General features: G+C 46.0%; 3 protein-coding genes across 6 annotated transcripts; 1 reads left to right on the top strand and 2 right to left on the bottom strand.

The window, feature by feature from the left end:
- Positions 1 to 16,874: 16,874 nt before the first annotated feature.
- Positions 16,875 to 74,387, bottom strand: LOC126530873 (uncharacterized). The gene is made up of 7 exons (XM_050178178.3): positions 74,296 to 74,387; positions 60,998 to 61,231; positions 55,235 to 55,274; positions 54,457 to 54,501; positions 47,191 to 47,238; positions 39,822 to 40,114; positions 16,875 to 17,123 (listed from the first exon to the last, which is right to left on the bottom strand). Exons 2-7 carry the CDS (start codon positions 61,197 to 61,199, stop codon positions 17,059 to 17,061), a joined length of 693 nt encoding a protein of 230 aa, XP_050034135.3. The 5' UTR covers positions 61,200 to 61,231; positions 74,296 to 74,387; the 3' UTR covers positions 16,875 to 17,058.
- A 265-nt stretch (positions 74,388 to 74,652) lies between these two features.
- LOC126532014 (uncharacterized) lies at positions 74,653 to 122,343 on the top strand. The gene is made up of 5 exons (XM_050179715.3): positions 74,653 to 74,795; positions 86,456 to 86,692; positions 89,723 to 89,762; positions 111,544 to 111,615; positions 121,889 to 122,343. Exons 1-5 carry the CDS (start codon positions 74,792 to 74,794, stop codon positions 122,304 to 122,306), a joined length of 771 nt encoding a protein of 256 aa, XP_050035672.2. The 5' UTR covers positions 74,653 to 74,791; the 3' UTR covers positions 122,307 to 122,343.
- On the bottom strand, positions 100,359 to 109,552 carry LOC140218491 (uncharacterized). 4 transcript variants are annotated; one of them, XM_072288227.1, is made up of 6 exons: positions 109,402 to 109,550; positions 106,997 to 107,139; positions 105,966 to 106,034; positions 105,354 to 105,411; positions 104,832 to 104,912; positions 100,359 to 102,504 (listed from the first exon to the last, which is right to left on the bottom strand). In XM_072288227.1, exons 2-6 carry the CDS (start codon positions 107,047 to 107,049, stop codon positions 102,427 to 102,429), a joined length of 339 nt encoding a protein of 112 aa, XP_072144328.1. In that variant the 5' UTR covers positions 107,050 to 107,139; positions 109,402 to 109,550; the 3' UTR covers positions 100,359 to 102,426. The 4 variants fall into 4 exon arrangements, 2 of the variants coding, with proteins under 2 accessions (XP_072144328.1, XP_072144327.1); XR_011894767.1 differs by lacking the exon at positions 106,997 to 107,139 and having other exon boundaries at positions 109,402 to 109,552; XR_011894766.1 differs by lacking the exon at positions 109,402 to 109,550 and having other exon boundaries at positions 107,001 to 107,486.
- Positions 122,344 to 124,447: the final 2,104 nt, after the last annotated feature.

Below are 124,447 nucleotides of genomic sequence, written 5' to 3'. Positions count from 1 at the left end.
ATATAACGGAACTAACACACCGGGCTACCAAGAAGCATATCTCGACAGACCTACCGCAAACCTGTCTCCAATTTCTTCCTATTCTCTCAGCAACGTCCCTTTTATTGTCACATCCCTCTCCTCTTCTACCGTGTGTCCCAGCTAACGTTAGCAAAACTGGTCAAACAAAAAAAGAAAGACCTTAGGAGACCGAGGCGCAAGATAAGATTATAAAACCTACCGTGTTCGGTCGTCAGAGGTCTGGAAACCGAAGACCGTAGGTCTTAAAATTGTGCCTTGCGCCGTACTTTTTGAAGTTTTTTTTTTGCTTTGAACAACTTGGTTAACATTTCTATATATTACTCTGCCCTGTGCCACCTTTTCTCTACGGCCGCGAGGCAGTTCAAGTGTCCACTGGAAACTGAGACAGTTACGAGTCCCTTTCCGTGCTTTCCCTATCCTTACTCTTTTTTGTCCCAAATATAATTGACTATTACTAATACTACAACTGCAACCATCCTATATGGTGTCTGCCCAATTTTCGTACTTAGCGGTCAGTGTCTGTGACAATCGGGTGATAAGTGAAAGTGCCGCAGCGACCTCTGGCCGGTCCTAAGGACATGGTTGTGATGGCGAACGCCAGAAAAAGACAAATACCGCTTCAGCCGGGAGCCCAGTAGGGTTGCCAACCATTCCGAATTTCGCGTGACAGTCCCGACTTCTGAGCTAATGTCCCGAGTCCCGACTTGACCCAGTCGTGACGGCCACTGGTGCCGACTTATTTTTTAATGCTGAATAACAGTCAACTAGAATTTATTTTATAATACCTGACCGCTCGGTTGTAAATCCTTCTCTTTTGTCTGGCCTTGCATTGTCGTAAACATAAAGGCGGTTTTGTTTTTGACAAAGTTTTAGTTATGTTGTAAGCCCCTGACCCCGCAAATTACGTTTGGTTGTATTGGTATTGGTAGCAGGCAACTACTTTTTTTTGAAGTCGCGACAACAAGGGTAGGCCGTAACATAGCGGGGTAGGCCGTAACATTGCGAAACTTTGTTCCAAGTATAGTCTGACGGCGTCCGGCAATTAAAGGGGTGCTCGTTGCCATCCGCCTGAACGACGATAAAGTTACTGAAGAAAAAAATAAGCTGAGCTGTCATGGTAAATCGCGCTTGCACAATACATAAAAGTCACTCTTAATCCTCAGAGAAGGCTTGAAAAGACAAAAACAAAGGAGGTTGCTTTACAGTTCCGGTACCTGTGACGTAAGTGTGACGTGTGTTGACTACCTACACTTGACAACATCACGCGCAAGGACGTACACCCACTGCCCCGAATCGATGAGGCCTTGCTGCCTCCACGGAGCCACGTACTTTTCCTCCATGAACCTGTGCTCCGAATACTGGCAGATTACCGTTGATGCCATGGACCGCGAGAAGACACTTCCTTGGGGAACTCCGGATCTTACGCTAGATTTAATGGAATATTGCTGGTTAACTACCACAAACTGAGTGCGGTTGGTAAGGTAGTCTTTGATTCAGTTCAGAATATGGCCTTTTCCCAAGGTAAATTCGAGTTTATAAATTAATTTCTTATGTGTTGCCCCATCGAAAGCTTTTGAAAAATCTACAAAGATTAGATCGATTTGTTTATGTAGGTCAATACTTAACGATACATCGTGGACGAGCTCAATTAGTTGTCTGATCGTGGAAACTCCTTTGCGAAAACCATGCTGACAATCTCTTAGTATTTCTTCCTGTTCAAGGTGTTTGGTTATGTGCCTTAAAATAATGTGTTCTAGTAGTTTACACAGAGTGCATGTTAGTGAGATTGGCCTGTAGTTAGCGGGTTCTGTTTTACTTCCCGATTTATGAATTGCTTTTACTTTAGCTGTTTTCCAATCCTAAGGGAGGGTGCCTGAGGAGAGTGATTTGTTAAAAATTATTAATAGGTACTTGGCCATCCACTCAGCTTATCTGCGAAGGAATGCATTTGGTACACTATCAGTTCCTGGAAATTTCTTTGGGTCTAAGTTAAGTAGTAGGTTAAGTATGCCTGTTTCGGTTAGTGTGAGTGACTCTAGAGGCTTATTTCTAGAGAAGCCTGCTTGTGGTAGTGTGCCGTTGTCCTCAGTGAAAATGGAGCAGAAGTAGTCGTTAAGCAAGTTAGCGGAGTTTCTATTATCTTCATTTGAGGCTCCGTTGTCGTTACGATTCTTTTGGTTAATGTAGCTCCAGAACTTCGTGGGAGCAGTTTTCAAATAGTTTGCCAGTGCATTAGTAAAGTGGAACTGTTTAGCTGTCCTAAATTTTGATTTCATAATTTGGATAGCTGCGCTGAGATTGTCATGCGTAAATTTGAATGGGTTAGTTTTCAGCAATGTTCCCTTCGGTTAATTTACGTTTCGCACGTATAACGTCACGCGTTATGCATGGATTGCGCCTAGTAAGTTTCTTTTTTCTAGTTTGCATGTAATTGGTTATACAATGAGATATAATGACATTAAACGCGAGCCACAATGTATCTATGTCCGTATTGCTGTCAGGTGAAATTTGCAAAAACGAATCTATTCATTAATCAGGTAATCAAGTATACTAGTGTCGCTAGCTTTACTATAGTCGGGGTAAACGATGATTTGCTGAGGAGTAACGATGTCATGAAGGGGTATAGTGCAATAGGTGATTTTGTGATCAGAAATACCATATAGTCATATAGTAAGCTTAATCTAGTTTAGTCATTTATGAAGTGACTGCTGAGGAATATTAGGTCTAGTAGGGAACAGCTGGCTCCCTGTACACGTGTAGGTTCAGTTACAACTTGAGTAAGGTTGAACGATAACATACAGTCAACTAACACATCCGCCAAGGGTGAATGATGCTGCATTGTTTGCGAGTTCACTTCAGGTACGTTAAAATCCCCTGAGATTATTAATCTGGACCCCGATGCGTATTGCTCAGTGTATTCATGCAATCGGCGCATATTGTCGAGGCCGGAAGAAGGACTGCGATAGACGCAGCCTACGACAATATGCGAAGCGCAGTTTACAAAAGATAGCCTCAACGCCCGCAACATCCGGTAACATTAACAATGGGATTTCTTTCTTTACTAGAATGGCCACGCACTGCCTCATGTTGTCCGGTCTTTCCGGATGATAACGTAGTTGGCAAGGGCTGTCTCAACAACTTTAATATCAGCTGTTAGCCAAGTTTCTGTTAGAAAGTCAGGTTCATATGCAAGAATCAAGGCTTCAAGGGAATCAGTTTTTTTAATATGCTACGGGCATTTATATTAAATTTTGGTGTTTTACGTGCCAAAACCACTTTCTGATTATGAGGCACACTGTAGTGGGGGACTCCGGAAACTTCGACCACCTGGGGTTCTTCAACGTGCACCTAAATCTAAGTGCACGGGTGTTTTCGCATTTCGCCCCCATCTAAATGCGGCCGCCGTGGCCGGGATTCGATCTCGCGACCTCGTGCTCAGCAGCCTAACACCATAGCCACTGAGCGACCACGGCGGGTGGCATTTATTTTCAGAGAGCATATGTCGGATATCAAGTTCGGCGGGAACGCAAGCTTCCAGGGTCGTGTTGCTGGTTTTTTGGATCAGGGTTGACGGAGCCTGGTTTCAAAGGAGCTATATTATTATTTTCTTCGTCCCAGTAGGACATATAGCCATTTATTCGTAGTTTATCATGAATTCGATGAAGTTTGTCACCGGATTCTTTCCTCGGTTTGGCAGAATTCCACAACGTCTTTCTCAAGTGTCGTCCGCAAGGCAAAAAATCTTCGAAAATCGAAAACCCTGACCCCTCTAGCTTGAAGCAATTTCTCAAGATTTTAGTTTTGCCTCTAAAGTCGAGAAGATTAAAAATTATTGGCCTAGTTTTAGCGGTATCCGGTCTGCCTTATCTATGAATGCGTTCGATACTTACAGCTTCGAGTTTCAGGACATTTTTGACATTTTTTTCATTTACTGTTCGTTGTAGTGCGTCTTCATTTCCCTTGTCTTCTTCTGGCACACCATACACAATTAGATTTGATCGCCTGGAGCGATTTTCAAGGCCGTCTAGTCTTAGTTCTAGCGTTGAAACGACTTTCTCTAGTTTAGTGGCCTTTTCCGCGCAAGACGAAATCTTTTTGTCTAGGGTTACAAGTTGCTCGAGTTTCTTGTCTATTGCGGTTAAACGCTGTTTTTTATTTCTTTTAAATCCTTCAGGATTTGTTGTAGTGGCCGTGAAATTTCGGGTGTATCAGGACTCGGGCTTGTTTCTATATCTCAAGCTTGCAGTAATAATTTGACGAGATCCACTATGTCAAAGATTAGTCACACTTGCTAGGCAACGCTAGGTGGCACACAGCCGGGCTGAGTTTTCTGGTAATGTTCCACGGCGTAACTAAAGCTTAAACAGCTGCGCTGTTAAAAGTTTTCTAGGACCCAGTCGGTTTAGTGCGGTCTGTAAACAGATGCTTTGGTCTTGAGGACTCATCGAGAAGGCTGATGAGCCTACATGGCCTTCGGTAGAGGGGAATGATCATTCCATCGAGAGGCGGGCCACTTGCGTATGCTGCATCCGTTCGAGATAGAAGAAGAAGCGGCGCGATGAACGTTGCCCGCATCGCGTCTACAACTAGCGCAAGATCCGGTCGAGGATTCACTGGCGGACTCGGCCTTTCGGGTGCAGTACACTGATGGCATATATACAACTATATGATGCATATATATGATGGCATATATGCAAACGTAACGCCGCATTACGTACAGACGAAGTCGCGGGATTCGAGTCGCGGCGCTCAGATATGAGTGCCTCGAGATTCCGCCTCCCTCGGTGGTTACAGCGCTGTCTTTCTCGACTAGAGGATGCTTCCCATGTGTCCTTCTACACATTTTTCTTCGTAGGGAAGATTTCTTTCCACAATACAGATCTCCTCTGACTACTTGGCCCAAAGAAACCTATTCCTTCACGGCATCAAGATGCTCTCAGATACTAGGCACCGTTATTAAAACGCGTGATAAAAAATTAAACGTTTACATTAATTAAAGTTCGTATTGGCGCAGGATTCATGAGCAGCGTGCAAGACACCACCATCGGAGACTCGGTTACGAAGCCGGTAGCCTGCGTTGGCTTTGCCCTGCTGCTCCTCGTGGAAATTGTCGCCTAGGCGCTGTTTATGAGAGGAGATTCTTTGGTGAAGCAACGTCACTGCAAGGATTTGATGTGTAACGACCCGTACAAAACCCTGGAAGGCATTCTGAATCACACCATAAAACCTTGCGACGAGGTGCACGCCCACGTCTGCAGCCGATGGAAAGGGTACAGAGAGCACTAGGGCTTCCTCCAGGAGTCTCTGGACAACTACCTGACCAAAATACATGATATCTTCAGAACCTCGGATGTCAACGCCATGGGGGAAGGGCTCAGTGATGGCTTGCGCGCGAGCGCGAATCTGTTTTCGCAGTGTCTGGCCGCCATGAAAACCAAAGAGTTCAGCCTGAATGAGGACGTCCCGTACCTCATAAAAAACTCCTCATCGCCAGAGTAATGGAGAGCGAAACTTCCCGAGAGCCACTGCGGGAAGGCATGGAGATGTCGTTCACGTTCGACCTCAACGGTTTGCTGACCCTGCGTCCTCAGCGGATGGACGCGGTTGCACTAATGTACGCGTTCCAAGGCAACGGTATCCAGACATCGTTGCCGGCCACCGCCCACTTGAAGATGTGCGTCGAGGCCCTCGTACAGGCCACTAACATCTTGGAAGACTCCCTGAGTCGGACCTCTGCCATACTTTCTATCGACGCCAGCGTGGTGGCGCGCAAGCGTCACGCGAAGTCCGCGTCCAAGAAAATACTCGTAAAGGAAGTCCACGACGAGTCACCCATTCTGGACGCGCTTGTCGCAAGGCCCATAAATCGGTTGGCTCGAATGTCAAGCTTGAGGAAAGGACATTTGGTCGTCCTTGACTACGATAACACCTTGGCCTTGATACGTATCGTTGAAAAAGCCCCACGCCAGGACGTCTCGTTGTACCTCGCGGTTCAGATGCTCGTAGACCTGCTCACTTTTGACCACGTGGCGCAATCCGAGGCAAACCACAAGTGGCAGGTGCCACAAGTGGCAGGTGCCACAAGTGGCAAGTGGCGACGTCCCACGTGTGGTCGACCCTGAGCAGGCAGCTCATGTTCAACAAGACGAGCGTCGACCCCGTCTTCGAGCTGTTCGACGACGTTAAGGCAATGGTCACGTCCGATGAGAGCTTGCTGAGAAATGTGTTGGAGGATTCTACACACCAGCACTTGAAGAAGACGCTCGGAAATGTTTCGTTGGTGTCCAATCGAGAGTTCTTGGAGAAGCAATGTAATCTTGTCCTGACGAGTGGTGCAGGGCTGACAACAGACAAGAACTTCGTGCGCAACTGCTTTGCAGTTCGCCACCAAAGCCGCTCCTTGGCGCTCATGTGGCCGCCGAGTGCCCTGTGGGACATAGCCTCGATTTCGGAGATGGAGTTGAGACCCACCTATAATTATGAAACTAATTCCCTGTTCCTCTCCACGGTCCTCGAAATTCCCCACATCTTCTACTCGGATGACTCGGTGCGCCTCCTCAGCTACGGCACACTCAGAGCAGCGTTAGCGCGTGAGCTGATCAGATCCTTCGTCCGTCTCCACGAGACCGAATCCCACCGCCCGGCGGAAGCCACCGAAGCGTTGCTGGAGCGCCTGACATGCTACGCGGAATATGGCACGGACCGTTCCGTGGGGAACGTAACCGACTTCAAGACAGAGATGTTTCCCTGGCTCGCCAGTGCCAAGGTGGCATACGACGCCATGGAGAAAGCCTTTCACCGCGGCGGAGTCCGCGACAACTCGACATGGAAGAAGATGCAGAAACAGTTCTTTCTGCGCTTCTGCCTCGCGGCGTGCGAGTCTTCGGACGACACGGTAGTGGTCGATGGGCGCCACAAGTGCGTTTGGGCGCTGGCTGACAACCGTGCGTTCTCCGAAGCCTTCGACTGCCCGGTCAACTCGTACATGTCGTTCCGGCAGTGTCATTTGTAGGTTGATCACGTTTTGTCGACCACGGAAGTAAGACTTTCCACTCTGACTTTTGCTGATTGGTTATAGTCGGTACTTACGCATCACGTGCATATGACCAAATAAGAATCTTTTTGTTTTGAGCTATGCTCTTCCGCAATAATTGAGGGCGCACAGAAATATCCGACCACATAATTTCACATGGAGTGATATGAAACTCTTCTGTCAGATATTTATGTGCGCCCAAGTCTCTCAGAATGATTACATAGTTTTCAACTGCGCCTTTTGTCATCCTACGTCTAATTAGAGCTCCGTCGTCGTCCCCTATAAATTTTTGTAGTGCCCTAAAGGTAAGGGTGTTACCAGTGCGACAAGAAAACACTCTTAAGGTGTGTAAATATTTTTGCAGTGTATACAGGACGATGCTTGAAGATCGCACGCACATCACTTTCGTTCTTAATTAAAGTCACTATTTTTGTAACTATAAGCACTTCTTTCTACATTAAATGTGCGATAGGTTTCACATTGCAATGGAGTATGCGTCGCGCCTTTGCACCGCACTCTAAAGGTGGCATTGCATGTAGCGAAAGCATACAGATAAGCACACACATCTCATTCGCGTAACATGTACACAAAAAGGCAAGCATGCACACACGCACACGTATATATATATATATTCGGCTGACGATATCGCGACATCTTGGCAACAAATGTGCAGGGCGCCGTAAAAGCAGCAGTTTTTTAAAGTCTCGCACGTATCTCTGCTCTTGTCACACCCGCCGGCGTGCAGACTGGGATGTCGTTGGCGTACATGTACAACTTGACTGTAGCTGGCAGGTGTTCAACGACCCACCTGAGAGCGAGGCAGAGAACAGTATAGGGCTCAGCACACCGCTTTGAGGGACTTGGAGAAGGTGAAAAGTCGTGTGGTTGGGCCGTCTTCGGCACACATGAAGTAACCCGTCACAAACATTTACGCATATATCCATCGAAAGGCTCCACGCCCGTGGTCAACCATCCCGAGAGCATCGATAACGGCTTCGTGAAACACATTGTCGTACGCCTACTTGACATCGACGAATATGGCCGCAGATAGATGATGTAGTAATTTTTATTCTGTATGCACGTAATCATATAGGTAACATTGCCAGTCGATGAATGATGTGGTATAACACCGTCCGGGAAGTTTAGGTAAACATTGCGACTTTAAGAAGGCGAGAATCATCCTTTAGAATAATTTTCGGACATAATGAGGCGGATTGCAGTGAAGTCCTATAGTGCTTCAAGTTGTGGAACTATAGGCGGCTCGTCTTACATCCTAGAGAAAGAATGTCGTCTTTCGAATGTACGTTGTACTGATCTGATTGACAAAACTGAGCCAGCATATGGCCTCAGTGCTTAAGCGGTTGATTGCCCACCAACTGCGGCATAACAGGTAAAGTTGAAGCCAACCGGGCTGCTCATGTTGATTTGTATAGTGTTCGTGGCATTCTCTGAAACGGAATAGTAAGCCTTCGTTAGTGTACGTGCTTGGCCTATGAACGTGCTCTATCGCGTCATGCACCGCAGCAATGCGGACCCATTCGAATTACTGAACCGAAATGCGATTCTCCCAGGCCGAGTTAAGTTTCAACGCGTGACAGTACATGTCTACACCTTGTTCGTTTAAAGCGTCTTTTAGACAAAATAACAATAAAAAAAAATCGGTTGGATGCGATCGCCACTGAGTAGCACTTGCAATGTTCGCGATGACTTACACCGTGTTTTACGGGCCCATGCATGGGCTTTAATTGCGTCCACAAAATCAGACCCAAAATTTATGCGGCAGCTCATCCGGGCAGCACCATATATTCTTCGACCTCGGAGCTACAACTAGGGCGATATGTTTCTTCATCCGGAACACTGCTCCTCATGTTCGGGTGGTCGTTGGAGAGCGCTCTGGCCGTGCTACGATGGTGGTGAAACACAGATTTGAAGACGCAAAACGAGAATAACCGGGTATGCATTAAGTTATGATCCTGCTTTTTATGAACAGTGGATCACTTTTACACGCTAGCAGCAGCGCTTAGTTAACTGTTCTTTCATATGAACTTTGCAGCACTGCCATAACCCTCTGAAACGACTACCCGATAATGTCATTAGGACGATTCCTCTTATACACCTCTTGCCGCCCAAGTTTTACTTATCCCCTTTAGCGGGTACATGCCAGATCATGCGAACCACCACCACCACCACCACCACCACCGCCACCACCACCACCACCATCATCATTATCATCATCAGCATCATTAGCATCATCATGAGCTTGTACCAGATCCACTGTTCGAGAGAGAGAGAGAGAGAAACATTTATTTGGACCATCGAGGTCGTTGCTCTTGAGGTCGACTGGGTGGTGTCCTCATTCCAGGACTCCACTGGTCATGGCTGCTCGACGTACTGGCTGGACGAGAGCTGCTTGTCCCGCCAGGGTATCGCCTGTCAGCTGTACTACCCACCGCTCAAATGACGTGCTAGGCGTCTTTAAGTGTTGAGGTTTGCCCCCGCACCCCCACGATATGTGAAAGAGTGTAGAGCGTGTGTCGTCGCACCAGGGGCAGATGTCGCGATGTATGTGGGTACCTTTTGCTGCATCTGTGTAGGTTTGGGAATGTGTTAGTCTGAATAAGTCTGAGAGCTACTGCCTCTTCAGTGCTGATCTTTCTGTGAAGGGGAGGATAAATCCTGCGGTTGGGTCGCTGGATCTCGAGTCGGTCGCAGTAATTGGATGGCTCGAGTATACTGTGGGCCATCATGGGCCAGAGCACCGGCTGCTCTTTTTCACATAGGGATTAAAAGAAAACCAATAAATCGTAACAAAAATAGTGAAATCATAACGCGAATTCCGGTAACATAAGTACACTAATGTCACACTATAACTGAAAGACAACTCGAAATTATAAAAAGAAACACGAAGTCGAGTCACATGAGTAGATTAATGCCGCACTAAAGCAAAAGTCAACTCAGCAACACAGAGTCCAGTCACATATGTGCATTAAAGTAAACTCAAAGCCCGGTCACATAGCTAGACTAAAATAAGGGCACATAAGAAATCACGAATTAAAGAATGTGCTATCACATTTAAACACTCGATTCAATACTTTCCAAGAATATCGCTCGTTTCTAGAAATCTTTGAAGGGCCAGTACCGCTCGTCCTTGCAATGAGTATGTTGGCCACTGACTAGATCTTCCTAAGGTTGAAGGGCCTGCGATCTAAGGCCACTAAATCAAGTGCTAAACGTTGCCTGTGTGTGTCGTGCCGCGGACATTCTAGCAGAAGATGCTGTACATCTTCATCAGCGTGGCCACAAGTGCATTCCGCACTGTCAACTCTTGAAATTTTATGAAGAAAATGTTTTGTGTACGCGGTACCGAGACGCAGACGGTGAATCAGCGGTTCAAAAGCTCTGGTTGCATTTAATGTAGACGAGATTTTAAATTGAAGCGATGGGTCAACGTGAAATAAATTGGAAGATTTCGTGTTCTGTTCAAACCATGTCACTTTGCAACCACGGGCTGATATCTGTCTTAGTATGCGGCGCAATTAGCCTTGTGTTAGAGGGAGAATATGTGTGGCGTTATGAACATGTGCTTATCCAGCTGCTTTGCCTGCTGCAACATTCCCAGGGATAATAGCCAGGTATCCATTGGAGCGTTTCTGTGCGATTTTCTTCACTTGCTTTTGTGAGTTCCATGAGTATCCCGCTAACTAACGTCATGTTTTGTGAATTGCTGATGTCACTATGAAGTGAAGACAAAGCTGCCTGCGAGTCGTAAAGTATGGGCCACTGTTCTCCTCTTGCATTAAATTTTTGTAGCCTAGTAAAGGCAATATTGCAAAAAGTTCTGCTGTTGTTGGTGACGTAGTGTGAGATAGTTTAGATGTTTGTATTTGTTTCCATTCTGGAATGACAAAGGCAGCTGTATAAGAATTTGTTTGGCTAGAACCATCTGTATACGGTTGAATATAGCCAGGGTATCGAACGTATATTTGGTGTAATGCCAGTTGTTGTGCTGCTAGCGTAAACATATCTCGTTTACGAATAATTCCCTCTACCGAAAGTTCAATTTTTGGAGCTACGAGTCGCCATGGAGGGTAAGAGATATCTGATAACCAAAATTCATGATATGGTAGTAGATGTTTGTGCACCTAAATCGCCGAATTGATGTTCGCCCTGTCTGTCTCAATAAGTGCACATGCTAGTGGGTGCCTTTTGTGCTGCACTGGAACGCGAAAGTATTTTCTACAGGTTTCAACCATCCTCATAAGAGGAAATGGAGGATGACGTGCCTCTGCAATTACTAAGGAACTTGAGGTTGCTCGAGGAACGCCCAAGCAAACTCTAAGGCTCCTAGCTATTAATCGTTGGAGTCTCTCTTCACATGAGCGGGTGCATTATGTACTTTTAGTAAGGGTGAAACCGACCCTCCCCATGTCGTGCCTGCTACGCGGCGAAGAGCATGTATTAATGAGTTTATATTTTCTTCGAGGGTTTGAATGTTAGAATTTCAAGAAAGTTGCGTGTCTAGTATAACCCCAGAAATTTGTGTTGTTTCACTATGTCTAAAGATTGCCCCTTAAGGCACTGCTGCGAATCCTTTAGATGTCCTCTGGTGAAAGGCAACACATCCGTCTTACTGTAAGACAGTTCCATTCGCATTTCCTTTAAGAATTTGTCCGCAATGTTTAGACCGTCCTGCAAAGTTGATTGAACAAGGCTGGTACTTGACCCAGAGGCCCAAATGCAAACATCATCCGCATATATAGAGTAGTATAGTGCAGGTGGAAATCTCAGCGGTAAATACTCCATCACACAATTAAAGAGAAACGGACTTAAGACACTGCCTTGGTGGGACTCCTTGAATAATATTATGAGAGGAACATTTTCCTTCACTTGTAAGATTAATTATTGACCTGGCGTTCAAGCAGTTAGATATCCACCGTAGCACCCTTCCTGAAGCTCCCAGTTCTGGCAGGCCACATAGTATATAAGCATGGCTGACTGTTTCGAAGGCTCTTTTACTGTCTAAAAAAACCGCTATTGTGATACTTCCCCTAGCTCGTTCGTGTTCAACATACGTGACGATATCCAACATTGCATCCATGGTGCATCGCCGCCTTCAATATCATGGCATGCGATTGGGAAGTGCTTCTGTTTGCTCACACCACGATTGCAGCCTAGTGTCAATCATTTTCGTCATGACCTTGCATAAACAGCTCGTCAGACTCACAGGACGAAAAGATTCAAGAGAAAGGGGTGTTTTACCAGGCTTCAATATAGGTATCACACGTGCCGTTTTCCAAGAGTGAGGGACACGCTCCTTTTTGCACAAGACATTGAGCTAGTCCAAAAGTGCCAATCGAGCATTAGGTCCCATGTTTTGCAACATACGGCATGTAATGAAATCTGGATCTGCAGCAGCCTTTGTCTTACAAGACACAAGCGCACATCTTAGCTCCATCATAGACAATTCGTAGTCTAATTGTACATGCTGCGACTGAAAACAGGCAAGAATTTTTTGTTTTGCCATTTCAGCCGAACATTGAAACTCCGCACTAGTAATAGATATGTTTGTTCTAGTTATAAATTTGCAGAATTCCTCAGCAATCACTAATTTTGAAGTATCCTTGGATATATTTCGAGAGCACGAAATGGTTGTGTTGAACAACAGCGCCGCTTAATGCACGAATAGTCCTCCATACTCGTGGAACTGGTGTCAGCGGAGACAACGTATTGCAATATTCACGCCAACTTTTCCCCCCTAATTCTTGCAGTCGTCTCCGCATGACTGAGTGGATTTGCTAAGAAAAAAACACGACGACAGGAGAAGGAAAGGAAGATGTGTATATATGTGGTAACCATGTGCAATCAAAATTCAGTTGTTAGTAGCGCTGTCTTCGCTTTCTTCTCTTGTCCTCGTCTTTTTTTTGCGCTTTGCCTCAAGCTGACTTTCATTTCGCATACTTTTTTTTATTATGCGCAGCAATGAGCGGTGATAGCATTAACAGCTTCCGAGCTACTAACAATTGAAATTTTATTGCACATGTTTACCACATATATACGTAGTATATGTGTGGTAACCATGTGCAACAAAAATTCAGTTGTTAGTAGAGATGTGTCTTCGTTTCCATCTCTTGTCCTCGTGTTCTTTTTTTTTTTGCGCTTTGCCTCAAGTTATGCAGTACCAACTAGCCCACCAGTCTGTCGTCTTGAGAGTCAGCGTAGCAAATGCGCAGCAGCTGTTTATGGCTTCAAGACCGCCGTCACTCGTTAATGCGGCTAATAGTTACATAACGAAATACGAAGAGCATAAATCTTTAACAACGTGGAAAAGAACTTCCTGTGGCCTTACCATGAAACGGCGAGGAAGCAGTAATGCCAGATGCTGTAAAAAGAACCCAAGAACGATCCTTCGGGAGCATTTTACAGAGAGAGCCCGGCGGCGGGGCCTTACTAGGCTTCGCACGCGTTAGGTCGTGCCGCCTGTCCAGCTGATAGCCGGAGCCGCAGCCACATTTTTATTGATGTGCTCTGCCACCTAACGGAATCGGCGAAGCTCCTTAGCTCGGCCGCGAAACGGCTCGAGTGTCAACTCTTGTCGTTTACTATGTTACTCTAAGCCACTGAAACGGCGACGACAGCCGAAATCACGCCATCCGGCCCCTTAATGGGCTTCTTCGATTTCCCACTTCTGGCTACCCGCGGGCTGCCATAGCCAGCCAGAGCGTCTTCGTTTTTCTCGGGTTGCTCCGCCCACCGCGCGACGCACTTCCGCCGGGCGTTCGTTTTGCTCGGGCTGGACGGATCTGGCTACCCGCCGGCTGCCAGAAACTGCCAAGACGATTTTTGTCTGGCTGCTCTCTGGAAGTTCTCTGGCTAGCAGACTACTAAAAGAGGCAATAGGCGCTCGCCGCCATATTTGCGGGGACTTCACGGATTGCACCGCGGGCGCTTGAGGACTTAAAATTTACCTCGCTCAGTCAACTGTCTACGGTCCATCTTCGGATTTCCTTACTTCTAGCGTTATCTTTTTAGGTGCTAACGCTCCGTTCCGCATTGCGAAGCGGCGTGATACGAGCCGTGGTGAACCGTTTGAAGCTTTTGTGTGTGTGTGTATGTGTGTGTGTCCCCTGATGGTTTCTTCGCGGCGGTGATCAGCGCGCCACGCTCTCGTGCGTGCATGTTATCTGCATCGTGTTCCACGCAAGTTGTACACGCTCATTCACACATTGCGGTACATTTTGGGTTCGTCTTCCTCTGGTGGCGTCCCTTTTCACATATCTCGGGTATGTATTTCTCTAGCTCCATTTTCTACAGTTAGCGAAGGCTTTGCAGTAAGCCCGTGTTCGCTCCGTCTCTCCGTCGTATGCTTAGGTGGCAGCTCGAAACCGATATGTGTTCCAACTGCAGGCCGTTGATCTAAGGATACACTGATTGCACTGTGTACATTAGACACACATACATTGGCTTATTGCTCTCATGATCGTGACCAATGTTGTTTTTCGTGTGAAACGTTTCTCTGGTCACAGGCGGCGTGCATTCTCATGCGCCAGCCGCGTCCCCAGCTCCTTAGGGTCACAATGAGAAGCACTATCAGCTACAACAAACATTCTGAAATCGAAGCCCAAGCAGGTCGGCACGAAATTTTATGCGTATGAGACGTACCCGATAACCTGCTTTTTTATGTCCTGTGATGACACAACGCCAACTCATCAATGTCGCCGGTGGGTGACGTGATCCCTGCGAGCAGGGATCCTCGAGCTATCGCTTTCGAGTATACAATCACGCGCGATTTCGCGTCTTGTCATCCGCTGTGTCGGAGGCCATCTGTTGCGTTGCGCAAGGTGAGGTTGGCACATTGCGCGTCCTGTGCCGAGACGCGCGAAGTCGCGCCAAAGTGATCGTATCCCTGAATGCAACTATACATTTTCAAGCTGGCAACGCATAAACGGGCCGACTACGTCGAGCGCGCCCCGGCCTTGCCGGGCGCTGCCATGCTCGTAGCTTGTTTACATTTGGCCAGCTGTACCAGCGTTCGATTTTGCAAACTTCGGGCAGGTTCAGGGTTTCTTGGGATCCCGGCCCACGTGACTTACTATCAGAACCGGAACTAGCTGGCTGCCATCTGGCTGCCAGCGGGCTGCCAGAACTACGAAAATCGAAGAGGCCCAATATCTTGATAGCCGAAGGAGGCCCTGGAAGCGTTGTCTCTCGACCGCCGCGCGGCGCGAATATTTGGCGCACAGAACTAGGGAAGGAACAAAGGGAGGAGAGTACCTTGGAAACCGACGAAGAAATGAGCTGAGCGGAGGCAGAGAGCGCGGCGCCATACTGGGCTGGGTGCCCCTTATCGCTGCAACATTAGTTGGCCGCACCAAATGCATTGCAAGATAGGCGAGTCGGCGCTCATGTATGCACAGGCTGTTTCACACTTAGGGGAAAACTCGGAGCGAATCGCGTCGCCATGCGGCGAGCACTCGAGTCCGGCGGCGGCAGCAGCTCGCGCAGGCTCAGACGCTCGAGGGCCGGGGTCTTGAACCGCATCGTCTGCTAGGGCGGCGCGCGCTGGCCGCATTGGCAGGAAGCGTGCTAAGTCCCCCGATTTCATCGTTACTGCGGGAATTGGGCCGATGTTCTTGACTAAGCGTTGTGCAACGCCCACCGATACGCTTTGAAGGCAAGTGTATCCCTGAAAAGTGCGGGGCAATCATAGACGATGTACTGATTCCGTTCCCGTTCTTGACGGCCCGTTACCGCGGAAAGCGACCATATATTCCAACACGATAAGTCGCCGATCCACACTGTTCGTGCTGTGCAAGAAGTGCTCGAAGAGGGCGGCGTCGCTGTCCTGGAGTGGCCGCACCAGTCCCCGGACCTCAAAATCGTTGAAGATGTCTGGGGCTCAGTGCAAGTATCGCGCTGGCGCAGCATCCTCTCCGTGGGTTGTCCGAGGATAGGCTTTGGTCCACCATCGTCAGCAAGTGGGACGTGCTGCGAATGAACACATCGCTGTCAAAGTCACTCTACACCCCACTGCACTCCAGAGTGGGCGCTGTCATCGCTAGCTGCTGCTGGGGACGTAACGAGATACTAGTGAAGTTCGGAGCGTGACACGTGCATTTCCGTGCCGGCGGGCAGGGTCTGTCTAGTGTAATGAAATATTGTCGAGAAGAATCACTTCCAGCTCGCTGTCTTAACCTAAATCATTGCTTTATTAGTATCCGTATGCTTCATAGCGTTTCACGCCCATAGTTATTATTGTTGAGTGATCTGTTTTCCTATAGTGTCAAATAAAGACTGAGCACGTTGCGCTAAATTTATGGTGTCGCTTTCTTGTCGCTGCGTATTACGGTAGCACACACAGTGAAGAAATATACGTGCACGCACGCAGTACCCCGAACTTTTGAAAAAGAGACAAAGCATATACTGCCAAAAGAAGTTTGTAGAACTCCATTATCGCCAATGAAGGCTCAGAGGTTGGCGTCGCACAACGCTTAGTAAAGAGTATTGGCTCAGTTCGAACAGTAATGATGAAATCGCTGCACCGTCCCTGACAGAAGCACGCTTCCCGACAATGGATCCAGCGCGCGCCGCCGTAGCAGACAATGCGGATCAAGACTCCGCTTCTCGAGCGTATGCGCCTGCGCGAGCTGCTGCCGCCGCCCGACCCCAGCTGTGGTGACCTTGTTCAGTTATTCTCGTCAATTATCTGCGTTCATTGAGTCTAGAAATATTTTTTGTCATATCGCGTACTGCAGCAGTCGCTTAGCGTCTTTTAGCAGCCGTATTAGAAGCCTTAGCAGTCGTTAGGTGTCTTTTCAGCCTCTTGATTATGGGATCTTCATTTATTCCATGATTCGCAACCCACGTAGAAACAATGTGCTGAAACTAAGCAGAACTTCACACGAATAATAATTGGAGAAGCGCAGAAGAGGACGTCACTGTTGAGCCACTGTGCAGCCCATCTAGTTTGCTGAGCGAGGAGCGTCGTTGAAGTCCTGTGATAAATTCTACGGACTGCTTGAACCTCCAGTCGGGCTTCCAGTAACCTTGTTCCACACGAAATTCGCAGCTCCTGCGTCGAAAAAATATAAAGGAAGACAGCAAATTTTCATGAATAAATGAGGAAAGGCGGCAAGGTCTCACTGCACAAACTACTGTCAAGAAACAACCAGATAAAATTTTTTCTAATGGTGCTCGCGTATATACGTTGTCGCCCAGCTTCATTTTGACGCAATTCCGCTGTTTTACTCAAGCTTCTGAATTTTCACGTTCACGGGAGAATCGACGCAGTGTGCTTTGGAGTTTGTCTTACTATATTTGTCCCTGTAAGACAGGAATAAGCAGTGAAATGTAGATTATAGGGCGCCACATTAAGTGACAAGAAGAAAGAACCACACCTTGAGAATTAGCGAAACTCCTTTCACGAGTTCATCATCATCATCATCATCATCATCATCATCATCATCATCATCATCATCAGCCTAGTTACGCTCACTGCAGGGCAAAGGCATCTCCCATACTTCTCCAACTACCCCGGTCATGTACTAATTGTGGCCATGTTGTCCCTGCAAACGTCTTAATGTCATCCGCCCACCTAACTTTCTGCCGCCCCCTACTACGCTTTCCTTCCCTTGGAATCCAGTCCGTAACCCTTAATGACCATCGGTTATCTTCCCTCCTCATTACATGTCCGGCCCATGCCCATTTCTTTTTCTTGATTTCAACTAAGATGTCATTTACCCGCGTTTGTTCCCTCACCCAATCTGCTCTTTTCTTATCCCTTAACGTTACACCTATCATTCTTCTTTCCATGGCTCGTTGCGTCGTCCTCAATTTCAGCAGAACCCTTTTCGTAAGCCTCCAGGTTTCTGCCCCGTAGGTGAGTACTGGTAAGACACAGCTGTTATACACTTTCCTCTTGAGGGATAGTGGCAACCTGCTGTTCATGATTTGAGAATGCCTGCCAAACGCACCCCAGACCATTCTTATTCTTCTGGTTATTTCAGTCTCATGATCCGGATCCGTGGTCACTACCTGCCCTAAGTAGATGTATTCCCTTACCACTTCCAGTGCCTCGCTACCTATCGTAAACTGCTGTTCTCTTCCGAGACTGTTAAACATTACTTTAGTTTTCTGTAGATTAATTTTCAGGCCCACCCTTCTGCTTTGCCTCTCCAGGTCAGTGAGCATGCATTGCAATTGGTCTCCTGAGTTACTAAGCAAGGCAATATCATCAGCGAATCGCAAGTTGCTAAGGTATTCTCCATCAACTTTTATCCCCAATTCTTCCCACTCCAGGTCTCTGAATACCTCCTGTAAACACGCTGTGAATAGCATTGGAGATATCGTATCTCCCTGTCTGACGCCTTTCTTTATTGGGATTTTGTTGCTTTCTTTGTGGAGGATTACGGTGGCTGTGGAACCGCTATAGATAGCTTCCAGTATCTTTACATATGGCTCATCTACACCTTGATTCCGTAGTGCCTCCATGACTGCTGAGGTTTCGACTGAAGCAAATGCTTTTTCGTAATCAATGAAGGCTATATATAAGGGTCGGTTATATTCCGCACATTTCTCTATCACCTGATTGATAGTGTGAATATGGTCTATTGTTGAGTAGCCTTTACGGAATCCTGCCTGGTCCTTTGGTTGACAGAAGTCTAAGGTATTCCTGATTCTATTTGCGATTACCTTAGTAAATACTTTGTAGGCAACGGACAGTAAGCTGATCGGTCTATAATTTTTCAAGTCTTTGGCGTCCCCTTTCTTATGTATTAGGATTATGTTAGCGTTCTTCCAAGATTCCGGTACCTTCTAGGTCATGAGGCATTGTGTATATAGGGCGGCCAACCTTTCTAGGACAGTGTACCCACCATCCTTCAACAAATCTGCTGTTACCTGATCCTCCCCAGCTGCCTTCCCCCTTTGCATAGCTCCCAAGGCGTTCTTTACCTCTTCCGGTGTTACTTGTGGGATTTCAAGTTCCTCTAGACTATTCTCTCTCACCTTATCGTCGTGGGTGTTACTGGTACTGTATAAATCTCTATAAAACTCTTCAGCCACTTGAACTATCTCATCCATATTAGTAACGATATTGCCGGCTTTGTCTCTTAAAGCACACATCTGATTCTTGCCTATTCCTTGTTTCTTCTTTACTGCTTTTAGGCTTCCTCCGTTCCTGAGAGCCTGTTCAATTCTATCCATCTTATAGTTCCTTATGTCCGCTGTCTTACGCTTGTTGATTAACTTAGAAAGTTCTGCCAGTTCTATTCTAGCTGTAGGGTTAGAGGCTTTCATACATTGGCGTTTCTTGATCAGATCTTTCGTCTCCTGCGATAGCTTACTGGTTTCCTGTTTAACGGCGTTACCACCGACTTTTATTGCGCACTCCTTAATGATGCCCATAAGATTGTCGTTCATTGCTTCAACACTATGGTCCTCTTCCTGGGTTAAAGCCGAATACCTGTTCTGTAGCTTGATCCGGAATTCCTCTAGTTTCCCTCTTACCGCTAACTCATTGATTGGTTTCTTATGTACCAGTTTCTTCCGTTCCCTCCTCAAGTCAAGGCTAATTCGAGTTCTTACCATCCTGTGGTCACTGCAGCGCACTTTACCGAGCACGTCCACATCTTGTATGATGCCAGGGTTAGCGCAGAGTATGAAATCTATTTCATTTCTAGTCTCGCCGTTCGGGCTCCTCCATGTCCACTTTCGGTTATTCCGCTTGCGGAAGAAGGTATTCATTATCCTCATATTATTCTGTTCTGCAAACTCCACTAATAACTCGCCCCTGCTATTCCTAGTGCCTATGCCATATTCCCCCACTGCCTTGTCTCCAGCATGCTTCTTGCCTACCTTGGCATTGAAATCGCCCATCAGTATAGTGTATTTTGTTTTCACTCTACCCATCGCCGATTCCACGTCTTCATAGAAGCTTTCGACTTCCTGGTCATCATGACTAGATGTAGGGGCGTGGACCTGTACAACCTTCATTTTGTACCTCTTATTAAGTTTCACAATAAGACATGCCACCCTCTCGTTAATGCTATAGAATTCCTGTATGTTACCAGCTATGTTCTTATTAATCAGGAATCCGACTCCTAGTTCTCGTCTTTCTGCTAAGCCCCGGTAGCACAAGACGTGCCCGCTTTTTAGCACTGTATATGCTTCTTTTGGCCTCCTAACTTCACTGAGCCCTATTATATCCCATTTACTGCCCTCTAATTCCTCCAATAGCACTGCTAGACTCGCCTCACTAGATAACGTTCTAGCGTTAAACGTTGCCAGGTTCATATTCCAATGGCGGCCTGTCCGGATCCAGGCATTCTTAGCACCCTCTGCAGCGTCGCAGGTCTGACCGCCGCCGTGGTCAGTTGCTTCGCAGCTGCTGGGGACTGAGGGCCGGGGTATGATTGTTGTGTTCATATAGGAGGTTGTGGCCAAGTACTGCACCAGGGTGGCCAATCCTGCTCTGGTGAGAGAGTGCGTTACCGGTTCTGGTCACCGGGATCAGGCCGCACTCCAGGCCTGCTTGTGCAATTTTCTCAACACACGGTTGTTGTTTTTTTTTTCTCGTATTTTCCGGTGGAGAATTGTGCGGCCCGGGATTTGAATCACGGTCCTCTTGCACGGGAGGCGGATACTGTACCGTCCCCGCAGGAGTTAAATTTAAAAATAAATTGTGGGATTTTACGTGACAAAACCACTTTCTGATTATGAGGCACGCCGTAGTGGAGGACTCCGGAAATTTCGACCACCTGGGGTTCTTTGACATGCACCTAAATCTAAGTACACGGGTGTTTTCGCATTTCGCCCCCATCGAAATGCGGCCGCCGTGGCCGGGATCCGATCCCGCGACCTCATGCTCAGCAGTCTAACACCATAGCCACTGAGTAACCACGGCTGGTCCCGCAGGAGTTGTACGCCTCATTTAATATACAGTGGTGCCCTATTTGATCAGTCAAGGTGGACCAATCTGAGCTCGGTTATACCGCACGGATGGCACTCGGCTAGAGAACCTGGTATTTATGACCTGCACATGTGAGGCCATACATATTTGAAGATATATATCTTTCTCTTTTTTTTTAGGAGGTGTTCCTGTACAGTGATAAAATAAAGGAAAAGACATTAAAAGAAAGAAAAAAAAAAGAAAGAAAAAGGGGCGAAAAAAAAAGGAACATAACAGGTGATTTGAACTCGTGACCCTTCGATGTTGCCCGGAAAGATAGCTCAGTCGGTTGGTTCGTCAGACCCCAGGCTACTTTCAAGCGCCACAGCTCCTGCTCCGAGCCTTACACTTACGTGAAAAGGGACTCAGAAGGCATACTTTCTTGGAAAAATGGCTGCCCGAGGAGAAGAGCGAACTCGAGCGGCTTTAGAGACAAGGAAAACTGCCTTAAAATATTTAGACTTGAGGGAAAGCTTCGTTAACAAACTATAACACGGCAATCAGAACTCGAATACGACGAGAGAAATTATTGAGACGTGGAAAATTTCCTTGAAATAAATATGGTTTGCGAGACAAATGCTTGTAAGTATTGAACCTCTTAAAAGATGAGGGGAAATTTGCGCTCACCGAGAGGGCATCGTCCGTACGAGACCACCACCAGGCACCTTACTGAGACGTGGAGAGCTTCGCGGCCGGAACAAAGCTTCCCGTCCCCGCCGGCCAAGAGGGGGAAACGCGCTTTCCAATCGCTCAAGGTTGCGCGGACATTGTATAACTCTAGCGTCTAGGAGAAGCTTAACCAGGTGCGATGGCGGCACGCATAGCGTGGGAAGCTAGCCGCCAGAATAACAATCTCAAGGACTGCTGCTGACGAGGGCGAAATACCTTCGTGTAATTATAATAACCCTAATAGGACTACTTTCGAAAGAAAAAAAAAAGGAAACGGCCCAGAGGGCTATACTACGAGAGCTGTGACTGATAGTTTTCTATATATATAATTTCTCTCGTCGTATTCGAGTTCTGATTGCCGTGTTATAGTTTGTCGTTTCTCTCGTCGTATTCGAGTTCTGATTGCCGTGTTATAGTTTGTTCACGAGTTACCCTTCTTTAAATGTTTTTTTGGGTTATACAATTCAAAATTAAATCTCTTTTGCACAAGTTGTCTGCTTATAATCAAATCAAGTATTTTTTAACGTTGTATATGGCTAAATTATGATCCCCTCCGCTGTAATGTTTTTTTAAAGGCCATGCAGGTATCAGACGGACAAACATCTCTGGATTCTTACTGGCTTGACCGGTTTCCCACGCATTTCATCAGCCTTAGAAAGACCGCTCAGCTATAGACAGCTTTATCGAGTGCGCCGCCAACGATTTCTTGCTTTCCATTCTTGTCAATCTCTATGGTACTTTTTGTTTCCGCCTTTGCATCTCACTGTCTCTATTTCTCGCTCATTCTTTGTGGTGGCTCCTTGTTGTCTATTAACACTTTCAAGTACGTGGTTTCCAACTTTCTTGACGTTTTTCTCCGTCTGTGTCCACGCTTTTCAGGTAGAGATAGTTGTGCACTTTAGCCATCTATTTATTTTGATTCATATTCCTGAGCCTTTCTTCAAAACTGATTTTGGTTTGCTCTGCTCTGACTTCGAAAGAGGCCAAGCCCATGTCACCCTGCACTACCTCATTTGTGGTTTTACTAAGGGCACCCAAAGCCAACCGGCCAACCGATCTTTGGCTAAGTTCCAGCCCCGACAAGGTATCCGATTTTAAGCACAGGATGGCATTTACGAAAGTTAGTGCTGGTACCATTACTCCTTTGCAGATTCCACGCACAACGTCATATGTATTCTGGCCTCAAGGCGCCCTGTGTTTCATTATTGCTGCATTCAGCAGCTATATAAGTCGTTATCTGGTGTTCTCTCGTAGTGGTAATTCTTGCTACGGTTGAACTACATCCAGGTAGCCCGAGACATGTTCTAAGAGCTTGTTCTGAAATGCTCTATAGGACAGAGATGTTATTTTTGTTAGCATTGGGCAGCACTGGTGTGCTATATCGCAAGTATCCTAGGAAGAGCGTCCTGTATAGTTGAAGCATAGATGTCATAGATGTACCCCACGTTTTACAGGCAAGAATCTTTAGCATATGGGCGATAGGGATAAGCCTCTTCTTCACGTATGAGGTGTGGGGGCTCCCTGAAAGGTCTCTGTCGATAATAACGCCTAGGAATCGGTGAGATTTTGCGCATGAAATTGTTTGGTGTTCAATAGAAATGGGGTGCCAAGTCATGTGCTTCTGAGTAAAAGCGACTAAGGCGCGCACTTCTCGCTCTAAATGCTAAGAACTTGAGCACGCAGGTACGACGATGTCAGGGTCACTGCTTTTTCGAGCCGTGCACGAACCTGGGGACGTGTAACTGCCAAAGCCCATATGCATATGTCGTCATCATATATGGAAAGGTTGACTGTACGTGGTACAACCTGGGTAAGTTCAATGATTGCAAGGTTAAACAAAGTGGGGCTAAGAACCCCGCCCTGCGGCACGCCACGGCAAGTGCAATGGTCAGCGGTTCGGCCATCTATACGTTGCACAAAGAAGGATCTTTTGAATGGATAACTCTGAATCCACCGAGACATTCATCCACCAATTCCATTATTTTCAAGGGCACGTGTTGCTCATATATCCAGAGTTCGTGATCACCACATCGCTCGTTTGCCAAAAAAAGGACCCAAGGCAGCGTTCTCCAGCTCAATTGCGGCTAACCAACACTATTTGTCATTGATATCATCATCATCATCAGCCTGGCTACGCCCACTGCAGGGCAAAGGCCTCTCCCGTACTTCTCCAACTACCCTGGTCATGTGCTAATTGTGAGCATGTTGTCCCTGCAAACTTCTTTCTCTCATCCGCCCACCTAACTTTATGCCGCCCCCTGCTACGCTTCCCTTCCCTTGGAATCAAGTCCGTAACCCTTAATGACCATTGGTTATCTTCCCTCCTCATTACATGTCCTGCCCATGCCCATTTCTTTTTCTTGATTTCAACTAAGATGTCATTTATTTGCGTTTGTTCCCTCACCCCATCTGCTCTTTTCTTATCCTTAACGTTACACCCATCATTCTTCGTTCCATAGCTCGTTGCGTCGTCATCAATTTAAGCAGAACCCTTTTCGTAAGCCTACATGTTTCTGCCCCATATGTGAGTACTGGTAAGACACAGCTGTTATATACTTTTCTCTTGAGGGATAGTGGCAACCTGCTGTTCATGATTTGAGAATGCCTGCCAAATGCACCCCAGCCCATTCTTATTATTCGGATTATTTCAGTCTCATTGTCCAAATCCGTGGTCACTACCTGCCCTAAGTAGATGTATTCCCTTACCACTTCCAGTGCCTCGCTACCTATCGTAAATTGCTGTTCTCTTCCGAGACTGTTAAACATTACTTTAGTTTTCGGCAGATTAATTTTTAGACCCACCCTTCTGCATTGCCTCTCCAAGTCAGTGAGCATGCATTGCATTTAGTCCCCTGCGTTACTAAGGAAGGCAATATTATCAGCGAATCCCAAGTTACTAAGGTATTCTCCATTAACTCTTATCCCCAATTCTTCCCAATCCAGGTCTCTGAATACCTCCTGTAAAAACGCTGTGAATAGCATTGGATAGATCGTATCTCCCTGCCTTACGCCTTTCTTTATTGGGATTTTTTTGCTTTCTTTATGGAGGACTACTGTGGCTGTGGAGCCGCTATAGATATATTTCAGTATTTTTACATACAGCTCGTCTACACCCTTATTCCGTTATGCCTCCATGACTGCTGAGGTTTCGACTGACTCAAACGCTTTCTCGTAATCAATGAAAGCTATATATAAGGGTTGGTTATATTCCGCACATTTCTCTATCACCTGATTGATAGTGTGAATATGGTCTATTGTTGAGTAGCCTTTACAAAATCCTGCCTGGTCCTTTGGTTGACAGAAGTCTAAGGTGTTCCTGATTCTATTTGCGATTACCTTAGTAAATACTTTATAGGCAACAGACAGTAAGCTGATCGATGTATAATTTTTCAAGTCTTTCGCGTCCCCTTTCTTATGAATTAGGATTATGTTGGCGTTCTTCCAGGATTCCGGTAGCCTCGAGGTCATGAGACATTGCTTATACAGGGTGGCGAGTTTTTCTAGAACAATCTGCCCACCATCCTTCAACAAATCTGCTGTTACCTGATCCTCCCCAGCTTCCTTCCCCCTTTGCATAGCTCCCAAGGCGTTCTTTGGTTCTTCCAGCGTTACTTGTGGGATGTCAAATTCCTCTAGACTATTCTCTCTTCCATTATCGTCGTGGGTGCCACTGGTATTGTATACATTTCTATAAAGCTCCTCAGCCACTTGAACTATCTCATCCATATTAGTAATGATACTGCCGGCTTTGTCTCTTAACGCATACATGTGATTCTCCCCTATTCCTAGTTTCTTCACTGTTTTCAGGCTTCCTCAGTTCCTGAGAGCATGTTCAATTCTATCCATATTATACTTCCTTATGTCAGCTGTCTTGCGCTTGTTGATTAACTTGGACAGCTCTGCCAGTTCTATTCTAGCTGTAGGGTTAGAGGCTTCCATACGTTGGCGTTTCTTGATCAGATCTTTCGTCTCCTGCGATAGATTATTGGTATCCTGCCTAACGAAGTTACCACCGACTTGTATTGCACACTCCTTAATGATGCCCATAAGAATGTCGTTCATTGCTTCAACACTAAGGTCCTCTTCCTGAGTTAAGGCCGAATATCTGTTCTGTAGCTTGATCCGGACTTCCTCTACTTTCCCTCTTACCGCTAACTCATTGATCGGCTTCTTATGTACCAGTTTCTTCCGTTCCCTCCAGGCTAATTCGACATCTTACCATCCTGTGGTCACTGCAGCGCACCTTGCCCAGCACGTCCACATCTTGTATGATGCCAGGGTTAGCGCAGAGTATAAAGTCTATTTTATTTCTAATCTCGCTATTTGGGCTCCTCCACGTGCACTTTCGGCTAACCCGCTTGCGGAAGAAGGTATTCATTATCCGCATATTATTCTGTTCTGCAAACTCTACTAATAACTCTCCCCTACTATTCCTAGAACATATGCGATATTCCCCCACTGACTTGTCTCCAGCCTGCTTCTTGCCTACCCTGGCATTGAAGTCGCCCATCAGTATAGTGTATTTTGTTTTGACTTTGGCCATCGCTGATTCCACGTCTACATAGAAGCTTTCGACTTCCTGGTCACCATGACTGGATGCAGGGGCGTAGACCTGTACGACCTTCAATTTGTACCTCTTATTAAGTTTCCCAACAAGACTTGCCACCCTGTCGTTAATGCTATAGAATTCCTGTATGTTACCAGCTATATTCTTATTAATCAGGAATCCGACTCCTAGTTCTCGTCTCTCCGCTACGCCCCGGTAGCACGGGACGTGCCCGCTTTTTAGCACTGTATATGCTTCTTTTGTCCTCTTAACCTCACTGAGCCCTATTATATCCCATTTACTGCCCGCTAATTCCTCCAATAGTACTTCTAGACTCGCCTCACTAGATAATGTTCTAGCGTTAAACGTTGCCAGGTTCAGATTTTAATGGCGGCCTGTCCGGACCTAGACATTCTTAGCACCCTCTGCTGCATCACAGAGGGCGCTAAGACTTTATTTTATCCACGGTTGGTTTCCACCCGTGAATAAAAAAAGTTTTTGTTAGTAATAACAGTATGCCTTACAGTGCGGATTAGACTTGTCCAGCAAAGCGACCGTTTACGAACTGCGCAAGCGTCCGAAGCAGTGGTAGGTGCTGGATTTCAGATATCGTTGCTTTATATAGCGCATGGTGCAAGCATGCGACATCGGTGTTTATACGAGGGTTGATCCAGAAATAAGGTTCCCATCAATTTTTGAAATATATGACAATGTTTATTCTCATAGAAATTTACATAATTGGAAAGATGAAACTTTGCTCTACTTTTCTGCATAATCTTCATCCTTTTCCACGCATTTTTGTAGACGGTGCTCCTATCTCTGCATCCCAATGTCGTAGAACTCCGCCACCAATGCGCTGAGGAAGCGTTTCACCTCTTCTTTAACTTCATCGTCGCTCCGGAAGCGTTGGCCACTCAAATGTTCCTTTAATTTGGGGAACAAATGGTAATCACTAGGCGCAGGACTGTACGGTGGGTGGGGCATGACAGTCCATCCCAAGTCTGTCAAAAGTCCCTGGGTTTGACGGAAGACTCACGTGAGGTCGGGCGTTGTCGTGAAGCAGCGTTACATCGGCTGCCAGTCGTCCTTGTCGGCGGTTCTGGATAGCTCGCCTGAGTTTTCTTAGTGTTGCACAGTAACTGTCTGAGTTGATTGTTGTCCGACGTTCCATGAAATTGATCAGCAGTATCCCCTGAGGATCCCCCAAAACACTGGCCATGACTTTGCCAGCAGCAGAAGTTTGTCTGAACGTCTTTGCGACGGGTGACTCTGGGTGACGCCACTGTTCGGATTTTTGTTTCGTTTCGGGAATGAATTGAAGCACCTACGTGTCGTCTCCCGTAACAATGGAGTCCAACAATCCTTTTTTATCTTCTTGACACTTTTGAAGAAACTGCATGGTGAGCACAGTCAAGGCGTTTCTCTTTGTGGTCTGATGTCAACAGCCGCGGTACCCATCGAGCACAACACTTGTGATACCCCAATTTTTCAGTTTTCTGATGCTTATAGCCTTACGGCTAGTGTATCTGAGCTGTGTGGATGCTATTGAAGCAGATCTTAACGCTTCCTCACTTGTACGTTCCATCCAAGGTTCTTTCCCATAAACAAAGGCGGCATAAATGTGGGTTTACCAAAAAAATTAAAATATTTATAAACAAAAGAAAGTGCTTATACCAGCGTCTTAACGACATGCGAAAAACACTGATCATCGACAATCTAAAGCAATTGGGTAGTCTAATTATCTCGAAAATTACAATGGCGTAGAACAGTTTCTTTGAAACCTAAGAGTCACTTCTGAAAGAGAGACACAAATAGTTATGGAAACTAGTAAAAAGAAAGGGCAGAGATGAAGTTGGGATTCCGCCTTTAACGCTTGAGAACGTAACTATAAGCGACGGTGGTGAAAAAGCGAACTCCTTCAACGATTATTTTGTTTCCGTTTTTTCTAGCTCTACGCTCAGTCATGCTCCACTCTGCCTGAATAGCTTTAATCGAGTTCAATCCCATTCCCAGCGTTACTATCGACGACTACGGCATTATGAGGCTCCTCACAAAACTAAAAACAAACTCTGCGCCTGGATCTGACGGTATTCCCAACTATATCCTCAAATCTTGCCGTGGCATTCTTCTAAATACTTAACATTACTAGTCATGAAATCTCTGAACAACTGTGAGCTGCCTCAAGACTGGAAAACTGGTAACATTGTTACCATTAATAAATCAGGGCTACGGGAAAAGGTCTTTAACTACAGGCCAACGTCCCTAACTAGTATTTGTTGCAAGACGCTTGAATGTGTTCTATACACTAATATTTTTTAGCCGTCAGGATAATAAGCTTTCTGTAAATTTTCAGCATGGTTTTCACTCTGGACATTCCTACGTAACTGAGCTAACCCAATTTTCCCTCGACCTCTTTATCTTATTCGACAAGGGCTTACAGATCGAATGTTTACTACTTGACTTACTGCACTATCGTCTTCTCTATAAAATAACTGTCCTCGTTTCGTTTACCCGACAACATTTTTTATTGTATTCGCAACTATTTCACTGGTCGTAGACAAAAGGTAATAATAAATGGTGTAGAATGACCCATGGCGCCCGTTAACTCTGGAGTACCACAGGGATCCGTCCATGGTCCGCTTCTGTTTCTAATTTATATAAATGACGTAGGGACCGGTGTCACATCTAAAAGTAAGCTTTACACAGGCAATTGTGTTTTACATAGGGAATGCGCGGATCACTCGGCCCAGTCAGCATTACAAAACAATTTGGACTTAATTTATTGCCGGCTCCAAAAATGGAAGATGCCCTTAAGTAGTAGCAAATGTAAGCGCATCCGCTTTACTCTTTACTCGCGAACGTGTACCACTTAGCACACTCTCTTTTTACTTAAGCAACAAATAATCGAAAAAGCGAACAAAGCCGCGTACTTGGGTGTAGCTTTTTCGTCAAATCTAACCTGCAATGAACACGGTGATGACATAACGCTTAGGGCTGGGCGCGCTCTTAATTTTATTGAAATAAACTTTAAGCATGAACCACTTCTATGGTGAGACAGTTGCTCAACTTTACCGACGTCCGCCCTATTCTGGAATGCACGTGTGCTATATGGGATCCACATGCTCAAATACTAATGAACAGAATCGAAGCCATTCAAAACCGTGTTGCGCGTTTCGTGACTAGAAAATATTCTATGCCAAGCAGCATTACGAACTATAAACGTAGCCCGAATGGCGATGAGCTCGCCACACGTCGTAAACATTTTCGCCTCATATTCATTAGAAGTATCTTATTGAATTGACCTGTACTCGATAAAGAAATATCTGCAATAGCCAACTCACTCGTCAAAACGCAACGACCACCCCTGAAAGATAAAAAAAAAAACTTGCACGCACAACTACAGACCGGAAATCTTTTTTTCCACAGTGCAATTCGCGGTGCACCGACGTCTTGCTGCAGTATCAGGCAACAAATTTTTATATCTTCTGTCTCACCATTTGTAGATTGCATTTTAGCCTATAGAGCTTGCTTTGTGTGTTTGTTTGTTTTCATGCGCTCCACACTCAAATGTTATTTATGCCATTTTTACATGCCATAATCAGTGTATGTTGCGTTTTCGCTCAGCATCTTACTAGCGCTGTGATTGTGTTCTCATATTTATTTGCTTGGGTACCTCTAGGATGGGTTTCACATGACCTTTACTTGTCTGTACCCGTCACTGAATTGTATAGTTTCCGCGTTTTCTTTGGCATGCTAATTGTACCGGCTGTGCTAGTGGCGATGCAAAGAGCCCGGCGGCGGTCACGCGCGCCACTTCCTCTGCTGTGACTGGTTCACCTGTTAGGCGACAGAACAACCACGCAGCTTCCCCGATCACGAAGAGGCGGTGATGTGCGCAAAGAAACGCTTCGCTTTTAATAAGCGAACTTACCGACTGACTGAACCTCATATACTTGCAATACGGACGTACATTGCGTACAGCGTTGCATGCGCGTTCATTTCACGAACTTTAGTTCCTCCTGTCCCACCTGGCCACAGCAGCATCCGGTAGAGCACGGTCCAGATAACGCAGCGCAGCAAAACACGGAGACCAACGCAAACCTGCCCGCACGGCGCCTCTGCCACGGCATAGGCCACGGTACAAAACCTACGGAGCAACACGTGTGAGCGCACAGAACCATAAGAAAGCCGCCATTGTGGCCCAAAAGGCGTGGCCGCTACAGCAAAGAAATAAAAAAAAACCAGCAAAAAGGAGGAGAACCTACTATGTCATTTCCTCCACACTGCTCTCCTAGCGCGCGGAGGGGGTAGCGCCTCTCCTCAGTTTCCTTCCTCCATGCGTAGGGAGTATCTGGGCTGGCGAACATCCGTGAAGAGAACAAAAAAGATGGCGGCGCCGCATCGGCTCGTACAGGGGCATCTGGGCTGGCTAACATCCATGAATTGAACAAGAAAGATGGTGCCGCTGCCTGGTCTCGTAGAGGGGCATCTGGGCTGGCTAACATTCGTCAAGGGAACAGAAAAGATGGCGTCGCGGCATGGTCTCCTAGAGGGGTATCTGGGCTGGCTAACATCCGTGAAAAGAACAAAAAAGATCACGGCGCTGCATGGTCTCGTAGAGGGGCATCTGGGCTGCCTAACATTCGTCAAGGGAACAAAAAAGATAGCGGCGCTGCATGTTCTCGTAGGTGGTATCTGGGCTGGCTAACATCCGTGAAGTGAACAAAAAAGATGGCGGCGCTGCATGGTCTAGTAGAGGGGCATCTGGGCTGGCTAACATGCATGAAGTGAACAAGAAAGGTGGTGGCGCTGCATGGTCTCCTAGAGGGGTATCTGGGCTGGCTAACATCCGTGAAAGGAGCAAAAAAGATCACGGCGCTGCATGGTCTCGTAGAGGGGCATCTGGGCTGGCTAACACTCATCAAGGGAACAAAAAAGATAGCGGCGCTGCATGTTCTCGTAGGCGGTATCTGGGCTGGCTAACATGCGTGAAGTGAACAAAAAAGATGGCGGCGCTGCATGGTCTAGTAGAGGGGCATCTGGGCTGGCTAACATGCATGAAGTGAACAAGAAAGGTGGTGGCGCTGCATGGTCTCCTAGAGGGGTATCTGGGCTGGCTAACATACGTGAAAGGAACAAAAGAGATCACGGCGCTGCATGGTCTCGTAGAGGGGCATCTGGGCTGGCTAACACTCATCAAGGGAACAAAAAAGATGGCCTCGCGGCATCGTCTCCTAGAGGGGTATCTGGGCTGGCTAACATACGTGAAAGGAACAAAAAAGATCACGGCGCTGCATGGTCTCGTAGAGGGGCATCTGGGCTGCCTAACATTCGTCAAGAGAACAAAAATGATAGCGACGCTGCATGTTCTCGTAGGCGGTATCTGGGCTGGCTAACATCCGTGAAGTGAACAAAAAAATTACCGACGATTACGTTACTTCCTAATGCGAAATTTGAGCGCAGCAAATAAGCTGTTTCACCTTTTCGATAGATTGAGGCAAAGAAATCGAGCAACACATGTATGCGCTATCACAGAATTTTTTTTTTATTTTTCACACGTATTCCTTTAACAGAGACTCCACTAACAGTTCTTGACAGTCATGAAGGAAGCTTTGTGGTCGGAGAAATAGACTGATATATGTTCGACTTGGTACACCAATGCTTGATTCTCAAAGACGAGATCTATACAAGTGCCTCGCGAGGTTGTCACAGCCGTGGGACGCGTTACGAGCGAGAGGAACGGGATGTTCTCCCGCATAAGTGTTAGGAAATTGCTGTTTGTCTTTATGTCAACATTAAAGTCCCCCGTGCACTACTAACATCGGTGTGGATCGATGGACGGTTAATGCGAGTTGCAGGAAGTGCACGACGTCTTTCGTGAGTGCGGTAGGGGCGAAGTAGGCAGCTACTACCAGCAAGATAATTTCGCAGTGGCGAACGGCAGCGGCAATTTCGGCTCGGGCGGTGCACATATACAGATCCGCCGCCACCGATCTGGCTCTCTGATTGCCACCGCACAGGGCGAACGGCAGCGGCAATTTCGGCTCGGGCGGTGCACATATATACATCCGCCGCCACCGATCTGGCTCTCTGATTGCCACCGCACAGGGGTTGCATTGGAGGAGGAGCGAAGAAAGGAATTAAGTTCGAGCCGGCGCTTTGACAACCGGAGACTCGCAGGAAGAGGGGGGAGGGGGGCGGCGTGTACACCCAGCGGCAAACGATGGGGGCAGAAGCGCGCGCAGCAAGCGGACAACACGATAAAGGGAGGAGGGAAGAGATAGCAGCGACTGACTGATGCCGCTGACGCCGATAGTGAGTCAACCCCAGCTGCGGAGTTGGTTTCAGGGACAACGCCGCCGATGCCGACACAAACAATATGATACCCTCGCTTCCGCAGCGCTAAGAACCAGGTCTAGCCGTGGGAAGGTGGTCACGTATTCGTCGACGTGCCGGGGCCTACGTGAAATAACCGGCGCGTCGGCAACTGAAGAGCACCCTATCCGCCACACAAGAACAGGGGGGGGGGACCCTTTCCTCCTCTTTCTGCATGGCGGCGACGGTGTTCTATGCAGTCACGTTATCTTGACTCTCTAGCGGCGTCAGCGGCATCCAGCGGTATCAGTCGGTCGCTGCTAGCGCTGGGGGGATGAAAGGGGGGCGGAGCTGGTTACGACGCCGACGACAACGCCGACGACGACGCGAAACCCAGGAACGGACGCCAAAGAGCTGCGCTCTAAAAAAGATGGCGGCGCCACATCGGCTTGTAGAGGGGCATCTGCGCTGGCTAACATCCGTGAAGTGAACAAGAAAGGTGGTGGCGCTGCATGGTCTCCTAGAGGGGCATTTGGGCTGGCTAACATTCGCCAAGGGAACAAAAAAGTTGGCGTCGCGGCATGGTCTCCTAGAAGGGTATCTGGGCTGGCTAACATTCGTGAAGGGAACAAAACAGATTGCGGCGCTGCCTGGTCTCGTAGAAGGGTATCTGGGCTGGCTAACATTCGTCAAGGGAAGAAAAAAGATGGCCTCGCGGCATGGTCTCCTAGAGGGGTATCTGGGCTGGCTAACATACGAGAAAGGAACAAAAAAGAAAACGGCGCTGCATGGTCTCGTAGAGGGGCATCTGGGCTGCCTAACATTCGTCAAGGGAACAAAAAAGGTAGCGGCGCTGCATGTTCTCGTAGGCGGTATCTGGGCTGGCTAACATACATGAAAGGAACAAAAAAGATCACGGAGCTACATGGTCTCGTAGAGGGGCATCTGGGCTGGCGAACATTCGTCAAGGGAACAAAAAAGATGGCGTCGCGGCATGGTCTCCTAGAGGGGTATCTGGGCTGGCTAACATTCGTGAAGGGAACAAAACAGATTGCGGCGCTGCCTGGTCTCGTAGAAGGGTATCTGGGCGGCCTAACATTCGTCAAGGGAACAAAAAAGATAGCGGCGCTGCATGTTCTCGTAGGCGGCATCTGGGCTGGCTAACATCTGAGAAGTGAAGAAAAAAGATGGCGGCGCTGCATGGTCTAGTAGAGGGGCATCAGGGCTGCCTAACATTCGTCAAGGGAACAAAAAAGATAGCGGCGCTGCATGTTCTCGTAGGCGGTATCTGGGCTGGCTAACATCCGTGAAAGGAACAAAAAAGATCACGGCGCTGCATGGTCTCGTAGAGGGGCATCTGGGCTGCCTAACATTCGTCAAGGGAACAAAAAAGATAGCGGCGCTGCATGTTCTCGTAGGCGGTATCTGGGCTGGCTAACATCCGTGAAGTGAACAAAAAAGATGGCGGCGCTGCATGGTCTAGTAGAGGGGCATCTGGGCTGGCTAACATCCGTGAAGTGAACAAAAAAGATGGCGGCACTGCATGGTCTAGTAGAGGGGCATCTGGGCTGGCTAACATGCATGAAGTGAACAAGAAAGGTGGTGGCGCTGCATGGTCTCCTAGAGGGGTATCTGGGCTGGCTAACATCCGTGAAAGGAACAAAAAAGATCACGGCGCTGCATGGTCTCGTAGAGGGGCATCTGGGCTGGCTAACACTCATCAAGGGAACAAAAAGATAGCGGCGCTGCATGTTCTCGTAGGTGGTATCTGGGCTGGCTAACATACATGAAAGGAACAAAAAAGATCACGGAGCTACATGGTCTCGTAGAGGGGCATCTGGGCTGGCGAACATTCGTCAAGGGAACAAAAAAGATGGCGTCGCGGCATGGTCTCCTAGAGGGGTATCTGGGCTGGCTAACATTCGTGAAGGGAACAAAACAGATTGCGGCGCTGCCTGGTCTCGTAGAAGGGTATCTGGGCTGCCTAACATTCGTCAAGGGAACAAAAAAGATAGCGGCGCTGCATGTTCTCGTAGGCGGTATCTGGGCTGGCTAACATCTGAGAAGTGAAGAAAAAAGATGGCGGCGCTGCATGGTCTAGTAGAGGGGCATCAGGGCTGCCTAACATTCGTCAAGGGAACAAAAAAGATAGCGGCGCTGCATGTTCTCGTAGGCGGTATCTGGGCTGGCGAACATCCGTGAAGTGAACAAAAAAGATGGCGGCGCTGCATGGTCTAGTAGAGGGGCATCTGGGCTGGCTAACATGCATGAAGTGAACAAGAAAGGTGGTGGCGCTGCATGGTCTCCTAGAGGGGTATCTGGGCTGGCTAACATCCGTGAAAGGAACAAAAAAGATCACGGCGCTGCATGGTCTCGTAGAGGGGCATCTGGGCTGGCTAACACTCATCAAGGGAACAAAAAGATAGCGGCGCTGCATGTTCTCGTAGGCGGTATCTGGGCTGGCGAACATCCGTGAAGTGAACAAAAAAGATGGCGGCGCTGCATGGTCTAGTAGAGGGGCATCTGGGCTGGCTAACATGCATGAAGTGAACAAGAAAGGTGGTGGCGCTGCATGGTCTCCTAGAGGGGTATCTGGGCTGGCTAACATCCGTGAAAGGAACAAAAAAGATCACGGCGCTGCATGGTCTCGTAGAGGGGCATCTGGGCTGCCTAACATTCGTCAAGGGAACAAAAAAGATAGCGGCGCTGCATGTTCTCGTAGGCGGTATCTGGGCTGGCGAACATCCGTGAAGTGAACAAAAAAGATGGCGGCGCTGCATGGTCTAGTAGAGGGGCATCTGGGCTGGCTAACATGCATGAAGTGAACAAGAAAGGTGGTGGCGCTGCATGGTCTCCTAGAGGGGTATCTGGGCTGGCTAACATCCGTGAAAGGAACAAAAAAGATCACGGCGCTGCATGGTCTCGTAGAGGGGCATCTGGGCTGGCTAACACTCATCAAGGGAACAAAAAGATAGCGGCGCTGCATGTTCTCGTAGGCGGTATCTGGGCTGGCTAACATCCGTGAAGTGAACAAAAAAAGATGGCGGTGCCACATCGGCTTGTAGAGGGGCCTCTGCGCTGGCTAACATCCGTGAAGTGAACAAGAAAGGTGGTGGCGCTGCATGGTCTCCTAGAGGGGCATCTGGGCTGGCTAACATTCGCCAAGGGAACAAAAAAGTTGGCGTCGCGGCATGGTCTCCTAGAGGGGTATCTGGGCTGGCTAACATTCGTGAAGGGAACAAAACAGATTGCGGCGCTGCCTGGTCTCGTAGAAGGGTATCTGGGCTGCCTAACATTCGTCAAGGGAACAAAAAAGGTAGCGGCGCTGCATGTTCTCGTAGGCGGTATCTGGGCTGGCTAACATACATGAAAGGAACAAAAAAGATCACGGAGCTACATGGTCTCGTACAGGGGCATCTGGGCTGGCGAACATTCGTCAAGGGAACAAAAAAGATGGCGTCGCGGCATGGTCTCCTAGAGGGGTATCTGGGCTGGCTAACATTCGTGAAGGGAACAAAACAGATTGCGGCGCTGCCTGGTCTCGTAGAAGGGTATCTGGGCTGCCTAACATTCGTCAAGGGAACAAAAAAGATAGCGGCACTGCATGTTCTCGTAGGCGGTATCTGGGCTGGCTAACATCTGAGAAGTGAAGAAAAAAGATGGCGGCGCTGCATGGTCTAGTATAGGGGCATCAGGGCTGCCTAACATTCGTCAAGGGAACAAAAAAGATTGCGGCGCTGCATGTTCTCGTAGGCGGTATCTGGGCTGGCTAACATCCGTGAAGTGAACAAAAAAGATGGCGGCGCCGCATCGGCTCGTAGAGAGACATCTGGGCTGGCTAACATCCGTGAAGTGAACAAGAAAGGTGGTGGCGCTGTATGGTCTCGTAGAGGGGCATCTGGGCCGGCTAACATTCGTCAAGGGAACAAAAAAGATGGCGTCGCGGCATGGTTTCCTAGAGGGGTATCTGGGCTGGCTAACATACGTGAAAGGAACAAAAGGATCACGGCGCTGCATGGTCTTGTAGTGGGGCATCTGGGCTGGCTAACACTCGTCAAGGGAACAAAAAAGATGGCCTCGCGGCATGGTCTCTTAGAGGGGTATCTGGGCTGGCTAACATTCGTGAAGGGAATAAAACAGATTGCGGCGCTGCCTGGTCTCGTAGAAGGGTATCTGGGCTGGCTAACATTCGTCAAGGGAACAAAAAGATAGCGGCGCTGCATGTTCTCGTAGGCGGTATCTGGGCTGGCTAATATCCGTGAAGTGAACAAAAAAGATGGCGGCGCCGCATCGGCTCGTAGAGCGGCATCTGGGCTGGCTAACATCCGTGAAGTGAACAAGAAAGGTGGTGGCGCTGCATGGTCTCGTAGAGGGGTAGCTGGGCTGGCTAACATCCGTGAAAGGATAAAAAAAGATGGCGGCACTGCTTATTGAAATTTATTTTAATGAAATAAATGCTGTATATTTAATGAGACTGTCAGATTATTCAGCAGCCTGTAGAACTTGTTTTTGTAGCTTCGGTTCCCGTTAGCGCAAGTGTAGCTTGCATGTCTATATGTTTTGAATTAATGCATTTGTATCAAGTTTTATGTAATGTATTAGCTTATCATAGCAGAGAATTATTTGCACAATGCTTAACTACAGTGCAGCTTTCTTTAACGTGCTTTGAGATGCGATGGGCTGCGTACCTGGCCTGTCTCGTGGTACTTCAGCTTTTGCATGAGAAAAATGTTTGGTCGCCTTATTGGACCGCTGGGATGGATCTTCAAGAGCCATGCAATTCTTTTACATCATTTCCCCACAACAAAACCCAAGACCAGGCCAGACTTACATTGTTAATGATGTGTAAAATGCAGCAGTCCTGCCGCACTCCTACGGCACATCATGAGGTACGTCCTTATTATGTTAATTTATAATCAATGAGGACGTCCTGTGGATACCCTAAATCCACAACCAAATGTCCCACAAACGTTCTTTGGACGATTGGTAACACAATCTCCCAGAAGAATCCTGCATCCTGACAAAAATGTCCTTAGGACGTACTCGGGATGATGCAATAAATATAATCCGTATTTGGACATCTCCTGGACGTCCGAATGTCCCATTATGACGTTCATTGGATAATTCTTTGGCATAATTCTTGGTGGATCATTCTTGGAGATGCAAGAATGATCCACAGGCTTCTTAGATATGTCCTAGGGGCGTTCGAATGTCCCGTTTCGGATCTCTGCTGGACATATGTAGGACATTGATTGTCCTATGGGTAAAAATCTTTCTCCTGGTGGTCATATCGTGGCCTTCGCCATTCCTTGTAGGTAGAAGACCAAGTTAGCCAACATAATCGTCGGATTCCATTTGTTGTGAGCACTTACACGCTCATACGTGGCGATCCAGTCTTCCATGTCGAGGTGGTCGGTGCCGCAGAACGTTCCTTCAGTCGGGGTTGTAGGCGTTGATGTGTGTGGGCCATGCCATGTCGGGTGCTGTTTCGTCCGTCATGTTGTCCAGTCCGAGGTGACGACCACTGTGGAGCTCAGTTGTTTCTTGTTGGTACCCCGCACTTCTCACCAAGTTGTTACGTTGAAGTCACATATAAAGATGTATTTACAATATTTCCAAGAGAGACAAGGAAACATAATCAAGATGGCTGTCGAGACTGATTGCACCTTTGCACCTTAAATCGCCTTCTTCTCACTGGCGTCACTTTGGTTGCACCGTAACGATATAAAAGATCTCTTTTTTTTCATAAAGCACGCCCGGCGCATGTGCCCTCGCTCCTCGCTTCACACACGAAAAACTAGCAAACACTTTCCAGATGATGTATTTCTAAGTCAAGTAAACTCACTGATGCATCAATTACACAATTTGCACCTTTCTTTATGATACAAAAAAATATCGCGCTTTCACCTGAAAGGCAAAACACCGATTGCGATAGCAAATTATTAGAGATATACAAAGGGATGGTAGTTTTACAGGCCGTATAAACTTGCAAACATTCGCTTGCTGTCTGAACTAACAAGCACGGTGTCGCGCGAGTACCGGCAAACATGAACACATGAATTTCATTCTATGACTGCGGACAACTCTCGCTCAAAACGCTGGCGTGAGGAAGAGCGGCAGCAGCAGCGAGCGAATTGCCCTTCATGATGCCACTCGCTTGAACGCAAACTAAGCGGCGAGAACACAGCGCACACGAAGCTAGCAGGACTCAGTACACTCTGTCCTCATCACAAACCACTTTTGAAGATAGGGCCAGCGTGGCCGGGCCATAAGCAGCCGCCGCCAGTATGAAACGCCCTCACCCCCTCCCTTTCCACCGGTGCCTTGCGCGCTACGTGAGACGGCGCGCTTCTTCCCCGCCTTTGTCCATTTCGTGCGCGAGATTGAGTCACCATCGTCTGTTCACCCTCACACGCTTTCACTCCCACCCACAGCATACGGCGCGCTGCCGCGATGCTATCGCAATTGGAATTTATACGGAACACCCCGCCGACGCCGACAACGGCGGCGGAAATGCGCTTGGAGTGCCCATATAATTGCTATCGCAATAAAAAGGCTTCCAATTAAGACTTCGCGAGCAACTTTCTTCTTGCTCCTTCCCAGGATCCGTATCTCCAATAGCGTGGCTCCCACTCCCATGAAGTCACAGGCACGTTGAGTGCACGCTTTTCTTATTCACGACTTAAAGTGCATGTTCACTCGTGTGTGGATGTGACCCACGCCTTGCGGAGAAACTGATCTTGGGAAGGAGCAAAAACAAAGTAGCTCGCAAAATCTTGGAAGCCTTTAATTATTTAAAAGAAAGGTAAAAATTGAGTAAGTGATACATCATTGAGTTTGATTATGCAACGAAGTCATTTGAATAATGATCTTTAGTTGTTAGATTGAATCGAGGTGCCAGCACATGCACGGTGCGCGTGCGTTATGAAAAACTAGCTTTTATATGCTTACTGTCTGCAAAGATAAACAGCTGCAAGTTAGCGCTCGTCCAATCTATATGTACTTTCCTCCATGGTGATCGCGTTTCGGCGCTGAATTCGTTATTGTTCGACATGCATCAACTCACCCAACAGCAAGAGCTACTAGCTATATGCGAGTGCGCCCTAGAGCAGCGAGAAACTTATATTTTATTGAGAAGGGAGGCCCCGTAAATAATTCTCGTTGCCGCGCAAGCGAGATACGCGTTTGTTATGTGCATTTATTGTCGATGAAATTGTTCACCCTACAATTCAGGAAATGCCCATAAAGTGGCATTCATATATACCAAACGCATGTGTGTTCAATACGCTTACCAGCCACAAGGCGCTGTACGGGCTGCCGTTGACGCTCCCTCTGCAGCCGTTCCAAGTCTTCGAAGTGTTCACGCTCCTCTTGCTCGCGTTTCTGGGCGCGCAGCTTGCATTCTTCGCGCATGCGTTGCAACCTCTCCTCGTGTTCACGTAATGCGGCCTCCCGCTCTGCTTGCAGCTGCTCCATTTTGTCTCGATGCTCCTCGGCATGGCGCGACGCGCTTAAGGCGATGTCATGCGTAGTGGCTTCGTGAACTTCCTGCCTCTTCGCCTGCTCCATGTCCAGAGTTTCGGCCCTGGAATCGAAATTCACTTCCAGCTGTAGTCTAAACACATAAGAAAATCCTAGGGGTGCGCGAACAGTAGGTTTTGAGACAAAAGTGCCAGACTTAAATCGAATCGAATAGCGAGTATACAAATAATAAACAGTCGTTATCACCAATAATATAAAATCATCTTGACATCCCAGTATGTTCGCAACATTCGCAAATTGTTACATTATTGAACGTTGCGAAGCATGCATTGCGATAGCAGTTAGTAGACGAAGTAAGGATAGTGGTTTTATCGGCGGTATAAACTATTGAATATTCGCTTGCTAACTAAATTAACAAGCGTGGTGCCACGCGCTCACAAGCAAATATGAACACATCTCATTCGACGACCGCGGAAGCTGGCTTTCACAACGCTGGAGGCGCGGCAGCACGCAGCGAGCGAATCGACTTCCGTGCTACCGTCTCGCTTCAATGCGAACCACACTCCGTTTCAGACATCAGGTGCAACGCTGTGAAAGCTACGCAAGCAGTTCTGTCACTAAATATAATCACTCCGCGCGTTCAGTCCATGCTTCGCAGCGCTCGAGTGGCGCTGGCTCGGGCTCGCTGCTACGTGAGGCTCCCCGCGACTGGCTGCAATAAAAACCCCGAAAAGTAACAACAAGAAAAATCAAAATGATCTAAAACAACGCATTAGCAGCCGTATATCCAAGTGTGTTTGCTTCTAAGGAGTAAAACTTGTTTTATTCAATACTAAGTCTATGGAAAAACAGTAGAGCACAATTGCGCTAAAAAAACATCGAGCTACATCCAAGTGCGAACGCGGCTGCGCCATACACAGCAGCCGCTGGAGTAAAACGTCCCCCCCCCCCCCCCCGGTGCCTTGCGCGCGACTGTAGACGGCGCGCTTCCTCCCCGCTTTCCTATCTTGAGCGCGCGAGATTAAGCCGCCGTCGCCGGTTCACCCTCATACGTTTTTACTCGTGCATACAGCATACGGTGCGGTGACATTATGATCACGCTTGGGCTTCATATGGAACATAACGGCGACGGTGACGACGACGGTGACGACGACGGAAGAAATGCGCTTGGAGTCTCCATACAATTTCTATCGTGATAAAAGCACAAATGGAGAATTAGCAGCAGATAAGTACTTTTAATTCGCGTATTAAGGACTCATTGGTGAGGGCGAATGGTAGCGGCCGCAAAGGTCTTGCTCTGACGTAACGCGCTCCACTAGATGTAACTTCTGTTTTAGATTTACTACGGCCGCCATGATGAAGTGTATAGCACTTTTGTTTCATTTTTATGTTTGATCGCGCACAGTTGGTGAGCTAAAGTATTCCATAACTATTCGAAAAATACCCGTATTTACGAACACTGACTATTTTATTCGAACACCGAGTGGAAGAGGGCAATATTCGATCCGTTATTCGGACGTTTCAAATATTCTGACACCCCTACAATATCGTTTTAGCCAAGTACCGGGTATGTCAGTGAATATATTAATTTTACCTTAATTATCCAGTGGCAGATCACACAATTCTAATTCATCAGCTAGTCTACTCAAAGCGGCGGATATTACTTGCAAAATAAATTGAAATACATAATTGGGGATCGAGGCGAGGGCCGAGCCGCACACCCATGGATAGAAATCACGCCCGCATAGAAAGCAACGCCGTGACAACAACATAAAACAAGAAGCAAAATACGGCAACAAGAAAAAAATTGTACCTCAAAGAGAGAGATTGTTAAAAAGGTAAAAAAAGAACAATGGAAAATTGTACAAAAAGAAACTAGCGCCATGAAACGCTAAAACACTTACCCGGCGAAGAAAAAGTAAAAAAAAAGTGGTAAAACGGTAAAACACGGTGTACAAAATCTGAGGCACCAAAAAGGCAGCGCATGTGTAAGAAATAGCTCTAGAAGGAGAAAAGAAAGGGACAGGAGAAAACGAAGCGAGTAATCAGAGAAAGTGGTGCAAGTCGTTCAACACGCGACGCTGCATCAGCGCCCCTTCTAACAGCCTCTCGAGGAAAGGCCTCGATTATCAGCAACACAAAGTGATGCAGCGCACCAGCTTCTCCTACTACTCTATAGTTAGTGTGGGGCATAGAGAGTTGGTATCGCTGTTGTCATAATCATCATCACCCTGTTTTATGACCACTGCCGGACGAAGGCCTCTCCCTATGACCTCCAATTGCCCCTGTCCTGCGCCAACCGATCCCAACTAGCGCACGCGAATTTCCTCATTTCATCGCTTCACCTAGTCTTCCACCGTCCTCGACTGCGTTTCCCCTCTCTTGGTACCCATTCTATAACCCTAATGGTCCAACGATTATCTAACCGGTGCATTACATGACCTGACCAGCTCCAGTTTTTTCTCTTGATGTCAATTAGAATATCGTCTATACCCGTTTGCTCTCTGATCCAAACTGCTCTCTTTCTGTCTCTTAACGCCATGCCTAGCAATCTTCGTTCCATCACTCTTTTCACGGTCCTTAACTTGTTCTCGAGCTTCTTTGTCAGCCTTCAAGTCTCTGCCCCATATGTCAGCACTGGTAGAATGCACCCATTTTACACCTTCCTTTTCAATGATAACGGTAAGCTTCCAGTTACGAGCTGACAATGCCTGCCGTATGCGATCCAACCCATTTTTATTCTTCTATGAATTTCCTTCTCATGATCAGGGTCCCCTGTGATTAATTGACCGAGGTAAACGTACTCCTTCACACACTCAACAGCATGACTGGCGATCTTGAACTTTTGTTCCCTTGGCTGGCTATTCATTATTATCTTCGTCTTATGCATATTAATCTTCAACACACTCTTACATCATCTGTTAAGGTCCTCAATCACTTCTTGTAACTCGTCTGCATCGTTGCCGAATAGAACAATGGCATCGCCAACCCTAAGGTTGCTGATATATTCACCGTCGAGTCTTACTCCTAAGCCTACCCAGTTTAATAGCTTGAATACTTTTTCCAAGCACGCAGTGAATAATATCGAAGAGATTGTGCCTCCTTGTCTGACCCCTTTCTTTATAGGTATCTACCTGCTTTTCTTGTGTAGAATTAAGGTAGCTTTAACCTCTGTAGATATTTTATAAGGTCTTTACGCAAGCTTTCTGTACTCCTTGATTACGTATTGCCTCTATGACTGCTGGTATCGCCACTGAATCAAATGCCTTTTCGTAATCTATGAAAGCCATTTAGAGAGGCTTATTATACATTGCGGATCTCTCGATAACCTGATCAATGACATGGATGTGATCCAGTATAGAGTATCGCTTCCAGAAGCCAGCCTTTTCCCTTGGTTGACAAAGGTCCAGAGTTGCTGTTATTCCATTGGATATTATTTTGGTAAATATTTTATATAATTCTAAGAGTGGCGCTTATGGGCCTATAATTTTTCAATTCTTTAACGTCTCCTTTCTTGTGGATTAGTATAATGTTGGCATTCTTCCAGTTTTCTGGGACCCTTACAGTCGACAGACACTTCGTATAAAGAGCCACAAGTTTTCCAAGCATTATGTCTCCTCCATCTTTGACTAAATCGACTGTTATTCCATCGTCTCCTGCCTCTCTTCCTCGTTTCACGTCTTGCAAGGCCCTTCTGACCTCATCGATAGTTATAGGACGAGTTTCTATGTCCTGTTTATTACTGTTTGTAATGGAGGTGTCTTGACTCGTCTGGGTATTGTGCATGTCAGTACAGAATTCTTCCGCTTCTTTTACTATATCTTGCTGATGATATTACCCTGCTTATCTTTCAGTGCATACATCTTGGCTTGTCCTATGTCGAGGTCCTTTCTCGCTGATTTCCGGCTGCGTCCATTTTTTAAGGCTTCATCAGTTTTTCTCATGCTATAGTTTCGAATATCACTTATTTTCGCCTTATTGAACAGTTTCGGCACTTCGGCGAATTTTAGCGTATCTCTTGAGTTGAACACTTTCATTCTTTGTAGTTTATTTATTAGGTCCTTTGTTACTTGGGAGAGCTTGCCTATCGGTTGCTTTGGTGCCTTGCCTCCCACTTCAATTGTTGCTTCTCAAGCCAAGCTAGTTACAGTTTCATTCATTGCCTCTATGTAATCTTCATCTCTCTGTTCTAACGTTGTATATTTGTTTGCAAGTGCCAGCCTGAATTTGTCTGCTTTTACCCTTACTGCCTCTAGGTTGACCTGTTTTTTCTTGACCAATTTTACTCTTTCTCTCTTCAAACTGAGATGAATCCGAGCCCTCACTAACCTATGATCATTGCACCTCCCCTTTACCCTACCTAACAGTTCTACGCGCTACACTATGCTGGGATCGGTGAAATCAATTTCATTTCTTTTTTCACCATTAGGGCTTTTCCAGGTCCAGTTCTTGGTGCTTTGCTTCCTGCAGAAGGTGTTCATTATTCGAAGCCTATTACATTCTGCGAATTCTACCAGCATCCTAGCGTTCACAGAATCAACGCCGTAGTTGCCAATTGCTTGTTCACCAGCCTTTTCCCCCCGCTTTTGCATTGAAGTCACCCATTAGTACCATATACTGAGTTTACACTTTTCTCATCGCTAATTCAACATCTTCATAAAATTGGTCTACTTCATCATCATCGTGACTGGATGTTGGAGCGTAGGCTTGTACTACCTTTAATCTATATCTCTTATTAAGTTTTATTACTACAGCTATCCTCTCTTTAACGCTGTAGAATTAGTCAGTGTTGCTCACTATGTCTTCATGGATTACGAATCCTACCCCGTATTTCTTCTTATCTGGGAGACTTCTATAGCGGAGGACATGGCCGTTAATCAGCAATGTGTAAGCCTCGCCAGTTCTTCTCATCTCACTAACGCCGATGATACCCCCAACAAAGTCTGATAGTTCCTCAAAGAATCCTGCTAAGCTATAGCCTCACTCGACAGAATTCGGCATATAAAAATTGACAGGGTCAGTTTCCATTGGCGGCCTGTCCGGACCCAGAGGTTCTTAGCACCCTCTGCTGTGTTACAGGTCAGGTGCTCCGCAGGTGCTGGGGACTGAGGGCCATGGGTTAATGGTAGGAATCATTTGGGAGGAGGCTGTTGTATGGCCCAGTTTATACGAGTATACTGGAAAGCGCAGGACGATTTCACACGCTGCTGTGTCAGACAATTACTGCAGTCGAAGAACGGCGCTCGGCTTCACGAAGAGGGGACGCAGAAGACACCCACGCATGGAAATAAATGCGGCTTAGTGCTTGCGCCGTGGAAGAGCCGCCAAATACGCACCCTCGCTCGGCAGAAAAGCGAAGGCGGTTCGAACTCAATGGGAAGCGTTCGGGGTTACGGGCGTGAAGATAGGTTGGAGTGTGCTTGAAGCCACCGCCACCGCTAGACACCCCCGGACTTCCCAGATATGTCTCGTTGACATTCTCGACCGCTTCTGCGGTTTGTTTGTGGGCATCGGCGCCAGTCGGGGAAGCGTAGTCGCGAAAATCGGGAGACGCGAAACACGGCCAGCTGGTTGCAGTGTCCCTGTTCGGCATCCGCGGCGCGACTTTTGAGAATGCCTTGAGAAAACGGCGATATTTTTACGACCACTTAGCCGGCTACGACCGACGGATGGTTGTGGGTGCGATCGCCATCGGGTCCCAAGTACGGTGTTCGGGGCGTTCGAGCGGCCTGGCCCACAACTGCCCGGGGTGACCGAGTTTTCTTAGCCCACGGTCAGGCACCCGATTCATCAATAGCCGTGGCTTCGTGGGAACATTCTCGGCAGCTGGCGTGGTGGCTGCTTGCAGAAGATGCTTATCCCGCGGGTTACATGCGCGAGCTCGAGCTTGGCCTCCGGTGTCGGCGTACATCAAGACCAATACTCAGGGTCTGACGTAGGGGAGAGTGAGATGACACGCGTCTTTCAGTATCCCCTTGCGTGTTGTAGACTGCGCCACTGTTTTGACCAATGCCGGGTCCGTCACGAAAGTTTTGGTGCTATGGGTTGCAATGGTGTGAACCCGCATGTGTGATTGGCCGGTTTATGACTCTTTTGTGCAACGGAGGGTTTAAAAAGTCATGTTTTGGTTGCGTGGAAGGAGCGGGGGTTCGGGCTTGGACCCTGACAGACGCCTTGGCGTTCGAGTAAAGCGTCTCTTTAACGGGCAACGGCTCTTCCTCCGCGCTGCCACCGTGCACTCGAGTCATCGAAGAGCAGCTTAAACACCTTCCCTCCTTAAGTGGTGTTGAAGCTAGCAGGGAATAAAAGGAAAAGCAAATTAACTACACTCTTCTTTGTTTTCTCTATCCTCTCTTTAACGCTGTAGAATTAGTCAGTGTTGCTCACTATGTCTTTATGGATTCTCTATTTCTTTCCTCTTTTTAGACTTCTTACACATGAGCTGCATTTTTGGTGCCTCGGGTGCTTTTTAACCGCTTTTACGACCTGTTTTATATATCTTTTCCCCGGAGAAGCGTTCTAGAGTTTCCGGCAGCTATAGTTTCTTTCTTACACAAGTTCTGAATTATAATTTCTTTTCTGTTTTTACCGCTTTACATTGTCGCGTTTTGCGCTACAGTCTCTTTTTTATTGTCGTATTTTGTGTCTTGTTTTATATTTTTGTCACGGTGTTGTTTTCCACGTGGGCGTGATTTTTACCGGTGAGTGTGCGGCTCGGCGCCATCCCGATGCGCAGTGGTGTTGGTCAATACATCGAATGTTTTCTGACGCATGAGCTGTGGCTATGAATGATGAACGCATATACACGGGTTTTCTTTCGTAATAACTTTACCTCATCCTTTCTGCTGTTCGTGTTTTGTTTGCTCATTGCCTGCCTTAATGTGTCGCTGTACCACCTAGCTCGGATACAGACCCTAGTTCTCTATGTTATAATTTGCGGCAACGAGCGCCATGCCCTCTCGACGTAGCACCCACTCTGTAATAAGACGCAGCAGCGCGCATCACTGCACTGTGCACGGTCGTCCCGTGGTAAGGCTGCTGAAGCGCTGTTCGCACAGCGCCCGGCGGCGTCACGTGCTCGTCCAATGCCGATCGGCTCGTTCTTTTTGTTTGGACGCGCTGCACAACGCTTCACTCGCCAATGGTAGCAAGCTATTGCAAAAGTTTAAAGGAACTTACAGCTGTCGGTATTCAGACGCCACCTGTGCGCTTGCGTTCTGGAACATCCTGGAGCATAGAAATGTGGAGACAAAACAAACGACACTGGTTATAAGTGACATCTCGCGTTTGGAATAGCAAAATTCTTCAGTGATCATGACATGAGTCGCTGCACTACATAATTGACATTAGCCTGGGAGCTTCTCTACAGAGAAACGCCGAAGCCGAAAATTGGCTCACGTACATTATTTCCAATGCAGTATTTGCAATGCAAAACAGCGGAGTACTTGGTTATCGTGAAACCTAACGAAAGGCAAGAAGCGCGCAGCTGTATGGAGCACTGCATGACAAGCCAGTCACGAACACCACACGTGGCACATTGCAGTTGGTCGTATATGTTGGCGGCGCTATTTCATTTTTCTTGGCTGCACAAAAACCACCCCCTTCGCTATTGGCACTTGAAAAACTTGATATAGTACGCTGTCGATCGCGTGAAAAAAAGTTCAGTCTCGATATACGCCAAGTACACATCAGATGGAAGGTGCCTGCTCAAAGCTGCTATAAATGGCTTCTTTCTTTTCTTTTCTTTCTTTTATTTTTACTTTCATTTTTTTCATTCATTCTTTTTGTTCACGCACGTTGCGCTGATCCAGTGGTTTCCTCATCGACGGTGCCCGATATGTAAAGTATAAACTTTTATGTGAGATTGAAGCGTTATTTGCAATAAATTACTTCTTCTAAGTTAATGACTGTTATTTACTTGGTGGTGCTGAGTTGCTGAGAATAATTACAACAAAACGAAGCTAGACAAAGTATTTTTCTGTGAGGCTGCAATAGAAAATACAGTAGGCAGGAAAAGTTTACTGGACACTTAATCGCTTGTCATTTGCTACCACTTCGTAAAAGTGGCTGCTTTCACCATTATGTGTTACCCTTTCAGTGAGCCAGTGCTGACACATCGGTGCGATAGCAGTCACCGCTATTTGATCGTGGTAACCATCCCTCAGATAAGAACATAGAAAACTTTACGAAAAGGTCATGCCCCTGTTTCTTTTTTTTTTTTCCGCCGTTCAAGCCTTGCTAGTAAGATCGATTATTCGAATGCCTGTACAGTAGACTCCCGTTAATTCGACCCTTGCGGGGCCGAAAGGTTAAGTCGAGCTATCCAAGATGTCGAATTAACGAATATGACAAAATGACCAAGTTCAAATCGTTTTTTTATTGCTTGAGGAAGTCTCTAACATAGTCAAAGAAAAAATGGACGCCGACCAAAGATATTGCCGCGATGCCGAACAGGACGTGCAGACAAGAGACAATGACGAAGAAGTGTTGTTGCTGAGGCGCTTCGGCCGCCATGTTCTGGTGTCAGCTGGTGCCTGCAGCATTCGCCTTGCATAAACAACATTCGTGCTTATTTTGTGGTCGGCGTCCATTTTTCCTTTGATTGTGACTAATCCCGACAAGACGCATTTTGATCAAACCCTTGACTCAATTGGCCTGTAATGTATTTTGCTTGTGGCCTTTTAAAGGGACCCTCAACAGACCACATAGCAAATTTTGTATATACGCTGGAAGGCGTTACGTGTCCTGTAGGGAGCGTTCTATCGCGTAAAACTTTCAAATTATTTCATTAACAGCCGAGATACAAATATTTCAGTGCCACGAATCCACGATGTCAGCAATGCCTGAATGAACGAAATTCGGGGTTTTACGAGCCATTACCACAATTTGATTATGAAATACGCCGTAGTGGGGGACTCCGGATTAATTTTGTCCACCAGGGGATCTTTAACGTGCATCCAATTCACGGGGCATTGTTTTTTTCTTTCTTTTTTTTTGCATTACGCCTCCATCGGAATGCGGCCGCCGCGCCCGCGATTTGATCTCGCAACCTCGTGCTTACCAGTGCAACAGCAGAGCCACTAAGCCACCGCGGTGGGTCATCATTTCAGGAGGGGAGCGTCACCGACAACATAGACACCGTCTCCAATTGCCCCCCCCCCCCCCCCCCCCTAGCTTTCGCAAGCGAAATTCCTTTGCTGTCTAAATTCCTTTCCCATACCCGAGCCGGAGGATCGCGTGACGAACAAGTCACGCAACAGGGAAAGTGCCTCTCTTTTTCTATAGTACGAAGTACAACAACCACCGTGGTTGCTCAGTGGCTGTGGTGTTGGGCTGCGGAGCACGAGGTCGCGGGATCGAATCCCGGCCACGGCGGCCGCATTTCAATGGGGGCGAAAACGCCCGTGTACTTAGATTTAAGTGCACCTTAAAGAGGTCAAAATTTCCGGAGTCCTCCACTACGGCGTGCCTCATAATGAGAAAGTGGTTTTGGCACGTAAAACCCCATAACCTTAACGAAGTAAAACGAAGCCACGCAGACATTCGGTTTGTGTGTTTTATTATTTCCCTAAACTTTAATTCGTCAAGTGAATGAACAGATCAAACAAATAACTGCTGTTGTCTTGAACAATTCTCAAAGGCACGTGCCACTGTGAGTGACGTCGCAGCACGGCAAACTACGTAAGCGCACTGGCGCGATTAACATCGACATTAGGACGACGTCCATGAGGAGAGAAAAAGATTATGGCGTTTTACTTGCCAAAAGCCACGATCTGATTATGAGGTATGCCGTAGTGGGCAGACACCGGAAATTCGGACGACCTGGGGTTCTTTAACGTGCACCTAAATATAAGTACACGAGTGTTTACTCATTTCGACCGCATAGAAATACGGCCGCCGTGGGCGGGATTCGATCCCGCGACCTCGTGTTTAGCAGTCCAACACCACAGCCACTGAGCAAACATGGCGGGCGGCGAGGAGAAGGGCGTAGGGCGCGTGGTTTCAAATTTCAGCTCTTTTCGAGGCGCGTTGCGGTGTTAATACATTGCAGGCACGATCATTAGCGCGCATTGCATGCACTGCGCTTATCAGTTCAAAATGGCCAGACGTGGTGAGGGGCCCTGTAAGTGCGACTCAAACAGCCTGAGGCGAAGAGTAACGCCATGTTTAAATGCTGCCTCAGCGTCAAACGACAGCAGGCAAAGTGCAACGGACAGCTTCACGGGCGGAAGGAGCGTCCGGTACCAAAGGATAAATTAAGCTTACTTAAAATAATTAAATAAGAGCTCATTAATACTACTACTACTACTACTACTACTACTACTACTACTACTACTACTACTACTACTACTACTACTACTAATAATAATAATAATAATAAACATCATTATTAATTTGTTATTTTAATAATAAATAATAATGAACCTCATTGTGCATAAAAACTGATAGCAATACATAGAAAGAAGAAACAAAAGTGTTTGTCCATATCAGAAATTTTAATTAGAAAAAGTCAATTAAGACGAGCATGACTACATTCACATGCAATGTTGTCAGTGTTACACAGCTTAAAAAGCAAATAATATTTATGAAATAAACCCTCATAACTGAACAAAATATAACCGAAGTTGCTCTTTACTATAGCTTCTAACATGTGGATATATAATATTCACAGGTAGATTGTAGTCTAGTGACTGGTGTTGATAACAAAATGTGCGAGAATGTGGAATCGCCCACTTGCCAGCATTTCTTGTGTTTACTAATGGTTGACAGTATTCTAAAAAAAAAATTAAATTAAATTGTGGGGTTTTACGTGCCAAAACCACTTTCTGATTATGAGGCACGCCGTAGTGGAGGACTCCGGAAATTTCGACCACCTGGGGTTCTTTAACGTGCACCTAAATCTAAGCACACGGGTGTTTTCGCATTTCGCCCCCATCGAAATGCCGACAGTATTCTAAACATCCTAAACGTGCAGTGAAATCTCTTACAAGTATGTGTGAACATTGCATCCCATAATGCGAAAACACTCGTGTACTTAGATTTAGGTGCACATTAAAGAACCCCAGGTCGCCGAAATTTCCGGAGTCCTCCACTACGGCGTGCCTCATAATCAGAAAGTGGTTTTGGCACGTAAAACCTCATAACTTAAGTTGCATCCCATATAATAAACGGTATATAGTAGTATGCTTGACTCTAATATTAGTAAACAATAGCATATAATTTGTACGCATTGGTCATCGTTGACAACCGTTCCATATTTACGATATGACGTATAATTTTTTCTATAAGGTATGAAGTGTTTATATTTGCTTTCGTAGTTGCAAATCAGACTAATGCACAGTAGTTAAGGTGCGAAGTAAAGAATGCGTGATATATGCGTATTTTTTTTTTTAATTATGGGATTTTACGTGCCAAAGCCACTGTCTGATTATGAGGCATGCCGTAGTGGAGAACTCCGGAAATTTCGACCACCTGGGGTTCTTTAACGTGCACCTAAATCTAAGTACACGGGTGTTTTCGCATTTCGCACCCATCTAAACGCGGGCGCCGAGGCCGGGATTCGATACCGCGACCTCGGGCTTAGCAGCTCAACACCATAGCCACTGAGCAACCACGGCGGGTCTGTATGTTGGCGGATACCGGGTGCATGCAGAGCCAACTGGATACAATATCTGTCAGAGATGATAGCTCTCTGGACAAATAGTTAACGCATGCGTCCCAATTTAATGTAGATGTAAACAAGACTCCAAGAATTTTTTAGTTATACATCAACAATTTCCATTTGTCGACCCTCAAAAGTGATAGTACCGTTCAATGTTGCTTTCTTGTTCTTCGCGTGAAATATCATTACCGTCGTCTTTACTGCACTGACCTTTAATTGGTTTTCCTTGGACCACACGGATAACTTCATTAAAAAAAAAACTCGTTGCATTAGGATGATAATTGGTTTATATTAGATCCGGCCATAAGACTAGTGCTGTCGTCAGCATATATAATGAATTTTGCCTTACTTGTATGACATCAATAATACAAACTTTCATAAAAAGTGGTACGTCTCAGCACCCTCCCCTGTTGAACACCAAACTTATTGCATAGGTCGGACGAGGTTTGGCAATTTATACATTTGCACTGTACTCCTTTACTGAAATAAGATTGAAGCAAATTCAGGTAGCCACCGCGTATTCCATGATGCTGCAATTTATCGAGTGTTGTAGCGTGCTCAAGACAGTCAACAATCTTGCTAAAATCCGGAAATAACGTAAATAAACGTATATTTTTCTGCATTATTAGGATGGATTTCTTTAAATACAGTTAAGCTGTTTCGTTTGATCTCACCCTTCTGAAGCCAAACTCTGCATTCGTAAAACGGAGAATATATAAAAAAAGCTCGTCTTGCGATTAAATACAAATTTTTTCACTCCCTTAGAAACGGCAGGTAGTACTGATATTGGTCTATAGTTGCTCGGTACACAATGACCACCGCCATTAAAAATTGCTGAAACCCTGGCACATTTAATCCATTCGGGAAAGCTTCCCGATTGCAGTACTAAATTAAACATCTGTGCTAGTAAATTGAAAGGAAAGACAAATGGTGTTTAATGAGCGCTATTTGCAGATTTTTGACGTCAAGTTCTTGGCTATCTTTCAAGCTAATGAGGGTACTGTACACCTCGAATTCATCAGTAGGCTGTATAGAAAAGATTTCTCGAACAGTATTCTAGGTAATTTTTGTGGTTGTGGGTAGGGGAGTAAGGGAGGTGATTGCAGCGCTAACAAAGTGTTAACTGAAATGGTCTGCAAGCTATTTGCCGCTAAGTTTGGAAGCATAGTGTATTATGGTGTTCGCGATGTTTGTTTTGCGTTGTCGACCCATGACATTGTTCACTATTCCCCATGTTACGTCAGGATGCTGTCGACCGACATCTGGAAATAAACTTTGAAACGGAAGAAGACGAGGTCGACTGCTCTCCAAACACGACACGCAGCTTTTGTTGGCAGACTTCTTAGCTAGTCAGGTCTCTTTCGTGTGTCTCGTACGACACGCGAGGCGTGCCTTGGAAGTAGAAGATTACGCTGGCAAGCATGAATATCGCGTCCCAGATATCTGTTATGCTCGCTGACGTGTTTATACCAGGTGAGCCAGTCTTCGACGTCCGTGCCATTTGTGCCGGTGAAAGTATCTGGGTCACGAGGGTGCGATAGCACCAGATGTGATGAAACCTTGGTTATTGCGGACTGGGCGGCGTTGCTTGAAGACATCGCCACGGAACCGATGCGGCGACCGCTACGGAAATCAGCGTCGTAGCGAGCGTCGTAGCGAGCGTCGTAGCGAGCGCACCCCGCACCTCCACCAAATGTGACGGTGTAGGAGATCTGCACCGGTGCTTAAATATACGCGGCAGCGAGCGTTCCGAGCCACACCATCGGAAAACAGTCAACCTCGTCTTCTTCCCCTTCACGCGATGCTGGCACACACCACTCTGTAACAATGCGCGTGTTTTGCTCGCCTGAGTTCGGTATTTAGCTGGTTTCTAAAAAAAAAATTTATATTCTTTCAAAGCTATGTCGGAACGTATCTGTGAAAAGAAGTGGCAGTGCGTATTTTTATCTTTTATTGTCTTCAAGTGTCATTTAGCGGTCTATGGTTTTCTAGCTTTGTTTGAAGGTTTTAAAAGGTTAAATTAAAATTTTTATGGTAAATTCGCGTCTGCCTCGTTCGAATCTTCGTTTACTAAGCCAGATGACGAATCCTAACTTCTTATTTCGTGTTTGAAGGATTCAAATCTATCTTGCGTAATTGGCTGAACCCTAAAAGCATCTTTAGACAATTTGCATGTATGGTACTAATTACGGTACATCACCAAAACTGGGCAGTGAGCGCTGAAGTCTGATGCAATAGTACCAGAACTGTAGACTGCAGTGCCTACGTTAGCAACCATAAGATCAAGGCCAGGTGATGAAGAACAAGTAATGCGTGTTGGTGTGCTGATACAATTTTCAAAACGCAATGATAACAGTGTACTATAGAAATTCTGAAAGCTATCTTTATCCAAAACATTAATAATAAAGCGGCCACCGTATATCAGTCTATAGTTACGTTTACAAACATAATCTAGAAAGGCCTTATTGATTTCCAAGAAATGCGTGAAAGAGTACTGTAAACACTGAAATTTTGCAAATTTGAGCAATATTTACTGAGAAACTGATGGCCTAAACAAATAATCTACTTCTTACGGTCACTAAAGTTTAAAGTCTCCGTTTAAATGTAACAAACATCAAATTTGGTGCAGCCATCGAGCGCTGACTTAAACCTTCCTCTTGAGTTCATCGTCACTCGTAAATTCTTGAATAGTGGAGCCCAGGTGAGTCCTGTGAGTTACGTGAGCTCATGATAAGAACTGAAGTCAAACAGTCTCTATTGTATAAAGATGCAGCACAACTCACTCCTCTATCTCTGCACTTCCCGCAGGCTCCCTGGTGTCCATAAACCTTGAAATAAAAAAAAAGAGAATAAAGCATATACGGAGGATAGAATTAAGAATTTTTCATTTCACTTATTGTACGTGCCTTATGGGCCCACGGACATTACACACACATTTACATTACACACAGTTCGTTACTGACGAAGCAAAAGCTATGTTATGCATATGAAGAATGAGTTGCACACAGAGCGCTGACTATGTCAAGCCAAGAAAAATAAATTGACGTTTTCGCCACGGAGCAATGAAACCGAAGGCAAGGACTCACATAGTGCTCCTCGCCGGCGCTGTTCTAAGAATACGCGGGGGCGACACAGCGTGGTGCAGCTCGCGAGGATGAGCGCCCATTCGGCGCGGAAACTTAGTGGCTGTGACGTTACGCGCTCTTGTCTAATTCATCGACAACTAGAAGCACAGGCACAATGGTTCTGCCTCGATCTCATAGCCTCCTGGTTAGCTGAGATGGTACGGCGATGCGCTGAACAGGATATGAAGAGAGGTAACAACGAGGTAAATAAATAAGTAAATTAACTAATTAAGCGAGTGTTATTTAATTAATTATACAACTCTAAGCGACTATGTGAACATGAAAAGGCCATAGACGCTTTTGTTGTCACTTCGTGTGATACAGTACACCGGCACTCGTTCCATCATGTATAGAGCAGCCAGGCTATTAGTAGGAAATCCTACGGTAGATCGTCCGCCAAGGCATGGGGACGGACACCACGAGGTTTCAGCCTCACCTTGCGCCATCGGTGATGATCTCATCTGGGAGTTCCGGAGCTGCAACGGGGAATGGAAACAAGACACCATTAAACTGCCACCTCAGAACAAGAGACAACTATTTATGCGGCAGCCGAGCAGCCGACTTGGGGAGACATTATAAAGGGGAACTGTATTAGTCAACTACACTTCAATTCCGGTAATGCCGCTTAGGTTCGCCAAGCCGGAAAAGAGGCAAAAGCCGCAAATATATACGCGTGCCGAAAGTGCCCTGATCTTCTCGTACATGGATTGTTCTCTTGTTTTCTTGCGCTTCGCTTGCAGTATGCAACTCTCGTATACTTTTTATGATATAAAAAGCACATGCGAAGTATGTGAATTTATATCTTATTGCAGTGTTTCTATACATTTCACAGTTAAAGGTGTAACTATTGATGAACTTGTAGGATGACTAGATTGTACCTATATACAGGTATTACCGGAGTATTTAAAATTCATATTTGTCCTCTATTTGAATATATTTGCCCTGGCCAATCTTGGTGTCATTGTGTTTCTTATTGATGACATTATATCCTGCAATCGATGTGTGTCCGATTTTAGACAGAAGTAAAAGACAGGTATAACGCAGCAGGGACATTCTCATTGCCAGGTTAGTTGTTCCGCACTTGAATTCTGTAGTGTACAAGGCCAAATGCACATCGCAAGGGGCGGAAGAAGGGAGAGACACGCTTAAAAAGAGCGTTCTTTCCACTCGTGTCTCTTTCTTTTTTCCCTCGTTACTTGAGGTGTGCATTTCGCGCAGTACACCACCGAATTCCGCAGGGAAGTTACGACTAAGCGCCGTAAATTTACATACACGTTTTATAAGGGCGTACTTTCTAGACGTTTCTAACTTGGAGTGGTAGTGTTTTGGCAGATCTCTTGAATTAGCATTTGTTAATAATGCTTCCTACTGACTTATGTTTTCTTAAATTCATGCCTCCAGTATCGCAGAGGGACATTACATGAGGGGTGGGCAATGAAGGCAGGTAACATGTTAAGTAATAGACATGTTTTTTTCCGCAATTGAACACACACAAAAGGAAGACACATAAAGACAACACGGGCGGCACTTCTAACTGACTTAATTTGGGCTGTGAGCCATGAATATATGTACACATACACACATGCGCTGGCTGTTCACAGATCTACGTTACCCAGCAGTCAAACAATCTAGTTTCCGATTTATAGAGCATGATAGATGTATCGCTAATGCAATTTGTACCTTTCTTTTTTATATAGTAAGCTTCCATTAGCTCACGTGCTGTTTGAAATCTACTTCTGCCAAGAATCCTAATCTCAGAAAAACGTGGTTTGCAAATGCAGGCCTTGCAGTGCGCACGCAAATGTGCCACGCCATATTTCATTAGATTGATTCGTGTTTATATTGTATTATATATTTATATTATATTGTGTAAATGTGCCCAATTATGGCGTGGCACATTTGCGTGCGCACTGCAAGGCCTGTATGTGCAAACCACGTTATTCTGAGATTAGGATTCGTGGCAGAAGCAGATATTAAACAGCCCGTGAGCTAATGGAAGCTTACTATATAAAAAAGAAAGGTACAAATTGCATTAGCGATACATCTATCATGCTCCATAAATAGGAAACTAGATTGTTTGACCGCTGGGTAACGTTGACCTGTGAACAGCCAGCGCATGCGCGTATGTGTATATATATTCATGGGTCACAGCCCAAATTGAATCAGTTGGAAGTGCCGCCCGTGTTATCTTCATGTGTCTTCCTTTTTCGTGTGTTCAATTGCGGCAAAAAACATGTCTTTTAGCAAGCACCAACTAGGCCAACAAGCAGTTATGTTAAGTAATGGCTCTCCATGGCCGCTTTAAATTGGGTGCAGTCTCTTAACATGGCTATGTTGCTGGGATATTCGTTTGGGTCTTGTGCCGTATGTAGCAGAAAAGGCTTCTGGAAGGTCTTCGTACGGGTACACTCGGGGTGTATGGCGTTTGGATTGCAATGGCGAGATGTGTGATTCCAGGCTTACGCTTGAGCATTGCGCTGAAGTTAGACAAATGGACGAAGGGGCAATATACAAAATTCCTGAATAGGCGAAATTCAGAAAAAAATATCCGCGATCTTTTCCTGGCTTTCTTTTTTTTACCGTAAACGGTGAACCCTGTTGATAAAAATTTTCCGCTTTCCCCGATATTTAATTTCCCACTGGTTGAGGGCCTGCTGAGTGCCCACAACACGACCAGTAGCAAGAGAGATTTTCCAGTCGTCTGAACTCTATGAAAAAAAGAAGGAGGACGCTTAAGCTTAGCCTTTAAGAGTGGAACGCAATAGCATTCAAAGATCCCTGACTGCTTCTTACGCTTCCCGGTAACTGCAGCTTATGTAACCGTAATGTTTAACGGGAAACGCTGGTGCCGAACACTATGCACGAAGGCGAGCTTTCAGGTAGAAACGACACGTGATGATGATGACGACGACGACGATGATGATGATGATGATGATGATGATGATGATGATGATGATGATGATGATGATGATGTGGCCAACCCTTTGTATCAGGAGGACGTAGAAACCACGCCCACGCCAGGATGACCCTCTAAAGAAATTAAATTATAGGGTTATACGTGCCAACACCAATTTCTAATTATGAGGCACGCCGTAGTGGGGGACTCGAGAAATTTGGACCACCTAGGGTTCTTTAACGTGCACCTAAATCTAAGTACACGGCCGTTTCCGCATTTCGCCCCCATCGAAATACGGCCACCGTGGCCGGGATTCGATGCCGCGACCTCGTGCTCAGCAGCCTAACACCATAGCCACTAAGCAACTACGGCGGTTGATCCCGCTCGACTGCCTACCTATTCAAGTAAAGCCGATACAAGTAGGGAAATGTAAAGAGAACACCAAAAGGAAGCAAAAGAAAAGAAAAAAAGAAGAGGGAAACGGGAAAACACGCTACAACGATAGGCAGCCATTGGGGCCCATCCGCAAGTTCCGCTCGCGAGCGTTCGAGGCGTCTCTAGCGTGTCTCCGCGACTGCGGCTCTGTCTGCACCGCATGTACCGTCCTCTCCATTAGTCTGTTCGAAGCTAAGATCACGGATAAACTGTGCGCGAGAGATGACCTAATACACCGTAGCACCACATGTTCAATGTTTTCGTCCTCCTAACCGCACCTCCGACGCTGCACATCATTCACATCGCTGTTTATGATTGAAATGCCCACACAAGTACGGAGCGCACCAGCTCTTGTTCCATAGAGCAACCTACTCCCAAGGGAATTGTCATATAGGTGCACCATGCCAATATTGTTCTTATGACATCGGTACACCGTCAACGTCGACTTCGCTGCCATATCACGCATCTTCATCCTGCACTTGTTCCCGCACCTGTTTTACCCAATCCGCCGGTGAATTTGCACTGATAGGGCAGCAAAAGAGGCCGTATTTACTTTGTATGCGATATAAGTGCCTCACCGTCGGTGTGCACATGCATGTCTCTGACACGTAATCACATACATGCCGCACCCACCACCCTCGAGGCATGCCGAGCAGGCGGCCATGGTATGCGATTTTACTGACCGCCTCCCGAGCCTCAAAGCTCGGCGAGCCTAGGTCTCCCTGTATAGCCTTGTTGGCCACCGCACCATGACAGCCGAGAGTTATCCGACCAACGTCTCGCTGGCGCCGCTCCAGCCACTCTCGCGTGGGTGCCGAGAGGCAGAACACAGGATATGCGAACGTCAGCGCCAGCACGTGAACGATTTTCGATAGGTCGCGAACCATCACAAACCGGTGGCATCCCCACAGACATCCATCGGTGACGAAGGATGCACTGCGCCCGATGTGCCTTCTGGCGGAGGATGTCCTCTTGGTGGCCACAAAGCTCCGGTCCACTTGATATTTGCATTCCCAAGTATGTGTGTGCCGAGCGCGCCATCGAAGCCTCGTATCCCAGCGTTATATCGCCCTCATTCATGCCTGGGCCCGCGAGGGGAACTATTGCAGATTGCTTGCAGTTAAAGCGGAGCCCATGACGCGTTATCTCCTCTTGACAGATGTTAATGAGCGCTTGTAGGTCCTGGGGGCACTCTACCATTAACGCAAGGTCATCAGCAAAGGTGAGACCGGGTAATCTGCACCTCTGATACACGTCCACCTTACTAAACTGTAGATGGAAACCGAGACCGCTACTGCGAAGTTTGAGTTCTAGGTTGGCCACATACAGAATATATAAAGCAGTGGGGACAGAGGGTATCCCTGTCGTACTTCCCTAATAACCGTGACAGGTGTGGATAGTACAGCCACAAAGTGAGCAATGGCAATGTTGTTTCTGTATAGGCGCTACCTGGATGCGTTGCAAGGAAAGGGGCACGCGGCTTCGTGGCCTCCGAGGTTAGCGCCCGTATGCGCGCCAGCCAGCGCGCGTAAATCTTGGAGGCCATGGCCGCCTTATGAATGGTCGAATTGCTGGAAACGTGGTTTGTGTTGATAGCGCTTATGCCGCTTGTCATGTGTGTGCGTTATCGGGCGCTTTGGTCCCGATGTGTAAAACGTTGTCTGTCCGTGACGTCACTTGTCACATGAGTGTTTTCTATATAGATATGCTGCTTGCGTGAAATAAAGGTTGTTGTTATCGTACTCGGCATCCGGCAAGGGCCGCAACATCACAGTTTGAGTTTCCGCGTAATATAATTATGTTTTCTCGTATACCCGAATTACAATCCGACGCTATCCTGTCTGCTGCAGGTTAGATATTATTTAGGTCGTACTTTACTGTTTCTCTGACGCATGCTACTTCGAGCAATTAAGTTATTTCAGTAAAGCCTCTGCGTCTCTCGGATGGCCTACGCGGTTGTCCGGAACACTTTTTCTCCAAGCGACGCCCGACGCCAACACCGAATTTTTTTGCCACATGGGGCCCTTAACGCGGTCCCACGTTTAAGCCCTAGTCACGCCGTCCCAGAGATTAGCTCTACACGCTTTAGGAGAATTTGTCGTAGACAGTGAATTGATAAATTGCTTGTGAGCAGTAGCTAATTTCAAATTTTAATGTCCTCTCTGATCACATGATCTGTCCAAGGGTACTTGTGTTTTTTTCGTGGTCTCACGATGTCGCTCTTTCTTTTCGCCGTGGTAGACGGACGTGTTCTGTTAGCATTTTGCCATTACAAACTCTTGACTGTTTTGTATTTTCATTACCTTTCTTCTTTCCCTACATATGATATTGGGATAGTCGGCTTTGTTTGTCGGCAGACTTCCCTTAATTTAGAATTTATAAAAAGAAGCATTCATAATGATTAATATTTCCACTTAACACGGTGCATGCCGTTTTCTATGCTTCCATCTGGCGCACAGTATGCAGCAATGTGTTCTTCGTACATTTGTAACATAAAGTAACGAGAGAGTTATTAAGGAAGAAATCGTCATCCACTCGACTTTAGCGTGGACCTACAAAGCCATGTCATGATTACTGTCCTTATGCTTCAAGTTCTCGATTTATTCTCCCTCAGGCTGCGATCTGCTAGCCTCTTGGTTAGGTTACATGGTAGAGCGACCACACCGGTAAAGCGTGAGTCCCGAATTTGACACCGGACGTGGACGCAGTTTTCTTCAAATGCGAAGCTTTCTTTTTTCAGAAACACTTAGGAGTTTGTAATTTCACGCTACCATCGGGTGGATGACAACTTTCATGAGCATTTCCCCGCCTTGCGGGCTTCCGCAAAACTGATTTGTCATTTGAAAATAGAATGGTATTAACACTTACTCCTAAAGAATGCAACAAGTTTCTTCGCGTCATTTGTCCCCAGTGCATTGACAAGGTCGACGGCCTGCAATTTCTTCATATCCGCCTTGCATCGCACGCCCTTGGCTCCAAGTTCTTGCATCAGGAATAGCATGCGGTCATCGGTGATGAGGGGCAGGGCGACTTTGATTGCAGCGACTAGGTCCTTGGTGTTGGCCGCCATTCTCTCCGACGGCCTTTTCGCAGGAAGGGATGCTGCTGCACACGGAACGCAAAAAGGGCACATGCATCAAGTACTGCACTCGCTCGCGCACCAACGAATTGGACGGAAGCTTCCATCACACACGCCTTGAAGCGAAACTGCTGCATTCAGTTTGTATATCTGAGCCAGCAACGAGCAGGAAGTTGAGAAATTATAGTAAACCATTAAAACAGCATTGTCATCGTAAACCAGGACTGTCCTCAAATGAACTATTTATAGTGCCGACGTGTTCTCTCACAGTGGTGATTCCTCTTAAGCATGGGAAAAAGATGGTATAGCTTGCGCCATTATGCTTCAACTGGCGATAATAATGAATTTGTATAATTTTTTGGGGTATATAATAGAAGAGAGAAGCAATGCTGAAGCGTCCATAACCTTAAGGTAATGCCACGAAAACTGTACAACTGCTTCAAGAAAAACCGGTTGTGCCAAACCGCTTGGTGTGTGCTCTCAGTGAACATTTCCCGAATTACATCGATCACCATCGCTTAAATCATCTTAAAGCAGTACTGAAAGAAGTACTGGCTCCTTTATGAGTAGCAGGACTCCTTTCAAAGTACTACTGCTACATTGCGCTGCGCAACAGGTGAGAACTCATTTCAGTACTTTGTATAGGAACATTGAGAGGAGTACTGACTCGCTGTACGGAATGATGCATCAGCATAGTATGTCAACAAACAAGCCGAACTGTGCCGACATTTCCCGATAATCTGTTCTCACCTGACCATTGTCTGCGTCACGGCATCATGATATATTAACACCTGTTCTTATTTATCCTTACCTCCCTCCCCTCCCCTTCCGGAGACTGTATTTCACCCTCTAACAAGTTAAAGTTATTGCTTAGCGCGAGACGTGCCTGCATGATTTGGAACCTACTCGAACGTTATGGTTGTTTTTTCTGTAGTGTATTTTCTCGCCGAACTTCATGTAATCAGATAAGATGCGCGCTGCAAATAGTGCTGTATATTGTGGAAGGTATGCGAGCACACATCAATAGCATCAGGGCAACACACCAAGAAATCAGGCTGGCTTCATTAAGGGATATTCTAAAATGGATGACAACCATGTGACCGATCAGGGAATCGAGAAATCTGCGGAGTACAATCAACCTCTCTGTATGGCTTTCATAGATCATGAAAAGGAATTAGGTTCAGTAGGGATACGAGCAGTAATAGAGATATTGCGTGATCAAAGATTACAGAAGGAATACGTAATTATCTTGGGGAATGTCTACAAAGACTCCACAGCTACCTTGGTTCTCCGCAAGTAAAGTAGAAAGCTACCGGTCAAGAAAGGGGTGAAACAACGATACAATCTGTCCAACCCTATTCACTGCATGTTTAGAAGTATTCATGCTACCCGACTGGGAAGGCTAAGGAGTGAGGGTCAACGGCGAATATCTCAGCAACCTTCGGTTTGCAGATGATATCGTCCTGTTCAGCAACACTGGGGATGAATTACAACAAATGATTAAGGCCCTGGGCCCCTCAACAGGCCATATAGCAAATTTTGGTTATATGCTTGAAGTTGTTTCGTACTCTCTAGGGATTGTTATACCGCAAGAATTCTTGAAATTGGTTGAAGAATAGCCGAGATACAAATGTTTCAGTGCCGCAAGCCCATTATTTCAGGAGGCGAGCTAGACCACCAACATATACACTCTCTCCACTTGCCCCGTATGGCCACCGCAAGCGAAATTCATTCCCTGCGATCTTTGAAATGCAGCCACGATTCTTTTAATGCTACGAAGTGAACGTGCTAGATAGAATAATCGTGGGAAGCACTCCGGGGCAGCTTTGCTTCAGTGGGAACGCATTCTGTATTTGTTGGCGAGACTTAGCTTCCGAAACTCGCCCAGCGGCTATGAGGGACAACGTTGTTAATGGCTCTTAATTCTGACCTACCTGTTTTGTTAAGGTGCCCTCAATTATATCCCAAGGAATTTTCTTATCAGTACTCATGAGCTACCGCAGAAGCTACATGATGAGCTCAAGTATTAAAGTGAACACATGAACAAGTCAGTTTTACACATTGAGGCATAAGGCACAACACAAGAATACTGCAAGGTGTGTCGGAGTCGTCATTCATTAGCACGTTATGGCCGAAGCTGCTCACAAAATTACGTCACATTTACTGGCTACAGGGCCAGGTACACGTTTGGGTAGGATATGTACATTGTTTGCAGTTCGTTGTCAAAATACTATCACTTCACTGTTATCGATGTACGTGGAGGAATACCACTATTTAAGATGACTATGCCATACACGCGGGATTCATCTGTTCCTTACATTGTCTGCCATGTTGCCGTTCCAACTTATAACATAGCCGCAATGTAGATCAGCAGATATTGAAAGCCAAAAAGGCTGCCTACGTGCTCAAAGGCATCGCGCACACTTCGTCATACTTACTTCTATTCAAGGTTTCGCGACTCTGAAGGACATCATTAAGGAATGTTGCCAGTTAGAGGGAGGTGAAAGTCCGCACATTAGAGAATTTGCTCACATCCTCTCCGCGAGAAGTTTAGTACGAGCCGTCGAAGAATGGCACGACGCAGTGTATTGTCTCTCATGTGATAGAGTTCGCGTTTCAAATTTCTGCCCCGACTCACCCTGGAGCGACTGACTACTAGGCATCTCGAGTATATGGGTAGTTGTTTAACAGATGTCAAGTACTGGAATCGGCCACAGGAGCGACTAGGCTTCTGTTCAATGTCTGCCGACATTCTCACCTGACTTCACATCATCGGGCTTGGTCTGTGCTTCTTCAACAGACAATTTCTTTGTCTAGGGGAAGTATTCTGTAGGAGTCCACCTAGTGGACTGTCCATTTCGGCCGCCGCTGATTGGCTGGGGTCGCTGGTCTCCTCCTCGCTCGTACAGCTGCATCCAATCAGCAGCGGCCGAAATGGACAGACCGCCAGGTGGACTCTTACAGAATACCCCCCCCCCCCCCCCCTCAGCACTCCGCCCACGCTGTCAACTTGGCTGAATAAACGTACACTCGCCAAGAGAAAAAATTCAAAACACAGATTGACGTATCGGCGCCCAATACGGGTGCCTTATTCGCAATGAACGAATGCATGATGGTCTTTATTATATACGCGTCCGAAGACGTAATGCCCTTGCGTACAACTCAGGGAGGGGTCCCCGTGTCCGGTTTATCGTGTTAGTAGTAGACTGTATGCAGAATGATTCAAGGAGCAATCGGGATGATAATTTTTTTCACCCCACCAAATTCTCATGCCTATGCCGGTATTGTGACGTGCCAGACACGCTCCCACACATGGTGTTGGTGTGCCCACACAGCGAGAAAAACAGTCAAGATGAAGCCTCAGAACCGCTACAAGCGATCGAAGAAACGTGGGAGGCAATGTTAAAGGCACAGAGTCTGGAAGATCAGCGAAGACTGGCGGACCGGGCCCGGGCTGCGGCATTAGCCAACGGGTTTCTGGACTAAGAGAGCCGCCCACCTAGGGCGAAGAAAGAACACTTTCTCGCTGTTTCCTACAATAAACGTTCACTCCTCCTCCTCCTCCTCCTTCGATGATAGAAGCCGAATGCCAATACTGTGTCCAGTCTTTTCGTGATGCTCTGCCAGGGCGCTTGAAACCGTGTTTCCCTTGGCGCTACATCATTTCGATGCTGCTGTAGCCTTCTTTTAATGTTCCCCGTCTCGCCTACGTAGCACGCATGGCAGTCCCGGCAAGGAATTTTGTAAATGAAGCCCGGAAATGTTTCTATTTCGAGGCGGTCTTTCACTCGGACGAGTTGCTGTTTTAGTTTACTTGAAGGAACGTGGCAGATTTGTACATCATAATCTTTGAAAATTCATGATATTGACTCGCTCACGGCTCGTGCATAAGGGAGAGACGCCTGTTTTCTTGTTCTCATCGGCCTTACGGGGGGTTCAGCTGCACACTTTTCTTCAGTCTTTATAAACTGGCCGGGGTAGCATTTGCTGACCAAATCCTGCGTCACTCTACTGACGCATGCAGAGCTGAGTATATGAGCTGGGTTAGCAATTTTCTTAACTCTGCAATAAACCAGGTATTTTTTATAATTTGTCCGCATGTAACCCATAGCATGTCTGTCTTTTTTTGGGGGGGGCATGGCTAAGCCTGCTATCACATTCCATTCTTAAAGGACAGCTGCGATAGATGCGTACGACGCTTGTATAGTGCTTCCAGCTGTAGAATAAGTCATTCATTGCAAACCCTGCAATTAAACGACACTTCTTTAAAGATTTGTCCGCATAAGTCGTACAACACGGGTCCATTTCAGAGACTCAATCTTGCTGCGACATTTGGTTCTCACAGGGCACGGAAAAATCATGCGCATAACGTTTCCAATCGCTTGTACGAAGCTTTACAGCATAGAACAAGTCGTCGTAGCGGTGAGAGACCTCTCTTCAGAACTGTGATATTGCAAGCCTGAATGACGTTTTTAACAGCGAAGCTCTGCGTGCTCGGCGTAAAATGGGCCGCGTATCACAAAGCTCCACCGGCGCAGACACTGCGCGCCGCCGGGTTTGCCGCTGCGTCGAGATCTGCGCATGTGCCGTGATAACGGTTAGGAATGCGCATGCGCTTGACCTCGAAAATGATATGAAAGCGTGTGCTCGGCGGCGCTCAGTCAGTTAACGCCATAGAGTTTCTCCCTATAACACCTAGAGGGAAATCTGGCGCCACCGTCTATGGGAGTTTCCTATAGGGGCACTGTGCCGTCATGGGAATGACGGTATATGTGTATGCGAGGCTTGTGTTGGCTGGTGTTAAAGAGGCTTCGTCTAAAACGTACATATGCCTGCACAAATAACGGGTTCTTAAAGTAAAATCGTCATGAAATGTTTCCATTCACGCATATTACATATTCCAGTGAAGTTTACTCACCTACAATGCAAAACCAAGCGAAGAAAAGAAAGAACAGACGACGAACTGTTCCAAAGCGAGCACGAATCATGTCGTTTGTCCTCCAACTTTAGCAGCCCGCTGATACTTATTACGTTTCATATAATTGTGCTTGCAATAACAAGTTTTCATAGTTAAACAAAACATGTCTTTGTGTAATCATAACGATAAAACAGCGCTTTACGTGCTGTTTTATTAGAAAACTAATCATTGTGACAGACGGAACTGTGCTTCCCTGTCTCTCCGAGAACGATGCCAATCCGAATTCACAACATACCGGCATTCCCATGCATGCCACAGCGCAGCACCGCCAGATTTCCCTCTAGGTAATATAGTGAGAAACTCTATGGTTAACGCCACGGGGCCAGGAGTAGCACACTCTGAAGTTCAACAAAGGGCCACAGAGGGCAAAAAAATCGACCGCGTCCCACTGCTAATGAAACCAGCATAGTAGCATCACTTAGGCATGCCTGTGTTAGTTCCAATATTTCCCGCTAGAGGCGCTATAATAAGCGCAATTTTACCGTACAAGCATTCTCCTACAATTATCGAAGCATTTTTATTACATATAAAAGAGGGCAAAATTATCATCGCTAATTAGATATTGTAATCTTTATTAGTACGTTTATTGTTTCTTTGTCACTATAAACGAAAATAGCGTTCAGCATCATCGATCTTTCACGTGACCTCTGGCCTGGATTTAAAAATTTTACCGGTATGTTCGAGTGCACGGCGGCACGGATTCATTCGTTCGTACACTAAGACTGGTTGCTTCTTTGTTTCTATAACTAGTTTATTGCGCTTCGACGTCTCGCGTTATTTACCTTGGGGTGAATTGACGTGTTTGCAAGCGGACATGTAAGCCAGAAAGCGAAGTTTCGGTCGTGAGTCATGCATCTGCATCGAAACGGGAACCGTATTCTGTTACTGAGGACAGCAGTACCCGTGAGTCGTTTAATATCGCTGCCTGAATCTTTATGTAATATTTCTCTCGTTAACTTTCAGGCGAAGACAAGTTAATGAACTACATCCTGCACTACATATCTGTTGTCAGGACCTTCCGTTGCTGTTACTGAAATAAACCTTTAGTTGCGAGCACGTGTGAGTCTGTGTTGACTTCTAATTCTTGTCTTCCTTTGTTGCGCTGCCTGGTCACTTTAAGGAGACTGTACGATAGCGGGTGTGAGAAACGCCGCACACTCATAGCAGGCGGTCGCTATAGACAGCAATATGATGGAAGAAAAGAGAAATATCGGAACCTGCGTCACATTTTTCATGTTGTAGCCGTGGGCAGGCTGTCCCAAGCACTTCTCGTGGAGTCCTCCAGCAGCAAGCAGTCGCTAGAGGTGCGTTCAGAGCTGGTGTACGGCTAATGGCTGATCTTCTTGCCTGTGTTATTGCGTCTGATGTGTTACTGTTCTGCCCCAACAGAGCCTGTCCCAAGCACTTCTCGTGGGGTCCTCCAGCAGCAAGCCGTCGCTACAGGTGCGTTCAGAGCTGGTGTACGGTTAATGGCTGATCTTCTTGCCTGTGTTCTTGCGTCTGATGTGTTACTGTTCTGCCCAAACAGAGCCTGTTCCAAGCATGATTGAACCCAGTCGGTTGACGCAGCTTCACGACCCAATAAGCATGACTCCGCCAGTCGTCGTTCAAGGTGCGTTCACAGCTAGTGTGCGGCTAATCGCTGACCTTCTTGCCTGTGCTGTATCTTATCTGTTACTGTTCTGCCCCAACAAAGTCTGCGCCAAGCACACCTTGGTCCTCATCGCAAGAGCTGCTATCTACACCAGCAGGAAGGGGCCGGAGCCGAATTCGCAAGGGTTTTACACCACGAACAAGGAAGCGGATGCAAAAATATTTGGAGGAGATAGCAAGCATGCGGAAGACTGTGTAAAGACTGAAAAGAGCCTCGGCCACCAGTCCACCAGCACAGATATTGGCTGAGTCATCCAGGTACCTCAGCAAAGAATAGTTAGAAATTCTTCGTGTTCAGATGCACCTGCAACCCATGAACAAGCACGGACAACACTGGCCAAAAGAGTTCCGCCAGTGTGCCCTTAACCTCTATTTCAGTAGCCCAAAAGCGTACAGGTACCTGGCAAAACCCCTTAGCGTTCCAACAGTGAAACCGTTAAGGACCTGGCTATCGGCAATATCGCTCAAACCTGGATTGATGCAAGAGATTCTGGATTTTGTAAAAGAAAAAAAAAGAACGAAAAATTGGGATTTGATGGACACGGTATGTGTCCTCATCTTTAATGAAATTTCTCTGAAACGATACCTGCAGTATGACTCTAAGCATGATGTTGTTGGTTATGTTGACAATGGCACTGAAAGGTCTGGTCGTGTAGCAAACACAGAACTCTTTTTTCTGGTGTTTGGTGTAGCGAAGCGGTGGCTGAAACCTGTAGCTTTCATGATAGGTGGCGGCACAGTTACTTATGCACCCATTATGATTTTGCTGAGACAACTAATAAGCAAGCTCAAGGGCTATGCTCTCCCTGTAAAGGCACTGATCTGTGACCAAGCTGCCAACAATTGTGCACTTGAGACAGCACTCACAATAAACCCACAAGGTCTTATTTTTTTAAATAGATGCGACGAAAATATACCTTATTTTCGATCCGCCGCACTTATTGGGGTGTACTAGAAACAACTAGAGGAAGCATGACCTCAAGATTGGCAAGCATGTTGTTTCATGGAAACACATGCTCAATATATACGAGTCCACCCATCATCTAAAACTGAAATATTTGCCAAAAATGACTGACAGGCCTTTGTATGAGTCTAATTTTGACATTATGAAAGTAAAGTTTGCCCCGCAGGTCTTGAGCAACAGTGTGTATGTGGCAATTGAAGCCTTCCTTGCTTTTAACGTTCTGCCTCTTACTGCCACACACAGAGACAGCTTTGTAGAAAGGATGGACAAGCTATTTGATGCTTTGAACAGCTGTTGAGCAGTACGCATAAAAGAGCGGACAATGAGGCACGCCATGACCTCGTACACAAAGCACATTGATTTTTTAAAGGCTTGCGTGCTTTGGATCAAGTCCTGGAAGTTTGATTGCCCTCGCCTACCTGGGACTGCATATGGATGGCAGGTGACAATCAAAGCAATCTCGTTACTGTGGCAGGACCTCCATTAATCTTTTAATTTCAATTCTTGCTGACGCGGTGGCTAAATCAGGATTCACTTGAGAATATGTTCGGGCTCGTTCGGCAGCAGCATGGCTGCAATGAAACTACATATGCATACCAGTTTTCTGCCAGTCTAAGGTACATTGTTGTCTCAAAGCTTTTCAAGCTTTCTGACAACAGTAACTGCGAGGAGGACAAGGGCTTTCTTTTAACTCAACTTAGGTCACTGCAACAGACCAACCTCAGCAGACCGATTGAAGGGGCCCCTAGCTCCACCACTGCTGCTTTTACAGAAGGGCTCTCTGAAAGTAGTGCAGAAGCAAGTGACGACGTGCTTGAGTCAAGCATAGTTTACTATGTGTGTGGATATTTTATACACACATCCCTAAACAAAAGTCAGTGCAGCTCGTGCCATAACCTCCTGAAGGAGAGTAACCAGGACCTTGTAAAACCTTGTCAGTTAGTTACGATGTTTAAAGCTGTTGAAATAAAGGGCAAAGCCTCCGGCCGCGTAACTGTGCTCCTTGACGCAGCATATTAGTGTATCGTGAGGCTTGAGGACAAATTCACATAAGCAATAGATGCTATTGTACACCATCATGGTGTTACAAGTTAATTGTTTTCCCTTGTGGCCGAGGAGACCGGTCACACACCGTTTTGTAGTTCAGACTGCAAACAGCAATTTCTGCAGCTCTATGTCCACCTTAGACTTCTCTGGCATTTGCAGTTTAAAAACCGGGAGTTAAGCTTGTCAAAAGCACCTAAATATGCTGCCAAAAGAAAACTCAAGAAGCTAAAGTAGGCGTCAGGGTGTCTTGCGAATGTCAGGGTGTCCTGCAGTCCAGGTGTCTTACAAATTTAAGCGTAACAGTTCCTTTCTTTTTCGCTTCAGTGACTCGTGGTTTCGGTTTCATTTTCTTAATTACTAGGATTACTGGGATTACTAGGATTACTAGGATTACTTAATTAGCTTGCCGGCCTTGTCAATTTATTCCATTGGTGCCAATTATAACATTTTTTTCTATGAATGTAAGATTTTTCAGTTCCCATTCTTGCTCGGGATGATTCTTCCTCCTCATCCAAACGTACCGGTCAAGCGATTCTTGCTACGTAGCATTTGCCTTCTTGTTTTTGGCCTTCAGTGCTTACAGAGTAAAGTGGCTTCCTACTTGAACGCAAGGTTTCTCATCCCCATATTGAATTGCTAGTCTTATTCAGAATTTCTCTCTTTGCTTGAAAGACTGAGTTTTTGCCGGTACACTGATGCAATTGCGAGTTTCGTTGAGATACTGTGTTACGTTTCTCGGATGTTGCGGCCTGGTCAGTTACATTGGGCAGCAGTCTCTCGAGCTAAGCACCTGCTCCTGCATTCCGCACGCCGACACTGACTCACAATTTACATGCACCATGGGAAAATTGTGCTTGTTGCTTTCCTCGGCGGCCGTGACCTGGCAAGTATGGAGACCAGCATATGTGCTTACATGGCCTGAAGTGTATGAAGTTGATAGCCACGTAGGCGGAAAGGCCCGCAGAAGTGGCTGCCAAAGGTGATGCCAAAGAATCGGACGATGCACATATTGAGCCAAAGTGGGGCACAAAGTTCGACTGCCACTTTAGCGGCCCCCGAAAGAACCAAAAGGAACGTGCAAGTTGAAGCGGAATTGAACGTTAAAGTGGCGGGTAGCCCATGTTGCTACGTTGGCTGCAGCTGCAGGTGCCTGCGTCACCCGATTGCTTCGCAATGCAAGTTGCGCATCTTCAACGGCAACTGTCGTTTCAAGCAGGTGGGACGCTCTGTCCAAACTCTTTGCACAGCTGGTTGCCGCTCCTCACCAGACCGCCATGCGCGACGACGAAGTGCCGTTTAGGAGCTCGCGTTAATAATTCCAGCTTATCTCGACATGCAAATTTTGTTTCTGTTGTTGCACGAGCATGTACATGGACACTGCTCGTCTTCTGCCAATAAAGTAGCACATTCTGTTCACTCACTCACTTGTGGCTTGTTTGTATGGGCGTCAGTAGAGGCTTTTTGGTCTCCTGGCAATTAGAACGCACTAGAATAACGCGACCGGTGGATAGCGGTCATATCGGATATTGCTTACACCCGAGCAGTGGGAGGCCGTGCTGACTAGTTCGGACCCTCGTAACCAGCAGCAACTGGTGCGGCGGGCCCGGGAGACAGCAAGAGCCGCAGAAGCCCTGGACTAAGGGCGCCTCCCGCACAAGCAGAAAGACACCTGCTTGTCCTTTCTTTTTTTTTAAATAAATGTTTCTCCTCCTCCTCCTCCTCTCATTGCCCTGTTTACTTCCACAACCTCGAAGCCTTTCTCTCGGCTCATTTTCTATATCGCCTCATTAGCAGCCGCTACGGCTCTTTGTACGTGACTGTTACATACAGGAGCCTCCGGCACCTGTTAGAGCACCTGTTCCGCTTCCTGTTAGAGCACCGCCATCTGGCGTCCACATAAGTAAGTTCCAAGCGCTGCCGCTGGTTATTTTCGTACCGCTGCCGAAGGTACAGTTTCGCTTCTCTAAAGTTGGTTCTTTATTCTATGAAGGAGCGGCCTAGGAAAGTTCGTAATGCCGAAGAAGAGGCTGCGCATCGCGAAGCCAGACTTGCTGCGATGCGGGAGAAACAACGGCAACGACGGGTCGTTCCGACCTACTTGGCCAGAGAGGCCGAAGCCAAGAGGTGGCGACTACGCGAAGACCCAGAATACGCCAGTCGAGAGAGAGCCAGGATCTCTGCGTAACATCGACGATTACGCCAAGACGCTGCAGTGCGGGAGGCGGAGTACGAGCGCCGCCTAGCTCGAGCTTTAACCGGGGGTGTCAACGCTCGGTTTCAACGTGAGTTTCTCTCGTTGGAGCTTAGACATTGCTGCCGAGTGTGCGATCGACCTGTGGTTTGACTCGAACCTATCGATGCACAACACGGTTCGGTCTGTCGAGAAACGTGCACAAGGCATGTGTGTGCTGCGAGACATCTTCCTGGAGGCCAGTGACCACGACGAGATACGGCTGTGTAGGATCTGTTGAGAAACGGTCTTATGCGGGTAGGTGCCGCAGTTCAGCTCGACAAACGGCTTCAAGTATCCACCCAAGCCAGCGGACTACCTAATCGACCAGTTTCGCTGTTTCAAACCTCACGCGACCGAGTGCGAGCTTGCCCGTTTTTGTTTGCATGTAGGCAGCCAAACCGTGTCCATACCAACTTGCGCGAAACGTTTAATTTCTTTCTCGCATAAATATATGTAGTGATTTTAACCTTTCTGGTACCATTGTGGTCGGTGTTAGCTAAGTCTTCTTCGCTCGGCACTGGCAGGGAATTTTCATTACAAATACAGACAGCGCCCGAGTTGGGTATTATCGTAGGGGGGGTTAATTACAAACATAAAAGTCAACTTCGCGAATAACGGCATCATATCATCTGTGGTACGTATTAGAAATACAATAATCGTAATTATTAAAGAAAGACAACACATCCAATACTAACAACATCCGATTATAAAATTTGTTACACAATGCATAAAATGGCACACTGGAAATATTGTCTAAAACAGATTCACATAAAGTTCTCTATGGCAGATGAAAAATTGGGTGCAGACACTATCTCATCCGGGAGCAAATTCCACTCTGCAATTGTTCGCGGAAAGAATGAAAACTTAAATACATTAATACGAGTTTGGTAGGCCCTTATTTTCTTGGAATTGTCGCGTCTTTTAGACTGATTTAATTTAATTCACGATACATAATACCATTTTCGCCTGTATTGGATTGCACACAAATGAAATTCCTTACTAGAAAACACTCACCGTCATTCACCGCGGTTATTCTCCCTCCCTACCCCGCCAATTACGATTTCGTTTTTTTGGAGCCGTGGTGTACGTGGCGGCGGACATCAGAGGTACGACAAGGCGTGGTAATTACAAGGCACTATGTTGTCCGCATACATTAGTCCGGGGGCCTTCTGTGCCACCAGTTGTCCTTTACACATGTATGATAAATCGAACCCTAATCCATTGTTTTCTAGTCGTCTTTCTATGGCCTTAACATTAAGCGCGAACAAGAATGGAGACAAAGGACAACCTTCCTTCAGCCCTCGGTGAAATTCCACCCCTTCATTACATTTGTGGCCTTCCCATACAATTTCTACTCGGTTGTCTATATACAGGGTGTTCCACATAACTTGATCCAAGAATTTAAATATGAAAGGCGCATCGAAAGCGAATTGAACCGAACGCCTACTATTCGCGACAGCCTATAGTAACTCGGACAATTTTTTGTTTTCCCCATAACTCACTAATTATTTAAGTTTAATTACCCAACTTTTTTGTTATTGGTTGAGGACCCCAAGTATGATACGCAGATTTGTAGAGCACCTTAAGAAACCACCGATCGAGTCGTTTCCTGTACGATATGTCTCACGTAGTCCTTTTTTCCCGGGTTGCAGAGAAGGCCCACGAAATATTAAAAAAATCCACGTGACGGAGCGTTTGCGCAGTAGTATTGTGCTGCTCTCAAGCGCGCCTTCGCTGAACAAGGTCGGCTGCATGGTGACTGGCGACGAGGAAGCAACAGGGCATTCTTTTAATCTCATCGGGAGCGCTCGGCCAGCAACATGCATTTTCACCGTCATCCAACGGGAGCCGACGTTGTTCAACGAACGCACGCTTGAGAGCAGCACGATACCACTGCGCAAGTGATGCTATAGCATCAAAGTTTCTGAACGATTATTACGAACTTTGTGCTTGTACGCTTCGATTGTTTGTGGAAAAGAGCAAAAAGAAACATTATGGGAAGCGCCAACTACACTCCACATTCTGAACATTGTCGCAGCTCTACCCGAAAACTGAAAATAAACACAGGAACCACTGTCACGCATGCATCGAGACAGGTATGGGATTAGCTCGCCGAAAGTGGCTACTCACCACTTGCCAAGTAACTCGTGCGCGAAGGAAAAGTCTACAGCGGTACAGCAAACTTGATCACTAGCGCTTTGCCGCTACTCACCGGCAGCGTTAGAGCAGCTGAAACTTGCGCTGAAGCGATGACGGCGGCGACGGTGGCTATCGCCCAGTTAAGGGATCACGTGATGCAGGAACTTCCACGCGCCCGCCCTCCTTGCAACCCGTTGTGCAATGAAAGCTGTGCCTTGTGCAGTGATAGCAAGGAGGAACCGACGATTGCGGCAACGGCGGCAATCGCACACTTGAGGAGTCATGTGATACGTTGACGCATGCGCCCGCTCTCCTTGCAACCCGTTGTGCAATGAAAGCAGCGCTTAGTGCAGTAATAGCGCGGACCAATAGGAGAAAGCGAAGAGAGCGAGGGTGGTGTACCAGACTGGCACCCCTTGTTCTCACAGAGGTTTGCTGGCCGAATGCATACGAGTGCGAACGCGTTTTGACGCCTTGCGACGAAGACGCGGTCTGCCGTATCTGTCGAATTCCGTTGCCTAGAAGGTTTGGGCATTGTCCACTTCGAGCACCTCGGCATCGCGTCAATAATGGGTCAGTAAATGCCTCTCACCGTTTGTTATAGCTGTTCGAAACGGTTTGTTGACATTCCGCCGCTTCTTTTCAGCGTCTCCATCAGGTAGCGTAGCTTTAGGTGGTCCGTTGAATTTTCAACATTATTTTGCACCTTCGCGATTGCCTTAAACCGCTCAACGTCACGCATGGTAAGACATGAAGAATGGGAGGAAAATACGAGGCATCAAAATATGGGCCAGAGAGTTGTCACAGGCCACAGTATCCGTTTGGACATTAAAGTTGGGCCTCGAGTAGACATTTTAATGTAAACGTGAACGTAACTATGGGCTTGTTAAGTTATTCAGCTTCGGTGTTTTATTTTCATCCACATTACAGCGGTTGCTATTATTTCAGGACCACAAAACTACGTAATTTGCATGGACACCCTAGTTGGTTCGAGGGCCAGTGCATAGATTGAATGTGTGAGCACCTTCAACAATCGCCAAGAGCCAACAGTATAAGTAACGAAATCCAGTGCAATCTTATCGCTTTGAACTGATTATTCCCATAAGAAAGTACAACAAGAGTGGATTGTTCTGGTTCAAACCAAATAATTTTATTTAATTATTTATTTATTTATTTATTATTTTTGCTAGAACCATGTTTAGTCTTAGTGTTGTCATTAACGTTAAGCTGTATTTCTGTTTTCAATGTACTGTGAGCAGTGTCGTAATTTTAAACTAGGACTTACTAGGCATTAGGACTTAGGAACGAGTTTAACGAAAAACAAAGGCACGCGTCTGGTGATTAGATCAGGTACACGCATTAGTCTAAAGATGCGTTGGACTGAAAACTGGCGTCGTTCATGGTTACCATAGCAACAACGGTAATATTAGCGAAAATAGTAACAAATTGCTGCGAGAATCTTGTGGGGGTACTGTTTGGCGAGAACTGGCCCTTGCGCCATGGAAATCAAATAAGCATCAACAGAGTGAAGCACAACTGCTGTTGTTCTGCTCCAGCAATATGTATATATATATATATATATTTCACCACCTTCGATGGTGCGGAGTGAAAACTTAAAATTGGTTTTTCTGACCTTGGGCAGTACATCCAGCACACATGCTTCTCAGCATATGTCAGAAAGACCAAGGTCAGAAAAACCAATTTTAAATTATCACTCCGCACATTAGAAGGCGGTTAAAGTTGACATTGCTTTTTCGGTCCTATTTTCCGCACTTTGGAAATCGTGTTTTCACCAGACTTCTGAGAGTTTCTTAAAACAACTGGAGTCTTTGAGAACGGCAGGTTTTCGAGAGGATGCTATCCGCATGACCATACAGAAGCTTGTTAAGCGTGTAAAATTAGGAGCACCCACAAGAATGAATCATCCAGAGCCTGCCGACAAGAACAAAAAACTGGTTGTCATTCCATATGTACATAAGCTACCACACAGCCTCAGGAATGTAGCAGGCAGGTTTGATGTAAAGGTTCTTTTTTCTGCCCCTAACAAGATGATCAAAATTTGCGTTAAGATTGATGGGAAGTTGGCCCAGGCTGCCTCCACTCATGCTGGGAAAAGCTGCACTGTTAAGCATACGTCCCCACTTGTGCGCTGTAGAATGGGAGTTGTTTCATAATCATCATCATCAACCTGTTTTATGTCCACTGCAGGACGAAGGCTTCGCCCTGCGATCTCCAATTACCCCTGTTCTGCGCCAACCGATTCCAACTAGCGCACGCGAATTTCCTAATTTCATCGCTCCATCTAGTCTTCTGTCGTCCTCGACTGCGTTTCCCTTCTCTTCGTACCCATTCTGTAACGCTAATGGTCCAACGGTTATATAACTTGCGCATTACATGACCTGCCCAGCTCTATTTTTTTCTATAGATGTCAATTAAAATATCGTCTATACGAGTTTGCCCTCTGATCCAAACCGCTCTCTTTCTGTCTCTTAACGTTATGCCTAGCAATCTTCGTTCCATCGCTCTTAACGGAGTCCTTAACTTGGTTTCAAGCTTCTTTGTCAGTCTCCAAGTCTCTGCCCCGTATATGTCAGCACTGGTAAAATGCACTGATTGTACGCCTTCCTTTTCAATGATAATGGTAAGCTTCCAGTCTGGAGCTGGCAATGTCTGTCGTATGCGATCCAACCATTTTTATTCTTCTATGAATATCCTTCTTATAATCAGGGTCCCCTGTGATTGTATGACCTAGGTAAACGTACTCCTTCACACAGTCTACAGCACGACTGGCGATCTTGAATTTTTGTTTCCTTGCCCGGCTATTCATTATTGTCTTCGTCGTCTGCATATTAATCTTCAACCCAATCTTACACTCTCTGTTAAGGTCCTCAATCACTTGTTGTAACTCGCCTGCATCGTTGCTGAATAGAACACTGTCATCGGCAAACCGAAGGTTGCTGATATATTCACCGTCGAGTCTTACTCGTAAGCCTACCCAGTTTAATAGCTTGAATACTTTTTCCAAGCACGCAGTGAATAACATCGAAGAGATTGTGTCTCCTTGTCTGACCCCTTTCTTTGTAGGTATCTACCTGCTTTTCTTGTATAGAATTAAGGTAGCTTTAACCTCTGTAGATATTTTCCAAGGTATTTACGTAAGCGTTCTGTACTCCTTGATGGCGTAATCCCGCTATGACTGTTGGTATCTCTACTGAATCAAACGCCTTTTCGTAATCAATGAAAGCCATATGGAGAGGCTTATTATACTCTGCGGATTTCTCGATAACCTGATTAGTGACATGAATGTGATCCATTGTAGAGTATCCCTTCCTGAAGCCAGCATGTTCCCTTGGTTGACAAAAGTCTAGTGTTGTCCTTATTCTATCTGAGATTATTTTGCTAAATATTTTATATAATACTGGGAGTAAGCTAATGGGCCTATAATTTTTCAATTCTCTAACGTCTACCTTTTTGTGGTTTAGTCTAATGTTTGCATTCTTCCACATTTCCGGGACCCTTGCAGTCAATAGACACTTCGTATAAAGAGCCGCCAGTTTTCCAAGCATTATGTCTCTTCCATCTTTGATTCAATCGACTGTTACTACATCTTCTCCTGCTGCTCTTCCTCGTTTCATGCCTTGCAAGGCCCATCTGACCTTATCGCTAGATATAGGAGGAGTTTCTGTATTCTGTTCATTACTGTTTCTAATTGAGGTATCCTGACTCCTCTGGGTACTGTACAGGTCAGTATAAAATTCTTCTGGTGCTTTTACTATATCTTCGAGATTGTTGATGATATTACCCTGCTTATCTTTCAGTGCAGACATCTTGGATTGTCCTATGTCGGGGTCCTTCCTCACTGATTTCAGGCTGCGTTCATTTTTTACGGCTTCTTCAGTCTTTCTCACGTTATAGTTTCGAAAATCACTTATATTCGCCTTGTTGAAGAGTTTTGACAGTTCTATCTTATCTTATCTTATCTTATCTATAGACAATTATATCTTCTCTCATGAGTTGGACACTTTCCCTTTTTTGTCATTTCTTTATTAGGTCCTTTGTTACTTGGGAGAGCTTGCCTACTGGTTGCCTTGGTGCCATGCCTCCCACTTCAATTGATGCCTCTGAAGCCAGCATAGTTACGGTTTCATTCATTAGCTTTGTCATCATCATCTTTCTGTTCTAAGGCTGCATATTTGTTTCCAAGTACCAGACTAAATTTGTTTGCTTTTACCCTTACTGCCTCTAGGTCGACCTGTTTCTTCGTGACCAATTTTGCTCTTTCTCTCTTCAAATTGAGGTGAATCCTAGCCCTCGCTAACCTATGATCAGTGCCCTTTACCCTACCTATCACTTTTACATCCTGCACTATGATGGAATCAGCAAAAAGTATGAAGTCAATTTCTTGTTTCACCATTAGGTCTTTTCCAGGTCCACTTCCTGTCGCTTCTGTTGCTTCTGTGCTTCCTAAAGAAGGCGTTCATTATTCAAAGCTTTTTCCTTTCTGCGAATTCTACCAGCATCTATCCTTTAGCGTTCCTAGAATCGACGCCGTAGTTGCCAACTGCTTCTTGACCAGCCTGCTTTTTCCCCACTTTTGCATTGAAGTGGCCCAGTATACTGAGTTTGCACTTTTCTCATCGCTAATTCAATATCTTCATAAAACTGATCTACTTCCTCATCATCGTGACTGGATGTTGAAGCGTAGGCTTGTACTACCTTTAATCTATACCTCTTATTTTTATTACGACTACTGCTCTCCTCTCATTTATGCTGTAGAATTCGTCAATGTTGTCCGCTATGTCCTTATGGATTAGTATTCCTACTCCGTACTGCTTCTTTTCTCGAAGTCGTCTATAGCAGAAGACAGGGCTATTGGTCAGCACTGTATAAGCCTCACTGGTTCTTCTAACCTCACTGAGGCCAGTGATATATCACAAACTATGCCTGATAGTTCCTCAAAGAGTCCTGTTAGGCTAGCTTCACTCGAGAGAGTTGGTGTGTTAAAGGTTTCCTGAGTCAGCTTACATAAGAGTGCTTTTCCGAGCGTGAAAGAAGCCCGCGAATACACGCAAAGTTGCCGCGCGACTTGCCACTTGAGGCATTTTGCGTGTATTCGCGGGCTTCTTTCACGTTCGAAAAAACTTTCATGTAGGACGTAATGAGGAAGAGAAAGCTGTATCAGGAGTTTTTCAGGTTGCTGCACAATTTTCTCATTGGCACATTTAGTCTATAATATTTGAGAAGCTGGTTAAATGATTAAGAGTAATTATCTAATTATGCGGAATGCAAGAAGTACTCTGAGTATCTGCAAGTGATGGAAAACAACATTACCTTTGTACCGTCCAGCTGCGTGGCATTTGGTAAATACAGGGCGTCCCTACTAACCTTAACCAGAACTTAAAAATATGCCGATGCACTCTAAGGCGAAGCGAACAAATGCATGTTGCTTACTATTGTATCGAGTAACACTATCTTTTGTATTCTGCTTAACTGCATAACTTAAAGTAATTAATCAACTTCTCAAGCAGCAAAGTTAGGCAAAAAATTCCAATTAGAAAGTTGTGGAGCGCTTAGCAAAACGTCCGATTAAGAATTTTCTAGCTTTCTATCCATTAAGTGTTAGCTTTTTTCAGCTTACTGCAGATGACCGCGAAATACAAGAAGTCAAAGTCCCTTTGTTAAAGAAAGATGGTTGAATGCGAAACTTTATTCTCTCAATGCAAACTGCAAACCTGGGGAAACTAGATTCTGAGGTTTACTTCAACGAAAATCTGACTGTCCAGAACAAAAGACTGTTTTCGGAAATGAAATCAACCGCAGGTGAAATGAATTATCAGTTCGTGTGGATCAAAAACGGCTAAATGTTCTTGCATTTCGTGCAATGACCGGGTTATTAAAATAAAACAGTGGAAGATCTGAACAAAATACGATAAGGCATTTGACTCTCCTCTGTTCACCTGTCGCTGTTACGACCCACTAATTCCTGGCGACACGGCGCGAAACATGTTGCTGTTATGATGTGACTTCTTTCCAACACCTGAGAGTTTCGCGAGAAGCAAGGCAGATTTCCTTGCTTCATCTCAATGCGCGCAGTTTAACGAATAAACTCGAGTCGATTGATACAGTGCTGGATGGCCTGAATCATAAGTTTGAATTTTTGTGTTTCGCTGAAACGTGGTTCTCTGATAGATCTGCTGATGTGCATTTTTTGGGGGTATACGTGTGCTTTTGTGTCACGAAGTGGCAAGCGAGGAGGACGCGTTGCAGTATACGTGCAAAATAACCTTGAGTTTGAAGGTATATTCGAATACTCGCTTGCAGGTCGTCACCATGAAAGCTTACTGATAAAGTGCACCAATTCAATGTTACTCGATCATTACAGAACTCCTTCTGGTAATATTAATGAGTTCCTTGCATACCTTGAACAGATTTTATTACCTGCTCCGCATTGGCCTCCCCGTCATTGTTACCGGTGTCTTTAACATCAACTTACTCTCGCAGGACAGCAATAAACAACGCCTTCCTGACGCAGTTTATTGCCTTTGTTGCCAAAGTGTCATTGATGCACCTACTAGGGTGACCGGCACATCTGAAACTTTGCTGGACCTGTGTTTTACAAATTACCTGTTGCTTAGTCAGATGTTGGTGTATTAATATCAGGAATAAATGATCATTTGCCCATTTTTATGTTTTTAGGACGTACTGTTCATATCATAACCGCTTCAAAGACCAATGTCCTATATTGTATAAAAAACATCAGGAGACAAAGTTGCATTTTTGCGGTAGCTTGTTGAGGAAGCAAACTGGAGTACTGTACTGCAAGAGACCGACCCTGTCGCGGCGTATTGTATTTTCCTAGAAAATGCCAAACAATTGTATGACTTAGCATTTCCTCTTGTTGAATTTAAGAAGAATAAAAAGTCCAAAAAGCCATGGATTGACGTCGTCTTATGAAGCGCATAAGAGAAGGTGATAAGCTGTTCCCTTTGTTCACAAAAACAAAAAAAAAACATTCCTTATATACAGGAATATAAGAAGGTCAGGAATAACCTCAATTACCATCTAAAATGAGCTCGGGCCATCTACTGTGAAAACAAGTTTTAAAATATTTGCAATAATTCTAGAAAAATTTGGAGATGTGTAAAAAATCTAACGTCGGCAGAAGCGAACAATGATATTTCGGAACTCATGAAACAGCGTATACATTACTCAGGTATTTGACTCGTCGACAAATTTAACGAACATTTTTTAAAGGCTGGGATATCTGACAACCCCGACGCAAGCAACACTGATTGCACGTCGTACATTACTCATTGTGCTGTGTCGTGGATATTCCTCACTCCCGCCACTGAACTAGAGATTCATGACCTGCTGCAGAAAATAAATAATATGTTACATGTGGCATAGACGAAATAAGCCTCAGCCTGTAAAAGCGATTTCTCGTATCATTGATCGGCCACTCTTTCACATTTTCAACTTAATTCTTAGCACCCGAACGCTTCCAGATGAACTGAAGATCGCAAGGAGGACAGCAATTTTCAAAGGTCGCGATAACGGTGACCTTGGCAATTACCGACCGATCTAGGTCTTGCCGATATTCTCAAACATAGGGGAACAGGCCATTCATTCTAGGCGTTCTAACTTTTTTTCGACAAGCCAACGCAATAACGAAGCAGCAGTATGGCTTTCAAAACAAAAATCTACTGAAGCGGCCTTATTGAAGACAAAATTCTTCACAACTTCGGGCACAAATTAGACACTTCAGTCTTGTGCCTTGACTTCCGGAAACCATTTGAGTAGGCAAAACATGACATATTATTATACAAACTGCATAAACATGGGATTAGAGGAGTCGCTTTAGAAGTGGTTAAAAGCTAGGTTAAAACTCGCGTTCAATACACTGCGAACTATGACATCAAATCTTGGATGGGGCATATAACATGCGGCGTTCCTCAGGGGTCAATTCCGGGGCATATTTTTTATGTATGTCAATGAAATTGTAAATGTACCACACACGTCACATTTCAACATTGTATGCGGGCGACAGTAGCTCTTTCTTTTACGGCACGGAATTAAAGTCATTACATTAACAGACTAACGATTGATTTCACGAACTGCCAGAATGGCTTAAAATTAACAGTTTAGATTGAAATAATAAAAAAACAAAGTATGTAATATTTAGACCTCGTACTAAGGCCGCTCCTCAAGAGAAGTTTATTCACTTTCGTAATCTCGTAATAGACCGAGTTATATCATACAAATTCCTTGATCTACTTTTCAACCAATATTTACTAAGGTCTATGCACAAAAAATTGCCCGTGAAAATGTGCCGCGACACACTGGTATTACATGTAAATTGCGAAGCTCGATTCCAGTGTGGCTGAAGAAACAGCTGTATTACACATTGGTACACTCACACATTCACTACTGTCTACATTTGTGGGGAACTACGACAACGACTAACATGGAATGTATACTTGTACTCCAGAGAAATAGTCTTACGTATTATCGAAGGTGAATCATATTGTCATACAGCTCGGATCTGTAAGAGCAGCAAATTCTGGCAATTCCCAATATACTGAATAAAAATATAGCTACTCTAATATGTAATCGATAAGTGTCTGATGCATCTGGTTTCGTAAATAAACACCTCCGGAGAGAACACTGCCACGACTTGCGAGATACGTTTTATAAAAAGGAAAAGCTGCGCACCAACTAGGGCATCCAGAGGCTTGATTACGTAGTATCAGATTTCCTAAACAAACACCCTAATGTACTGTCGATTATCGAGAAGAGCACTTCTGTCCACGCCTTTAAGAAAGTATTTATGCATACCTATTAATAATTCAGTAAGGACGGAGTGGGTAAGCAAATACTCAGCACTTTGCACGGAATAGTCATGTTTTCAATGTTGTTCATTATATCGTCAAGTGTTTGTATAGTTACTCTTCAAGTCATATCTTAGATATATTGTGTATCTATAGACGCTCACGCTTCGCCTTTAAGAGTAGAATGCCTTAGCATTAAAGGGTCCCGGAGTGCTTCTCAGGCTTTCAGGTAAGTGCAGCTAATGCAACCGTAATCTTCAGTGGGAAACGCTTGCGCCGAAAGCTATGCACGAAGGCATTTTCTTTGCGCCCTGCACGGCCGGCGCCGCCGCTACCGCGGATGGATGGACAACATCGATCGATGCTATGAGCGTCCCCTTTGAAACAGGTGGTGGGATGCGCCACCAAGCTCTTATTAGTTTTTTTTACCAAATGTTCTACCTACATTTAAAGGAAAGCCACACAATTTCTAGCATGAAACTTTCTGAACCACTACTGGGAACGTTGTTTTTTGTACACCTCCGTTGTTTGTCGTCTTCTTACTTTTCTGCCACCAAATTTCCGATAGCCTCTTAGTAATATCTCTATTGCGGACATGTTTGCTTTACCCCTGCTGTCATTGAACCCAATGGCTTCAAGGAGGCCAGAGGAGCCTAAACCTGCCTTTGGGCAGATATCTTGACATTCTAATAAAACATTTTCCGTCGTTTCCCTAGCCTTACCGCAGCAAGCACATGCTTCTCCTTACTTGTTGTACCTCGCTCTATAAGTACGCGTTACAAGGTATCCTGATCTCACTAAGAAAAGAGCTTCCCTTTGAGTTAACATAAATTGTTTCTTTCCTGATTTCGTTTTTTCCCTCTTAGGTAGTTATTCATAGCAGGTTTCTTTTCCATTGCCGCCGCTCATGAAATTATCTCTGCCTCTGACATTGCGTTTGACCTTCTTTGTTGCCATGCTACTTACATATACCGGTCGCACACTTGCTGATAAGAATCCTAGTTCTTTTCCTCCACTGTGAGCCAAACTTTTTCCTGTACAGATATTTGACCACTCTCGCAACCCAATCACTTTCTTCCATATTCCTCAGTCGTTCTTCAAAATAAATTTTACTCTGAGCTTCTTTCATTTCAAAACTTGTCCAGCACATATCCACTTGTACAGCTTAATTTGTAGTCTTCTCGTGAGCGCTCAATACGAGGCATCCCATTGACCTTTGGTTGCCATCGAGTCCTTATTGTACCCCTGAATTCCAGCCAACAACCGCATTTTCAAGTGTAAGTCCTGCAACCATTACACCTTTCCACGTGCCCCGCAGCAGCTCATACCTATTGTATCCCTATAGCGCTCTGTGCTTCATTATGGCCGCATTTCTCTTCCCCTTTGGTCTTATTGTTTTAGAGCGCAGCTCTTAGGTGCCCGTACCTGCGGTGAGCGCCGGTGTTGTGCCTCGGCGTAACCGAGCGAACAGCGAAGGATGAAAGCGAAGGCACAGCGCAGCAGGGGATGAAGGACGCGAGGAGGAAAGCCGAGGAGGAGGGTATCGCGAAAGTGTGAGATGAAAACCGTAGTGTGATGGCGATGGCTACAATATGGTACCAGAGTAGCGCACGTCGGACACATGGAATCAAAGCACTGCATGAACGGAGATCTGTCTGCGGCGCCTGCTATGAATCGATCGCGCCCACGCGTCGCTCACTCGCTGGCTCTCGCGACCTCCAGATTAGCAAGGCAGTCGCGTCACACTTCGCTCCGTTTGCAACGTGCCATACGAGTCTGCACCAGCCAATATATCGCGAAATAAAACATGTATAAAAGGTTCACTCAAATTTCACATTAGGAAGTATCGTAATTGTCGGCGAATTTTTTCCCGTGTTCCCATACTTGTATATCTATTATCTTCGTTTATTCATAAATCAAGGTGTTTGTGTCCTTTCATCAGCGGTATCTCCTGGCTCTGTATTGGCACTGTCTGATCACTGTTTTCATTGAATACCATAATACCTGATTTCGAACGCTAAGTTTCGATCCTAACTTGTCATCTTACTATGCCCATATATTAGTCAGACATTGCATATTACTTTGCTTGTAAGCGAGCGGCACAATGTTGTCCGCATAAAACAAACCTGGAAGCTGCTGCTCTACTAAGGTTTCCACCTGTTCTTATGAGAGATTCAACATGATATAGTTTCCCTCTAGTGCCCTTTCCGTCCTTACCATGTACATAATAAACAGCAGTAGGGATAGATGCCACCCCTGCCTCAATCTCTTGTTGCGGTCAACTTTCTCCTCGCTCCTCATCCTTTCCCATTCAACGCAAACATTATCTTCTAAGTAAATCTCCCTCAAAAGCTGCGTACAGTCGTCGACTAAGCCTTGTCCTTACAGCGTATCCCACAATATGTTGTGGTGTACGTTGTCATGCGCTCTGGTAACGTCTAAACAGCCACATATAGCGGTCCCCTTTCTTTCTTGGATGTTTCAATACACTGAATAAGTACAAATCGATTATCATCCAGACGCCTACCAATTCTGAAGCCATTCTGAAGTTCTCTCAATATACCATTATTATCTGGCCATGCTTACAGTTTAATTTAATCGCCTGCATTGCTAACCTGTATATCTTTTATGTAATGGTCAACGGTCTATATGAGTAATACACCCTAGTTTTATACTTACACGGATGCGCAGAGGCTAACGCCATCTTGCGGTGCTGCAAGGAACCGAGCGGAGCACGCGGCGCGCGCCGCTCTGTGATTGGTCGAAACGCGGCGCGCGGCGCGCTGATATGGGTAAAAAATTTTCGCTCATGCTCAACGCACGGTCAACACCAGCGACGCCGTGCTTTCTGCGGGACGGAGCCCTTAAAGCTGTCGCTTTAAAACATTGGCCAACTGAAGAACATGCATTGTAACTGAAGTGAAGCAGGTGACGCTTCAGTTCCGTTGTAGCAGACGGCGCCGCAGGGTGCTCTCACTACATTATCTCCGAGTTATATGTCCGTCGTCTGAAATGTTATCGCAGTAAAGGAGATACACTTGTCAGCATTCAGAGGCGGCAAGACGGCTGCAGCGCGTTCGGAGCCAGCCATCGCAGGCGACTGACGACCGCGGGCGCGTTGTGGCCCGCTGCCGCCCGCGCTGTTTCCGCTGTCCTCTCATCACCGTCACCATAATCATAACAAAACCACAGCGGCCGCCTATGCTCGTGGGAAACGACTTTCGACAATACCTTCCTGTCCCCACCATCACTCGCCCTTCTAAATATTAGTTCTCCCCCTTTCCACGAAAAAATTCTATGCCACTGATTGTATCTTTTGGCTCGAATTCTTGAGTGCAGCTGGTGATTTTCGATATTATTCCTTATCATAAAGTGGTACATCTGGTTCTACCTGCTGCTTTCCAGCTGCCGCTAATGACTTTGACAATGGGGCAAAGCCGTCGGCTGTTGAAGATCTTATAGGTCACGTGCGAGTCGTCATCCCGGACATCACTGAAGACATGCTCAATTCTCTGCTTGTATACATCAAATCAGCGGGCGTCACCAGTGAAGCGGACATCGACAATATAGAGGCTAGAGAGCTTTCCGCGATTGTTGGTGCCGAGAATGCAATTGCACTGCTGGACTACTTTAGGAAGCAAGGTAAGTGGGTAATGCGTGCTATAGGGTCAATATTTCTTTCTTTTTCTTATGAACTCCATAAAGAAAAACTCAAGAGGTGGAGGAGGGGGAGGCCAACCCGGGTCACGTGTTTCACCGGTGGCGTTGCACTGGCCATTCTCTAGCTCGCGGTTCCCTGCGACTGCCTTATTAAAATGCACGTGAGAATACACAAAGCTTGTAATTGTACAAATTCTTAAGTCATCTGGAAGAAATTTGCTTCATTTATTACAGAAAGCAGAATTCTAAATAGATTTGGAACCAAACCTGTAATCCATACTCTGATCGTTACTACGAAAATTCCCGAAACTCGGGCAAGCTTCAGTAAACTCAACCACAAAGTTTACAAATTCATTCCTGCGCCTCAAAATCGGATCACGGTTCATTGAGCTGCATCCTATAGAGCATATCTTGAGTGGCTAAATGTGTAATACGAATTTGTAGCTTGAATGAAATTTTTACATTGTTTGCGATAGTCAATTTTGTCAGCCATCTTACGCGGCACTACGCTTTTATGGCGCAGCTCCTAGGCGCGCGCTCCCGCGTTGGGCGTCAGCGTGCCTCGGCGTGCCTCGGCGTACCTCAGCGTCCGAGCGAACGAACACAGCGCTGGATCAAAGTGAGCGTGGAGCGCAGCAGGGGAGGAAAGACGGCCATAGCGAAGAGAGCACGAAGGAAAGCGGGGAAGGATGCTGCAGCGGTACCATGAGGCGGAAAGCGGAGGAGGAGGGCATGGCGAAAGCATGAGAAGAAAAGCATAATGCCACGCAAAACGGGCTCTGCGGCCATGACCGCTGAGAGATGGCGCCAGAGTATCGTGCCGTCGTTTGTTCACCGATGGCATGAGGCGAACGCGCCCACTGATACCATATATGGAAACAATGCGCTGCATGAGCGGAGGTGCGTCTGAGGCGGCCGCTGCCGATCCCGTCCCCGCGTTACCCATGCGCTACCTCTCGAGATCTCCCGATCAGTGAGGCAGTTGCGCCACACTTCGCTCTGTTTGCAATGGGCCGCACGAGGCTGATTGTCCGTGACAGCCAATATATCGTAAAATAAAAACATGTATAGATCTGCGCTCATATTTCCCATTGGGGAGTACCGTAATCGTCGGTGAATTTTCTTCTCACACTGTCGCCATACCCTCCTCCTTCGCTTTCCGCCTCATGGTTCCGCTCCACCTTGGTACGCTTTCCTCCTCACGCTCTCGTTGCTATAGACACCTTTCATACCCCACTGCACTCCACGTTTGCTCTTTCATCTATCGGTGTGCTCATTTACTCGGCTACGCCGAGGGACGACGTCAACGCTCTACGCAGGTGCGGGCGCCTAAGAGCTGCGGTCTAAAAAGAAAGTATTCAGGCGCTCGTCTGCAGACGCATATAGACTTATAGATAGACGCAAATATTCAGACACATAACCGTTATTCTTCCTGCAAAATATTCCGAAGCGCTGGAAATCCATTAGTTAACGTTGTTTGAATCATGTATTACAGCGGAGGGAATCGCAAATAGTTATCAAAAAATACTCGGTTTGATGTGAAATTTACCAGGGAGGTTTCCGTGACGAACGTGAAAAAATGCCTTTGGAAAGGAAGTTTCGGTCTGGGTGGGAATCGAACTTGGGCCTCCGGTCTGCGAGACGGGCACGCTTCTCCGATGCCACGGCAGCTTTTTCTTTTTTTTTATCTTTCTTGCCACATTGAGCAGCAGAAGCGCTGAATAAAAGGCACTCGGGGAGCCAGTGGCATAAGTAGTGCAGCCAAAGCCACGGCAGCTGCACGGTTTTGGTTGACTAGAGGTGTGCCTAGTGCATGTGTCATTGCACACGTGACGTCGCAGCCACCTGGTGGGGGGAGGGGGGCTAACTAAGCGTGTGGCCTAGTGCATGCGTCGTTCGGCACGTGACGGCACAGCCAATGGGGAGGAGGTGGCGCCCCGTCACGGGTGTATAAAATGAGTGTATAAAATAAAAGGCGTGAATGCCCAATTGAACTCCGCTGAGCGGTCCTTCGAGTTATGAACTTCTCGCGGCCAAGCGAGCGCGTTGAGACGCCTGGCGTGTTTTGATTTGGCCTTACCGAGGCACAGTTCGAACGCAGGTGAGAGCTTGCAGAAACATTTCACCAAAGGGACAAGCCCTTTCTCATTCCCACACGTAAGGACTCCTAGGTGTCTCTGCCGAATTTTTGTGTTCTGGTGATTGCTTGTTTTGTTCATTTTACTGCAGACAGCAGTTACGAGCTAGCAAACGGGCCGCTTTTATTAATTCGTTCATTGCAAGACAGGCAAAGAAGACAAACCTTAAAGTGAGACAAAATAGAAACAAATAGTTTAGACTGATAAGGTAACCCTATAGACTCCTTTTTTCCTATTTTTGTGACAGCGGATTGTTTAGAGAAAAAAAAAAAAAGACGGCCATTGTTTTATTCCACCCGTAATCGCAGCGCCAATGCATGTCTGTGACGTCACGGACTTCAATGTAGTTTTTCATATGCATTTGGCATTGCTGGCTTAAACTTGCGTTGTTCAATTCTCATGTCTTTTAGAACACAATGTAGTCCGCTTATGCAGATAAATAACTAGGCCCTATCATACACCGTGAAAATCTAGGAAGACACAGCGACCTGGTACGGGAATTTTACTGGCTTACAAATCCTCTTCTCTTAGTTCAAGTGGTTTCCTTTTTATTGTATGGAGGGGCAAAATACTAATACAAGTGAAATGATTTTTCTCATTAGTTTCTCTTTAAAAAAAGCAGTTAAATGCGCGACACTTGAAACACCAAAAAATATACTAACGCCCGTGCCACCACGGCGAAACGTTGAATAATGGCACGTTAGACAGCCATCACGTAAGTTGTTCCAGATGATATAAAGATATCCTAATGCATTGGGGATTGTGTGTGTGTGTGTGGGGGGGGGTTAGGGTTATCACTGTGGTTTGTTGTTCGTAGAGTTGAAAGAATGAAAGGGTGATTGGAGTCTGTATCTTCTTGCTTTCCTGTCACCAGCCTTGATCAGCAAGAAGCCACTGTGCCCTGTGGTCACGAGGTGAGAGATTTGCTCTTTACTAATCTTGCGTATGCAGGTTACGTGCATGTGGGCTATGGTGAATTTATTACCGAAAGCTTCGATCTAGAGTTTTGTAGTGCTAGATGTTTGGAAGGCACCTTGAGAAGGTTTCGAATCAAGACCGCGTCTGCGGTGCCGAACGTACTTGAGAAACATGGTCTAAAACACCACCGATGAAACGCAGTACCGGGTGCATATCTCTTCGTTGCAAGCGCAGTGACTGGTAAAACGAGACACCAGCTGGAAATAATTAACATATTATTGTCGGCTGACACGTTTGGTTAATTCCGAAAAGCACTTCCGTGGAACGCCTGCTTGATTCTGAAAGCGCAGCCTCGTAGTTGTCAACACAGGTCTTAATGACAGCAAATAATTGAGAATGAACTGAGTAGCAACCATTAATTCGAGTTCTACGGCCCCTGTCAAATAAGCTTTTCGTTCAAGAAGACGTGACCGTGCGATAAATTGTGATTACCTTGCCCATCACATGCCCTTCGCAAGTACATTTCAGCTCACGACTTGTATGTCCCTGTTTTCATGGGGGCTACAGACAATCAGATTTTGCTGGTTTACTTGTGAGAGGAAATAATAGGTTAACCGCGTGAAAGTAACCGTTAGGGGTGTGCTGAAATTCGAATAAAAACTGAATAGTCTCTGATTCGTTTTTTTTTTAAGAATTCACTATTGGAAGTGGTGGAATATTTGTTTCATTCAAACATATATGTTTCATTCGAATATTGTAAAACACAACATTTCGTGCATCCTGCCCTGGGGCCGAGCCACGCTTCATGGAAGATAATGCTGCTTGCACTTCGTCATCTGAGGGTCGTGCACAAAGACGTCCGGCGACTTCAGGTGGAACCTGAGGCAGCTCACTAAGCATTTATACGTTATCATGATGCATTCACGTATTCGTACGCGCCATGTTTTGAAAATGCGACACAAAGAGCGAATAATAACGCGCGGGAGGCGACATAACAGGAAGTGCTCTTGGGGCCACAGAATCGAATACATTCGGGTGTCTAAAAAGAGAGTTTCTTGCAAAGCGCAGAATTTCAGGGTGTGCACACGGATTACGTCTGCATCGCCAAACAGCAGCTGACAAAGAGGATGCCACGATGAGGCGTTGGAAATGCCTCCGTAGCTCACGCTGCCATGACCGCATCAACCGAGTCAGTTGATTGACCCGAACGGCAATGTGGAGTTTCATGGCAGTATCCGCCAGTTCTGACGTGCGTCGTCTGAGAGCACGACCTTCAAATGAACAATGCAGATGCCACTGCACCTTGAGCACGTCCCATGAGTCTGGGTCAGATATAGAAAGAGAAGCGCGTGAGACTCTTGACAGACAGAGTGCGAGTGCGCGTCATGAAGAACACGGATGTCGAGGCGCCAACGTTTTACAGATGAAGAAGCAGGGAAGTAAACTTCAAACTTTAATTTAGTGGCTTGCGCTGACCCATAGACAGCAAAGTACGTAACATAAACGAAGATAGCACACAGTCAAACGCCAATATTCGCCCTGTCACATCAAAATATGATGATCTCGCAGTTCGCAGATCTCGCGAAAGAGAAAAAACAATCTAGGTTGAAAGTGCGTTTGAAAGTGAGAACATGTCCAATGGCAATCTGTTTCTTGCAAACACAGAATGTCACAATTTTAAGCGCGGGCCACGCTGATAATTTCTAATTGTTTTATAAGATTTCGGAACCCCTGCGCGTTTAATGAAATAATATGCGGGGTGTGAGCCATATTTAATTAAAAGGGCCACCGAACTGGCCTCGTCGTGCTGTTCAAGTCGGCGCCCCGGGAACAATTAAGTCCAGGGGACATGCAGCACACACGTCACTTGTTCGGCCCTCTAGAATCCCGAGGTTTCTTTAGCCGTTCTAACTCGGCGCGGCGATCCGGGGCGCCGTCCGAGCCAGAGGCTGACGCGTGGGTACGCTTTACGTCTCGTGGCACCGCCATTTCTACGTTGGGTCCATCCAGGCTTGTTGAGAGTCCAACGCTGCTATATACTCCGAGGCTGAAGCTATTTTCAGATGATGATGATGCTGGTATGTGCTGGGCGGCGGGATTGATGTCATTGCCGCCGACAACTTGGGCCGTCGGGGGCTCATTCAGATGCAACAGCGCAGTGGCTTTTGCAGAAGAGCCACAAATCGGATGTAGTGGCGTAAGCGGTGCAACTGAGGCGCTTGAAGCAACCGCAGACTTCGTTGGTGTAGCGAGCCCAGAAATTGCAGGGCCAGGTGTTTTAACCGGGTCAAAAGACTTCCGTGCGTTCAAGACTGATGGCAGCAGCCGAAGCGGAGGCGCCACCGGCCACAGCGCGCGTGTCCCTCGCTGCCTTGGAGGCCAGCGAACATGGCGTGCTGCGATCGGCCACGTCATCAATAGCATAGTCCTCATTTCCGGCCGACGAGGCTGCCGAACATGGCGTGGCGCGATTTCTCGAGCTGCATACTTCTTTGTCATTTGGCAACGCTGGTTGATGCGGTGTCAAGGCAATCTCTTTGGTTACGGCGTCACACGCTGTCACGACCGCAGCTGACGCCGGCGGTAAAGGTGGAAAGGCACCAACAGTAGCGTCTGAATATGAAGGCCACACAGGGCAAACGACTGTGGGGTGACCATCCCCGCAACGCCGACAAGGGCGGTCACATCCGTCGCTTTCGTGGCCATGGATACTACAGCGGCCACAGAAGCTTGCGATGCACTTTGCACGGTAGTGGTCGCTTGAGCCGCACTGACAACACACGCATTGCAAGCCGCGGTAGTCAAACGTCGCACGATGACCAGAGACTCGCAGATAATTGGGGATAGGGGTTCTGGTGCTCATTTCCATTCGAACGAACGGGTACCCGTGAGTACGCCACGTCGTCCGCGCATAACACCAGCGTTGACAGACAGAACCTTGCCGTATGGTGATAGTGCCTGGACAAGCTAGGACTTCGTTCGGAGAAGGAGAGAAAGAAGAGGCAGGTTACGCTGGTGACCTGCGGGCCGACGGGAACGGCAGGAAAACGCTCGCTACCGATGACAAGGCCGCCAGCATCGACGATTAGAGCTACGGAAACCATGCTCTTGACGGTGACTTGGTAGTTGAAGCCTCCCATGTGCTGAACGCAATAGACCTCATAGAGGCCAACTATTGCGGCCGCCGCGCCGACGACGGTCTAGGGACCATTCCCCGCAGGGACAACAACATCGAAGACCTGGGCCATAGAGAAAGAAATTATACAAGAGGGGACACTCCCATAGAGCCCAGCTGCCGAATGAACTGCAGCGCACCAAGCCGCCGCCGTTAATACCTTCCGGTTTCGGTTTTGTGTGCGTGCGTTTTCAATGCTAGCTGGTACGCGTCACGCCGGCTGCGCTGATCGGTTTTTTCTTTTTGCTTCTACAGCTCAACCGTGCTCGGTCTTCGTGCGAAAACGATTTATTATTAAGTAAAGTTGATTGCGAATGATCTTTACAGGCCTCCATAGAATATGTGCCACGTGCAATTTCATATGTGCCACGTGCAATTTCAAAGACGCAAGCCACCTTGTGAAATGAGGAAATGTTTTATTCTACATAAATGCTTGTTGTAGGCTTTTTGTGCATTCATCCAGCGTTGTGGCACCAGATAAGCAGCAGTAGTTCCCGTAGAAAGCTCCACCAGACAACATCAGCTGAGCAAATTTAATTACAAGCAAGTGTCATTTTGGTATTAACATGTAAGGATAATGCGTGTACAGAGGCGAAACTTGCGAAAGTGGTGAATGGGCGGCATTGCAAACAAAAGCAGTACGCTTTTACATAAATGGCGTGGAAAATACCCGACTCATCCCAAACAATACCGTGCATACCACGAGAACATTGTATGTCTTCCCAGGCTGAAGTACTCCCCATTTCCCACTAAGCACTTTCCCACTAGGCTGGTGCCTAGCGGGAAACCGCGATGAGACCACTGCATTGAAGGAGTCAGCAAGTTGTGTTCAGATAAGGACTGTTGCAAAAGGGACGTCAAATGATGTTTTATTATTTTAGCTAAAATATCTAAATGGAACCGAGAATCATTTCTCCACATGGGCTTTCTTTCACACAGCGTGAACATCTGAACTGAGGCAAAGTGAAAAAAATCTCCTTATCAATGCGCATAACGTTGCAACATAAAAAGCGCGTAGTATAGAGAATAGTTTTCTACACATTAAACATTTTACTCTAAATCTGTACAACCTTTCTCACAGAATTAGGATGAACTCTTATTTTCAACAAGACACTTAGAATATTCGTGGGAATAAACAGGGTAGCTGCAACTTCCGCCGTTCAAGTTCACTTGATCGGGTTTCCGTAGAAGAGCCGTGGCTATTACGACAAGTGGTTAAACGATCAGGTCTAGTCTACATTGGCTGCTTAACATTCGTCTCGAATGCGTAAAGCTTTGCTGTTAGTTGACTTCCTAGCTTTGATTTGCCGGTTGTCACTCCATACCCAAGCAAGAAATAAGTATGACACGTAAGAAGTAAGTAATAACCGTCCGATCTCCATAACAAGCACTCTGTGTAAACTCCTAGAACATATATTTGACAAATAATTGGTCCAGCACACGGAAAACAATAATTTAGTCTATCGTAAACAGCATAGCTTCCGCAGGTGCCTTTCAGCTGTTAAGCAACTCCACGAGGCAGTTCAGTAATTTTACGAAAGGAATTAACTTAAAAGAAGTTTGCGTGATCGCCTTAGATTTATTAAAAGCATTTAACAAATTACGCCACCAGAAACTTATCGAAGAAGTGAGAATACATGGTGTCGATTCAATATTCATCAGGTGGACTGAGGCGCACTTAAACAATCGAGGGCGGTTTGTGGAAATCTCCGACGCGCGCTCAACCGCTTTGCCTGTCACGTCTGGAGTTCCCCTGGGTTCTGTGATAGGACAGTTATTATTTCTTCTCTGTATTAACGACGTTGCTAATGGCGTGAGTCCACAAATTGAGGTCCACCTTTTGCCAGACGATTGTTTGTTGTTTTGTCGAGTGAAGAGCGTTCTGACCTAATAAACGAGTTCGTAAGTATGATTTCCGACTGATGTTCCACGTAGAATATGCAACTTAGCTTCGACAAATCGGCATGCATGACGGTGACAACAAAGAAATCACCAGCAGTATTTGATAATGAATTGAGTAAGAAAATTCACTAGGCGAATGACGAAGGTTAATTAGTTCAGCTTGACTAATACACATTATCTGAATGCGGAAAAGCGCTGCAATAACTCGGAATGCAGCGATGGTAATAGAGATAAGCGGATTTTGATGTAAAACAAGACAATTGTTAGACTCACATTGGAGTACGCATGTGCAGTTTGAGTCCCTCGCCGATCACACCGAATAAATCAGATTACAGAGTACAGCCAGAATCAGAGTACAGCCTCTCGCTGTGAGATTTATTTTTAAGGCGAAAGCGTCAAATGGCGGGCACCCCCGATGGTCTGGGAAACGCGGCAAGCGGTACAGAAAGTCATGTGGCCTCGCTTTGCGCAGACACGCGTTCGCGCCACTGCTCGCGCGTTCGTCGTTGTCTTCTTCCAAAGCTGGCTCAAAAAAAAAAAAAAAAAGGCAGAGTTAATATATATATAGTCGGATACAACTTTAGAAAAAATGCCTGTGGCTTAGCTAAGGTTAAGCCCAGGATGCGAAGCATACTAGCCTTTATTTTAGTTGTTGAACCACTGTTTAGCCTGGTGAACTGCTGTTGCTTGGCTATATTTGGTTCGGCTAGACGAAGAAACAACTCATGCGTTACTCTGCTTCGCCTTCAAGAGTGGAACGCGACAGCGTTCCCGTCGACCCGCCAAGGGGTGTAAGACAATGGGCTACGGCGCAGCGACTACGCGCCCCGCATTGGACGCGGTGAGCGTCGAGCAACGCAGCGTTCGGCGCGGCAACGAAATGTGCGCCTGAGCAAGTGACGCCCGCCTGAGCCTTAGAAACAGCTCGTTTCTAAGGCAACACCGCATTCACTAGAGGCGCTCTTGTACCGCTTTGAAGCATCGTACTTGTGGCTCAGTGGTAGCGTCTCCGTCTCACACTCCGGAGACCCTGGTTCGATTCCCACCCAGCCCATCTTGCAAGAGTTGAGCCAAAGCCACCTAGAAACAAGCGCAGCTGCTTATATACCGCCGCGACGCCGCGAGCGACGGCGCGAGTTGGAGCCCCTATCCTCCTTTGTCGTGACGTCACGGTGTCACGTGGTCAGCCTTGAAGGCGACGGCGCGAGTTGGAGCCCCGTTTCTCCTCTGTCGTGACGTCACGGTGTCAGGTGGTATGGCATGGGGTCACTAAAGGTCATTGAAGGCGACACCGCCGCGCCTGAGGAGCTGGGTTGAGCTCTAGTAATATGCTTCGCATTAAAAGGGCGCGTTTTCTCCTCCGAGGCGGATGCACACAAACATCCACCAATGGGCGCGCACTCTGGACTAACGTCATGAGCCGGACGGTCGGTGACCCCGCCGACGGAGAAGACGGCCGCCCGCGCTTCGAACTGGGCGAGGTCGCGTCAGCTGTGTGCTTCAGCCCTTCGTCAGAGTGAATTCCAGAACTGTTTGTGATGGTCTATCATGCGGCAAATATTACTGCGAGCTTACGATGCGGCATTTGTGCCGCGTGTGTTTATTCTGAGCCGTGATCCGGCGAAGGAACATTGCAGCGAGCATCGCTGGCGCTGCGCTGCACTTTGCCTGAAAACTGGATCCCACATCGACCGCAACGAACACACACCCTGCGTGTTTGTTCCATGTTGTTTTATTTCGCTCCCGAGTGAAGTTTCGACGAGAAAAGTTTTCCAAAGACTGGTGCCTACTGTTAGCGGCGGGTGTGTTCGTGTACTGTGTCGCTGCGTTTTTCGTCGGACGGGGTGAAGTGATGGAGCAAAACCATTCTCAGGAGAAATCAAAAAAATTAAATTAAATTATGGGGTTTTACGTGCCAAAACCACTTTCTGATTATGAGGCACGCCGTAGTGGGGGACTCCGGAAATTTCGACCACCTGGGGTTCTTTAACGTGCACCTAAATCTAAGTACACGGGTGTTTTCGCATTTCGCTCCCATCGAAATGCGGCCGCCGTGGCCGGGATTCGATCCCGCGACCTCGTGCTCAGCAGCCTAACACCATAGCCACTGAGCAACCACGGCGGGTCAGGAGAAATCAGAAAAGTGTGCGTGCATGAAAGAAACCTACACTCTAAAAACTAAGGGAGTGCCGGGCACTCTCTTTGAGGGAGTAGCTGCTTGTCCCATATTTCACTCTCTTTTCGAGAGTAGATCGACCCTCTTTGAGAGAGAGTAGGTCAACTCCTCCTGACAGAGTTTTGTTACTCCACCGCAAGGGATTGCTAGTACTCTTCCGCAGAGTGATAATACTCTTCCCACAGAGAGTGCTAGTACTCTTCCGCAGAATGCTAATACTCTCCCCGCAGGGTTAATAGTACACCGCCAGACCGAGTACTTCTACTCCCCCAAACAGAGTGCTTGTACTCCTTCAGAACAGAGTACTAGTACTCTTCCCAATACCCTCTTAGCCAAGTCCTGATCACGCATGCAGGCAGGAAATCAGATCACATTAGGGCCGCTGATATACTGTTCCCTAGGCGGCTCCTCAGAGACACTGGCCCGATTCCAAGCGGCCTTCAGAATAGGCCTGAGCAAAGTTATGCAGAATTTTAAAGTCATTTTTTCCTGGCTATTTGCTGCCTACCGTGAGGCGTGACTGCTCTGAAGCGGCCGATGCGTATGCGTCACGAACGCCACTGAGGAGAAAAAAAGCGAATGAACACTTAATCTGCAAGTATTTTCGCAAATTTCACAATTAGGAGTCATACAATCTAATTAGAATACAATTTTCAAGGGAATCACATACTTTTCAAGAATCACAATGCTCTATACATCATGTGAATTCGAACCCGCGTACACTCGCATTTGTACAAGTCAAAACACACATCATAACCATTACACCACAGCGCCGCCACGCCCAGTCGTGTTCTTTTAGAGCTTATATATATACCAAACGTATTTGATGAATCGGCTGTGGTGGGTGGAGTTTCTCTGCAGTGTGCTGTGCTGTTGTGTACTGGAATACGTGTGCGTTTGCATCATTTCCATTCCTTGCTACGACTAACGAAGGAAGACAACGTAGACGACAACGTGAGAACTATTCACGGCTTGTCGTCACCGCAGGAAAATAACAAATGTGCCGTTCAGCTCATGATCGAGTACTTCTCCAGTACATGTTCTCCAAAATACGCGGATACAAAGTATTGCGCCAACCATCCACGTATGTGAATTTAATTCGCGCGTATACTGGTGAGCAACTGCGACACCAGTACCAGGCATTTCGACGTGCCTCACGCTGCCGTGTAGGCGTTCTTTTCAAGTGCATTAGTTTAGAGTTTGGTTCAGTCCGCTGTGAGCTGTTGTCCTGCATTAGCAGCGGATCGTTAGCGTTTTGAAGCGCATGCATTCCAGCATTTGGAGACTGCTTATGCCGATAGCCGCGTCAAATGCATTGGCACGCATGTTTAAATGACTAATGTGTCCACTTGTTACGCGTGCACTGCTCGTATCCTGTGGCAGTGCTCGTTCTAAAAGCTTCGAAGACCATCTACACTCATGCGTGCGTTCAATTTATATATGCACAGGATGGACTTGCCGGCTAATTGGTTGAGCATTTTAGAAGAAACAGCGCAACACAAGGACGACGCAAAAACATGCCACACCACGAAGCGCTGGTGTGGTTGATGCTTTTTTTCGTCCCTGTGTTTGCGCTGTTTCTTCTTCCACGATACACGCACACCACAGGTACGCGAAAGTTTAGGAGCATAAGTGGTTAACTCTGTTTTCCCCGTTTTCTCTCAGTGTCAATGGCACAGTGCGTTGCCCGGAATTGTGCACGCTTACCCCCATATGCAGAAATGCATCATAACTTGAAGCCCATGCTTGACTTGATCTAAACGACGCAAGTCGTGAACGCACCAAAAGAAAGGCAGTGAGCGTCTTGGGGGACGTTCGCACCAGGCGTCGTTTATATCAAGTCAAGCATGAGCTTTGTATTAAGATACATTTCTGAATACGGGGGCTAGACATCTGCTTCTTCCAGAAAATGTCGAAAAATGCCCGCCAAAACCAGGCACATTCGTAAACTTAACTAGGCAATACGAAGCTCCATAGAAAAAAAGAAGAGTGGTATTACAAGCTTTCAGTATTTTTCTTTACTCCAAAATAGTTGCGCTCTCGTGGCTTCACTGTACAGAGATAGTGCAGCGTTAGCTAGAAAGCATGAATTTCCTAACTCCATGCCAAAATAAGCTTGTAAAATTATTTAGGTGCTAGAATCCAGGGTGTGTAGCGATCCTTGAAAATCTTTTATTTCTAAAATGCCATTTTCAAGGCATTGAAAACCCTTGAATTTTTAGAAGTACTGGAAAGTCCTTAAACTTGTACACTTGGCTAGACTTAGCAGACATTGCCAAGCGCTTTTTTTCCCTTCTGTGACACTCTTTCGCATGTCACAGAAAATTGTCTCTGGAGGTAATAGAAGGAAAGCGACATCCTTAAAGTTGAAATTACAAAGGAGCTGCAGATACCAGTTTTATGCACATGGAACCGGCGACAAATGTGCTTGGAGGAGCAGAAGCAGGAAGCTCAACAGTTGAGGCATTTGAAGAGAAGCCGTGAAGAGTGAATTGAGAGCGACAGACACAATAAAAAGAAATTAGAAATGACTATTGCTTATTTGATGGTGAAAAAAGCTGAGGCAACAGATGACATCACATACACTGTCAAACCAAACAGTATTCAAAAACTGCAAATGTTGCAGGTCCAAGTAGTTAATTGTGCTATTGCAGAAAAACTTTGAGCGCTTTCTTGAAATGCTTCCTTGTGTGCGTTTAGTGGTGGGCAGTGAAAGGCAAATTAGCAGTCTTTCAAATGCTTGAAATCACTGAAATGCGATTTGTTTTGTTTTCTTTTGTTTGCATTAAAGTTAACGGTGTTCTTGAACAAGTTATTGCCTGTCCAAACTACTACACACGTTGCAAGAGGTCCTTGAAGTTACTGTGTCGGGGCCTCGAAAGTCCTTGAAAACCATTTAATTTTTTTCTTCAATATTGCTACGAACCCAGTAGAACAACTGTCATGGAGTAAAAACCTTGGCTGAACAGGGGCTTATACGCAGAGCACAGGAAGACTAGAAATGCAGTAGTAGGCATGGAGGGCCCTGAAAAAAATGTGCCACATCCGCTCGTCTGCCTTATGTTTCTGCACTAACTGTCGCATTTTTAATAGAAGTGCACTTTCTGTTCTACTCCAATAAACGCAACATTACGAACTCCAGTGCGGGGCAGTCCTTCAGCCAGTGCAGAACTTTTTCTGTGCATCCGAGTCAGCTCTGTCATTTTTCCAGCATTGTAGTAGAAGATTTGTTAAACTGGTTTAGCAGAATATGAGCAGTATACTCTTAAATTAGCTGTTTATTTGTATGCACAAGTGCAGGTCCTCAGTTTGGCTGCATGACAAATTGCCATACCTCAATAGATACAAGAAACAATTTTATTACAGTTTAATAAAATCCAAACAGTAATAATCACAACAATATAATGACATACATTTCTTTTGGTACGTATACAGCCCATGTCTTGGCAGTGTATAAATTCAACTATACACCGCAAGTACTGTGTCCTGACCACTATTATTCACATGTGTAAAACCATCACAGCAATTCAACAAATATCACAGTAATTAGTGACATACACTTTGTAACTGCTTTACATGAGCATAATGTATACAAATGGTCCCTGTGTACCTACACATGACTAGTGCCACACGAGTACTATTACTCACAGGTGTAAAACCAACAAAGCAGTTCTTTAAAAAATATCACAGCGCTTAGTGACGTACATGCTGTAACTCCCTTGTAGAAACTTAATACAAACACGTGAGGACACAGAAAGCTAGCAGTGGGCATACATGGGAATACCACCGCCTCAATACTAATTCACAAGTGTAAAACCAACCAAGCAGTTCTTTAAAGAATATCACAATGCTTAGTGACATACATTTTCTAACTAGCTTATATAAGCTTTATACAAACATGAGAACATACACAAAGCTAGCGGTGCACCCGCATAGAAGTGCGGCCATCTGAACACGATTATTTGCAAGTGTAAGCTCAACAGAACAGTTCGTTATAGTGCCGCACATTTTGTAACTGCCTTATACAAGCTTAGTGCAAGCACAAGAATGCAGAAAAATATAAATTAAAAACTTGCTCTATGCATACACAAACAGATCAACACAAATGGTAAACACCACTTTGAAGACAAATGTGACTGTGGCAAAGCGCAGTGCTGTGCCGGTTGAAATTGCCACCCACAAAAGTATTGAGCAATGCTTAAACCACAGGCAATAAAGTGCTGAAAGACTGCGTCTCTAACGTAACTATTTTATTTCAAATTTCTTGAATATAGGGCTCGCTTGCAGATAAGGCATCTGATCCAACTGACCTGATTTTACACCTGCTACATGCATACAATGCTCTCAGATATAACTGGTAATAATAATTATAAAAGGCATTTAAAAACTTGATAGTATGATGAAGATGCATGACTAGAAAAGTTCTGTCCCCCTCGTACTTGTTAAAAAGGTGTAAGTACGACACATGTTCTCTTTTTCCTCAATTTTTGCATTAATGGACAGCCGGGAACCTCGAACCGACACAAAAAAAAAAGATACTGCTATGTTAATGGTGTTATGAATAATTTTTGTGAAAGCTTTTTTACAGACAACTTGCAGTCTCGTTTCTGGAGGTTGAGCTGTATCTTGCAAAATAACTTGAAAAGTGGTCACATGGGAGCATGACACTATATCATAATGTTAGTTTCAGTTGACTCTCTTGCCCTACAAGTCGCTGCTCACTGTGGCCAGTGATGCAACAGCAGTGTCTGTGTGATTTTCATCACACTTCTGTCCTATGCCATTCTTACCAGAGTTGGCGGCACATAGATACCCAAATTTTGATAGTGTTGCTTTCTCAGGTGGTTGCTTTTGATTTGCTCAATATCAGTTGGCACTTCAGCTGCATCAAACTTCTTTTTTACCTCTTCAACAACAACATCAACAACAATCTTATGACACCTGTGTTGTCCTAGTTGCCTACAAAGACCAGTTAATCTAACAACAACACTGACAGTCTCTACTATCTTCTAATGGAGAAGATGTGTGTCCCACCATGTGTTCAACATTGTTGTGGCTATGTGGGCTGGCTGGGGAGGCAACAACTGTAATATGTTTTCATATGTTAAAGTGATGCTTGTACTGTGCTATAACACTTAACTTAGTCTTGCACTTGCTGCACAATAACACTGGCTCACAGTCGTGGTGAAAAGCTTTTGTATGTTGAGCAAATGAGTTGTATCCACTACAAAAAAAGTCAGTGATAGCACACATGTTGCTCTACCAGGCCTGGTGTGGTTCCTTCTGACACTGCTGCTGACGCGCTGCTGCTTGCCTCGTACACTGTTGCAGCTGCAGTAGACGTGGCAGTCTCTGTATCTATTGCTGCCGTGTCATCTGTCATGGTAACTTCCAAGTGGTACCGGGCTCACTTCTGCAACAGAGATGTTGTTTGCCCCTTGATGGCTCTCATGATCAGGGCCAATAATTTCGTAGGCATTGTCTCCTGCATCGAAGAACCAATAAGAACAGCATGAATTAATAAACATAGCTCTAAAAAGTACGGACATCAAGACTTAACCACAAACTTTGCACATAAGTGACCGGGCTTAATGAATAATACTTGCAGGAGGAGTTACACAATTGTTTGTGTATATTACAGTAAAGCCTCATCAGAAGATATTCAAGAGGCACGGGAAACATGTCTCTCGAAACCAAAAATTTTGAGACATTGAGGAGCCAGACTAGATCACTTTATTATGCATCATCACTAAAGTATGTTTTGATATATCTGAAGGAATAAATGCTCAGGGTGGCTTAAAGGGCTCCTAAACCACTTCTCGACATTTTTTGAACATTTTAAGTAAACACGCGTATCGAAATCGGAATGCCGTCACGATCGACGAAGCCAAATGCCAGAGTGCGTAGCACTGCCGGAGCACCACAATATGAAGAAAATGACCCCGTGCACCTCTCTGGACCTATCCTGCACCCCCCAGTTTGTCCTGACGTCACCAGGCTGTCTCTGATGATGTCACCAGTTTCCGGTGCTGTCGATTGGTCGAACGAAAGTGTACGACTGCTGGCAAGGCCTGCAAGCAAATACACACACTCCTTCTTCCTCGTCGCGTTGCACGCGATGCCATTGTGGGCAGCCAATGGGGGCAAAGAAGAGAAACGCCAACAGAAGGGTCTCCCTATGAGGCTCTTCAACGCGAGTCACCATACAGTTCCGTTGTATTAGCGCCACCCCTCGCAGGACGACGGGCCAGCGCGGCAGCAACAGAGCTCGTTGGTGTTGGCCTGTCCCGTAACATTTGGAGGTGTACTAGGCAAGGAAAAGACGATACTGTCCATATGGCGTGTACCAGATGAAAGAGTAAAATGAGTGGGGACTACTTTTCGATAATCAAACACACGTAGCTCCACTATTACTGCACCGTTTCGAAAAATTCTTGTGGCTACCTGTTCATTGCCTTATTGTGTAGAACTGCAACACCGCAACTAAATTTCAACCTCGGTGGTTTAGGGGCCCTTTAAAGAAGACATTCACAGCTTTTTAGTGACTGTAGATTGTGTTAGCTTCCTTCCAAACTTCTGGAATTTAAACACTTCACTTTGCAAGCCTTGTTGCTCGCAGTACCTTTGAGGTGCTCTTAGACGCTCGTCAGCTTCAACTGCCGACACTTTCTGCCCTGCACTGTCCTCGTTGCCCTCCTTTTCTGGTTCATGCTAAAAGAGACATGCACGATTGACTTGTGTAAGGATTGCGTGATCTTTACGCCCTTCGGAGCACACAAGGTGCACAAAGTGAATGTGTGTGGGTTGTGTCCCTTCGAAGTAGTGAATACTTAAAAAGTCATCCTTAGTAACAAAGGTGTCTCTTGTATACAGTATTGTTAACGTGGCAAACATCGGAAAACCAACCAAACCATTTTCAGATGTCTCTTACAACCAAGTGCATCTTGTAATGAGATTCTACTGTACTGAATATTTTTCAGCTATGGATCATCTGCATGTACATATAGTCACAAAGACATGTGTGGAATGGCGAATCGGGAAACAGTTCGTACTCTTACTTTTTGTCCCTAACATAAGCAGCTGATAACAATATGATAAAAAAGCAGGCAATGAGGCTAGAATGGAACATAAGCCTTCAGCTCTAAACAGTTTTTTGGGCCCACATCATTCCCTCATATGACATAAGGAAACAACTTGATTGCAGTAATGGCTGCATGTGATCTGAGTTGATTGAAACAAACTATACGTAAGGTTGTCCTGTATGTAATTTTATCAGAGTGCTTTTTAGATGTCCTGCTGGTGATCCTGGCTGCGCGATGCTTCTCATGCTTTTCGGCACGATTCCTTTTTTTCCACTCCACTTTTTTTTCAGATTTTCTCCCCTTTCCCTTCCCCCTTGTGTAAAATAGCACACTTGAAGTATCAAATCTGTTGAACTAACGTGTGTATCAAACCTGTTAACATGTGTGCTTCTCTGTGGTCTGTGTTGTATTTTTGCGCTGCACAATTCAACTCAAGATGAAAGATGGAACGTCCCTGCCTTTAGTTTAATTGTGTGTGTGTGTGTGTGTGTGTGTGTGTGTATATATGTCTCTCTCATGTTTTGAAATATATGTACATTCAGGAGTGCCTGCATGCCCTTCTCTCCTGCTCCTGTGACGAAAAGGAGAGCCTGTTTATGTACCATAGTAAAAAATTCAAAGGTTTTCGCTGTGCCCATTACATCCCTTATCATATGGATCTGTCACAATACAGAGTAGCAGTGGTCCATAATACTAGCCTATCCCAACATAATTATAAATTAACACATACCGACATGCTGCGAAACAGCTGTTGCAAAGCCGCTGGTGAAGGCAATTTCCGCAGCACTGCAGTGGTACAGCCGAGTTCCACCTGTATAGTGACAAATCCATATGCGTGTTAGCAACTCAGTAGTTGCTGATGGTTTCATAAGCTTTACACTACACAATAAAGTAATCTAGACAACTGTGTTGGAACAAATGCACATAATTAGGACACCACTTAAACACTAACACGATTAATTGCCCCCAATCTCTCACTCACTAAGGGATAATATTACTGAAACATCGGTGGAGAGCACAGATTAACACAGCCCATAAAGGACAAGCGCTCTTTGAGGAAAACAGCTATAACAGCGGTTAGTTTTCTTGATCATTTATGTGGTAGCTTTGATTTAAATGTCATGCAGTACTATAAAATATGAAGTGCCGCATTTCTAGCAGCAGAAGGCGTCGTCAGGCTCGTGGTACAACAGATTTTTGCACTGTTTGTCAGTGAGCCGACACATACAAAGAAAACCGAATTCACACATACATATACAGTGTCAAGTGCACTTCTCCTTCTGAAAACGCAGCCACCAGTTCCAATGGTGCTGAAAGGAAAGGTTATATAAAGTGTGAGACTGCATGGAACTGCCACTTATGACTGTAGATGTATGGTCTGCTGATTGCAGAGGTAGTCACATGCTATTTCTAGTCTCTTTTAGAAGCATTACTAAAGAACAAATTAAAATCTATTCATAAGTCACGAATTTCATGCATCCACAGTTTGGCTAAATAACCTGTGAGAAAAATACATGTTTACCTGGAATAGCAACCTTTTTTCCTGCTGCGAAACTTTCCTTCGAATTAATGAAATAACTTTACAGCGTCATAATGCGTTTCTCGCAACTACTTGCCGGCAGTGGCGAGTTAGTGTTTATATCCGACTCATTGGGCGACAATACTGCCAAACACAAATGCTTCACGAACACGAGAACACGTCCCTCGCAGAGAATAGCAACCATATATGCCTCTGTGAGACATGATCGCACCTTTGTGGTCAAAATGTACATTAGAACGACATCACCATCTCATTAAAAAAAAAGCCTCCGTACAAGGCAGCTGCCAACTGCATAATGTGAAATTGCAACTGATGTCCACTTACTGGTGGCCTGTGTTTGAGTCACTTTTGGCAGTTGACTGGGTGCTGAGAAATGCACGTCCTGGGTTGTCCCTGCAAAACATACAGGGTTATGTCAAATGTTGAAAATATATATATGCCGGCATTTCATCAGTCGCAAAACAAACGAGTAAACTAATAAACAACTGTAATGTAAACAGAGTACACATCATAAGATAGGCTGTCAACTGTTAATGCATTACGCAAAAAACCTAATGCATAGGGAAGACTACATGTATACACACGAAGCTGACACACAATTTAATTCGCTCTAGGTTTTTCCGTGCAGTATATTCAAATTATTATGTCTCGTGGTTAGAGCAAAATTAGTGTAAATTACGAACTAAATTATCTACCCTGGAAACTTTTCTTCAATATGCACCTGTGCGCGCTTCGAACGAGTAGCGTTGTAAAATTTACGTACATGGCATTTAACATAGTTGCTGAACACGGATTTCCTTTGCCCTGTGTCGTGTACAGTGAGCTACATATATCTGCCCCCCCCCCCCCTTTTTTGTACTAGCCATACTGCGTGCCACTGCACCTATACGCACGTCAATAAACCTCACGATACAGAAATAAAAAAGCGCCAATCACCCATGCCTGCATGTTGTAGTGGGCCTAACCTAACCAAGCATGGGCTGTTGCTTTCTATAGTAAACACAGGCACCGTGCTCATTGCAAGTATGTATCATGTCGCTAAGCAAATATGCAATTTCATTGTACCACTATTTTTTTATCACATGGATATATGTGTTGAGAGGCAAGACAAAAAGCAGTCACTTCTCAGAACTAATCAGCTTTCTTAAAACACATTTTTAACTTTTCAATGACACTTGCTGCTATGTGTTTGTCTCCAGTGAGCATACTTGATTTGACTTTCCAATCAGAGACATTACATAAATATACCATGTTAAGATGACTGCCTGGAGCACGTGAGAATTTTCATCTTCGTGTAGCATACTGTATCTTGATTTTGTTGACATTTGGTCAAATGGTACACCCAATATACCCACATACTAGTTTTCTTGTCCAAATAACATGCCAATGTATTTTGATTTTTTGGCATTGGCTCCTCTACACTACGTGAAGTCGCGCTGCACTGGCTCTTTCACATCCTCGTGTCCTTGCAGCTGCCTTCTTGCGTTAAAGCGGGTGCCTGAAAAATATCGTATGCAAAAGTCAACACAAGGACATGGTGCAAAACAACATCAAGACAGTCAAGGCAATGGCAATAAAAAAGTCTTAGCTCTTAGTCTTCCTAGTGAAATGCATGCAAAACATCCAAATGACTGCAACAGTCAACTGCTAAACTAACTTCAATTTTTAGATTTAAGCAAAAAAACAAACCACAGTTCATCCTTGTTTTTCATGAATATTAGAATACTCCTGCTAATGAATAGAATATTGGTCATTTTCAGACGTCATAGGTCTGTCATGAGTCTGGTGTATCGCAAACACCACTTGTGACACATCCTAAGCACGTGCCCAGTGTGCCCCCCCCACCCCCCCGCACCATGCCTGGTTGTGCCACTGCTGAAGCCATAATTTGAGGATTATAGCTGCAAACATGATGCTCAGTAGGGATGAAAATATTGTCCTTCAGCTCAATGGATATATGGATGTGCCTATAAAAAAGGGCAACAAGGCTTGTTATGGCAAGCTTACCCACATTTCAATACTAACAAGTTCACTGCGGCCTGCATCTAAGCTTACTAAAAGGCATGAACTTATCTTCATGCATGAGGTGCGCAGTGGAGTTCATTTTTGACAGACCCGACTACTGCTGCAGTTTGAAATCTAGCATTTTAGATTCTTGTAGGCATGTAAAAGTTGCAGTTAAACCGCAGTTATTAGTTTATTACACCATCCTATTGTTCTGTGTACGACAGAATGGTAACACGGAATTAAAGCAACATTTTATTTTGATATTTTATTTCTCTACTAAAAATATTCAAGCGATAAACACATCATAATCTGCCATGCTATAGCAAAATGCACACATTACGCTTGTAACACCCAGAGGAAGGCTGATTTAGCTGTTCATATGACATAACTCTGACACGCCAACTCATATTAGCAAATGCACAGGCATGTCCAAAACAATAAGCGTATGCAAAGCGCCCCTGCAATTGTAATTCCACACAGCAGCCGTTATATTCGATGCCGATGCGTAACTAGCTGCTCGACAATTCACCGAGTTCGTAGACATAGGCATCCTTTCAGTTTCGCACCGTGCACGAAAACCGCAACAGGAGACAAAACCAGACCTATAATCACACCATTTCAACATGAGCAAAAACAGTTCAGTCTTAGGGATAAACACTGTGAGAGCGATTTAGTGCGCGACGGCGACGAGCGACAAAACGGGCCGTCGCTTGAACAGATGGCTCGGTTCTGGAAATCTAGAAATCGTCGCTCGTCGCCCAGAAGTGCTATGAGCGACTAGCCAATAGCGCGAAGCCGGAACTGGATGTAGTTACTTACATACATCGCTCAAATACTACCGATTGTCGCGCGGAACGAGCAAATGATTCAATTTTTATACGTGCAAGGATAAGAACGTACTGCAAGACCTCCGGAAATATTTTATGCTACTTTTTATAGTAAAATACATCAACGTAAATTACTAAAGCACGCGTCACGCGTGACTGCAGCCCTCATGCCGGCAACACCGGGGAGGCGTCGCTCAAAATCGTCGCTCGCACGGAGTACGAGTTGTAGGCGACGAGCGAACGCGAAGCCATCTCCGTCGCGTCGCTTGTAGCTGCCGCGCGCAAGATCGCTTATATGGGGTTTATACTTTTTTCATCATAAAACATGGATTCCCCATGCGTTTTCAGTAAGTTCAAGATAACGCGCCCAACTGACCTCTTGCAGCATGCAGCTGAATGCCTGCGGCAAAGTTTCTAACTAGCACTGGTGCTGCACGTAACTTCAGTGGTCGCAGATTCCCCCTGCGCGAGACACCGTCAAGCGCGCGGTTTATTTATAAAAAAAAAAGCATGCTGCCAGCAAAATGACGGCTTCTGTTATGTGATTCCTTAGTTCAACAGCGTTCCGTACATAGCAGACTGCCAAACTGAATAAATTCAAACACGCAAAACGCACGCTAATCACGCTCCGCATAGGCTCGGAATCACGGGCTGGTGAACTAACCATTTTAAGCGTCCTCTCGCCTGGCGTCTTATTGAACATACCATAGTTCTGGCAGCGTTTGCGATTTTTAAAGCTCTTACTGACAACGGCTAAGTGATAAAATCACATGCAGTTATCGCGACGACTGGCTTTTTCGATTGACATCAAGAGACAGCGCGTACGCCTAGTCCTTTGTCAATCGCGTCGGCTAAGCGCAGCGACAACTTCCTGGCGATAGCATGACATATACGGAGAATGTGCACCTAAGTTAGAATTCACTTACCGTGGAGGATTTGTTGTTATATCCAAGGCATGACGAACGACTGTCGTGTTTTCGTGGCGACGCGAGATGGCTGCCACACGATCTCCCTCGGCTGGCCTTTGCTCGCTGGATGGATCTACTTTCTCCAGTGCTGTGTTGTTCCGCGATCTTGAGCGCGCGCGCGCGCGGTGGAGCCACTCCGAGTGAAAAAGTAGAGCGCTCGCTACGCGTTCCCTTGAACTGCGGCGGCCTGTTCTCTTAGAAGCAAAACGATGTGTTCTTTGCTCAGCGTGCACGAATGATACATTGCCATGTTCGGGGCCAGCCACCTAAGTTGAAGCAGAAGATTACGCTACGTTTTGTTTTCTATTGCCGCAAGAGTCTCTCTTTTCTATTGTCGCAAGAGTCTTTTCACTCTCTCTCTCTGAAGGGGAGAGTGAAAAGCACATTTCACTCTCTCCTTGGTGACAGAGTGAACAATGCATTTCACTCTCCTCGACATTTTGCGAGAGTAAAACGACGCTTTGAAGAGTGAACCGGCAGCTTCACTCCTGCGATACCCTTCCTAGTTTTTAGAGTGTACGAGTGTCTCAACAGAAAATATTTGCAGAAGATGCCTTGAACGCAAAGATTTGTTGCTGTCAACTTAGCGTGAACGATCATTGTCAGCAGTGAGATAGCCATGCGTCTAGCGACGGTGTTCGAGCGTTGTGTAGCACCGTTGATTGATTGCAGTCCACCAGGGCTCACTGCACGCGCAAGCTGTAGAATGCGTGCTGTGAAAACACAATACAAAAAAAAATATAACTTTTATGCCATTTAAAACCAAGAGTATTTACATTGTTGTACCTTGCTGCCTTGACCGTATTCTCGCTCCGGGTTTGTAATGGTTGCGATAAATGCATTGTTTTATATAAGTACTTTTTCAATAGCAACTGATTCATTTTAAGCTTGGAAAACAGGTTGTAGGTGCGCCGTGTACATGTGAACAAGCGCAAAAGCCTTGCAGAGATGCTCTTTCTACTTTTGTCACTTGCAATGAAGCTAAACAGCAGACGACGGGCAGCGTTGTAGAAGGCACGGGGTTATTTTTCTGCCGCTATCCGGCATGTGCTGTAGCACAGGAGAGTTCTACTAAACCAGTCATCAAAATGCAAAAGTCTTTATTTATACTGAAAATTACGTGTTTCAGGAGCACGATTTTTCAAGCGGGACTATTTTAGTCGCGGAGGCAATCGGCTGTCGTGCTTCGGTCATCTGGGCGGGGCCTCCCCTTTTTTTCTAAAGTTGTATCCGACTATAGACTTATTTCAGGCACTTAAACCCACGACTTCCGGTGGGACTCGAACCTTCGAGCTTATGTGGAAGTCGATGCACACGACCTTTGATTTTAAGGCGAAGTTAATTAAGGCACACTTAAATTATTTAGAGGTAATTAAGGAAAATGGCAAGTAATTTATTGAATATCTCTTGAGCGCGCAGGCTTTTGCCTTCCCTCTCTTTGGCGTATGCTAAAGTGACTGTCACTTTTTTCTAAATGCTAGGGAACGGGATATGTTACCGCACGCTGCTCGCCAGGGCCAGCGCACGAAAACTTGCTACGCAATGATGGACAGCGAGGTTAAGATTGTTTTATCAATTATAAAGTGGCATGTTTAATATAAGTCCCGACCATGCACTTGCGACCTCCTGGATATCAAGCCTGACATGTCTAGCGCCAAAATTTTCAAACACTCATTTCTAGTTAAAGCAATAGAAGATTGGAAAGACGGAGGTATTTTAACGTGCAAATTCGATAGCGCGTTTTGAAAGAAATTGTAGTTCCTACTTGTATAATTCTGGGTTCTGTGATGCTGATATATGTTGTATGCTGTTAAAGCTGTTTATATATTGTAAATGTATCGTTTTAGTTTGTTATAGTTGGTATTAGTTCCATCTGCCTTATGCTATATATGTACAGGTAGTATGTATGTCCCATGCATTGTGCAATTGGTACACCATCTGTACTGTTTAGCTTCTTTTTTTACAATTGCCGCTTGTATTTTGTGTGCTTGCTTTCTGTCTTATTTTTTGAATTGACGCACACTCCCTGTAACAGCCCTGGTGCACAGCAATGAAAACAGATCAGATAAATCAAAGGCACTTTATTTTAATCCATTTCAGTCCCACGGCAGCCGCTGCTCAGGAGTCTGCCGTTGCTCCCGTCGGAGGCGTGTCCCAAGACATGGTCCAACTGTAAGTAAAAGATCTGCTAAGCTTTGCGGAACCTCGCGGCAGCGTAGCACAATGCACAAAATGAGCGGCGCTACAGCGCGCAGACTATTCTCGCGAAGTTAGCTTCCCTCTTTCTCCCTATATATGCACATCACTTGTCAGCGTGTGTTGCCGCATGATAGTGCTAAGTGCAAGGCGAGTGCGCGATCCACTCGACGCCGAGAGCTCCAACTGTTACGTGCGCGACTCCTGGCTGCAGAGAAAGCGCACGTGCGAGAAGGCAAAGGAGCATCACTTCGTGACAACACGCGTACGTCGCTTCATAGTTATGCTATATGGCGTACTAAGAAAGTTGATTGCGTAAAGCATATTGCCTTGTGTGGCGTACATGCGAACCGGCGCTCATAAAGCTGCTGCGCACCGTCGATTAGATACGGGCCTCTGTTCTGACCTCAAAGCAATGAAGTGTGCGAGATTTCCGGTACCCGTGTTTTGCGTGGGCGGAGCCCAGTGGAGCGGAGACATTGTTGCTTCTCCGGATGAACTTGGATTACCTCAGGTTCTTTAGCGTGTACCCAATGCATGGTGCACGAGCGTTTTCTCATGCATCCCCATCGGAATGAAATCGAACCCAAAACTCTGCGCTCAGCAGCGAAACACCATGGCCATTCAACCACTGCGGCGGGTTAAGAAAAGCATGGCTGATTTCATCATCATCATCATCATCATCATCATCATCAGCAGCAGCAGCAGCAGCAGCAGCAGCAGCAGCAGCAGCAGCAGCCTAGTTACGCCCACTGCAGGGCAAAGGCCTCTCCCATACTTCTCCAACTACCCCGGTCATGTACTAATTGTGGCCATGTTGTCCCTGCAAACGTCTTAATGTCATCTGCCCACCTAACTTTCTGCCGCCCCCTGCTACGCTTCCCTTCTCTTGGAATCCAGTCCGTAGCTCTTAGTGACCATCGGTTATCTTCCCTCCTCATTACATGTCCGGCCCATGCCCATTTCTTTTTCTTGATTTCAACTAAGATGTCGTTTACCCGCGTTTGTTGCCTCACCCAATCTGCTCTTTTCTTATCCCTTAACGTTACACCCATCATTCTTCTTTCCATAGCTCGTTGCGTCGTTCTCAATTTCAGCAGAACCCTTTTCGTAAGCCTCCAGGTTTCTGCCCCATATGTGAGTACTGGTAACACACAGCTGTTGTACACTTTCCTTTTGAGGGATAGTGGCAACCTACTGTTCATGATTTGAGAATGCCTGCCAAACGCACCCCAACCCATTCTTATTCTTCTGGTTATTTCAGTCTCATGATCCGGATCCGTGGTCACTACCTGCCCTAAGTAGATGTATTCCCTTACCACTTCCAGTGTTTCGCTACCTATCGTAAACTGCTGTTCTCTTCCGAGATTGTTAAACAGTACTTTAGTTTTCTGCAGATTAATTTTCAGACCCACCCTTCTGCTTTGCCTCTCCAGATCAGTGAGCATGCATTGCAATTGGTCTCCTGAGTTACTAAGCAAGGCAATATCATCAGCGAATCGCAGGTTACTAAGGTATTCTCCATCAACTTTTATCCCCAATTCTTCCCACTCCAGGCCTCTGAATACCTCCTGTAAACATGCTGTGAATAGCATTGGAGATATCGTATCTCCCTGTCTGACGCCTTTCTTTATAGGGATTTTGTTGCTTTCTTTGTGGAGGACTACGGTGGCTGTGGAGCCGCTATAGATATCTTCCAGTATTTTTACATATGGCTCATCTACACCCTGATTCCGTAATGCCTCCATGACTGCTGAGGTTTCGACTGAATCAAACGCTTTCTCGTAATCAATGAGAGCTATATATAAGGGTTGGTTATATTCTGCACATTTCTCTATCACTTGATTGATAGTGTGAATATGGTCTATTGTTGAGTAGCCTTTACGGAATCCTGCCTGGTCCTTTGGTTGACAGAAGTCTAAGGTGTTCCTGATTCGATTTGCGATTACCTTAGTAAATACTTTGTAGGCAACGGACAGTAAGCTGATCGGTCTATAATTTTTCAAGTCTTTGGCGTCCCCTTTCTTATGGATTAGGATTATGTTAACGTTCTTCCAAGATTCCGGTACGCTCGAGGTTATGAGGCATTGCGTATACAGGGTGGCCAGTTTCTCTAGAACAATCTGACCACCATCCTTCAACAAATCTGCTGTTACCTGATCCTCCCCAGCTGCCTTCCCCCTTTGCATAGCTCCTAAGGCTTTCTTTACTTCTTCTGGCGTTACCTGTGGGATTTCGAATTCCTCTAGGCTATTCTCTCTTCCACTATCGTCGTGGGTGCCACTGGTACTGTATAAATCTCTATAGAACTCCTCAGCCACTTGAACTATCTCGTCCATATTAGTAACGATATTGCCGGCTTTGTCTCTTAACGCACACATCTGATTCTTGCCTATTCCTAGTTTCTTCTTCACTGTTTTTAGGCTTCCTCCGTTCCTGAGAGCCTGTTCAATTCTATCCATATTATAGTTCCTGATGTCCGCTGTCTTACGCTTGTTGATTAACTTAGAAAGTTCTGCCAGTTCTATTCTAGCTGTAGGATTAGAGGCTTTCATACATTGGCGTTTCTTGATCAGATCTTTCGTCTCCTGCGATAGCTTACTGGTTTCCTGTCTAACGGCGTTACCACCGACTTCTAATGCGCACTCCTTCATGATGCCCATGAGATTGTCGCTCATTGCTTCAACACTAAGGTCCTCTTCCTGTGTTAAAGCCGAATACCTGTTCTGTAGTTTGATCCGGAATTCCTCTAGTTTCCCTCTTACCGCTAACTCATTGATTGGCTTCTTGTGTACCAGTTTCTTTCGTTCCCTCCTCAAGTCTAGGCTAATTCGAGTTCTTACCATCCTGTGGTCACTGCAGCGTACCTTGCCGAGCACGTCTACATCTTGAATGATGCCAGGGTTCGCGCAGAGTATGAAGTCGATTTCATTTCTAGTCTCACCATTCGGGCTCCTCCACGTCCACTTTCGGCTAACCCGCTTGCGGAAAAAGGTATTCATTATCCGCATATTATTCTGTTCTGCAAACTCTACTAATAATTCTCCTCTGCTATTCCTAGAGCCTATGCCATATTCCCCCACTGACTTGTCTCCAGCCTGCTTCTTGCCTACCCTGGCATTGAAGTCGCCCATCAGTATAGTGTATTTTGTTTTGACTTTACCCATCGCCGATTCTACGTCTTCATAAAAGCTTTGGACTTCCTGGTCATCATGACTAGATGTAGGAGCGTAGACCTGTACAACCTTCATTTTGTACCTCTTATTAAGTTTCACAACAAGACATGCCACCCTCTCGTTAATGCTATAGAATTTCTGTATGTTACCAGCTATTTCCTTATTAATCAGGAATCCGACTCCTAGTTCTCGTCTCTCCGCTAAGCCCCGGTAACACAGTACATGCCCGCTCTAAGGTGGTTTTTTCAATGGTTTTCTTTTTTTTTTTAGCTGGCGGGCTTCAAGTACCGATAACACGGTGACTTGTGCAGGAGATGCTTGATCTAATACATCCAGGGCTTAAAGGGCCCGTCACCAAGCCGCCATAGCAAATTTTGGTTATACGCTGGTAGTTCTCACGTGTCCTCTAGGGAGTGTTTTGCCGCAAACATTTTTCAAATCGGCTCATTAATAGCCCAGATATACATATTTTAGTGCCACGAACTCTTGATTTCACAAGGCGTGTTCCACTGCATAGCGAGATTCTCCAGTCGCCCCGTCTAGCCTCCGCAAGCGAAATTCCTTCCCTGCGTTCTCCCATATCGGACTTCGAGGATCGCGTGACGCATACGTCACAGGCCCCGCCTTCATATTTCTTTTCTCCTCGCTTTTATTTCTTTTGCGGCGCTGCGCATTTTTGCTGATGGCGTCGCGCGCGAGCTGTTGTCTCGTTTCGCGCAGCACACGAATTTGCGTGCTTTGCACAAGGAAACATGACTAGCGGTATGATTCAGTGTTACACGAATACTGAGGCAGAACAAGCGGATCGCAGAACATTATCACGCGCTGGAACAAGACAGAAAATTTGAGAGTTTTGGAACCTCCGCACGTGACTGAACGGCCGTGGGAACAAGCAGACGAAGCGGAAGTACGTCTCTCTTGCTTCGATGCGAAGTGAAACAAAAAAAGACGCAGACATTCCGTTTGTGTGTTTTATTATTTCTTTAAACTTCATTTCGTCAATTCAAGCAGCAGATCACACAAATAACAGATGTTGCCTTGAAAATTCTCGAAGTCACGTGTCACCACGAGCGTCGTCACACTGCGGACCCGACAACGTAGATGTAGGGACGCGACTACGTCACCGTCTGGCTTGAAGCGCGGTCGCCACGAAATGGCCACGGCGTTCGGGGTGAAATTTCATACCTTTCCGCGGCGCGTAGCGATGTAATTCTTTGCAAACACGATCGTTAGCGCGCATTGTATGCTCTGCGCTTGTCAGTTCAAAACGGCCAGAACTGGTGAGGGGCTCCTTTAAGGTCCAAAAGGACACAAGGCTTCGAGCGCGTTAAACCGTGGCAGAACGGCCGATAGCGCCGCGCGTCAGGCATTTCTCACCTGCGGCAGTGCCTGTTGTAAGACTTGGGGCCGGGCATGTCAAAAGGGGTAGCTGGACCATGCCGTCGCCCGACTCATCCGCGCTAAGGACGTAGTTGTAGGGAGGAACCTGTTCTCATCGAGAACGAGGAATACTGGGTTTATAGACAGTACCTACACGAAGAGTGGCTAACGTTGTATCTCATAAGTCTAACATGACTCAAGTGAAGTACACACCGAGGAACCGAAAACGTCTGCTTGAGGTAGGCGTCTTGGAAGTATTTTTCTCCGGCAAGACCCACAAACCTGACTGCCCCTTTAGGGCTATTGTTTCTGAGAAGAAGACATGGCAGATGCAAGTAGGGCACTACCTGAAGCGCCATTTAGGCCAGTTACCCCTAGATGACCCTTTCCTTGTGCGGAGCTCTAGAGAAGTCGTGCTGACTTTAGAACAAGGAACTTGGAGCAATGTGTACGCGTTTTCACTGGACGTTGAAGACCTGTATTATGCGATTCCTCATGACGGAGTGCTCAGTGCCATTAGGAACAAAATCGAAGATTTTGGTGAGGTTAGGTTCAGTTGTGCAACCGGAGTGAATAGCGGCCAGTTTTTAGAACTGTTAAGCTTTTATCTTCATTGCACTGTCGTTAGTTTCAAAAACCAACACTATGTACAGCGCAAGGGCATTTGCATTGGATCGTCACTCGCTCCCATTCTTTCAGACATTTTTCTCAGCGCCTTTGACAAGTGTGTAAACAGCATTCTGAATCAGTCATGTGCTCCTTCTATAATGAGGTATGTCGATGACTACCTCGTGGTTGTTAACGACGTTCCAGGGTCTAGGCTAGATGACACTGTAGAATCGATAATTAACACATTTAGAAATGCATCGGAGGCTCTAAACTTCACGTGCGAAAGGCCTTGTAATAACAGCATTCGCTTTCTGGACCTCAATCTCACTCTGATGAACACGCATGTCTGTTTCGAATACCAGCCGAGGTTGAACAAGCAGCTAATCTCATACGACACTGCGCACTCCAAGCTAGTAAAACGAGGAGTTGCAATGACTTGTCTAAAAGAAGCACTAAACAAATCTTGCAGCCACAAAATAGAAATCAGTTTCAATAACCAAGTTTCAAGGCTACGCCTAGCCGGTTTCCCTTCACTATTGATCTCTAGCGTTTGCAACAAGCTTCTTCAAAAGATCAAACAGGCAAGAGAGGGCACTAACACAAAAAAGCCATTTGATAGGAAGAGATTACATCTGATTCCTTATTGGCACAGGGTATACCACAACCTCAAGAAGGTGGCACAAAGGCACAGTATCAATCTTCTGTTCAGTGCACCATGTAAGCTGGCCAAGATATGCCCTACGATGACAAAAGCAAAACCCGAACCATGCTCTAAGAAACATGCAGCGCAGTACACTGCTTGCAAAAGTAATGTCGTATACGAGATACCCCTAAGTTGCCAACAGGTTTATATCGGTCAAACCGGACGGTGTTTTAATGAAAGGGTGCGTGAGCACAATTGGGCCGTAAATAACAATGCGGGGGGCCATCTGGCAGAACACTGTAAACGTCACAATTGCCGTCCGTATCTTCGCGACACCAGGTTTCTGGCATGGTCTAGAGATAGACTAGAAGGGGAGATATTGGAAGCTTTTTACATTGCAAAGGCCGAGGGCACGTGCATTAGTTGCCTTTCAGTGACGCTTACCAAAAAGGAGATAGCTTTTCTGAAGAGATAGGGAGGTCGTGATGCCACGATGGGCCATCCTTGGTTGCATCTATTTAAAAGTTCTGTTTCTTCAAAAAACATTTAGTTGGAAGTAGCGCCTTGTCTGTCGTATATGTTGTTCTTTCGTCCTCGTCTTCGTAGCGCTCTCATTTTTCGTCAAGTATTAAACCCCTTCTGTCCTCCCTAGATCCCTGGGTCAGAGAAACTGCTGTGCAACCTTCGTCTAATCGGAGCGTCCAACGTCATCGAAAGACCCGCGTTGAGGGCTAGGCTTCACACACTCGCTCCGGCACCTTTGTTCACTGAACACACAGAAAGAAGGGGAGCCTCGTAGACAGGTGCTCTTACGCTTGACTCAAGCTGGCGCGCCTTGGTTCCTGGGATGACCCAGCAGTTAGCTGGCGCGTCTGTCAAACGACCGTAGCGGTGACCGCAATTCGTGAGGGAACGCCTTAGAACACCCTTTTCAAGAGGTTTCTTTCTCCCATTGGTCTGTGAAGGCGACAGCGAACCAACAAACAATACTCGGTCTGCCACACGTGTCTCGCCTTGCTGGTGCCGTAGGACTGTCCGAGGGGGCCGCATTGTTGGCTTCGAGAAGCGATTCGTCGCAGCGGTGAGGAGAGGCTAGAAGGTCACTACCCCCGCTGGCCGATCGTAACACTGTTTCCCTGCCAATAGAATTCTGGGCACCGGTGGCGCTGTTGCTTAAGTGCAGGGTGTCACCTCGTTCCGGCCTCGGTAGGGATCATAAACGTCTAACTTTGAAATTCGGGAGAAATACTAACGAAAAACAGGAAACAATAGCATCAGCATTTCTAAAAATGAACGAAAAGCAAACAGAGATTGCAAAAAGCATAGAGAAGAAAATGCAGGCGTTTCCTACAACAGTCTGGGCATAGTAGGAACTGGTAGACGTTGTGCAGAAGGAAATAATACAGACAAATAAAAAAGAAACTGTTGTATTGGAAGGAGGAAACCATGTATATGGTGAAACAAGGAAAGAAAGCAAGCTATAGAAAAGCGTAAGCAGACGTCTAGGGATCATCGAGAAGCCAAAAAGTTGGGATTACACGAAGAAGAGGTTCTCCTTATAGGGAACAAATACCGTGAAAACAATAGGGTGGCGAGTGAGCTCGTGTAAGAGAAAATTAAATATACAAGTGAACATTGGGTGCGTAACATGTGCAAGAGAGACAAAGGCGCACCAAAAATATTCTGGAGCCATGTTATAGCACTGGGAGACGATGCGCTGCGGCACATGAGAAAAGGTACTGGGATAACTTCGGCACGAAATAAAGCGTAGTTATGACTTAAACAAATTTACAAACAACAGAGAAGCCTGAGAAACCAAAATTTAGCCTAGACAGCTTTTATTGAAAAAAAAATCAGAAGAAAATATCCCTAATAACATGACAGTAGGGCCCAATGAAATCCCAACACAGCTAATTGAAAACCTCGGTCCAAAAAGTAACGCATTGCGCACTAATGCCATATAGCAAGTGATTAGAGCGAAAAAAATTCCAGGTGGGATGTCGTGAAAGCAAGGTGAACCTCATCTACAAAGACAAAGGTAATAAGGATGAGATGAGCTCGTACAGGTCTGTTACAGTAACGTGTGTGATATATAGAATGGCAATGCAAACCATAAAATTGGCATTGTCGAAGTGGGTGAAGAAAAATGATGTACTGGAGGAACTCCAGAATGGGTTCAGGCCAAGCAGACGCTTAGGGGATAATATGTTTGTATTAACTCAGTGCATAGAGATTTCATAGAGTAGACCTTTATCGGTAGCATTTCCAGATATTAAAGGAGCCTTTGACAACGTATAGAGGGAATTATTAAGCACGAAGTCATAGAGGACGATTTCGTAGAACTAATGAGGGAGATATATAGAGGCAACCGAGTGCAAGCTGTAGGGGAAGGCTGAATAGGTAATGAATGGTGGCAATTTTCCAAGGACTGAAGCAAAGATGTCCTCTGTCTCTATTGTTGTTCGCGCTTTATATTAAAGGCATAGAAACGCGACTGGAAACCAGAGAATTAGGGTTTGATTTATCCTACATACATATTGGAGAAATGGTGCAACAGAAGTTCCCTGGACTGATGTGTGCGAACGACGTAGCAATACTAGCGGACAATAAACGAGATTTACCGAGGCTGGCAAATATTTGTGGCAACGCGGCAACAAATAAAGGCCTGATGTTTAGCATAGAGAAATCGGGAGTTGTGATCTTTAATGAGGAGACGCGTAATTATGTGGTGTCAGTTCAACAGCAAGTCATGCCCATAGTCAAGCCATATAAACACCTCGGCGCACACATAAACGAAGGAAAGACTTACTCAAGCACCCACCAAGGGAATCCGTAAATAAATGGGAAGCGGAATGCTGCAATAGTGAAACAAAGAGCACTGTGGGGCCACACTAAATATGAGGCGGTGCGTGGAATCTCGAAAAGAGTAATGGTGCCAGCGCTAACGTTCGCTTTCTACGTTGTGGAAATAGCGATCAAAGCAGCGCACGAGCCTGATTTCTTTACATTTGCAAGTACACGGTCACCTCTCGTCTCCCGCTTTAAATAGAATGGAAACTATGCTGCGGTGACCTGAAATTTACGCACTCCTGATTTTGGTACCAGGTTCTCGATCTCCGTGGCATTTCGCCACTTCTTTATGCGCGCACTGTACAAAGTCAAGAGCGGTTCATTTAATGTCGCTATCGCCAGAACTGAACAAGATTGAATTATGGAGACCAAAATCAGCATCGTATCGACTTAGCGTGATCGAGCCGATGCCCGCACGTAGTGGGTGTACGGGCACGAACTGATCGACTGTTGGTAGGCCTTCCTCTAAAAAACTCGACATCTGGACTATCTCGGCACTGACGGCTGGCAAGGGCCGACGATCTGGAACTTCGCAAGTTTCCATTCATTTTGAGCACGACTAAATATATACAAAATCGCGTTGTCGGTGTGATGTTTTCGCTCTGTGGTTGCTTACACAATGACTGACCGAAAGATAATCCGCAGACTGGTTCGGTCGTCGGTACGAAAGCCTGTTACACTGCGACGAGTCGCTGTGACAAAATGTGACAGAATGTCTCTCAACGACACAGTTTACACACTAGTCGGCCTAGTGCCGGTGTCGTTGTCGTGTTGGCGTAGGTGTCAGGTAGGCCTAGTGTGACCGGACCTGCCCTTGCTATACATGGCAGCCTTTCAAAGAGAAATATTGTCATGTACATTAATGTAGCACGAAGTTACATTGCATAGCTTCGTGCTACATTAGGATGGATGACAATTTTTTCCCTGTTATGATACTTCCTCCACCTTGCGGGATGCGCAGAACTACTTCGCCATATGGCATCCTTTAGGACACGGAAAAGTAACATCACAAGGCTGATGGCTCTCTCGGCGGGCGACGCAAGTACAGCACACTAGCACCACGTAACGGCAGCTATATTTCCACGCGGCAAAGAGCACGGCTACAACAGCGGGCTCAAAGCAGATCACAGCAGCTGGGCGTGTGCGCGTATACACCGGCGGTCCCCAACGGTGTTTGCGCTGCTCTATTATATTACAAAATATACCTAACACAATTTTTTTAAGTGTGCTTGAACCTTATTTTGCATTTCCAGCCTTTAACACAGTTCGTACGGATGTAAAAGGCACTCTTAACAACTAAAAACATGTTCTATAGAAGATTCTCGTATATAATTCTGCTTTGGCTTCGAAATCACTGAGTACACTAAGCACACTTTAATTATTCGTAATGTAAATGAACTTTTACAATTAAACACTTTGCGGTTCCTGCCGGCGTTGATCATCATATACAGCAATTTGCTATACTACTGGTGGCATATGCGGTGGTGTGGACTTACACTTACGATGCTTATGTGAGCATGAACCTATGTGGGCGAAATATGGATGAAAGCTCATAGCACGCCTCGATACGTTCTTTTTCTGCCTTTTTCAGTTTCAAGATGGTTGTAGAAATGCAGAAGGATGGCAATGAGCAAAACAGGAAGGCGATGGATGATATGCGAATCACGCAGATGCAATTCCTGGGAACCGTGAAGGATGCTATGGTGGAGACATCTTCGATGGTCAAGGACGCACTGGAGACGGTGACCAAGCAAACTACGGAGCAGGCAAGAATGCAGCGGGAGACGTTGACGGCCATACAGCAGACCACGCAGGCCGCGACCAAGACGAACCAAGAGGCGATGAGCGCCATGCAGCTCAACATGGCGGAGACGCGCAGGATGAATTCGGAGACGACCGAGTTTGTCCATAAAAGCATTGCCACTATGCTAGAAGAACAGCGGAGAAGCGCCGAAAAAGTGGAAAAAAGGTTGCAGCCAGCCCCCAAGGACGATTGCGTCATCCAATGATCGTACGGTGGAAGCAAATAAACATCGGAGACAGCAACTTTGCCACCTTTGCTGAACAGCAGCCATAAGATCGTTCCTGTAACACATCTTTTCTACACTGACAGAATTGAGAAGTCCAGTGCTTTTCAATAGATATATATACGCAAAAATTTGTGAAACCAACATAAATGCTATATAAGCCCAGGGTACATTTTGCCGCTTTCACCTCACATCTGGCATGGCACTCGACACCAATGTTGGTCTTCGCTGCACCCGCGGCTTAGCTCTCTGCCCTGTAGCATCCCAGTTCCATAATTCCATTAAAGTTTCACACTGCTGCCACGATAAGATCTGGCGTGTGAGGAAGTTACAATACTAGCCTTCTCGGAGGTTATTAACAGCTGCGAACAAAAACGCCTCAAGCATGCAGACACGTCTGGCTGTGTGTTCTGTGTACTACCCGGACAAACAGCAGTGGTGGACGCAAAGTAACCTTTACCATCAACTCACCACTCTCGTATTGAACAAAACGCTGAAGAAATTGAACATTCGCCGCCAACATCACCGCTAATTATCGTCAATCAAAGAAAACAGCACAGGAAGCTTCTCTTACGTCGATTCCCACAGTGCGTGGGATCCGCATAATTTTTTTTAAAGAGAGCGTTTCACTTAGTTGTCACCCCTTAGCGCACAATAGAATGAAACAAAAAGTTTGGCCGATATCTACGACATGGTGCTCATGCTACTTTCTGTGACGTAGACGACATAAACGGGGTGCTGGAAAACGGGCTGTGAATCTGCTCGGATACCAAGTACGATCCGCACTGCTATATTTTGTCGGTAACAAATCATAGCGCAGAAGCACACGCCCTAATGTTTAAAGAATGGGACGACAGACAGTCTGCAGTTTGCCATGATGTCGAACTAAGCAGCACAAACAGCGACAACTCTGTACTTTCCTGGTCAATAGCTCAGTTTGTGCGGTTGCTCCACGCCTTACTTAATTTTTTTTTACCCAAACGATGAAAACTGTCCGGGCACACATGGCGTGGCGTTTGCGGCGTTTGAATTTTGAGCCATTTCCCGCGCACTCCATTAGCTCCGGCCGGTGCATTGCGTTACTGCGATAAAGGAAGTCGTTCATCAAAGAAGCCAAGCAGAAAACTTACATACACTTGAAACTTGCTGAAATTGTTAAGCAATAACATTATCTTTATTATCATCATCATCATCATCATCATCATCATCATCATCATCATCCGCCTATTTTATGTCCACTGCAGGACGAAGGCCCCTTCCTTCGATCTCCAATTACCCATGTCCTGCGCCAACTGATTCCATCTAGCACCCGCAAATTTCCTAATTTTGTCGCACCACCTAGTCTTTTGCGGTCTCTACTGCGTTTCCCTTCTCTTGGTACCCATTCTGTCACCGTAATGGTTCAACGGTTATCTACTCTGCGCATTACATGACCTGCCCAAGCCATTTCTTTCTCTTAATGTCAATTACAATATCGTCTATACCCGTTTGCTCTCTGATCCAAACCGCTCTCTTTCTGTCGCTTAAAGTTATGCCTAGCATCCTTCGTGCCATCGCTCTTTGCGCGGTCCTTAACTTGTTCTCAAGCTTCTTTGTCACTCTCCGTGTCTGTGCCCCATATGTCAGCATCGATAAAATGCACTGATTGTATACCTTCATTTTTAATGATAAAGGTAAGCTCCCAGTCAGGAGCTCACGATGTCTGCCGTATGCGATCCAACCCATTTTATTCTTCTGTGAATTTCCTTCTCATGGGCAGGGTTCCCTGTGATTAGTTGACCAAGGTAAACGTACTCCTTCACAGACTCTAGAGGCTGACTTGCGATCTTGAACTCTTGTTCCCTTGCCCGGTTATTCATCATTACCTTTGTCGTCTGCATATTAATCTCCACCCCCACTCTTACACTCTCCCTGTTAATTCAACATCTTCATAAAACTGATCTACTTCCTCATCGTCGTGACTGGATGTTGGAGCGTAAGCTTGTACTTGTACGTAAGCTAGCCTCACTCGAGAGGGTCCGGGTGTTAAACGTTGCAAGGGTCAGTTTCCATTGGCAGCCTGTCCGCACCCAGATATTCTTAGCACCCTCTCCTGCGTTACAGGTCTGACCGCCACCTTGGTC

The sequence above is a fragment of the Dermacentor andersoni genome, chromosome 5 (genome assembly GCF_023375885.2).
Source record: "Dermacentor andersoni chromosome 5, qqDerAnde1_hic_scaffold, whole genome shotgun sequence".
In the NCBI taxonomy this organism is placed as follows: Eukaryota; Metazoa; Arthropoda; class Arachnida; order Ixodida; family Ixodidae; genus Dermacentor; species Dermacentor andersoni.
This window is presented reverse-complemented; position numbering and strand designations above follow the sequence as displayed.

Coding starts and splice junctions, on each gene's coding strand:
- LOC140218491 (XM_072288227.1), bottom strand. CDS start 107,049: ATGCCAAAAAATCAAAATACATTGGCATGTTATTTGGACAAGAAAACT. Junction 105,412..105,965: donor GACTCAAACACAGGCCACCA/GTAAGTGGACAT, acceptor CTTTCCTTTCAG/CACCATTGGAACTGGTGGCT. Junction 104,913..105,353: donor GTGCACTTGACACTGTATAT/GTATGTGTGAAT, acceptor GTCACTATACAG/GTGGAACTCGGCTGTACCAC.
- LOC126530873 (XM_050178178.3), bottom strand. CDS start 61,199: ATGGCGGCCAACACCAAGGACCTAGTCGCTGCAATCAAAGTCGCCCTG. Junction 47,239..54,456: donor GGAAGTGCAGAGATAGAGGA/GTGAGTTGTGCT, acceptor TCTATGCTCCAG/GATGTTCCAGAACGCAAGCG. Junction 40,115..47,190: donor GCGTCTGAATACCGACAGCT/GTAAGTTCCTTT, acceptor TTTCGATTCCAG/GGCCGAAACTCTGGACATGG.
- LOC126532014 (XM_050179715.3), top strand. Junction 89,763..111,543: donor CTGTGCCCTGTGGTCACGAG/GTGAGAGATTTG, acceptor AATCCATTTCAG/TCCCACGGCAGCCGCTGCTC. Junction 111,616..121,888: donor TCCCAAGACATGGTCCAACT/GTAAGTAAAAGA, acceptor TGCCTTTTTCAG/TTTCAAGATGGTTGTAGAAA.